Here is a 144,179-nt window from a genome sequence, read left to right on the forward strand (position 1 = left end):
ACCATTTATTGTATACTAGCTAGAGGATGGCCGCGACTTCGTCCGCATGGATTTAGGTTTTTAAAGATCCCGTGGGAACTCTTTGATTTTCCGGAATAAAATGCCTATGCCAATTACAGGGACGTAAGCTACCTCGGTATCCATACAAATCGGTTAAGCGGGTGGGTTTTTAAGAGTCCCGTGGGAACTCTTTGATTATCCGGGATAAAAAGTAGCCTATATCCGTCCTCGGGATGTAAGCTAACCCTGTATCAAATTTCGTCAAAATCGGTTAGACTGTTGGGGAACAGTCTATGTTGGGCCGTGAAAAGGTAGCAGGCATAAAGTCGGGGGTGTTATAAATTTTTAATTTACACTTGTTAGAAATAGAATGGCAGCTGCACTAGACGCTCAGCTAATAATTTTCCCATGCATTTCTACATTTACCTACTGCTTGCTATAGTGAGTGAGGAATGAATGAAACTAAACATTTTTCACATCATTGATAAAATATTATATTATATACCTTTAAATACGATTTTAATAGCGGATTTATATTCAAAGCTCGAATAAATACGACCATTAGTAGGATGAAACTTCGCTCAATAGTAAATGGGGTAAAACGGATGAAGTGGATTGCACTAATACGGTTACAAGGGCGGCTTATCAGTTCCGGATTTGAGTTCCCTTTGGGATTAGTTAGGAACTACAGTTTGACCTTCATTATTGCTATTGATGTTTAATAAACTCTATGTAATGAGGGTATAGTATAAAGTAAATTGACCCCCAAAATAAATAAAATCCCATTTCTTTCAAGCGTTTGTTTTAAGCTCATAGTCTCCTTACTTACTTAAACTTTGCTTCCTTTTTACATGATTTGTTTTATATTCTCTTTAAGAGTAATTGGCAAACTTAGATTTAAAAATATAATATTTATAAAAAATAGGTAGGTACACGAAGCTGATATTTTAGTGGATTTTCGAAGATATGTAGTGTGTAAACAGTGCATGTAGGAGCTAGTTGGCCGTAGCAAGTATGCTGTAGCAGTTTACATGTATCGTTACTGTATGTGTACTTACTGTATGTTTGTGTATATTACACAGAATAGAAGATGTCCGTAACTTCGTTTTCATAGACCATTCCGTGGCAACTCTACCTTTCCGAGACAAAAAGTAGCCTATATCTTTAACTCCATGTAAAATGACAATGAATTTTAGAAGGAAAACAAACTTTTGCATTTATAATTTGGGTAGTGATACAAGACAATGATACAATAAAAAGAAAAAAAAAGAAATTCTATATTCAAAGCTCGAATCAACAAGACCATTAGCAGGCTGGAGCTCCACTCGAATCTAAATGGGGCATAACAAGGCAAGTGGGCTGGACTGGAACGGATACAAGGGCGGCTTATCTGTTCCGGATGCGAGAGCCTCCTCGGGGAGCGAGAGCTGAGCCTTGATTGCCGTACTATGTAACTAATAGACTCTACTACATTATATTTAGAAATAAATCTTTCTATTGAATGAGCATGTTAAACTTAACTGGATTTTAGTCCCAAACTTTGAATTAACTTTAGTCACACTACAAGAAAAGCTTAACCACAATACATTTTGATTTGGGTCAATATCTGGACAAAAAAGGCTAAAGTCAAATTTCTAATTTGCTTTGGTTATGAAGCCAATCATATTTTTGTGTAATTGACTGTACTTGCTCACTTATGTGATAATCATAAAAACTTGTGGTAGAATAATATACAATGAACAACAAAAAGCTTTATTTACAAAGCTCGAACGCGAATCAACAAGACCATTAGCAGGCTGGAGCTCTACTCGAATCTAAATGGGGCATAACAAGGCAAGTGGGCTGGACTGGAACGGATACAAGGGCGGCTTATCTGTTCCGGATGCGAGCTTCCTCGGGGAGCGAGAGCCGAGCCTTGATTGCCGTACTATGTAACTAATAGACTCTACTACATTTATTTGTAAGTTAACTATTCTATCAGTTAGCTTAGGTTAACTGAAGTAAATTCCACTTCTGTTACTTTTAACTCAATGAGAGTAGGCAGACCATGTTTTACTCTTTCTTGTTCTTCTTGTTCTAGTGCTTTTTCCTATCGGAGGTTGGCAATAATTAAGGCTAATTGAATCTTGTTCACCACTGCCTTAAATAGTGACCTTGTACTCATTTTGAAACACTGGAGAAGGTTCTTAAGCCAGAATGTTCGTCTACGGCCAGGTCTACGTCCGCCTTTTATCTTGCTCTGTATTATAAGCCGTAGCAAGTCATATTTCGAGTTGCGCATTATAATATGGTCCAAATATTCGAGCTTTCTCTTTTGCACACATTTGAGTAACTCAGTGTTTTACCTAGGAACAAATAAGTAGAGCACCATAACTACCCAAATTATTATAATGCGAAACTGGGTTTGTTTATCGGTTTGTCCTTCAATCACTTCGCATCGTAGCAATGGAGTGACCACCACCGAACCACTAACTGCTAGAGGCTGTGGAGTATTTATGATATCGTAAAAGCCATACCTTTGAGAACATTACGGAGAATTCTCATGTATGCAGCATGTATGCATTTCTACACGAACTTTTCCTTCAACGCTAAAGCAAGTGATATTTAATTGTTTGTTGTAACTCTGGAAAGTTAGGAGTGTGCCCGGAATCGAACCACTGACCTCCCAAATAGAAGGCGTACGCAACTACAACGCTATCACGGTTTCTCTAAGATATAATATCTTAATTAGCCAACACTGCTCTGTTATCCTCATCATTCGAGTAAATAATATTAATATCGGAAACAACAATGCTGCGTAGATCCTCCCTACGTAATTCAATATCAGTAGCCTGCTGATGTCGAACTCTAATGAGACAATTGATTTTCGACATTCCCTTTCGTTAGATCTATCGACATTTCCGCTACCAGTGGAATAATGCGGTGGATTTTCCATGACGTTAGGTATAACAATTCTTTGAACGTACCTAGGTACGCGATATAAATATAATGCAGATAGCTACTATGAATCTATGAATTTAATACTCTATTATAATTAAAATATAAAGAAGGAAAACCATTATTTTTAAATTATTATTTTACTAGCTGATGCCCGCGACTTCGTTCGCGTGGATGTAGGTTTTTTAAAATTCCCTTGGGAACTCTTTGATTTTCTAGGATAAAAAGTAGCCTATGTGCTAATCCAGGGTATAATCTATCTCCATTCTAAATTTCAGCCCAATCCGTCCAGTAGTTTTTGCGTGAAGGAGTAACAAACACACACACACACACATACAAACTTTCTCCTTTATAATATTAGTGTGAATGAAAAGGCACTCTAAATAGGTTATAAGTTGTAACTATGAAATAAAAACAATAGATCAGGATCTAAGTAACAAGTAACAACCACTAATAGGTGTACAGAACATTACCTAAATAAGTATATACATTAAACCAGATGACATAGAATTTGTAAAATGTATTATATATTGCTTTATTTCCAGTAGCCCTTAGATTGCGTATTTTGAGAACTTAGTGTAGGTATATCTAGATTAACTGAGTCTCCTGTCTCAACAAATTCTCACTCAAAGTGCATTTAAAACTTTAAAACACTGGCATTGCTTTGTTTGCAATAATCTTTCAACGCAAGTAAAATAGTAATAAGATCAAGTCAAATAACAGTATGTCATATTCTTTGAAAATAATTTCATAGCACAGTTGCATATTCCGAGTTGAAATTACCTGTGAAATGTTATAGTTGCAGACAAACTTGTTGGAACTTTAAAATATGCAAGTTGCGGGCGAGTTTTAGTGAACTGCTGTTGCGAAGAATGAAGCCAAGTTTTGCTTAACTTTTCGCTGACACAACTTGGCAGTTTTCCTGTTCAAGGTCTGTGAATAATTTTACGATGAGAAGATACTCCACGGTACAACGTACTCTATAGAGTGAAGTGGAGTCGATCGTCTTTTCTGATAACAACATAAGCTCAGCCTTTGAAAGCGTCGTATTTAGACATTGTAAGGTCTACATCTCCTGAGGATGCTCCGGTGTCGGGGCGAAACGCGCGTCGAGTGGTGTGGGAATTTGTGTGGTGCTGCGGACCATACAGATTTCATTGGTTTGGCGGATTATAGCAAATTAAGCTTTTGGTTCATTGTATAGCGTCGCATTTGTTCGATAGTTGTAATTTTTTATACTGTTCCGTGATTTATTTTTTATTAAAAACAAATTACCTACCTTTTTTTCTACATTGATCGTTGCAACTCTTTATAAAAGAACTTTTAAATGTACTCAGGCTCTTTTACAAGCTTTTAGGTAAAAGCCGTTTTTAAAAGCACCTGTAAGTTATCTCTAAAAGTTTAAAGCTTAAGAAGTTTAAGCTGGTAAGTAGTAGAATGATATTTTATACTTTGACCCACAACTTTTCGAAATTTGGCTAGGAATGAAATCCTAAAGCTGCGGACCATACTCGTAAAGTTGTTGAAAGTTTTGATAAACTCTTGTACTTAGTATAATTTAGAGTTAGAAAGCTGAAATTTCGCACAGAGGTTCCCTTTAGATATAATTAAGATATAAGGAACATGGCTGGATTTTTTGAAATTCCCACTGGATAGGGCATAACGAGGATTTATATTTTAGTCGAGCAAAGTCGCGGGCGGTCGCTACTTAGTCTCATTATAATTGCGTTCAGCTTTTTGCGCCAACTACTGTAATTAGGAATGCAAAAAGTTTCCCATCACTTCGCCGGCTGAGTTAACTAAGTGTTTATTTAAAACTTAAGTTCCCCAACTTCCGTATCGTTCCTCACGAGAGAACAGCTGAGACTCCGCCAAGTGATACACTCGTAAATCTCTGGGAGTTAAAAAGTGGGGTAAAGCTATTTACAGCATGTTGACTGTTAAAAATACAGTAAGTTTCTCGCAACTTCTGAGGAGTTTAAAAACTTGGAAAAATTGATAAGTACTTTAAAAAGGACAAACTTGAAAGTGGTCAGTTTACTTGACTTTTTAATTATGTATATTATTTAATTTAATTTTTTGCTCTACAATAATGTTTTTATACTAGCTACCTCTAATAAAATACTATTTTTAACCCCCGACCCAAAAAGAGGGCTGTTTTAAGTTTGACGTGTGTATCTGAGTATCTGTGTATCTGTCTGTGGCATTGTAGCTCCTAAACTAATGAACCGATTTTAATTTAGTTTTTTTGTTTGAAAGGTGGCTTGATCGAGAGTGTTTTTAGCTATAGTCCAAGAAAATCGGTTCAGCCGTTTGAAAGTTATCAGCTCTTTTCTAGTTACTGTAACCTTTATTTGTCGGGGGTGTTATAAATTTTTAATTTACACTTGCACATTTATTTTAAGTATAGGGTACAGTTATGAAACAAAACGTCGTAAGGAAATCTCCATTCTTGGGAGTTCGCCAGATGTATGAAGTCTGCCAATCAGTATTTTGCCAGCGTGGTGGATTATGGCATAAATACTTCTCACTCTGAGAAGAGAGCCGTGCTCAGTAGGAAGCCAACGTTGGATTGTGAAGATTCACATTCTGATGATGTACAAGTTCGTATTTTGAGAGTATCACTTACATTATGTACTAGGTAGTGGCGAGTGGTCCGTTTAGGCCAAGCCTAAGTCAACAATGTTAACAGAAGTTCCGACAGCTTACCTAAAAGTTTCCGCTAAATTAGCCCTTATTGTTTCAGACGTTTCAGAAGTTTCAAGGTATCTTTGAGTTTTGCACAAAAACTTGGCAAGAAATATTCAGCAATTGATTTCCTCTACTAAGGGCGTATACAAATGGTCGAATGTTGCCCGGTAACTCTTTGATATCCCACTCGATACAACAGCAAAAAAAATAATTTTTGAGACTTTTTGAATGTAACATGCGTCCGGTCGATTTTTTTTTGATAAAATGTAGTCTATGTCACCTGGATCATAATGATGAATCGATTGACACCACATTCATCAAAATTAGCTCAGTAGTTTAGGCGCTACAGTGGAAACACACATAAATACAAACCTACATACATAGACTGCTAAAATTATACCCTAAACTATAAACTTTTTAGCTTTGTCGGCTAAAAAAAGTATCAGAGTAACTGTATTGAAAAATATATTTTACTAGCTGATACCCGCGACTTCGTTCGCGTAGATGTAGGTTTTTTAAAATTCCCGTGGGAACTCTTTGATTTTCCGGGATAAAAAGTAGCCTATGTGCTAATCCAGGGTGTAACCTATCTCCATTCTAAATTTCAGCCCAATCCATCCAGTAGTTTTTGCGTGAAGGAGTAACAAACATACACACACACACACACACATTCAAACTTTCGCCTTTATAATATTAAGTGTGATTAAGATTAAAATAGGCTTTACAGAATTAAAGCCACGAAGATATTTCCACACCATGTTATGATTAAAGCCTCCCTTTATTCGTATTTTCAATCGTGAGAGTAGCAATTTTAGTAATAACAGCCACCCGCCGATTTAAATGCAGCGCTGGCCATTTTGCAACGCAATTAAATGTTGCTGACTCAATGGGACTTTTAAATAAAACCTGCCTCGGTGTTTCCATTCTTTGTGAGGAAAATAGCCCTTTGTGTGATGGAAATAGATTTTATCGTCTGCCACTTCGCCTAGTAGCGCCGTAGAAATGCTATTGTAATGCTAAAAGCTGTGTCGCTTAAGCATTTGAAATCATTTGCTCTGCTTTAGTGTTTTGCAATTTTTTTCTTTATATTATTTTGCTACCTGGATTAATTTTTTTTTTGTTTTATAAGTCGCGCAATCCATACTAATATCATTATAAATGCGAAAATGTGTTTGTCTGTCTGATTGTTTTTCGCGGCCCAATAGTAAAACCGATTTTGATGTTTGGTACAGAGTTAGCTTACACCCCGGGGAAGGATATAGGCTACATTTTATCCCGGAAAATCAAAGAGTTCCCGCGGGATTCTTAAAGTCCTGTCCTTTCAACCAATTACATGAAATTTGGCACAGAGGTAGCTTGCGTCCCGGAAATTAATATAGGCAACTTTATCAATCTAATCAGAGTTCCTATGGGATTAAAAAACTTTAATCCACGCGGACGAAGTCACGGGCATCGTCTAGTAATATATATTTACTTACTTGTGAGCGTGAGTTAGGTACGTACGGGTTATGACGTGCCAGCAAGCGATTTAGCGTTCCAGTACGTTATGTAGAGTAGAGAGTATGGGTTTAATAAAACTGCCATACTTCTTCCAAGTCTACCCGCTTCCATCTTAAACTGCATCATCCCTTATCACAACCCAGGCAAGGGCTAACTTTGCAACGAATAAAAACGATTTTGTATTACCCAAGTTCTGAGATTGCATTTGATCTTTATTGAAGTAGATTTAAAGACAAGATATTACGTTAAAAATGATGTTGAAATTTTAAAAGCTTGCAAAATAGCATAGAAGCTAATGTTAGCAACATTTCTAACATAAACTTTAACGTGCGCGGCTTGCTATTTAAAATGCACTTTAAAAGCGAAAAAGTGCTAACGCTAGCACCCCAGTTCGGAACACTGCAAGTCTTATTGTCTGCAAAAAGTGAATACTTTACATTTTACACTTTTTTATACAATAGTCTGTTAGCAATGTTAGGCCTTGACTGCAATCTTATTTTAGTGGTGATCGTCACCACTGATCCTAGTTATAAGACAGGCTAACTTGAAAGGATTTGTCAGTTTAATGAAATCCATACCGCAGTGCACGATAGTTAGGGTACTTCTAACAAAACTTCGAGGCTTCGACGTCACTGGCAGGCGTCAAATGTTAGTACATTTGACGTAGGTAGCCATAAAGTAGCCCTATTTTTCTTTGATTTTACGTCATCATGGCCTAATATTTGACATATCGTCGATTCAGGATCGAACCTAGAGTTCCCTCACTCTAGTTCACTCTGTCCATACCCCCTAATCGGGTTCTCCGCGGTATCGTACCGGAACGCTAAAATGCTTGGCAGCCATTGACTCATTATTAACCCCCGACCAAAAAAGAGGGGTGTTATAAGTTTGACGTGTGTATGATGTATCTGTGTATCTGTCTGTGGTATCGTAGCTCCTAAACTAATTAACCGATTTTAATTTAGTTTTTTTTTTGTTTGAAAGGTGGCTTGATCGGGAGTGTTCTTAGCTATAATCCAAGAAAATCGATTCAGCCGTTTGAAAGTTATCGAGTGTCTAGTTAATGTAACCTTCACTTGTCGGGGGTGTTATAAATTTTTAATTTACACTTGTTATTAATCTAAGTTGGCAGCACGTCTTTGCCGGTAGGACGGTAAATGGATACCATTGTACATTTCTTGATTATGTATTATTTATTGATGAATTAGTAAGAAGTTACATCATGGTCATCATCATCTTAAAACTAAAGCTATGAGTGTTCCAAACGCGCCCTGATCCGAGGAGAAGCCCACAACAAAACAGACGAAACCAGGAACTATTTAGAAACTATACATTTCCAAAACCCTGCCGGGAAACTCTCAAGTTATAGGAGTCCCACTTAAAAGACAACAGCGCTAACCACATGCGCTAGTCAAAATGTATCTAATTGAACCACCCCCAACAGCACAGCTATTATCTGGAGTGAGGGTGGCTGTCCTGTCCTTCCACGCGTCTACATAGTACATTTCCACAACCCGCAGTTCATCCGCGATCTTCATGGGGGTTGCACGTATTTGAAAGCTCCCTGATTTAGAGGGAAAAGTTTTGCGATCGGCGGGAATCGCGTAGATAAATAGAAGTCAGAATGGAGTACTTTTTGGTGTGCGTTTGTTAAAATATATGGCTGATTGACTGTGACGTGGGTTTTTGATAATGACTTGGAATAGTGTGCAGTGATTGCGGGATGAAAGGTTTGTTTATTATATCAACGATTTCCATAAATGTTTTAACTTTTTAGAGTTTCTTTCTTATATCTTAAGGTAAAAGGAATGAAGGAAATATATGATTAACTGGCCGTTTTTTTGGACTAACAATGCAATCAAAAAAAAAACCCATGGTTCTAGCAAACATTTACGATATTATATATGAATGAATGAATGAATGAATGAATGAATGAATGAATGAATATACTTTTATTGTACACCACAAAATTAGTATAGAAAAACACATAAAAAGCTCAACAAAATATAGGTACAATTTGTATAATATATAATTAGTATCGAGATAAAATTTTATTAAAAATTTAACTTTTTATAAATTTTTAAAAGACTATATAAATTTAACTTAAGTTTAAAAAAAGTGCGCCGTTTCGCGGCAGCAAACGATTTAGTTACAAACAAAATGTCTACAAATAAATAAGTATTATTATTTCGTCTTTACATATTATATATACTTACTTAAATCAAACCCTAACAAAGCCGAGGTTCTGGGTACAATCTCAATCAAATTGAATTATGTCTCAAGAGCGCAGACCCATTATTGTCAAAGGGCGCCAAAAATACCGGCATTCTTGGGTTTGATTCACTTTTGTTCAGGTAAAATTTCAGATCTTCCATTATAGTCTCTTGACCTTATCTTGAGAATGTCCTGAAAAATCAGATTCAGATAAAATTAAGGTAAATAAAAATTTCCTTCCAAGTAATGATGGATGTGATATCTATACTGATAAGTATTTACGCTAGTTTTGTCAGAAAACGTGCTGATTGTTTACTTACCTCAGTAATATTAGTTGTTTGTGTGAAATATTACCGATAGTAAGGTAGGTACCTACTCACTACAATATAATCTATTCTAATATTATAAATGCGAAAGTGTCTGTCTCTCTGTCTATCGGCTAGATTTTTTACGGTGCATCGGATTTTAATGAAGGATACAAAGATAACTTGCATGCCGGAGAAGGACATAGGTTTTCAATACCAGAAAAATCAAAGAATTCGCACAGGATTAAAAAATCAAAACTTACGTTTCGTATTTAACATCATCTAGTACCTATCTGTAAAATTTTTACACATATTTTATTTATTTAAGACTTTTTTTTCATTGAAAATGTAAATAAGTGATTAAATAATTTTCGTACAACAAATCAAGCAATAGTAGTAGCAATTTATTAGCTATAAAGGTAGGTTACTTAAGCGTACTTTTCATGAAGATTCAAGTGTGGTATAATTTTACGTAATTTTCATACTAGCTATGTGAGCATAATTTATTTTTGTTCGTCGATCTTTTCATCCACTACAACTTTATACACACTGTCACGCAAATAGACCAAACCTCACTAACATTTTCCTCTAATCTAATATTTTATGCATTAAAAACCAAACACCATTTATATTATTCATGCATAAAATATGTTATTCAAATCGTAATTTAGTTTACGACAAAATGGTTAACATACATTTTACTATGCGGTAAGGGTAGATTTTCCTGTGACAAATGAGAATTTTCATAATAATAATGGTTTACATTAAGGAGCATACATTGATCGATGTTATGTATAAAATAATTTAATATTAGAATCAATTAATTATAATTCATAAATTCAATTTGATATAAATTTATATACGAAAAATGTATTTTAATGTAAGATATTTTTATGCATGAGACACATATACATAAAACAATATTCATATCACGAGATGGCATAAGCTAAAATATTTAGCACAAATTTTACTATGCGGGACAGCGGCGAATATTTCTGAACGTAAATTCGCAAAATTTAAATTTTACGATGACACATGAAATTTCGAAATCTCTCCCAGTTTTTGGGTTTGTATTCGCTGCGCACTAAAACGCTTGTTGGAGGATGCAATGTCATTTCATTGCATTTCATCCTAAATTTATGCTCTATTATTGCAAGTACCTAATGCTATTTATAGCGGTGATAGCCAAGTGACGAAAACCTCGTATCCGGGAGGTCGCGGGTTCGTACTGGGCATGCACCTGTAACTTTTCGGAGTTACGAGTAAATGTGTTTGAAAATATCACTCGCTTTAGCGGTGAAGAAAAACTCGTGAGGAAACGCGTTCGTTTTTGCGTAAAAGCGTAACAAACAGACACACACACACACATACTTTCGCCTTAATATTAATCTGATTAGTATGGATTAGCTGCTACTATCAGATTTACCCTTATAGTTTCGATTATCCCATATAACACAGATTGATAAGAATCCAACAATAAACCGTATAATACGATTATCCGTACCCGCCCACTTTTAGAGTGAAGCTCAGAAACACATTTTCCGATGACTGGTTTTTATTATTTTACGCTATAAAATTTATATATGTATATTTAACATAAAGATTTTATGGCCTTGTATATTTTATGTTTTGCTACATAATAACGCATATAAAATATTTAATTAAAAATCCCGTGTTCTTTAGCTTATTAATCCTTTGCCGACAGTGATAATTTTTCTTCAGAATGCAAAGACAGTTTCATTAGTACACATATCTAAGATGAAGATTTCGCCTGCAAATTGAATGAAAATACGGACAGACAGTTTCAATGAAGCTCTTGTTATCTTCAGAAAGGTGACCGTAGACCCATTCCTTTGTTAAGTAATTTAGAATATAGGTATGTACATAAAAAAAGTTGAGCTAGGTACTTACTTACCTGGGGTATCAGCCAAGTAACCTCATCACCCATCCAGTCACTGGCTACCCCACCGGTCTCTCGCCTGTCCAGTTTGGTGACGGGCGAGGGAGATGTTGAGGATAGGGAACGTGGAAAAGGAATTGCCCTTCCCGCAAACCCTAGCCCTCAGGAGGACCTGTGGGTGATGGACACGGGGTGGTCTGTCGCTCACTGTGTGGTCCTCGGGTTGGTTGGCGTGCTGTGGTTCCGGCATGCCTCTAACGGTGTCTGGGTGCACGTAGTGTCCCAGTGGTGGGTCTGCTGAGGCGGACATCCGCTGGCGGAGTAACGAGGTGTTTACGGTCCCTTGTGCTCCGTCATCAGCGGTGGGATGGAACTTCGTGAGGTTTTTAGTCGGTAGGAGTCCGACATAACCACTACGCTCCCCCGTAGTCAGTGGTATCCATGACGGATTTTCCTCACGAGAACAAAAAAAAAAAGGTATCTACTTACCTAAAATAGAGCTGCAAGGGTCTCCTTTCAGAATGAGAAGGGTTTAAGCCATAGTCCACCACGCTGTCCACTACACTAAGGTACTATCTACACTTACTTAGTGTATGTGTACTATGAGTAGGTATGTGTGTGTATGTAGTGTAATTTGGGGGATACTTGGTTATAAAACCCAAGTATCCACCACTTAATATTTATCTTAAATGGTATCACTGATGATGTTACAAATAAATTAAAGATAGAGATTAACCTTGATAGAGAAGCTTGAAACCCAATAATAATAAATTACTGAAAATACTAGGTAAAAATATGAAACATTTGAATTTTATAACCTCCATTTTCTTACTAAATTATTTTGTTATCAGGCCACGAAATACAATGGATCATCGGCATCACATTGGCAGTTGGTCTGGCGGCCAGTTCTGGTGACAAGAGACCACACTTCGTGGTGGAGCCACCGTCGCGGGTGCTATGGCCGGCCACGCGCGGCGCGTACGCAGCCTGCAGAGCCTCTGGACACCCCACGCCTGATGTCCACTGGGTCACCGCTGAGGGACAAGTCATTACTACTATACCAGGATTAAGGTAGAGGCTCTAATTAAAAACAAGTAATTTTAACCGCTCTTAGAATTAACTACCTAATAATTATCTATTCAATACTGTAACCAAAAACAAAATGAATAAAATAGAAAATGCTTACAAATATTGGTGTGGCATTTATTTCATAAATATTTGAATTTTCTATCGCATTCTGAAAATGTCTCGAATACGAATGTAGTTTATAGAAAGTTAGTCACTTTGCCAACAGTTCTGCTATGCTAAAAGTATTTTGCTGCATAACTATTCCATTTTACTTCATCCTACAAAATATATTGTATGGTAATCTGTAAATTCGCAAATATGTGTTCGAATAAATAAATTCACCGATCATATCTTAAAATTAGTTCAGCTTGAGAAACCATATTACCCGACCGATCAAGATTAGATCGTTTTGAATAAACTTTAGCATTTATAAACAGTATTTCGGTTAGGTTCAATAATTTCGTAGTAAATGGGCAAACCTTGAATGTAGGAATATATTTCAGAGGGCGATTCTATTTAAGTTGATTGCACTAATACTATAATCCTTAGTAATCGTTTGCGTAGATATCTACAATTATTATCGTTTCTGTCGGCAGCCAGAAGGATTTATGAAGGAAACTATAATTTCATATGAAGTCCTTTCATTTTATCCTAACCTAACGTCTGCATCATTGTTAGATGCAGACTTTTACATTGAAATTAGCTAATATTAAAATATAGATTAGTCTCAAGTTGGCTACGTATGATGAAGAGGTGATATCTTGCTGACGGTCCGTTGTACTCATGACCTAGTGCCTTAGCTTTCTAGGTTTTTTTTTTATAATGTATGTTTTGCTGGCAACCCTCCGACATGGTTAACTTTCGAGGTTGGTATGCTGCGTAAGTGATTTCAACTATGTCGTCATTGGAATAAATTGTAACAAGTAGGTACACGGAAACTACTAGATCTGTTAGTTTATAGAAATAGAAATAGCAAGATTTTTTATTTAAACAAACCTTTACAAGTAGGTAATTAATATTTCTAGACAAACTGCAATTACGGTCTATTAGAACGCGAAATACACCTATACAAGATTTTAGAAATTGAAAAGCTTTTCAATCAAATCAACTTTTAAAAACCCTTTTAAATCAACAAGAGAATGAGAATGAAGTATGCTCGATCGAGAAGAATCAGTAAGAAACTCGGCGGTTGCCTTTTTTCAAAAAATAATTTATAATGTTAGATTAATATTAGATAGACACTGTTAAAAATGTTTAAATTGGTGAAAATTCTCTGAGAATGACCTTTATCAATATCTAAATATAATCCTTACCCCAATCTAAATTCGGGATAGATTATTTCGGTATTATGAAACCGGTGCCTTTCCACTGAAGAATTTTTTTTTCAATTATTGTATTATCTTGTAAAACAATTAAATTATACTAATTTTTTGTAAATTAACCAAAGAATAGGATTGTCGGTAATATTTTATGGAGGTGCAATTTGTTATCTTTTATAACTTCACAATACACAATTCTAGTCTTCAATTTAATGTAGGTACCTGCCTAAACTTAATTTAAAAGGAGTGGAAATTATACAAAGTTAAGAAATTCGTCGAGTAGAACTTTAAATTAGTTTTGCGAAGGACCTATTACGTACAAATAGAAAGATTTTTAGATGAATTGTTAACTTTGAAACAAAAACTATTAAGTATACCTAGCAATCAAAACGATTTCTAGCCTTATTGTTTTAGTAATATTTATACTGCTGAAAGTTAAATTTCAAAATTTTTAAATTTTCCTTTAAAAGCTCTTTTGAATTGTAAAATACTATTTCGTTTGCAAACACGCTACCCAGGGTTAGACTTTTGGGTCTGCTTTTAAAAACAAAATAAATTCTAAGATGTTTGAATAAAAGGACTTGGTTCAATATTTGAAAAAGGCTAAATACATAATAAATACAAATGAATTGACTCAACAGCTGGCCGTTTATTTAACCCAACTGCTAACCCTGGCCATGCAGCGAGGCAATAGCTCTAAAATGGATGGTGTATTTTTTTTAAATATTAATTTTTTAAATTAGCTAACCTTTTTTTTTTCTCGTGAGGAAAATCCGTCATGGATACCACCGACCACGGGGGAGCACGGTGGTTATGTCGGACTCCTACCGACTAAAAACCTCACGAAGTTCCATCCCACCGCTAATGACGGAGCACAAGGGACCGGAAACACCTCGTTACTCCGCCAGCGGATGTCCGCCGTAGCAGACCCACCACTGGGACACTACGTGCCCCCAAACACTTAGTTAGAAGCATGCCGGAACCACAGCACGCCAACCAACCCGAGGACCACACTGTGAGCGACGGACCACCCCGTGTCCATCACCCACAGGTCCTCTCGAGGGCTAGGGTTCGCGGGAAGGGCGATCCCCTTTCCACGTTCCCTATCCTCAACATCTCCCTCGCCCGTCACCAAACCGGACAGGCGAGAGACCGGTGGGGCAGCTAGTGACTGGATGGGTGATGAAGCCCCATCACCAACCACCCAGGACAGCCACACCCTCCGCTCCTGGGGCTATGCCCCATGGGTGCGTCTACTGCGCCTTTTGCTAGGGATACTCAGAGCGACGCGCGGACAACACCCCCTCCCCGCCAGGTCAATTAGCCATGGCTAACAATATCCCATGAAGAGAAATCGTTAACCATGTTACCAGGGTACACCGGCCCAAGCGCTGATGCTACCTGCAACACTCGGGCACACGAGGAGGTTACCTGGCTGGTACCCTGGTAAATTAGCTAACCTGCTCCAGCTTGGCTCAAGTGGAATTTTTAAAAATCAGTGAGAAGGTGGAATTTCCAAAATTCTGAAACACATATTTATGGACATAACGTGAAAAATGACGGACTTTCATACACATTTTTACAACCTCTTTAGGGGTGGAATTTTCAGAAATCCTTTATAAAAGGAACCTGTACGTTTTAGGCTAGCGTTGATACATCAGACAGTCAGTCAGAACAAGTATTTTTAACCTTTTAATTTCCAAAGAGAAGGTGGTTCTCAATGCAGCCCGTTTTTATATATATACATACATATAGGTACCTATAGGTATTTTATTTTGTTTGTGAATATTCGTAAATTGTATTTCCAAAGGAATTTATTTACGACAAAATAAATATATATTATATCCCATAAAATAGGGGTTGCGAGAAAAAAAATCACCGCTTTTACGACTCCAATTAATCTGTATTTTTACGAGTCACGGTAATGCCTGCACTAGCAGAGCATAAATCGAGGTTGACGCGTATCCTCCCAACAAGCGTTATTTAGTGCGCAGCGAATACGAGCTCAAAAACTAGGAGAGATTTCGAAGTTTCATGTGTCATCGTAAAATTTAAATTTGCGAATTTACGCTCGGGAAATATTTCTCGTTGTCCTGCATAGTAAAATTCGTGTTAAATATTTTAGCATAACCAACTTGTTTTATGAATAATATTATACTTGTATATTTCTTCCACAAAGGCTTAGTGGTTTGTTGTCTGTCTGTCTGTTTGTCCGTCCGTCCCTCCGTCCGTCGTGTCTGTCAAGAAAACCTATAGGGTACTTCCCGTTGACCTAGAATCCTGAATCAGCACAAGTAAAGGAATAAATCTGAAAACCGTGAATTTGTGGTTACATCACAGAAAAAAAAAAATTAAAATGTGTTTTAATTTTCAAAGTAAGATAACTATACCAAGTCAGTCACAATATTATGTAAATATTATCATATTGGTTACATTTCGCAAAATGTTCATAAATTAAAGCATATTTATAGCCAGTTTTAAATATAATATGAATATAACATTATTTAAGTATACGGAAGAGACATTGTGAGAAGTCCCATCATTCGCCACTTCTGTATAAACCACGGTATAAACCATGTTTAATAAATACTGTGCATAAAAAACGATCGATGTTAAAAACAAAAACATATAATGGTGCACCTTGTCCCTCTTACTACAATACAACAATGTAGCTTGTGTAACTTTGTTGTATTTTCTGATAAAACATTATTTTATACTTTGTGAACACCTTGCAAAGTTTATTCGTCAAAATAATGTAAGTTTGCAAATATGCTTTTCATATTCCGTTATCTTTTCTTCAGGAAAAATTGGACTCTTTCTTACAATGACTTTGTAGAGTTCCATATCCGAGGTTGCCAAAGAGGATCTATTATTAAGCCTTCGCTGTCCGTCTGTTCGTTTGTCTGTCTGTCAGCGGATTATATCTCATGTATGACTCTACTTTTTATCCCGAAAAATCAAAGACTTCCCATGGGATTTTTAAAAACCTAAATCCAAATGCATATAAAGCAATGTTGAATCTACGTTAGAGCCGCTTGCTTTAGATACATATTTACTCTTGCCTTGAAGGTAAATACATGATAGATACTAGATACCTTATTTACCTACCCTACCTACGATTATATTTACATACTTACTACCTAGAACTGTTTGGTTTCTTTGGATTAATCATATTATTAACATTACCATGGATAAAGCTAATAACAGAAAAGATAATAATTGTCTAATATCATTATGTCTGAATTCAGAGCCTTCAAACTAATTATAATGAAAGGCTCAAACTCTGGGTTAAACTTTCTAATTGTGATTGAGGCCACGTGGGAAGTTTGACCTAGTTCAAGTTCTAAGCGACTATAGCTATAAAAGACATGGCCTATTTGGCCTTACAAGCTGCGTTTATGAAAAGGTTTCCTGTCTTTTAAGGGCAATAGACAAGAAAATTCCATCGCGGGAAGGCGTACGCCTATTTAACATCCATAGGCTTATGTTGGTACTATAACCGTGAGATAGCTGCTATCGTTTGACCCTATATTTAAATCTTCTCTTGCATCCTCTCACTTTTTTTTTCGTCCTATTTCTCACTGCTGACCACTTTTCATTAATTACATAATGATAGGGGTTTTCTTGAAATAATAATAATGCGATGGGCTTGCGTATCCTTCCGCACACGATTCGACTAAGAGTATAAATAAGAAAGGGTCAAATTCGGACTTCTAAAGTCACTAACCCATCAAGTTACCGACTTAGTTCAACGTAGCTTAACCTGCGATCTTGCGATCCTTGACTTCTAAAATTACTGTACCTTCCGCGCTCTATCTTCGGACATGAATTCCAAGTTACTAAGTATCATCAAGTAATGAACGATCTTTCTAAATCCGGTGGATCATAGTGACCAAAGACAAAAAATCTGACGTGATCAAGGAAAATGTAATAATGAAAATGAAAGTGAAATGAAAATAATGTGGAAATGAAATGAAAATGCTTTGTAGTACACCAATTTTACACAACAATCAAACACTGAGAAAACTGTACAATTAGAGGCGTCCTTATCGCTAAGAAGCGATTCTCTTCCAGCCTAGAAAAAGGAAACAGGTTAGGGTTCGGTTTCACTTCAAGTAAGAATTGCTGTCGCTGCCTTAATAGTGCATACAAAAATATGGCTTGGTAGTATAACGGCTCTCAGAATTCCACCTTAACAGTCGGCAATATAATTTTATTGGCTGTGCATCTACTGAAGGAAATAATGATAGAGAATGGAATGCCGTAGAGTCCCATTGGATATAGAGGTAGGTACGCAACAAGAATGCATCACACATTCTTTGCGGCTAATCCCTATTAGAAGGGAAGGGTTATTGGATTGGTAGTTGGGAATAGGGAAGGAATGCTATTCAAACTTAAGATCCAAATATTTTAGTAAGTATTTTGACCCAAAATTATCTCCAATTTGTCAGTGGCGTCTCAAGGAACTAAAAGCTGAATTAATTACTAACCATATAATATCATTTGGAAGTTGAAATAGCTTGATCAAAGTTATTGATGAGATGTTTGTTGTCTTCAGAGACTTGCAGAAAAGTTCTTACTCACTACTACCTGACTTTAGAAGTTCCTTATAAGTAAGTTCATTAGACGCTTACGATTGAAATCATCTCTTCTCTAAATATTTTCTTATATAAAATAAAGCTGAAATTGGCATTTGTGTGTTTATTTTCATAAAACTTAAAACTTCCCGATAGAATTAAGTGTAGTTACAAAAATTATACAAGAAAGATTTACTTATTATGTATATGATGTAATCTTTAAAATGGGTAAGCCTATCCTCGCTTATTTTTTTTAAAGATTTATCTAATAAGATAAGTAAGAAAACCAATGCTCGACAATGCTCGGGTGGTTATTCTAAGCAATGCTCCTTTTTAAACGTACCTAAGGCTGGTAATAAATTTGTATTTTCAGGATATTAATTGCCTTTAAAAATTCACGGTAGATTAACTTTGTGAACGGGGTAGCGGATTCGTTCTATTATTTTTATCATCGACCTTAGCCAAGCTTGGAGCCATTTGATTAAAATAGATTTTTTGTGGACTAAATTAATGTATGTTAGATTAAAAATAAATTGTGTTTGTGTAGGAAAAGGTTGAATTAAGGCTGCAAGCGCTGATTTTCATCCGAATAAAAATACATGGCATGCTCTAACGAACACTTTTATCCTACAACTTTACAACGTGACCGTCCATGTGTTGGAAAATTCCCGATTTGTGAAATAGGTGAAATGTCCGTACCTATATAGAAAATTTTATTAAAGAATTTATTTCGATGGAGAATTTTAGCTTTAGTGAAATGTTTTGTAAGAAATGTTTTGAAATACATGCAATTATTTTCTTTTCAAGAGGTGTTCAATTTCAGTTGATTATATTCTATCAGTTGATTATTTGAAGCTGACGTCTTTTTGTTGAAGATTAGTCTACTTTAACCAAAACTTAATTTTACTTAACTATTTTGTTAAAAAATGGTACTCTAAATAACCGTGTCAATATTGGACCATTCGTTTTACAGAAAATGGTAACATACATACACACAATGACACAAGCAATCTCTTTACGAAACGCATGTTATATTTCGTTTCGTTTCAACTTCGTGGATAAAAATTGTACCCCTATGTCTTAAGGTGGATGTGAGGGGTCAGCCCGCGAAATTCAAATTTATTTATTATTTTATATTTTGTTAATTAATTTTTAAAATTAAGTTATTAATTATTTAATTTGCTTTTTTGCAATTTGTAAACTAATACGACAAAGTAGGCTTATGGCACTTTAATTGCGCCAATGGCAGTATCACCCTCACAGGTTTATATAAAAATCTTTACTTGAAAGGGTCCAGTTTAAGAAATTAGCTCAAGTATCGACTATAACTCACAAATTAGTCACAAAAACGCTATTGTAAAATTATAAATACCTAGATAATATTACCGTGCCTATGTCTACTTAGATGCATTTTGTAAAATTAAGTTATTAATTATTTAATTTGCTTTTTTGCAATTTGTAAACTAATACGACAAAGTAGGCTTATGGCACTTTAATTGCGCCAATGGCAGTATCACCCTCACAGGTTTATATAAAAATCTTTACTTGAAAGGGTCTAGTTTAAGAAATTAGCTCAAGTATCGACTATAACTCACAAATTAGTCACAAAAACGCTATTGTAAAATTATAAATACCTAGATAATATTACCGTGCCTATGTCTACTTAGATGCATTTTGTAAAATACCTAACATGTTACAAAGTAGGTACTTGAAACAATTTGTAAATGGAATCAAATGTATGGCAGAATAAAGTTTGGACTTAAATTCCATTCCTTTGTGAGTTTTATCGCTTTTTGGAAACGCAATAAAGTTTCACTTTGATGCGGTTTTAGTTAGTGGCGATACGAACTTTAAATATTACTTTGTGTCTCAAATCCGGCTTTTACCGAGCTCCCTAAAGAGAAAAGTTTACTGACAGATACGACTTTTTTATTCTTCAAGGACTTTGTTAATGTATGTTTTATTACATTACTAGATGATGCCCGCGACTTCGTCCGCGTAAGCTTCGGTTTTTTTTTTCAATCCGTGGAAACTTTGATTTTTTGGGATGAAAAGTATCCTATATCCGTCTCCGAGATGTACTCAACATTATGCTGCCTACAACTTCTTTCTCGTGGATTTAGGTTTTTAAAAACTTCCGTGGGATCTCTTTGACTTTCCGGGATAAAAAGCACTAACCCTGGGATGTAATGTTACCCTGGGATGTAATCTATCACTGTATCAAATGTCATCAAAATCGATTTTAAGCAGATAGGTTGTGAAAAGCAAGCAGACAGACAAACACAGTTTCGCATTTTATAATATTGGTATGGTATTTTATAGTTTTATTACCATTTTTTGTTAAATGTTCTTAAAAGCTCTTTATTAGGCTCACTTAGGTACTTGTACGTATGTTATCGTAAAGTGGAAATTAGAAACTGGTTTTACAGACTGACCTCCAAAGTAATTGTGTGTTTTGAACATCGATATAAAAAATTCGTATTTTTTTAGATAATTAAATTGCAGTTGACCTGATGAAGCAAACCAAATCCATTTTGATTAAAAAAAACATCTGCTGAGTTTCTTGCTGACTTTACTAATTACAAAGCGTTTTCCTAAACGAGTACCTACTGACCATAATTAAATTAAATTTTCCCGTAACACTGAAAATATACGGACCTAATAATATGGAAATCAATTAAATAGTTCGCCTATTTGTTTGAGATATGGGTCTTAAAAGGGCTCTCTCCGTTACTCGCTTCATACAATCATAGTTCCAATTTCATTTGAATATTAAGCAACCAAGTCCATGAAATTTTGCAGACATATTCTAGAAACTAATATCTGTGTCTGTGGTGTTTTAGATTTTTCTAAAAATATAGAGTTCTAAAATAACAGGGGCTCAAAGATTTGTATGTAAATTTATAAGACCGCGTAACTTTGAAACCGAATATTTGAACAGAAATCTGGAAAATCACAGACATAGATATTAGTTTCTAGAATATGTCTGCAAAATTTCATGGACTTTGGTTGCTTAATATTCAAATGAAATTGGAACTACGTTTGTATGAAGCGAGTGACGGAGAGACCCCTCTTAAGTTCCAGCAAACTATTTCAAGTCACGAATGATATGTGGCATAACTAATTTGACTTTGCCATTCGCCGCTTATAAATTGGCTGGGCTGGGTCCCGATTGGAGTCTCGGAAACTTGTTCGCATTGTGTTACGACGTATCGCAATAGTTTAAATTTCTTGCCTTGGTCCGATTTGCGTTAGATAATTTTCTTTATCATTCCTATACAAGTCATGATGATCAACTGATCGCCGGTTCACTACAGAGCACGGATCTCCTCTCGAATTAGGTAAAGCTGAATGAAGGGGTGACGAAGCGAGTCTTCTGGCGTAGCTCTTTTAAAAAAGGACTTTAGGACGATAAGACAGAGTTTGAGCTGGAGGGCTCAGATTTGAACCCTCTTTTTAACAACTTTGTAGTCAAAAGTATGTTTGATAGTTTTTTTGCAGTTAGAATATTTATTTAAAGTTAATATTTAATTAAAGTTGCAGTTAATATTGACTGAGTAATTTTTCTGACTGTATACAACATACAAGTAAATGTATTTCGTCCTTATTTCCTCACGACGTTGTAATAACATGTCTACTTTATAAATGGGTGATTCTACCACATACAAGTAAAATACTACTACTAGAATAACTTCAGCACGTGACCGTGTTCGGGTATACGAATTTTAGAGACGTTTAGAGAATTCGCTAGTTCAAGCAGCGCGTTTCGTGAAGTAACCAAATTGCGTGAGCTTATAATGAAATGATTCAGGTCTTTGAACAGTATTTGAAATGTTAAGGGTTGATAGAGGGTTAATAACAAGTTAGCTCAAAATCATTATCATAAGCATTTTATACAAAATATTATGATGTTCTATTTTTTATTTTTAACCCCCGACCCAAAAAAGGGATGTTATAACTTATAACATCCCTTTTATGACGAGTGAATCTGTGTATCTGTGTGTCTGTGTATCTGTCTGTGGCATCGTAACTCCTAAACGAATGAACCGATTTTAATTTAGTTTTTTTTTTGTTTGAAAATTGGCTTGATCGAGAGTGTTCTTAGCTATCGAAGAAAATCGGTTCAGCCCTTTGAAAGTTATCAGCTCTTTTCTAGTTTTCTTATAGAGGTTTATGTGTCGGAGGTTTTTTTAATTTTGAGTTATATTTAAAGCAGTCACTGATGTGACCAAACAAGTACCTACTTACAGTTTTTTGAAAATAAACTTGTAAAAGAATCTCAATTTTCTTTTCTGCGCCGTAACAATAGGTAGGTACCTACATTAGTCCAGACTGGAAATAAAGCAACTGCCGGCAAGCAATATTAGAAGGACGGGCGAATCCCAGGACTTCTTGGTTAATGTAAAAGATTTAAACTAAACGAGGTCGTTAATTGCTATTTCGGCCGCTGCTATAATAATATTTTACCCCACTTGCGAGGAAACAATAGACAAAATATGAATTGAAGAAAAAACTTACATTGCAATTTATAGAATTAGACAACGATCCTTTTTAAACACACACAACTTTTGAAACACTTTATCTATGCCACGTAAATGTAATAATTCTTTCTACTTTCCGTGAATTAAGTACTCGTTTTTATTATACAACTTATAAAATTGTAATAAAACTCATCTCATCTCAATTATAGAAAACAAAAGTAGGTAAATCGTTTATAGTAATTTTCTTTTATGAATAATAATTAATACCGAGTTACATAAATTAAATTATCTACATAAGGTATAATCAACAGATCTGTGCGACAAAGAAATTAACTTTGTGTTGAAATAAAATATAGTTTCAACTTCGGTAATTTGACGACAGGGCCACATTTTCAATTCCACAAACCGGCTTTCACGTTGAGAAAAAAAACGTTCAACACGTGCCTAAGTCATTTGTCTCGGGAGCACGCTGGTTCACGTGCCAGTAAGTCAACCGTCTCCATAATCGTTTCTTTCACACTTCCCCTTGTTTTATTGCCGATATGACATGGGTAACTTTTGAAATGATTGGGGAATTCCCGGCTGGCACGTTACGTTCCGTTCTATTGCTATTTGAAAAAAAATCTTGTCTTTTTATAAATTCAATAGTATGACTATTTACTTGACAATGATAAAAAGTCTAATTTGGGACGCACTTACCTAAATTCACTCTTTTTGCTTGGAGGGAAGGATTTTGAGAAAATCTCTCATCTCAGGTATTTTTTTTTGTTCGTAAAACTTTTTTTTAGAAGAATTAGGATTTCTGTGGTTTTATGCTTGGTGAAAAATCTAGTTTGAGTCGTGCTTCTGAGAAAATCTGTCATCTAAATTATTATCTGAGGTAAATTTTGACGATTCAAAAGCACTTGTAAAAGTTTATTTGAATAAAAATTTGTTCTATTCTATTCGATTCATCCCAGGTAATTTTTTGCTTGTAAGAATTTTTCGAAAATGTCTTACAAACTTCTGCGGTTTTGGCTTTTTTTGGAGTGAAATTAAAAAAAAAATACATCGAAGATTTTCTATTCTATCTAGCTTTTCTGGTCTTTATACGATTTAACCAGCTTGAAAGATTTACTGTAAAATGATTGAAAAATCTATCTCGAAATTATTGTAAAAAATTGTCCGGGCCTATTCATTGATAAAATTACCATTAACTTTTGCCGTAGTTCTTCTCAGTCATTAACAGCCGCCTATGTAGTTAGGAGTTCTAAGGTCATTAATGGCGGAGAGACCATAACTATTAACCATCGTCCATTTCCACGCTCAAATCAAAGTTTTGATGGCTGTTTTTGCTATAAAACACTCCGACACAACTTCGATTTATGGATGTCTGCTGTGAATTGGCTTTCTTTATGATGGTTGTTCATTTTTGTTGTCTTTTATTTAATACCTAGTAGGTACCTAGGTATTTTGATGGTGAATGTGGTAAAATTATACCTATTTCATTTCTGCTAAAATTGAATAATTTTTAAATATAATCCATAGTTATAAACGTTTAAATGAATCGATCTGTTACCTTTTCACGGCCCTTTCGCTATTAACCGATTCGAACAAAACTTAAAGAGACAGCTTGCATTCCGTGAACGAACATAATTATAGGCTACTTTTAATCCCGGAAAATTAAAAGTTCCCACGGGATTTTTCACGCGGACGTAGTCACAGGCATCATAGGGTAGTATTATTTACTTATAAATCGGTAAAAGCCACTTCGTTTAATATGCTATAGGTACCATTTAGCGAATATAAGGCATCACTTTCTTATATCATGCAAATCAAGATAAAGCCTGAAATAAATTATCGGACGCGGTTGATGGACATGGCTGACAGCCGCGACTTATAGACTTATAGATACGCGACTTATGACTTATAGATAGACTTATAAACTATCGGCGTAAGTCGCGGACGTAACCTTTAGCAGTCGGACATCCGCGGATATCCAAGAACATTTCGCAAGCCGTGTCAAAAACGACTGAGCTCAACAGTATCAGTCGTGGCTGTCAGCTGTGGTTTACGGACGCATCCCATAGATTGTTATAACCGTGTTTCTTTGTTAACAGGCATGTCCTAACCGATGGTCGTCTGGTGGTCGGCGCACGACGGTCGTTAGTGGACGCCGGGGGAGGTGGCAGTAGCGCTGTTCTGCGATGCAAGGCGTCCAACCGCGCAGGAGTAACACTATCCCGACCTATGTTGTTGCAATCAGGTAGGGATACTATACAAAACTAATCCCTAGTTTTTTACTTTATTTTATCTTGTACTATAATGTTTTGGACTATACAAGTGTGACAGTAGTGTAGATACTAGATATATTGTTTATTTAAGAGGCAACTTTGTTTTCGATAGGTACATGGTACAGTACCATTTAGGCATGGTTGTTTATTTAATTCTGACGTACCTATTTGCTCATTTGAAATGCAACGATAATAGCTGAAATGTAAGCAACAGATTATAAATAAATGTATGAGAGGAGGGCAAAACAAATTACAACTTCGAGTTGAGTTGAACCAATTAACTTTCCGTTACAACAGGGAAAATATGAAATAAAACGAAAAACAGCCCCCGGCCGGCCGAGTTTTTACACGGGGAAACTTTTAATTAAGGGATTAAAAAATGACATTAGAGGGAGTTCGGAACAGGGTAAGTTTCTTTTTGTTCATTGTAAGCCGACGAAAAATTCTTCGGCAGTAACAATATTAACTAAACACTGAACTCGCGTTAACTTTAGCGGTCCTGTTTGAAATTTACATTCAAGAAGTTTAATAGAAAAATTTTGGTTCTCAGAAGCATCTTTATGGTGATTTATTTATAAGTTTCGTTCGAAATACCACAGTGTTGCAGAGAATGGGAAAGTCCACTGAGTTACTCAAAAGGAGAAAGCTCGAATATCTGGGCCATATAATACGCATCTCAAAATATGACTTGCTACAGCTTATAAAACAGGGCAAGATAAAAAGCAAACGTAGACCTGGCCGTAGACGAACATCCTGACTTCAGATCCTACGCCAGTGGTTCAATATGAGAACAAGGTCACTGTTTAGGGCAGCGGTCAATATCCAGTCAGCCTTACCTACTGATTGTCAACCTCCGATAGGAGATGGCACTAGAAGAAGTAGATCTTTTCTATGATACATTAATAGCAGGTAGCTTTTGAAAAATAAGAAAATCACAATAATATTATAAAGGCGAAAGTTTGTATGTGTGTGTGTGTGTGCGTGTGTGTGTGTGTGTGTGTGTGTGTGTGTGTGTGTGTGTGTGTGTGTGTGTGTGTGTTTTTGTTACTCCTTCACTCAAAAACTACTGAACGGATTTGGCTGAAATTTAGAATGGAGATAGATAATATCCTGGATTAGCACATAGGCTACTTTTTATCCCGGAAATCAAAGAGTTCCCACGGGATTTCAGAAAACCTAAATCCACGCGGGCGAAGTCGCGGGCATCGGCTAGTACCTACATAAGACAAAACGGAAAAACGTAGCGACTTAAAAGGAACCAAGGAAAAACGCTATCTGAATTTTTTAGAGGCTTTTAGCTAAATTTAGTTCATCTTATATTTTTATGTATTTAAATTTTTGTTTTGTCTGGAAAGTAAATTTTATATAATTTCCACGAGGAGAAGTACCAATCCGAAAAAGTTTCTATAATATAATTAGGTAAGTGCCTACTTACGAATAATTTTTGTTTCAATTCTCTCTTTTATGTTGAACAATTTGGAAAGTTAAATTAGGTACTTGTAGATATTATGTCGTAAAAAATGCTTCGTCTTTTGGTTTTATGAATTAATATAAATTTAAATATTGAAGATGTTTAAGAACAAAGAAAATTTATAATATGCTTTTTCAAGTTTACATAATTTCATATCCATTACTTATAATATTATGTGTTATAAATGAGAAATTCAAACTTCCATACTAATATTATAAAAACAAAAGTATGTCTGTCTCTCTGTCAGTGTGTCTGTCTGTTAGCTTTTCACGGCCCAACAGTTTAATCGATTGTGACGAAATGAGTTATAGGGTACAAATTGTGTCCTGAAAATTGACATAGGCAACTTTTTATCTCGGAAAAACAAAGAGTTCCCACGGGATTTTTGAAAACCTAAAACCATGCGGATGAAGTCGCGGGAATCATCGATATACATATATAATAGCTTTTAGTACAGATTAGAAAAGAATAAGAGTATTTTAAAAAAAAGCATAATCGATGTAAATAGTGGTGAAAATGTTGCAATAAAAGCCACTCATCGAGAGAAAACGTCGTATATTCAATTTTTTTAGGAAACTAATTAGGTACTTAAGAATATGATTCTGATTGATATGTACTTAAAACTTATACTATGCCATTACGGAGCTTTTATTTTTTTCTAATAATTTCAGATTTGGCAATTTATTTCAAAGTTAGATCTCTTTTTCGGCTTTTTTTCAGAGACTTTCCAAAACATTGGAAACAAAAAAGTAACTCCTAATAAGTATGATAACGAAAACAAAGAGAATGTCTGTCGCAATTACTTCTGTACCAATTGTATCTGCTCCTTTGCGATTGCTTATTATGTTTCTCGTTTATTTCTTTACCCTGTACCAGCGATATGAATGTTCCACTAGATGGGCAGGGCACATAGTTCGAAAAACCGTTAGACATTGGGGTCCCAAGGTGCTAGAATGGCGAATTTGCATCGGAAAGCGCAACGTTGGAAGTCCCCCCATTTGGTGGACAGACGACATTAAAAAACGATTCACACCAATTGCGTACACGTGACACGTGCGTAAGGACACGTGACACTTGCGTAGGGACGCGCGTCAACCCCTAACACACCGGGTTACGCATACGTCCACGCTTTACGCAAGCGGTGTGCCATGTTTCATACAGTTCCATACATTACAACGCAATGGTACTCGCTACGTCTACGCTTACGCAACGCTTACGCAGCCTATGTGAACGAGCTATAAACGAGTAACAGGGAGCCAATGGATTCAGGCGACGCAAGACCATGATGTGTGAACGCAGCAGACGTCTATTGCTTGATAATGATAATGACGACATGACTGCAGACGCCGATGTTCGTTGGAACATGATGTTACTATGAAGCGTCGCATCTAGTGGAACATTTATATCGCTGCCCAGTACCAATTTATAAAGGAAATAACTGGAATGATAGGTAGTAAACTTGCCCTTTGCTATATTTTATGGTGAATTTTATGATGTTCTGTACTTGAAAAGAAAAACAGAACAATTTTGGTTCGATATCCCTCTGTCTCTTCGTCTGGAAGAGTGATTTAATTCAGAAACTTAGAGCTGGAAATCTGAAATTTAGTACAGTTGACCGTCAAATGTTAAACCAAATTGCTAAAATATGTACAAAAATACATTCAAACACAAATACATATAATTATACATATCATATTATAAATAGATAGATAGAACAACACATGGAACACAACACAGAATGAAGAAAACAGGAAAAAAAATTGTGTGCAAAGGCGGCCTTATTGCTTGGAGCAATCTCTACCAGGCAACCTTTGCTGAAAGGAGAAGCTAGTGTTGGATAGTACCAGCACTAACTTAGTAGCAACACAGTATAGATCCAAGTCGAATTGAGAACTCTATTTTTATCGGTTATATAAGCTCTAATATTTATTGTACTTTTTATTTAATTAGTACATATAGTGTCTAGGTGTAAGAAATTCACTGATTCCATAAAAAATAAAGAAGAATAATATAAAATAATATTATGTTGGTAGATACTGTACTTGTATGAAGAATTATCATAAGAATTTTGACGTAGAAAATATACATGTACATGTATTTGTACATGTATTTCAACTGAAAAATTCTCAACAATATCTCAAGGTGTTTACAAACGAGAAGAATATTTTTATTCCAATAACTTTTTCGTGGAGGATTCCCGAAAGTTTTAATTAAGTAAAGATTGAAAATATTTTTGTCGCAAAAAATACCTCGTTACAAGTTTAATAGAAAAAAGATAATACTTTATCTTTACGTCAAAATATTTTGCGTTGAAATGGAAAATAATAACAATTTTTGATACGAAGCGTTTAGATTATGGATTAAGAGCAACGCGTGCCAGACGTCCGTTATTTTATAAAAGCTGAAAGTTTCTCTGCGTATTGTCCCCAACACAGGGAAGAACGATCAGTGCCTATGAAGTTTGAATCATGGTGCCTTTGGGAGATAACAGGTAACACAAAGTATAAAGTCAATTCATTTTTCTACTTAGGAATAGTATTAAAATCACGCCATGCATTGCCAGACACTCAGTATCGTGGCAATCCCCTACCAGACGCCCTTAAAGCTTAAAAGTTTAAGGGTGTCTGGCACTAGGAACCTACCTAACACTGCCGGGTTGGGTAGGAACAACTACGAACCGTCTATATACGGAAGGTTTCCTTCAGCTTTTCAGTTCAGGATACACCCATTCTTACGCCCGCAGTATCATGGAGTTTTCCAATATTAAATTAGCATGCACTTAAATGTGAAACAGTAGAACTGTAAGGTACCTAACTCTAAATAGTTTTAACTCTGAATTAACTTTTCCATTAAAAGTTTTGCAGATGTCCTCATTTAAATGTGGATCACACTAATATTATAAAGACGAAAGTTTGTATGTGTGTGTGTGTGTGTGTGTGTGTGTGTGTGTGTGTGTGTGTGTGTATGTTTGTTACTCCTTCACGCAAAAACCACTGGACGGATTTGGCTGAAATTCGGAATGGAGATAGATAATATCCTGGATTAGCACATAGGCTACTTTTTGTCCCGGAAAACCAAAGAGTTCCCACGGGATTTCGAAAAACCTAAATCCACGCGGATGAAGTCGCGGGCGTCAGCTAGTAAGTAATAAACTTAAATGCTAAAGTGAGTTTGTCTAGTTCACTGAGTAATTTCTCGCTACGAAAGTAAGCTCATCGGACATGGGCGCCGTAAAACTGCTGAAAATATGAGTAAGTAATGTTTCCAGTTTCACGAGTCGCTATGCGTACACTGCTGATGTCCTTTCGACGACCTCTCTGGCGCAGTGATGAGCGCTGTGGTCCTATAATTGAAGGTTCCAGGTTCGATTCTTAGCAGGGGCTATTTGGAAATTCATAATTTCTAAATTGTCTCTGGTCTGGTCATAAAATTCGTCAATTAAATAATATCAATAATTAATATAAGATTAATTTAAACATTATAAATCCATATCTATTGTATTGTGTAACATACGCTCAAATGTTGGAGGATAAAATCGAAGTCTATTGTCATAATCAGTACTCTAAGAACATTTTTTTTTCTTTACTCAGTGGAAGACAGCGTGCTACTGCATGTGGTGCGCCAGCTCATTCCGGCGAAGGTGGGCGGCTCTGTGGTGTTGCGGTGTGAGATATCCCCGCAGTATGGCCTGGTTGACGTCACGTGGCTGCAGGATGGACTGCCTTTGTCGTCTGGGTACATGGGCGCTGGTAAGCATGACATTATCACCATCTCCAGTTTACTACTTACTGTACATAGGATTCCTCTCAGAATCAGGTTTTATTATTAACCCCCGACCCAAAAAGAGAGGTGCTATCAGTTTGACGTGTATGTGTATCTGTCTGTGGCATCGTAGCTCCTAAACGAATAAACCGATTTTAATTTAGTTTTCTTTGATTGAAAGGCGGCTTGATCGAGAGTGTTTTTAGCTATAATCGAAGAAAATCGGTTCTGCCGTTTGAAAGTTATCAGCTCTTTTCTAGTTTTCTTATAGAGGTTTTTGTGTCGGGGTTTTTTTAAATTTTGAGTTACAGCCATAGTCCATTAGGCTGGCCAAGTGCGGATTGGCAGACTTCACACACTTTTGAGAACATTATGGAGAATTCTCAAGCATACAGGTTTCCTCTCGATGTTTTCCTATCACACTAATATTATAAAGGCGAAAGTTTGTATGTGTGTGTGTGTGTGTATGTTTGTTACTCCTTCACGCAAAAACTACTGGACGGATTTGGCTGAAATTTGGAATGAAGATAGATAATATCCTGGATTAGCACATAGGCTACTTTTTATCCCGGAAAATCAAAGAGTTCCCACGGGATTTCGAAAAACCTAAATCCACGCGGGCGAAGTCGCGGGCATCGGCTAGTATGGATATAAAGCAAGTGATATTAATTGCTTAAAATGCCTCCACTCCCTGTAACTCCAAGTCAGAGAAGCGTACCCAGGATTGAACCCCGGACCCCCCGAAAAGGAGGCCTGTATGTTTCACCATTTTTGCATGATAATTAATGTCAAATGGAGATATAATATAGCAAGTGGCAATATCAGGGGTTGCCTAAAGTTAAAAACTATTCGAACTCATTCTCCCAGTATAATTATACATTTACCATGCATTGGATGACGAAAAACCGCAGAAATTCCAGTGGTGTCAAGAACCCATCGTTACAACAGTTATATTTGAAAGTCAGCTTTGCATTATTGTTGAACCTTTCGTTTAACATTCGAAGGTAAAGGTCACATAAATCAGAGACAACACGTAATATCACACTTTCCATCAAGCTACTTACTGAGGGCGCTCGCAAACATTAATAAAATGATTTATCTCAGAAAGTAAAGCTACTTAAAGTCCTAAACGTCCCCAAAGTACCACTTTCTTTCATAACGATCTCCTAAGTGAAAATGTATTTTATGCAAATCCCATGCGGGCACCAACAAAGTTTATTGTTGACTATAAGTTTTTGACAGACATTCCAACTCGGTTTGCACTGACTTGTTGACATGATCGATTGATCTCAAGGAATCGACAGTAAAATAGTTTTTGTTTTTGATGAAGTTCGTTTGTTTTGTCATATAAAACAATGTCACATTTGATGCACATTTATGTAAGTTACAATAGTGTAACGCTGATATTCTTCATGGGTACAATTTATTAAGTAAAAGCTCCTTAAAGCCTAACTTTACAGATTGTAACTTTAATCCTCTATTTAACTAACAGCTACAGAATATTATAATCTTAGTTGGAAGGTTAGAAGCAATAATTGAATTGGGTCGTCTGTTAACTATGAGCTTTGTTCAGAAACTCGTTGGATATCGGGCGCCGGCGGGCTATTACTTGGGTTGGACCTCACACAGGCGGACATACAAGCGGAATATTCATGCTTGGCTCTCGACACGCTCAGTACGTCTTTGAAACTAACAACAGATGGTGAGTACAAGCCTTTGGAATTATTCAGTTTAGTTTAGACTATGTAGTGTGTAAATTAGTTGGCACTTTGGCTCTTTAGTACTCCGTGCTACGAGAATGCTACAGGGAAATGTACAAAGTTTTACATTTGACCCGTTTCTAATTTAAGTATGGTAAATTGTTATATTGATAATAAATGCGAAAATGTAAAAGTGTGTCTGTCTGTCTGTTACCGTTTCACAGCCTATCCGCTTAATCGAATTTTTTACGAAGACGGACGTAGATGCCTACGCTACTTTTTGCCCTAAACTCAAAGAGTTGCCTCAGAATTTTGAAAACTTAAATCCATGAGGATTAAGTTGCGAGTATCAGCTAGTACCTATAATTAAAGGAGAGTATTTGCTAAATTTTTTGCTGCTTTTTCTCAGTAGAATTTGCCGTCCGTCCGTCCGTCCGTCCATCCGTCCGTCTGTCTGTCTGTCTCATTAGTTCAGTCTCAAAGGCTCATCAGTTTATCCGATTTATATGAAATTTGATACAGAGGTAGGTTGCGTCCCGGAAATTGACATAAGAAACTTTTTATCCCGGAAAAGCAAAGAGATCCTACGGGATTTTTAAGAAACCTTAGTCTACGCGAACAAAGTCGCGGGCATCATCTAATTCTACATAAAATATAGAATATATTATCAAATAAAAAGGTTTTACAGCTACGTTTAACATGAAACCCCATATTTTTTATACAAACTAGAAAACTAGTATTTTATAATGGAGTGCAATTTGTTTACTTTATTCTTGGAACAGAGAGCAGTTGGCTGGAAAATATTGAAGTTAATTCAATAGAAGCTCGTACAGGGGACACAGTTTTACTTCCGTGTATACTGAGACATATCAATAAGCATACTATAACGTAAGTCATCATAAAAGAGGGCTCTCTCCGTCACTCGATTCCACTCGCTTCATACAATCGTAGTTCCAATTTCATTTGAATATTAAGCAACCAAAGTTCATGAAATTTTGCAGACATATTCTAGAAACTAATATCTATGTCTGTGGTTTTCCAGATTTCTGTTAAAATATTCGGTTTCAAAGTTACGCGGTCTTTAAAATTTTCATACAAATCTTTGAGCCCCTGTAATTTTAAAACTACATATTTAAAAAAAAAATCTAAAACACCACAGACACAGATATTAGTTTCTAGAATATGTCTGCAAAATTTCATGGACTTTGGTTGCTTAATATTCAAATGAAATTGGAACTACGATTGTATGAAACGAGTGACGGAAAGAGCCCTGTTAAATGTATCCTATAAATAATTGTGATCATAAAATCATTGATCTTTCTATCCGTGTCTATCTATCTATCTTACTCATACGTGCGATAGAAATAGTAACATATACTATAGTTTACTCTGCCTATGTAGATATACGTAAGCAGTGATATGAATGATCCATAGATGCGGCGTTTCATAGTAACAATATGTTCCAATGCATATTAGTGTTCGATCCTGTCGATCGTAATCTGCTTTATATCCGCTTTGTGTCTGCAGTCCGTTGCTTGATAACTCTTAATTATTATTCAAGTTATCATATTTGAGTAAGGTATACATGTGCTTGTAGCCTGTTCTGACTTAGAAATGGACTATGGAATCTAAAGAAAATTACAATTAACAGAAGTCCAGACACTGATGTGTGTTGGAACTCGTTGTTACCGACTGTTGTTGTGGTACATTTATATCGCTGTATCAAAGTTTGATGGCACATTACAGCACAATCCACACGTGGCAGTTTTTAATCCCCGACCCAAGAAGAGGGGTGTTATAAGTTTGACGTGTGTATCTGTGTATCTGTCTGTGGCATCGTAGCGCCTAAACGAATGAACCGATTTTATTTTAGTTTTTTTTTTTGTTTGAAAGGTGGCTTGATCGAGAGTGTTCTTAGCTATAATCCAAGAAAATCGGTTCAGCCGTTTGAAAGTTATCAGCTCTTTTCTAGTTACTGTAACCTTCACTTGTCGGGGGTGTTATAAATTTTTAATTTACACTTGTAAAACATTTAATACCTAATTTTTAATTCAAATTCACCACAGAAATGCGTACCTATGTACGTCCTACGGCAGTGCGGTGCGATGGTAATGGCACGTCACACTATTACGCTCGTATACGCGTTTGCAGTTTTAAAAACTGTATGAAGTAGGTACGACAAACTGCACTACGCCTATGGCGTAGTTTTGTTGTACATAATTTCAACTACTAGAAGCCGTCACCCGTACCGTCGCGTTGCGATGCTGTCGCAAACTTTTGATTTCTGTATTTTTAACCCCCGACCCAAAAAGGGGGTTGTTATAAGTTTGATGTATCTATCTGTCTGTGGCATCGTAGCTCCTAAACTTATAAATCGATTGTAATTTAGTTTTCTTTGTTTGAAAGATGGCTTGATCGAAAGTGTTCTTAGCTATAATCCAAGAAAATCGGTTCAGCCGTTTGAAAGTTATCAGCTCTTTTCTAGTTACTGTAACCTTCACTTGTCGGGGGTGTTATAAATTTTTAATTTACACTTGTTATATTGTTATTTACATACATATTTCAATCAAATGGTAAATTAAATCATCAGTTGGCAGCGACAGGAAGCGAATGGCGTGTGGGTGTCAACAGGAGAGGGCATAGTGCGAGGAGGCACTCTTGTGTTGCCCAGTGTACGGACGCACCACGCAGTGCGATATGCATGTTCTCAAGGGACGGAAACTTCGCCAAGAGTGATCGTCAGGCTGGTCGTTTTTGAGCCCTTGACAGTCACTGTTACGCCAAATCCATTAGTAAGAGACAGCTCTTTATAACTAACTTATTTGTATGGTTGTGTAGATTTCTATGGATTCGCCTTCCACTAATATCAAACTAGCTAACATTTTTCATTTTTTATTTCTCTTTTGTTCAAAAACATCCTAATTATAAGAAACCGATTAATATCATTTATAAGCACCATATATAAAACTTAATTCTCCTAACTTGTTGATTTAAGTATAATATCAGCGCATTAATGCCTATCATTTTGATCACCTTTGGTAATTAATAACATTCATCGTATAGTATTACTTACGCTCTTTTTTTTTTTATTCACTATAGGCAAGCGCTTGCCCACAATCACACCTGATGGAAAGTGATGATGTGGTCTAAGATGGGACGCGTTTACCTAGAAGGTGCCTATTCACTCTTGTTTTAAAGATACCCGGATTGTAATTGGTAGGCTCTTATTTTTCTGGTATTTATGTGTAGCTATAACTACTCTTTTTAGATGTTAGGCACTGGAGGGAGTGGTCATTTCAATTGTACAGTACACGGCGGAAGAGGTGGTGGGGTCACATTAAGCTGGCAACACGAAGGACGCCCTCTACATTCTCCTCAGCCGAGATTAGCGTTAGGACCAGTTAGACCACATCACGTTGGCCTATATCAATGTACAGCTTACGACCATTCTGATTCTGCAGTAGCTGGCGCTGAACTGGTTATAGCTGGTAATACTTTACAATACTTGACTTTTGGCCCAAGATCCCAGCACCGCCAGACATTACTTGTTTTCTGAGAAACAAAATATGTGGCATAGAGTAATGTTAGTAGGTACTTTTAGCTATGTATATCTGTTAGTTTGTGCCAATGGTCAATTTAAAAATATTAGCTACTAAAAGTAGGTTGACATTAGTCACTTTTCTTCAATCTGTTATGTTTGTTGCCTGAATATATAAAAATTACGACTCAAACTAAAAGCAAGATTAAACGTGTTATTTTTGGCTGCGTCTGACGGAAAATATCATGTCTGGCAGTATTACATATTAATTATTAACAATATTTGGTAAAATATTCACAATCAGCACTCAATTTTGAAAAAGTGACAAATGTTTTTTTAAGTAGATACCTTTAGCAGCTGATAGCTATAAATTAGCAGATATGCGTACGTTAAAAGTACCCACTACCACTACTGTATCCCAATTATTTTGTTTCTCAGAAAATAAGTAACTGGCGGTACTGGGATCTATCACCTATAATTTTCTTTACTTTGTTCATTTATCTTGTTCAGTTATGAGTTCACGTTTCAGACAGACCGCCTAGATTGGTGTCAACTTTCAGTGAAGCTATAACGAGGATTGGTCAAACTATTGCGTTTAGATGTGCAGCTAACGGTATCCCTTCACCTCGGATTATGTGGACTTTAGATGATAGACCGCTTCCATCAGCACCTGAAAAGTAAGATTTCAAACTAAAACCTTATACCTACCTCACTTTATAATTTACATTATTTTTATAGCAAACCCAAATACCTATAAGAACACACAAACATAAAATTGAACTAGCAATTTAAATATTCTTGACAATTTTGTACTAATTATTACTATTGCACAAATAGTAAGTAGTAAGGCACACTTGATTCTATAGTTAATTTAGAAATTTGAGATACAAGAAATAACTAACAGCGTTTCACGTCGATTGAAAGTTGTTTGTGAGCATTTGAATCTATTTGTTAATTTCAGGTACAGTGTGAATACAAGAGCTGAAAAGTTAACAGGTGGTGAAGAAGGGACTATAGTATCAACGTTAAGTATAACTATTAGAAGTGCAGATGAAGGTGGAAGATATGGTTGTAATGCAACTAATTCTGGTGGATCACATGCACATCATGCACGACTGAATGTTTTTGGTAATAATTCTGAGATGCAGAAGGAATTAATTAATCTTGAAGTTAAAAGTGTGGATTAAATTAAAAAATCGGTTTTGCAGGTCCACCAAATATAAGGTATTTGCAACCAATACACGTAAAGACTGATACTGATGTTACTTTACATTGTCCTTACTCAGGATATCCTATAAAGTAAGAATCATAAACAATTAATGAACTATATTTTACTGATATAATATACAATTTAACAGAAAATATTGATATTTTAAGAGAAGTAGTTTGGCGACGTGAGGATGGTGCTCTAGTAGAATCTCCAATTCAAACTAGTGATGAAAGAGGAATCCTACGATTGTCTTCAATAACAAGTTCAATAGCTGGAACTTACACTTGTGAAGTGAGAGCGGAAAGTGGTGAGCTAGCTAGAAGAACAGTCAGAGTGGAAATACATAGTAAGTTAGAGAGAACGTTCATCAAATTGATAGCTAAAGACAAATTACCTATACTTCATTTTAAATGATGGTACTTTAATTGTAGAACCTCCGAAAATAATGCCCTTTCAATTCCCTGAAGAGTTAGAAGTGGGAGGCAGCACACAAGCAACTTGTAGCTTAGTTTCTGGAGACAAACCAATTCAATTTTCTTGGTTAAAGGACAATTTACCAATTCCATCTACTTTAAAGGTAAGTATACAAAAACTTTTCTCTACAAAATACATCTGTATTGAAAATTTTCAGAATAGTTGTAACTTATAATTTTAATTTGCCAGGTGGAACAGAAAAATATGGACTTTTTCACCTTATTGGTCATTCAAGATCTGAATTCGATGCATAGCGGAGAGTATACTTGTAAAGCTACAAATGATTTTGGAACTGTTAGTCACAGTGCATCTTTGATTGTTAAAGGTACCTATTTATTTTCATTCAGATTTAATTCTTGTACATTGATTTTGGAGTTTAATAAAATGAATAGGATAATAAATAAAGTAGTCTCTCCGTACAGAACCTCCTACCTGGGTATGGCGGCCACAGAATACCTCAGTCTCAGCTGGAGCAGCAGTTCTTCTACCATGTTCAGCTAAAGGACAACCGATGCCGAGAATATCTTGGGAATTTTCATCAGGTTAGGATCTCATTCACGCTAAGTTTTATATTAATCTTGATTTTTGTCCTACATCCGTTAGCGTTGCATTTTTTTTATTTTCTTAACAGAAGGAGAAAATTGGCGTCACATTCTATGGGGTCAGTCAGATTCCACAGATGCTAGTGAAGGATCAATCTTATCAGATGGAACTGTTTGGCTCAGAACAGCTACACCAGAACACGAGGGCTGGTACCGATGTACTGCGCGTGTTCAACATTCATTTCTTCATCACTCTTTTTATCTAGACGTAAGAGGTATGAGCTTTACTGAATATCTTCGTATAATCTTTCAGATGCTTAAAACTGCTAAGTTTTACTAGTTTCTTGTGATTTCATCCTGTTGTATTGGTTATGTTTAGAACCTCCAAAACTAACAAGAGGAGGTGGTGCTGGTGAAACTAGATGGGTAGTTCGAGGATCAACAGCACGTCTCACTTGCACAGTTCGAGGAGAACCAGAAATTCACATACACTGGACTCACGATTCAAGACCATTAGCTTTGCAGTGAGTGTCCTATTTTAATTTTTTTCTTATTATTTTTGATACACATTGTATAAGCTCATTAGAAAATATTAGTTTTGTGGCTGTCCTCACTCACATACTGTGAATTGAATTACATTATATTCTACCATAATTGATTTAAACCTTTATTTTTATAACATATAAAACTAGGCCTAATAATTCTTGTAACCTTTTATTAGATGCTCCTTTTTATCAAGGTATTAAAATTCGCCTTTATAATGTGACCAAGGCATTTAGAAACCTTGTCACTTTAATTTTTAGCTCGAGGAAAATAATTCACCAACACTAAAATAATTTAAATACCTACCTATACTCTATCCCATTTAAACATTGATCTCGAGCAACCAAAGTTTATTTTAAACTCAAAATAAGGGTGGCGCTTCCAAAATCAATGATTTTCAATAGTGAATGTAGTAAATTTATTATTATGGGTTACGCAATGTTGTTTATTAGGGGCTATGCGATATATATTAAAGACCGTGCCAGACCAGCCGGCTTAATATGTCGAGGCTGTCAGGCGAATAGAAATGGACTAATTCGCTGGTAATCTGGTGAATCCTGGTTTATATGTGCCGTGTAAATTGTCGCTGGTATGCCATTTTACTGTGCGGTTTAACCTATCAAAGGCTTACCCCGAGCTTTGCGTATTTTGATGATTAGTGGTTGATCCACTTATGGTATATCTATGTACAATAATATGCAATTGGCAGTTCACTCTTACAAATCGAAAAAAGTTTGTAAACTATGCAATTTATATAATGAAAGCATTCTTAATAAAGAAGAATTAAAAATTCTTGAATTTAAAAATTCCTTTAAAACATAATACCGTTTTTGATGAAAAAGACGTTCATACTTTTTTCTCTTTCCACAAGGAATTATCTCAGAAAAGAAAAATAAATCAATAGTAAATATTATTTTTCGCCATGGTTATATGAGGTGATGTTAAAAAAAGGAATTATTATTTTGCGGCCATTGCGGAAAGTATGTGATGACGTCGAAGCATTCTAATTAAGATTATGATATGGCTTGGGACTGCGCCAAAATAATTCAAATGTGGACCCAGCCTAGATATTTTAGCAATAAACTACATCGTATGAAATTGGAAAATTTTATTGTGTTATTTAACCCTCACTTTATAATTTGTTTTTATTAAAGCTTAAACATTTTCTATCAGTGGTTCAGGTGGCGTTGAAATGAGAGATCTGGGAAACGGGGCCATGACGTCAGAGATAACTATAACTCACGCCGGCCCGGAGCATGCAGGCGACTATAGGTGTATGGCCAGAAACCTTTATGGCACTGACGAGTTATTGTTCCGGTTGTTTGTTAAGGGTGAGTTACTGATTATTACAGGAAGTTCAACATGAACGGTCTACATTTCCCTGTTTATCTAAATCGGTTTTTCATCAATTTCATTCGCAACTATTCACGAAACTTTTGAATATTGAAATGGTAGTTCTTTGCATAGTATTAATCATTTTCAATAGGTATTACATTAAACGTAGAGATTCGATGTATTAAGTAAAGGAATATAATATTTCCTTATTTCTTACATACGAGTACCTACCTCTAAGTGACTTTTAAAGCTAACCCGATATGAGGCCGCCGGCTTTTTTATTACTAAGCGGCTAAAATTACTATTTAGAACAAGTAGAGTTTTAAACATGTTTTTTATATCTCAAACAGAACGTCCAAGCACACCAGAAGAAGTACGAATATCAGAAGTATGGTCACGAAAAGCGCGAGTCACTTGGAGATTGGCACGAGGAGCGTTCGTCTCACACTATTCACTGCAATATCGTCCTCTCACACGAGACCTCACAAACGCTCCGCTCAACGCCCCGCTACCCGCTCTGCTTGACTCTTGGGACTCACCCGAAGTACTCAACATTACCCTCGCCAATTCTGATTTGCTACATGTCGCGTAAGTATTTTTGACTAATTTGTGTTAGGAAATGGTCTTACAATTGAGCAAGGAACATAGGGTGCATGCATAAAAATCCAGATTTCCGGCACCGGCATGCAGGTCGGTGTGGGTTGGTACCGATTGGTGCGGGTAAAATAATCGCATATTATGAGCTATCACGTGCTATCACATAAAGAGACACTCGGTAATAGGTTTATAAGTGTAAATTAAAAATTTATAACACCCCCGACAAGTGAAGGTTACAGTAACTAGAAAAGAGCTGATAACTTTCAAACGGCTGAACTGATTTTCATGAATTATAGCTAAGAACACTCTCGATCAAGCCACGTTTCATACAAAAAAAAAAAAACTAAATTAAAATCGGTTTATTAGTTTAGGAGCTACGATGTCACAGACAGATACACAGATACACAGATACGCAGATACACAGATACACACGTCAAACTTATAATACCCCTCTTTTTGGGTCGGGGGTTAAAAATAGCGTAAATCTATTTTGCCCGCACCGAGTGGATCCATACTGACCTGTCGGTACCGGAGAACTGCTCCAAAGTGCCAACACGTACCTACCTTAAAGTGGACTACTGCATAAATTAAACTTTTGTCTCGGGGATTGCACATATTGTTGTGGAAAATACTTCGACCCTTGTTTTTATCGAAACTTGATTTTGTTCTGCCTTGTTTAACTTTTCTTTCTGGAATTGGTTACGTTTAATAATTACTAAGTTGTTTGAAATCTGAATAACTATTGAGATTTTTTATAATATTAATTAAATTTTTATATTAATTTGAAAAAATCCTTACATTTTTATTATTTATTTAGATGTCGTCCACGTACACCTGCGCCACATCTAAGTACTTTACTTTAGCTTTAACTACAGCACTTAGCGGTCCACTCCACTTATAAAAGACTCCGGTATAAACTATGAAGTAGGTACTTAAGAGCGCTCTCTCCGTCACTCGTTTCATACAATCGTAGTTCCAATTTCAGTTGAATATTAAGCAACCAAAGTCCAAGAAATTTTGCAGACATATTCTAGAAACTAATATCTATGTTTCTGGTTTTCCAGATTTCTGTAAAAATATTCGGTTTCAAAGTTACGCGGTCTTAAAAATTTTCATACAAATCTTTGAGCCCCTGTAATTTTAAAACTACATATTTTTAGAAAAATCTAAAACACCACAGACACAGATATTAGTTTCTAGAATGTCTGCAAAATTTCATGGACTTTGGTTGCTTAATATTCAAATGAAATTGGAACTACGATTCTATGAAACGAGTGACGGAAAGAGCCCTGTTAACTTAAGCCAAGTCTAAATAGCTCCACAACACCTTAATTATTAAGAGGCTTATGAATAAGGAATAAGCTTTTAACCATTTAAGGTGGATTTTCTAAACGTTTTGTGGGTTGTAATTTTAATCCAATCGAAATCGTATTACTTATCTATCATGCTAATTTGTAACTGCTACTGTTAATAAAAAGATTTCTTCAGAGGTGTCAGAATTGACATCATCATCATCGTCATAATCTCATCATCTCAATCCATATCCAGCTTGCTATTGAGTATAGGTCTCCTCTCAAAATAAAAAACGGATTAGGCGATAGTCCACCATGCTGTCCAAGTGCGGATTGGCACATAAAAATTTATTGGTGTAAAATTATCGTCACGAAATTAATTTGACGTAGGAATTTTCGCGAGTATTGATCAGAAGCTGTGATAGCCTAGTGGTTAGAACATCCGCCTCCTATTCGGAAGTCGGGGGTTCGATCCCGGGCACGCACCACTATCTTTTCAGTTATGTGCGTTTTAAGCAATTAAATATCACTTGCTTTAACGGTGAAGGAAAACATCGAGAGGAAACCTGCATGCCTGAGAGTTGTCCATGTTCTCAAAGGTGTGTGAAGTCTGCCAATCCTCATTGGGCCAACGTGGCAGACTATGGCCTAAACCCTTCTCATTCTGAGAGGAGACCCGTACTCAGTAGTAAGATCAGTTTAAAATCATTTAATAGGCCCATTTAATCTACATTTAGGTGTATAATTGTGTAAAGCGACTTAAGCTATAGCATAAATTGTGTGTGTCAACGAACGCAAACGCAGAACTTTTTAGAATTCTTGAATGTTGAAATTACGATTGACCTCTTTGGAGCCTTTGGTACTACGGTAAACCTTCACAAAACACTAATTAGTCCCAATTTTACTGCACAAGTTGGGTGCAATTATAAGAAATACGTGCGACTAACCGGACATGCTGTGAATACATTACCCCTCTAAGCCTTCCAAAGTGCTACGCTAGAGCTTATTCTGAAAGCTCTACGTCGCCTACGACGTTTGTTAAGGTTTATGAATAGGAAAAGCGCTTTTAAATTCCATTCCGGTAGCATTTGTGAATGTGGCACGGTTCACGTTCCTCGTTACGAAATAAGCCTAATAGTCGTTTTCGTACGTGAATTTTTGAATTACGCCAGTAAAAGATATCGCACCTCTATTTCAAAACTGTTTTAACTCAAAACACACTTTTTTCAGAAATTAAGAAAATTGAATTTATAGATTGGAATATGCTAATCCATACCTACTTATTATAATGTTATAAATGCGAAAGTGTGTCTGTCTGTCTGTCTGCTACCTTTTCGCGGCCCAACAGTTTAACCGATTCTAACGGAATTGGTACAGAGTTAGCTTATATCGCGGGGACGGACATAGGCTACTTTTTATCCCGGAAAATCAAGGAGTTCCCACGGGATTCCTAAAGACCCATCCGCTCAACCGATTTGTATGAAATTTGGTACCGAGGTAGCTTGCGTCCATGTTATTGACATAGATAACTTTTTATCCCGGAAAACCAAACTGTTTCCACGGGATTTTCAAAAAACTACATCGAAGCGGACGAAGTCGCGGGCTTCCTCTAGTATTTTCTATAATATAAGATAGTCTCTATAATTATTACATTAAAGTACATCAATTCAACAACCCTTGTACCTTATTTTGCGCCTTAACAGAGCGTTGTCTTATTAAATGAATTGTCTAAACTCTAAAGTCTAAACCCCAGTACTGCAGTACTTAACTCCACTTCAGTTAATTCTGAATACCTCTCTCGCACAAGTACGTGGAGTCGTGGAAGCTTATGAATATGAAACGCTGTATTAATTTCATTGCTGTCATTTGTGACTGTGATACGGGTCGTCGGTGCTGCTGAGCTTTTATTTAATCTGTATTTATCATATTGTCTAATATATGTATAAAGTGCATATTTATATACCTATATATTTTTGCCTTTTACATGCTTAGCCAAAAAGTTTTGACTACTAAGGCGTCGTCCTAATAAAACGCGACTACGCGACCACCGCAAGAGTACTCGTAAACTACTGTGGCCTAATAGGCTTAGGACACCTATTTGAGATCAGTATGTTTGATCGCGTGTTCTTACGAATAAAATACGCGCGAACTTGCGATGATCGCGCATTCGCGTTGTACCCTATTAGGACGCCGCCTTAGAGTCCTTCACACTAGCGTTTTTCTAGCGTATAGGCTTTCGTTGACTGTATGAACGTTGAACCTCTGAAAGGAGTCTCATGTAGTTACCCTTTGAAAACAGTCCTTATTGATAATACAGTTAGGGTTTGATTTTTTAATTGTTAAGACGCATATTAAAATTAAGTTGGTAACGGTTACAGCATAGTTACAGTACAGGTGAGTACCTACATCAAGTCGAGGATTACATTGTACCTACACTTTTGTAATGAATAATATACCTCTATGCGTTGGCTTTGGACGAGGCTTGGGCTCTGGTATCCAGACACTTTTGTCTACATTTTTATTCCATTTATTTAAACCTAGGCTTTTACCAAGTAAATCTCTCACAGGACTGAAGGGCCGAGCCGGGCGGGCGCATCAGTGGCGGGATTATCGCCGGACACCCGCTATGTGCTCAGACTGGCCGCCTATAACGACGTCGGCGCCTCCCCTTACACGCCACCTCTGCATTTCACCACGAGGGAGGAAGGTAATATTTTACTGACTGATCTTATTATATGAGTGATTTTTCTACCTTTTCTCCGACTACGGAAAATTGTTTTACAGTCTTTGTATTGCTGTTCGTATGTAGAAGATCATTTCGAATTTTAGTGGCTATGTGATTTGGCAAAAAGTATCCAACAAATAACAACCAGAAGAGATGACCTCATCATATTTCAGTTCGGATATAAGGATTTATTTGTTCTATTCTGAATTATTGTTCGACTAAATGACTTAGCCACTGAGCTAAAAACAGTCAGCTGATAGAATAACGCGAAACCACTACATAAGCTTGGTACTAAATTATAGGTATAATTCTAAAATAAATAATTTGTATGAAAATATATAATACTTCAACGGTATTTTCAATAGAGTATTTAGTAAAGTGGTCGGTTAAATAGTTTTTTCATTGCGTAGCAACTCCGTTGCATTAAAAATATTAAATAGCATACCTGATTAATGCAAACATGGCATGCATAAAATATTCAAACACAATATTATGTTATTAAAACAAACACAGTCTGCATACATTATTTCAATAACGAGCAATGCGTACTTTAATTAAAAATTCTTGATTTAAATAATCACACTATAATTATAAAGGCGAAAGTTTGTATGTGTGTGTGTGTGTGTGTGTATGTTTGTTACTCCTTCACGCAATAACCAGTGGACGGATTTGTATGAAATTTGGAATGGAGATAGATAATATCCTGGATTAGCACATAGGCTACTTTTTATCCCGGAAAACCAAAGAGTTCTCCCGGGATTTCGAAAAACCTAAATCCACGCGGACGAAGTCGCGGGCGTCAGCTAGTAATTATGATAATTATAGTACAGATCCTTAGTAATACCTATCCTAAAACCATAGTAACTAAAAATGTTTTAAATAAGTATCTAATTATACCCTTTATTTAGTGACTAATATTAATTATTTGTCTTTTTGTATAAATTATTTTGTACTAAAAATCCCGGGATGAAGTCCCGGGTCTGCGGTACCCGGGACTTCATCCACGTGGATTTAGGTTTTTAAAAATCTCGTCGATCCTTTAAGTTTCTGCGATAAAAAGTATGATTTATACCCGTTACACTCGAATCAGAAGTATTGTGCGTCTTTAGAGTGCAATCTATGTCTCTTCCGAATTTCGTCAAAACCGGTTCAGTGTTGATCCCTGAAAAGTAAAGGACAGACCGATTTTTACATTATTTTATTACATTGGGTAGTACCTAAGTATGGATGTTGAAAAATATTGCGTCTTGAAAAATTTTTATGTGAACGACGTATTTTTAATCGACTTTCAAAAAGGAGGAGTTTTTCAGTTCGAAGCTTTTAAAAAAAATTAAAAGAAATGCATAAAAGCCGATTTATTTATTTTTATGTATATTCATTTATATTATAGAATATACAGGGCATTTTTATTACATTCAGTGCCACAAAAACTAGTGGGTTTTACAGAGCACTGAATATATATGCATTTAATGATATCATTTCATGTGTAGCATAAACTTCGTCTCGGTGTAATAAGTCCTTTGTTTGTACAAGCACCCGGAGGAGTGCCCCGCGACATCACAGTTCGCGCACTCCGAGCTCGAGAACTTCAAGTTACGTGGCAGGTGAGGGTTGAGAACTTGTATAGAAGCTAACTTTGCATTGTATAGAACTTGTTTTGTTTGCATAGCACTATATTAGTTCTCTAAGCGGCAACTTGACGCTTAAATATCGGTGCAGGTGCATTAACATTTTACATAATATGCGCTGTGGTGCGATTATTAGGGGAGATGATTGGAGTTGATAAAAGCTTCCTAAAAATGTAAAAATTATAGGAAAAATTAAAGCTTCTAACCAGCACAGTTAGAAAAACAAGTTTAGTTTTGCGGCTCTAATGAAAGCATTTGTTTTTGAATCATTCGATTAATATAACCAAGTACCTACCTATTTATTGGGCGAGTTCAACTCGGGCTTACTTGACCAACTTTTTTTTCATGTAGCTAAAACCGTAGAACATTTTTAGACATAATATGTACTTTCAACTTTTATCAACACACATTGCCTAAAAGTCGAAGTTTTGTAGTGTGGTTTTCCCATTCCAAAATCGATGGGTTTTCCTATATTCCCTGAAGTTGTCTAGATACTTTAGAATGTCAGGTCTAAGCATTAACCTATTGACTCAAGTAATTTAGCTCTTTCTATTTAATTAATATGTAAGTGTTATTGATTTTTCGGAAAAAGAACAACCTATTCCCTACTTTGGTTAAATCACGACAGTCTAAATTCATCCGAAGGATTGTTGTTTTCAATTTACAGGAAGCATATAATATGTTATATCATGAAGCTTAGTACCCATGATAATATTAAAACAATAAGACACTCAACGATAATGTTTGTTATTTTCATAACATCTAAAAATATCTACCATCTAACATCTAAAAGAAAAGGTCCGAAAAACCGTCTTATCCAATTTTATACTTTCTGCTTTCAACAATGGTTTAAAGAAACGCCAACGTACCTACTTAAAAGAAAACCGAGAAAGGATACAGCTTTCAAACAAATAGTTTTAAAAACTATTTTTTACAGTTAGCAAAGTAAACCTGGATGTTGAGGTGATTTTTAAAAAACTCCATTCTGTTACTTTTACAGAAGATTTTTCCAGTTTTAATTAAAATATAGTTTTACAAGTCTGAAAGAGAACAGAGGGAGAGTTTAGCTTTCATTTAAAAATATGACAATGTGGAATTTAGTTTAGTTAGGATTTTTATAAAAGCGTCATAACATTTTATGACTTTACTATAAAAAGCTTTCATTGAATCTTAATTAGTGTTTCTCTTAGCTTGATAAGTAGGTATGTTAGAATTGTTATTTAATACTGCCAGTAAGCTAATATTGCAGTTCCACGTATTGCTGGACAAAAATATGCGCTACCCAGCCTATGAGATGCTTTCGTTTCACTTTTTGTGAGTTAACTTGCTTAGTGAAGCTTCACTTCAAAAATAACCAACTCCTCAATCTATAAAAGGTTGCCTGGTAGAGATTGCTCTAAGCAATAAGGCCGCCTTTGCACACAATTGTTTTCTCTGTTTTCTTCTTTCTGTGTTGTGTTCCTTTACATGTGTTTTTGTGTGCAATAAAGATTTCTATCTATCTATCTATAAATAATTTTGTTTATCCCAGCCCCCGCCAAGAGAAACGTGGCACGGTACTCTACTAGGCTACACCATCCGATGGTGGGAAGCCTCCGAGGAAGGGAAGGGCGCGTCAGAGGCTGGCTCAGAAAGTGGAGCCAGCGCAGACGCTACTAGTACAACACTACGAGGCTTGAAAGCGGCCACGAGATATGGAGTCACTGTCAGGACTTACAACGCTGCTGGTACAGGGCCTTTGTCACCGCCTCATTATCGTCATACCTTGGAATCACGTAAGTACCTAAAGCGACTAAAGGGCCTTTCATCATCATCATCATCAACATTTTAAACCTATTGCCGGCTCACTAATGAGCATAGATCTCCTCTCAGAACGACAAAGGCTTAGGTCTTGCAAGTGCAGCAAATTGGTAGACTTCACACACCTTTTAGAAGCAAAATAATGCAGATAATAGTAGGTATGTTGATAATGTACCACCTCCATTGTGTACCTACAAATGTATTTAACAAACAATTTAGTGCGATCTAATCAGCCTGTGAGAGTAAATAATGATGCATTTTGTGGATACATGCTAATCTGACAATAATATGGCATTGTAATTACAGTTTATTCTCTAATTCACTTAATAATGTTTGTATCACTAGCAACCATAGCAAAACGCTGAAATGCTATGCGATACAACGACTAATGACCTCTATCAGAAAATAACCTACCTTATATATTACAAAGTGACCTTGAAAGGGATCAAACTTTTAATCTCTTCTAAAGTGTAAAGGCATCGCTCAGTTAAAAAGACAAAGTTAATCCACTGTCAATAGTTATGCTAAACATTTTCCATCCCAAATATATTGTAATTTATGTAAAACTTTCGCTGAAGGTAAAGAGCGCATCTGCAAAGTTCGCAACCTCAGCGCAAGGTTGCCTATCAGTTTTCTATAGGAAAATGCTTAGAAATTATACGACCTACTTCCCACTTCTCCGTAGAATCGCAAAGTTTGAAAACTTACCGACAACCGATTGCAGCGTACGGAGACACGAGTTGGGTAAAATTGATATTTCAACAGGCCAACCGTCGAAGTTAAGCAGCTTTAGTGTGACGACCACACTCCCGTCCAGATTGGCTAGGACTATCTCGCTATTGGCCAAAATGCACAGTTGCAGCAAGAATACCATAAATCTAGCCAATCACAACAATTGCGATTGTAGCAATATGATAATCAAAACTTTCAGGCTAGATTCTATAAAAAACCAGCCAAGTGCAACAGTGCTAACTAAGAAAGTATTGTAATTCCTCTTTTCTAACACGATATATCATAAATTAATAAGTTGGAAGATTAATTTTTTGATCTGAAAAACATTGCTTTATTCATAGTTATTAAAGTTTAAAAAATAAACAAAATATGTACTTATAAATTCTGTCGTAAATCATGAGCCTTGTTATAAATAAGAAGAATATTTTCGTATTCTGTCCCTAAAAAGTTAAACAAAACTTTTAATGGGAGCGGAAAAAAACGACTTTAAGAAACAAGACTCATTTGAATATGTAAATAAGAAGAACGAGTATGTACTTTAGAAGTCCAATAAAGGAACTTCTCCTTACTGACACTCGTGAGTTCGTCCCCGCTACGTGAATATATTATTCGGTATGGGCCAAGTGAAATGGCATTATGAATAACGCCCGGGAATAAAAATTACAAGTTGTAATAATTGTAACTTAACAGGGCTCTCTCCGTCACTTAAAATTCTGCCGAAATTTTGCAGACATATTCTAGAAACTAATATCTGTGCCTGTGGTGTTTTAGATTTTTCTAAAAATATGTTGTTTTAAAATTACAGGGGCTCAAAGATTTGTATGTGAATTTTTAAGACCGCGTAACTTTAAAACCGAATATTTTAACAGAAATCTGGAAAACCAAAGGCATAGATATTAGTTTCTAGAATATGTCTGCATTTCATGGACTTTGGTTGCTTTATATTCAAATGAAATTGGAACTACGTTTGTATGAAGCGAGTGACGGAGAGACCCCTCTTAATATTCAATTGCCAAGTAAATAATTAACAGAATAATTTCAGATATTTCAAATTATAGAAACAAAAATTATTCTTATGTTAAAGATAATTGGATATTATATAGTCAGCAATAATATAAACTATTAAGTGTTTATAAAAATAATCCCAATCTTTATTCATATTGCTTAGCAATATTTATAATCGCTTTGCCCGTAACATATTCAACGTTTCTGTCCCAAAAACTGCTATCATAAATTCCCCCATCAAAATGCAAAATGGCTTAATTGAAGCGTGGCCTCCACCGATCCAGGTCAAACGGATCGGAACAAATTGATAGCACTTTTATGCGATTTTAACTGACTTTTTATTGTAATTTTACTTTTGGGAATACAAGGTCTAAAAAAAATGTTAGTGAATCAACTATGTAGTTATGCATAATGGTTTGTTTTTCATAGCCAGAGGCTAGGCAATTACAATTTATTGGTTCGAATATCTAGTTTTTAAATAAAACATTTTTTAAATGCGCTGACGTTATAACAGAGTTGTTATTTGTATTCGTGTGTTTTTTTCGAGAAACTAAACATTTTATTTCACGACCTTACTTACCTACATTGGTTCATATAATTTTGATTTATTTATTCAAAGTCCTTATTTGGTATTTTAAAGTGTCTTGTCAATAATGATTTCGAATAGTAAAATAATGTTAGTAAATTTTAATATTTGCAAGGAACATGAATACCAAGGCAAAATATTCAACTTTTGCTGTTAAAAATTTAACTACTTCGTGCAAAACCTCTTTCCCCAAACACTAAGCTTTAGGAGTCTGCATTTTAAAAGAAGTTAGCGAACTGTTCCATTTAATTACTTTGTAACGTACAATTCTCTACTTTACTGAAGTCTGAAAGTTCGCTAAAGCAATAAAGCCTGAAATCAGAAAACGCGAGACGAAAACTGCACGACTGAAAGACCGACTTTATGTCCGTACCTAATTGTGTACAATTTGTCATCGCTTGCCATTTCAATTCAATTCAATTCAATTCAATAATCTTTATTGCGAATTTGGGTTAGTTTACAGATCTTAAGACTATTATTGTTAGGTGCTCCAAATTCTACCTTTCGGTATGCAATAATACAATAACATAACTAGTCATGAATACAATCTTGTCATACCATTATAAATATATAATATTCTAATTATTATTATTACAATTCATTAAACATTAATAGATTCAAAATTATTTTTAATATGTACCTATTCTAATCAACTTTAATTCTACATACAGTATATATTATTATTTGATGTCAATATTTTTAGTGTAATAGGAATTATTATTTTACAAATCAATTATAGTTATAATTAAATAGTCTAATCTAATGTGCCAACATTTCATTTATCGAGTAAAAACATTTATCTATGAGCCATGTAAAAAGATTCTTTTTAAATTGTTGGAGGGGTAATACCCGTAAGCCATTGACGGCCACATGCAAAGCGCGCTACGCAGTTTTAACGCATTTAAATACAATTTTATTTAATTTTATTAAAAAGGCGCACAAAACAGGTTGCGATAATTATGAGAACAGCGAACAGGATTGCAGTATATAATATAATAAACTACGATACTTAAAATGTGTTAAAATGTGTGATATGTGTGCGTAACATCGATAAATGCAACAAACAATTACTAGCTTTGTGCGCGATTTTGTCCGCGTGATATAATTTATAGCACTCGAGGATAATATTATAGAATCCTAAGACTGCTAAAACCCACGCTAGACAAGCTCCCGCCACGCGTTCTGTTTGATCCAGCTTTAACTACCTACAGCAGTTAGTGCTGCCGTTCTTAACTCTTTTATTCGCGTTTTGTATGAAAGAGTCGCTGTAAATTTTTTATGTCAATGACCTCGTCCGAAATAACTAGAACCTTGCAAATTGTGCCCGGCATAATGTCCAAGGTTTCCGCAGTGCTACAAATGATAGAATTTAAAAATGTAGCATGAAATCTTGTTATGAGAGGAAATTGTATCAATTTTCTTCTGTTATAATGAATACTTGGGCGTTACTAATCATAGTTTGACTTCCCTGGCGTGGCTCTAATGCGTTTGTGCAAAATGTCGGAAAAAAACCCGAGTACGGAACCCTCAGTCCGCGAGTCTGACTCGCACTTGGCCGGTTTTTTTTTTGCGGAATAAAGCGTCAGGTGCGTAATAGGTGCATAGAGATCCTTGGGCATTCCAAATTACTTTTGCAGGGTTCTCTCCAGTGTATTTAGTATATTGTCTTTATTATGTTTTTCTATAGCACCAACAGGAGGGCCGGAAAATCTTTCGTGTACCTCAAGCAGCTCTACATCGCTGCGCGTGTCATGGCGACCACCCAACCCTGATGCAAGGGGAGGACAAATTACTCACTACACATTGCAGTATACAAGGCGAGACTCGGACCCTTTGCAACCGACCCAAGATGCCCATTTGAGAGTACAGGTAAAGTCTTTTTCCGCATCGTATTCCTAATTGTAGCCGCATCATTACTAGTAAGTACTTTTTAGTCCTCAAATGCATCTACCGTAGCTACTTGCTGAGGATTTTTAATATACGTGTAAATAGCGAGCAAATGAGTAAGCGGCTTAATTCTTTTAGGTAAGTAATTACCGCCGCCCATGAAAATTTGCAGAACCAGAGACACCGCCATATATCGTCATACTTACAGTTCGATGAATCTTTCCAATAGCTAGTAGTATCGAACAATGATTTCCAATGACTGTCAACCCAATCAAAGGTGTAAACACGTATATTCAAACATCTCAATTTGGTTAATGTAATTACATACCTACTGTGAGCTAAAGCTTATATTATACTATAGGTATAGCTTCCTAAGGGTTGTGTTCAATTATACTTACTTTACCCAAACCGTACCTATTCATTTCGTATCTACAATTTAACTTGAATCAAATGATAAGGATACTATGCTTGGATACAACTAGTTACGTAGGTACCTACTCGTAAGTTGTAGGTACACAATATGAGGAAGTACTACCTACCTATTATTTTAGGCGTTGATTCCATTGTAACAGTCTACAGTTCTCAGATCAGTTCAATATTACACGTTCATTAAACCTAAAATTCGAAATGAAAAAAAAAACTTTTAGAAAGCCCGACTTCCAAATTCACTACAAAATTGAAAGAATAATTTTTGTTTCCACTCGGAGGTGTGTTGAAGTCGGGCGAGCGTAGCGCGTTGATTTCTAGTTTCTCTTTATGCTAGTTAGTTGCTTGGTATCTACAATATTAATAATAATTGCAGCATCAGAATTTAGGAGTTGGATCGCGAACTTCCTCTAGTCTAGTCTAGTCTATGTAGCATTTTCGTCCGTACAAACTCAATTTTTCAGACTGCCTGCACCATATCTATGGCCTGCACAGACCTTTACAAATGATGTCCCTAACCCCTTTTGCGGGTCATAGTAGAGCCCGAATAATACAATAACTTGTATTAGAACTTCTTTATCCAAATACTGAAGTAGTGTAGTATCATTAGATAGAGATAGTAACTATGCATTTAATAAGAACGTGGATATTACTTTGTACCAGGGTGAAGAAGCAACAGTATCCCGTCTGACGTCATTCGCTGAATATGAAATTAGAGTGCGGGCTCATAACGCTGCCGGTGACGGTCCTTTGTCCGCGCCTCAAGTTTGCAAAACTGATGAAGATGGTATGTATCCGGTAACCTCAACAAATCCATATCCATACTGATATTATACCTGCAGAAGTAACTGTCTATCTGTCTGCCTGACTGTTTGTCTGTATCCTTTTCACTACTTAACTGCTGAGCCTATTTTGACGGAAAATCAGAGAGTTGGATACCACGGGAATTTTCAAAAACCAAAATCCACGCGAACGAAGTCGCGATCATCTATCTATGTATATATTGCTAATCTATACTTCTATACTAATATTATAAAGAGGAAACCTTTGTATTTTTGTATGTTTGTATTGAATAGGCTCAAAAACTACTGGACCAATTTCAAAATTTCTTTTACCATTACTTAGAGGGATTCTTCCGAATCCGTATAGGCTATATTTTATCCCGGAAAATAGAAAAAATAAATGTCCACCCGTGCGAAGCCGGGGCGGGTCGCTAGTAAATTATATTAGAGTTACCAATTTTGAATGTAAAACCTGACCAGAAATATAAAAAACTTGCTTTGGGGTGCCACTAGTACATATATATGGTCTATGATCACTAACACTCTTTCGCATTTATAATATGTATTAGAGTATGGATGGATTATTAACATTGTCGCAGTACCCAGCGCGCCAGGTGGCATGAAATTGATTGCCCTCAGCGAACGGTCATTGAGAGCGTCCTGGCTACCACCCCTGGAGCCTAATGGAAGGCTTACCCATTACTCCCTCTACGTGAAGGACCTGTCTGGGTATGTACTCAATATTTTCAGAATTTGTTAGCAGTACAGTCAGCAACAAAGTTAGGGTTGCACTCGTCCATAGTCGCTTGTACTGGGTGCAAATCGGGCGGGTACATCGTCATCATCACCCCATAGCCAGGCTCGAATCGAAAATCGATAATAAACTTGCTATTTTTGTGAGTTTCCTGTTGCATATTTATTTTTATAGCTGTCCCAAAAACGACAGTCAGTGAATAAATTACCCTATGATTTTTATTACGGTACTTTTATATCCTATTTTCGAAGCTTAGACAAAATCGATAACTAATACACATTATATGATTCGTTTGATATGTATTAAAATTAAATTTTGAATACCTACGCAAGCACTACATATTAATTAATTTGGCCTGTGTTTTTGAACTGCCTTTTAATTAAACAAATTTCAAATTTCATCATAAACATAATAAGCTTTTGTGCGATGTTCTATTTAATTTGGCATTTTCCCAATTAAAGTTGTATTAAAAGCCACTTTTGATTTAAAATTTAATAGCTGGAACTAATTTCATTGAAATTCCATGTTTTTCATTAAAAAATGAACCTATTTCGTTAGAGGAAATAAGGATAGAGAAATATTTTGAAACCAATAGATATTGTAACTAATTATTATAAGTTCTATATTATTATACTTGTTGGCTCTTAAGACTCTGGCCTAAGTAAATATTAAATAATGACGGAAACAAGAAAATGGAAAACATTATTGCATTACCATAGATCGCAAGAGCCAAACATAACTCGAGTCAATGCATGCACGGATGGCGAAGGGACTGTGGAGTGCATGAGACCATTACGAGGACTTCGCGCTGGAAGAACTTATGAAGCTTGGGTTCGGGCTTCTACTAATGTTGGGGAAGGACCGCCATCTGCTGTTGTTGCTTGTCAGACTAGTGCATTGGGTAAGCACTTCACTCCAACTTAAGGCCGTTCTACAATACTTGCGATGCGACATCGCGTCGCGTCGCATGACCTAAATGTACTGGGCACGACGTCGTCCTTGCAATGCAACGTCGTACTACAAGTATTGTGGAAAGACCCTTTCTTTGCCAACAATCGTTATTCGAGGAATTCTAAAAAGTTTATATTCGATATGCTTAGATTTCACTGTGTAGTATTGATGAAATTACTAATATCAATGATTTACCGTGTGAATTGCTGTAAAAATAATGATTGATTTATTGCTTGACTGTTAGTTGTAAATCAATTTTTTTTGCAGTTTACAGTAAATCAGAATCAAATATTACTAAGATCAAGTTTTTACAGACATATAGCTGCAGTTATTTTCCTTAATAATATAGTGCTTTTTTAAACACATGTTAGATTATTTTATAGAAAATTATGCTTAACTTTCCATTTTGTAGCACCAGCTCGTATCTCTTCGTTCGGTGGCATAGCTGTTGGAGCGGCCGGAAGCTCATTGTCTCTACGATGTGTAGTCGGAGGAGTCCCACCTCCTGCTAAAAGATGGCTACGAGCAGGAACCCAGCTGCATCCTAGATCACTATTCCATTTGGATGGAGACGCTCTACTTATAAGAAGTAAGATCAACTTTTTTATCTAATTACACGACTGCCCAAAAAAAGGAGTGTAATGTTGTGTGGGTTCATGTTATAATATTATGTAGTAAGTTTGATTATTCCACCATAACTTTTCGATTTAGATATAGGGTATCGTTAGATTCTTACACCATTCTCAAGTGAAAAATCGAGTTTAAAGAGAATTATTTGGCGAGTGTATGGCGCCATTTTCAAAATTTGAAAAAAAATACTTTTTAAGCAGGGCAGTCGTGTTTTTTTAACTATGATTTGTTTTCATTTTACGTCCATCTCTAATTTTTCAATGTATTTTCAATAAATAATGACATCGTCTCATGGTCATAACTAAAGTTGCATAATTACTTTAATAAAACCTTATATAATATTTTTTTAATAGAAAGCACACTATTAATAACCTCTAGAAGCTATTCTGTAAACTTGTTGTTGAGACTTGCGGCTGATGAAATTAGGTGTCGTTATTGGTATAGCCGATCAATAACTCATTTACTCAGCTAATAACATCGGCGTGAGTAACTTAAAATAGAGTTTACATCTAGCTTATAATTTGCTTTAATCCGCCAAAATAGGCAAATCTCAGGATCAGGAGATGTAGACTTCACATTGCACAATGTTGCAAAGTCTTGCGAAGTGCACTTTGCAATAAGCGTTGTGGGTATACAATCTGAAGAGGCTCTGGCGTCGAAGTGAAAAGTACCTCGCGGTGTTCTGTGTTGGTCGTGTGTATTGCTTGCTTTTCCTGCTTCTTTAGTAGCGGAAGGGTGGGCGGCGTATATAGCATTCTGCATAATATACCATACAGATTTGTCTGTTTTGGCGGCTTATAGCAAATTAAGCTCGTAGTTCCATGTATAACATGGAATTCCGCAAAGTAACGCCTGCTCTATCCAACAGAGTTTACATCGTTTTACTCCTTTTAGGTTTAGAATTATCACATGCAGACAATTACACATGTGTGGCAGAAAATCCACATGGTTCAGACTCCGTTACATGGCGAGTTTATGTGTTGAGACCACCTACGCCTCCAGGACTAGCGTTAGTTGAAGCGAGATCCAGGGAATTAGAGTTGGAGCTTCGACAAGCCCCAAGAGCTCAAGGCCATGCCTTGCCGAAGGCGTACACCTTGCATTGGAGGCTTGCTGCTCCAGAGGTATGTTAGAATACAGTCATTTATATACTGAGAAATCATCATCATCATGATCAACCTATCACCGGCTCACGAATGTGCACAGGTCTCCTCTCAGAATGAGGAAGTAAATTTACAATTTTTTAAGTAAATATAGTGCTAGGCGCCCTCCAGCAAGATGGATCGAGGATGTAAAGAGGATCGGGAAATCACTGGATAAAAAAGTCGAGGTGCGATTTCACTCTTTAGGAAAAGCCTATTTTCAGCAGTGAACGACCCGCTGAAAATAGACTGAAATGATAATGATGATTTCAGTTTTACTTAGCTAATACCTTTGCCAAAAGCAAGAGGTAGAGAATAAAATTCATTTTAGGTCATATAATAGCGAAATCTCTAGTCATAATAATACCGTAGAAGTTGTTGAAGTCATGTTGAAGTGTAGTTTTTCGATTGTCTGTGAGGAATATAGATATGCCTTTACATATTTTACAATCTTTATTGGACTTCTTCAATTGAAATTCTTCAATATAAGATTGATGACGTAAATATATTTTTAGGGTGAATGGCGAATACAATCAGCAAGTCCCGGACCAGTTATACTAACAGGTCTCCGATGTGGATCAGCGTATAGGGCATATGGATCCGCAGGAGGAGCTCCAGGTGCTGAAATATCCATTCGTACATCTGGAGGACCTCCCACTGCCCCTCCAGATACAAGATGGATCAGGGCAAATGCAACTCATGCAAGATTCGATACCAGTATGTGGTCTGATGGGGGATGTGGACCAGTTGCATTGAAGCTTGAGTGGGGTGGCACTGGAGTGAGTGGTGCAAGGGATGTTCCCGTTGGTGGTGAAGTTATTTTAGGAGGTAAGTTACTTTAAATTAGATATTTACAGTCTTCTTCGTTTGGTGTGTCTTCTATCAAAGATTGGCGGTCATATTTTCAAATTGAACTTTTGACAATGGAGTTCTAAATAGAAGTTCTAAAGAGTTAGAGCCTCAATAGCTCAACAGGTTGAGGAGCCGACTGAATTCCGAAAGGTCGGCGGTTCAAACCCCACCCGTTGCACTATTGTCGTACCTACTCCTAATACAGCTTTGCGCTTAGTTGGAGGGGAAAGGGGAATATTAGCCATGATTAACATGACTAATATTCTTTTTTTAATAAAAAAAAAATAAAAAATAAAAAAAATACTGACCAGATACTTTTAGGTATCTAGGTAGGTATTTAGGATTGGCGCAGGTTCTTCAGCCAGGATGTTTTTATGATATTTAATTACAATAAGTTGTGGTTATTCGGTCACGATGATTTGAAAATTTAGGTTCCGTAAAGCGGAATTATTATTGACTAGCTTATACCCGCGACTTCGTTCGCGTGGATGTAGGTTTTTTAAAATTCCCGTGGGAACTCTTTGATTTTCCGGGATAAAAAGTAGCCTATCTGCTAATCCAGGGTATAATCTATCTCCATTCTAAATTTCAGCCCAATCCGTCCTGTAGTTTTTGCGTGAAGGAGTAACAAACATACACACACACACACACACACACACACATACAAACTTTCGCCTTTATAATATTAGTGTGATGTGATGATTTACCTCTTAATCCGCGGGAAAATTGTTTTCATACAAAAGGCTAAACTGAATCACACTAGTCTAGTATACACTGGTTATGTAATGGTCTTAAACTAACTGAAGATAATGTTCAAGTGATGGTGACAAGGTGACCTTGTTCTTATTTTACGTAAAAAGCTTTGCTTCAAAAAAGTTATATTTTCTCCGTAATGTGTGTGATAACTTGATACTTTTCACTTATAGCTCGTTCACACAGGCTTCGTAAGCGTAGACGTAGCATGTACCATTGCGTTATAATGTATGGAACTGTATGAAACAGTGCACGCCGCTTGCGTAAAGCGTGGAAATATGCGTAACCCGGTGTGTTAGGGGTTTACGCGCGTCACTACGCACGTGTTTACATGTACGTGCTGCATACGCAATTGGTGTGAATCGACCTTTAAGGTTGACCTATCATTACAGGCCTGAAGATTGTAAGGTTTGTTTTCAACCCTATAATTATTTTCTTAGGGTTATCACCAGGAACGAGGTATCGCGTAGCAGCTCGAGCGTCAAACGAGGCTGGTTGGACGAGAGAAGTGTATGAGTTTATGACAACCCCTGCTGAGGGCAGTTACGCCGAGGAAGTAGACGCTCCTTTCCCGGCAACTGCGGGGGAACTGGCCTTATTGCTGGCGTTATGTGCTGCATTGTCACTTGCAGCACTTACCATACTAGCTATTCTATTGAGAAGAAAAAGGTGAGTTGTATGCTTATTTTAGTACTGTTAATAATTATAAATAGAACCCCCTTAACAATAAGGCCTGGGGGTATGGGCGACTATTTTTTCCAGGTTAGTGTAGTCGCTTCCATCTTCACGGTATTCACCATCATAGTGAGATAGCAGCTAAGCAATCACAACAAAAAAATTAACTTGATAAATGTAGAGAAAGCTAAGAAAAGGAGATGTCTATCGATAAACTGCAATTATGATGGTGAGCTTTACATGGGCAATTGTTTAAACAATTGTTGCTCGGCAACACGTATGGATCGATCTGGAGCAAAAAGTGGAGCAATCTGGAGCAATTATTTCGCATAATATTGCCGAAATATTTAGGTATTGCTGGGTATTGCAGTAAATTGCTTCATGTGGTCGCGACGTCATAATTGATTAAATTAAACTTTTTGTATTTTTCATTTAGGTACGAGTAAGATAAATCTATGGCATTATTGAGGTTTACATCGTTTTAAGTTTTATGCTTATTAATTTTTAAAATCTACAAAGATTTTTCTTGATACATACCTACTTGTAATTATGGTGATCATCTCTTATACCGTATATCCAACCCTTTTAACCTAGTTGTGACTTTTATGAATGTTATTATATCCAGAGTGGAATGATACTGCTCTCTATAAATAGGTATTATAATACTCTTCTCGTAGCCTTGCGAGAGTTTTAATTATGTCATAAAATGGAGCATTTTAATTGTAACGTAATTATTATTATGAAAGGCAATTCACATAACTTATGGCTATAAAATCATATTATATTAACGATCAGTATTATTTCATTACTAAATGTATTTTATTTTATTTACAAAACCACTTTGTTTTCCATTCTTAATTTTGGTTTGATCGCACTATAATAATAGGATTAGGTATTATTACACTCATGTAAAACTCTGCATCAAACTGAGTAACCTTATATTGAGTTAATTTCAGTTCGAGGCAAACTAAAGCTGCTCAAACGTAGGTATATATTTTTGGCTCAAACTCTTATACCTAGTCTGCTCGACCGTCTCTACAAAACGCATGGTTCTTTGAGCCCGATAAAAACTAAAAACATTATAATTCTATGAAACTTGCCTCAGATTGAGGCAGACACTTAACTTGAACTGCCGCAGTTAGGATATTATCTAAAAGAAAATTAAACAAAAAATAGCGCATAGAACAGTAAAGTGGAAGTATGTTTTGAATTCCCTTAGAAGACATATTGAACCCAAACAAAAACGCTGACAAAGTGTTATTAAAATGAGGCCTCAGGATCATGGTAAAGTGTCGATTTTTTTTTGCAAGAAAATAAGATATTTTCTGTCAGCGGAGTGACAAGGAGCTGACGGAGGATTTCTATCGAAAATTCGATAGAATTTCATCTCGTTCAAACGCAGATTTCATTATTGGAAATTCAATTTTAGGATTATAGTAATATGCTTGGGTACTTTCGTGTTCAAAAATTGTAATAAAACTAGATAAAGGAACTTTGCCTGATATTCGCTGTTTGATTTTATTTGAAGAGGAATATAAGCCTTTTTTCTCTCCAACTAATTGTATAAAGCTAGTACTAGAAAAAAAAGTGAGGGCAGGGTTTGAATCATCGACCGCTCAGATTTTAGTCCACTTCATAGCCATTTAGCTATCTATTGCTTTCCAACTTATACTATCGCGCATTTATTTATTTTATTTATATTTATTTATTTGTTTATAAATACTTGATATTTACGCTTATGGTGGAAACATAAACTCTCTTGAGTTTTTTTGTAATGCATAATTTAGATTTTGCTAAACTACTAAATACTTACAAGACTAGGCCACGTAAATAACCAGTTTTTTTTTTCAAACTTTGTAATTAGGAGTTGTGAAAAAAAAATCGAAATGCTAAAAATATATTTTAGATTTTCAGTTTTGATTGGAAACGGCAAATACATTTTCTGAAGTTTTTTTATTATGTATGTGGATAATTTATTATTAACATTGTTTGTTTTGAAACGCTAATATTTGATTTTTAGATCCCTTGGTGGCAGACTTGAATAAATCTATCCTCCTCACATTTTAGCTTGGTATTATACCTCTGTAGCGTTGTGGTGTTTATAATTAATGAAGTCTTAAGTGCACGACTTCACGTTTTAGCTATTTTTCCTTTATTTTAAAGCGCAGTGGCTTATTTATTCTCTTCATTAAGAGATTCCACTCCCACTAAGGTATTAAGGGGCTTTGTCTCTGTACATTTACTTCATAATTTTGCGAGATGATCCCGCCTTTAATTTGGGTCGGTAATATTTTAACTCGGAGAACTAAAATGTTTTATTAAGGACTATCCTAGGGGCTTACGACTTGACACTATCTTACATGGATATCACCCAAAATTTATCTTTTCCTTCTCTATTGCGACAAACTTATTAGTTCTTGGGTACGTTCTAAAATTTCTTGCTGTTCTAAAAAACCTGAGACACACAACTAGGTACATGATATTATGACGATATATTAAACGCGCGCGTACAAGTGCCGACTATTATTAATGCGAAAGTGTGTTGGTTTGTTCTTCAATCACGCCACAACAGAGCAATGAATTAACGAGAATTTTCATGGATATAATTTAAAGATAGCTTACACCGCGGGACCGACATAGGCTACTTTTCAGCCGGAAAATCAAAAATTTTAAGAAGCTAAATCCACGTGGATTAAGTCGCGGGCATCATCTAGTATTTTATATAGTGCCACCCGCCCTCGCTGTCATCCAAGGCAGCAGTCGGCACAGTGTATTATCGCCTCGCTTCCGCCGAAGCTTCCACCTCACTTCCCGCTGTCGTTGGGACCGTGGCCTTACACTTAAAGCTTTTGTTTTTATCACCATTCCAGAGACACGTGCACGAAAAAATCTCGAGAAACATAATAGTGTATTTTCCTAAAGTTTTTTCCTCAATATTCGGTCTGTTTTCTTAGAAGTGACGGAGCGGTGGCTCGCGTGATCACCAACAATGACAAGCCCAGCTGCGGGACGTATCGACCGCCGCCCCACCCCACACCGAAGCTGCCTCCGGACCCACCAGGTAAAGTACGATAAAGATGCAAGCAAACTGTTCTGTTGTACGCCATGACGTGACGCCACAACTTACACAAGTTTAAAAAATCATTAAACTCTATGGTCCTGAGAAAAGCATATTATACAATCGAATATTATGTAAATGATAAAAGAGCGTAGATTTGACCTGCAGCTTGCTCCAGCAATGCGCGGGACCTCAATTACTTTTATACATGGCATAATAATTGTATATCAAAATCTTTCTAAAAAAGAGAGCAAACCGCCAAATTTTTTTTGCTGGTTCTTCTCGGTAGAAAAGGCATTCTGAACCAGTGGTAGATGCTCTTGACGATTCAAAAGAACTTGTAAAAGTCTAATTGAATAAAAATAATTTGAATTTTGAATTTTTTGAACTACTGCGTCACGTTGCGGATTCGAAGTCTGAATACATTTTTTAACAGTTCTATTTAGTGAAAATTCAAACACATTGTATGTATCCATGCATCAGCCGTTTTATGCTGGACCTGGACCCTTCCGCGCAATCTTGGCCGCAAGGATTACTTATTTTCCGAGGACCGAGCATGTGCATGGCATCTGCCTATTGTGTTGTGCTGCAGAACTGATATTATCTAACTGGTATCACCTGGTATAAAGTATAATATAATAGAATTGGATATTGGTGAACTTGGTTGTTCAATTTCTGAATCTGTTCACATAATCGGGAAGATGGAGGATCTGTCAAACCAATTATTGTTATAATATATTATTATTATATCTATAACTTGTTTTTTTTTTTAGTTGCTATATGAAATATTTAAAACAAACTTCGTCCCGGAACAGATGTATACGAAATAAGTCCATACGCAACATTCGCGGGCGGCGACCAGCTGGGCGTGGGCAGCGGGTCGCGCGCGTACACGTTGCAGCTTCGCGCGCTCGCGAGGCACGAGGACGACGCCGCACCGCCCTCACATCCGCCGTGTTGCGATGGTAAGCCCAGAATCACACAAAAAAATCGGTCAAGTGCGAATCAGACTCACGCACCGAGGGTTCCGTACTCGGGTAATTTTTCCGACATTTTGCACGATAATTCAAAAACTATTAAATACATAAAAAAAAACTGTTTTAGAATATGCAGGTGATATTGATAACCCACTTGGTAGTTACACACAGTTCCATATTATGATACTCCACTTGATATAGTTGGTTGGACAGACAGACGGACAGACAGACAGATATAAGAGTTCCGTTTTTCCTTTTGAGGTACGGAACCCAAAAATCGATCAAGTGCGATTTATAGAGCGCACTTTGACTTTGCTCAGACTTAAGATTGAGTTAAAACGAGACAGATTTATGTGAGAGTCATACGTCTGTCTCATTTTAACTCTGTCTTAAGTCTAAGTAAAGTCAGAGTGCGCTCACCCTAAGAGTTCCGTATCAACGTAAAAAAATAACACTTTTTATTTATTTTTAATTGACATAGCAGCTATTTTGTAATTTTTATTATTTGTGATTAAACCCATTCTCTGAAAATTTCAACTCTCTATCTAATACGGTTGCCGAAATACCAGAAAGATCTATAGATATGCACTTACTGCTGCTATCAGCGCCATATTGGCGAAAATAAAATTGCTTCAAAAACAGCTCCAGCGTGTAATAGAGGTCTGTGTAAAACTATGTGCGTAGGCACCTCATATTAACTCGTCACTAGGCATTCTAGTATAATTAGTATAATAGCATTGAACTTAACTGTCCAGTAAAGCTCCGGTTACATCTCAGATTAACAAAGACGCATCGCAAGCATTGCAAGTGTCCAGTCAACGACCTGAAGCATTGTGTGTCGATGGATTTACATTTCACCATTCGATTCGACAGAATTGCATTGTTGTTGTTGTAATGCCGATTACATTACTAGTAGGTAACATACTAAATATGAAGATTAAATTAAACTTTTTATAACTCCCTATTTAAAAAAATTAAAGACGACCTCAAACTAAGTATTTATAGGTATTATCCAAAACTATCGATCCATCGCGGTTTTACACGGGTAACTTGAGAAGAACTATTCTATTATACATTGTTTTCTTGTAACATCAACTATTTACGCAGCGAACGTCATGGAAGCTCTGAAATGGGACGATTTTTTCAAACGTACAAGAAGTAGTAATTATTTAGGAAGCTGTAAGCCTAGTAAGGACGGACTAAATCAAATATTAAAAATTGATTTTGTTCACAGAAGAAACGTGTGTGGATGCGTGCGAAGCTCAGCGCCGCAGAAGACGACGAAGGCACTACTGCCCAGATCATGGTAAAAAAATTATAAATACGAAAGTGTGTCTGTCTATCTGTTACCTTTCAAGGCCCATCCGTTTAACCAGCTTTGTTGAAAGCTACAGAGCTTAACATTCCAGAGCCGACACCTATGCTACTTTTTGTGCTGAAATGTATGTTTATAAATTTTCTAAAACATGTTTGCAGTGCCCGGCAGGAAAAATATTATACATCGAAGTTCAAAAAGAGACTACGGTCTCGAAGAACGTTGTCTCTGTCGTTGAGACAGACGAAAGACATAGGTATGAGTAACAGAGACACTCTACGAAGCCGAAATCTCTTTCTAAAGTTCGATGTATACATACAATATTTCCAGTCGGGCACTGTAAAAATATATGACTAACAAGTTACATATTTTCATACGATTTTTTAATGTGCTAAAAAGGATTATAATAGTAATGAAAACAAATTATACTTAAACAAATTATACAGCTATCCTGCCTTATGCCATCAAAGAGTTCCAATGTTCACTTTCTATTTCCATTAGGTATTAGAGACACTCAATGGTACCATAATAATCAACTATTGTTATCCAAATTAAACGTGTCTGCAAACCACCCGATCGGACGATTGGAAGTTACCAATTTCGACTAAATGAAAACAGACGAAAGTCAAATTAATAAAAATCTTTTAATAACATGTTTTTCTCCGCAGGTTGCTCACAAGACTCAGGGAGTTGAGAAAACACTGCCGAATTGTTTAGTGAAAATATCTAGTCAACATAATTAGAAAATTCAGTTATACATATTAATATGTATACACAAATTTTTACAATAATATTGTCTATTTATATTATGAGGTTTTTCTTTTATTCCATATCCCAATACACCCGACCCAAAAATAAACTTATTAATTTTTAAATATGTAGGTACTTACTTCATTTCCATATTTTTATTCCAAAACTGAATATTACTTAACACGATGCGTAACGGCCCAAAAAAAGGAGTGCATTCGTTTTCAAGGTTCATGTATGTATGTTAGTTTCTTTATTCCACCATAACTTCTAAATAACTGAACATATTTTGATGTATGGAGGATCGTTAATATCCATACATTATCTCGAGTGACATTGGTCATAATTTTTTTTGAAAAAATACAATATGGCGACCTTAAGGCGCCATTTTATAAAATGTGAAGTTGGCTAAATTTTCCTTTTTTTATTTTTTGGGCAGTCGTGTTTTTTTTAATTTTTTTTTAATTACGACTTATTTACGGGCTTGTAGTTTTAGCGTAAACAAAGTCTCACTTTTGCGTAGGTTGATGGTGTAGATTTGTGGAAGAAATTAAAGCGCCATTTATCATTACTCAGCTCCGCTTAACAAATTAACGTTGATGGAAAAACACTGTTGAGTGCTTTGAAAACGAGCTTGACGTTGTAATAATTATGATTGACAATGGAATTCCCGTGGCTGCGTCTGCTTAGTTGGCTTGCAATTTTGAAAATTTCCCTCCGTTTTATTTACGCCTATCTTTTTCAAAAGGCTGGTTTAGATTAAAAGCGGTTTGTTAAAGCTGGTTGCCACAAGTAATTTTCAGGTATAGTTCAAAGCTGAAACATCAACACACCGATTGGCCTAGGCAGAATGGCGAGAGTTCTTACTCTAAGGCCAAACCTTTGGGTTTTACCTAAAGAATTATAGTCCATCCTAGGAGATCCGAAACTCAATTTTATCAAATCGTCTAATGATAAACATTACATCTGAATCATGTGCTTTTTGTTCAATTCAGTCCAATTTAATTAAGATCATAATAAAGCAATTAACTAAAGATTTGTAACATTTCTTAAAGTCTGTAAGTAGTAGTTTCAAGCGTTTAGTTCTGAGCAATGATAATAAAGGGTTATTCCGTTTATCCACCCTACTACAGCCACCCTAAAGTGCATACTCAAAAACGCATATCCATCTTTCCACCCGGACTGAAAAATGATGGACACACATTCTATATGTCGTACCTACTTATACTTATAATATTTAGTCGGGGCCAATTAAGGACCCTTCATTTGAGTCTATTTTCACCGCCACGTTGATTTTTTCTGGTGGAATTAATGTAATTTTCTTGATTTTGTGTAGGCGACTAAGAGTAAAAATGCTTTTATAAACGACGACGCTACAATATTTAATCTAGTCTGAGAAGAGGACACAGAGCAATTAGACCGTTATAAGATTACAGCATTAATGGAACTTGAGCGGAAAATCAATAGAATCTAGTTTCTTCAACCTATAATTTTATGGAGAAATAAAGAGAATATTCAGGCTAAGCGCACTCAATCACAATAGATTTTTAGAGATAAAACAACATTATGAAGCCGTGAATAGGTATATCAAGCTAGATATAGTAGTTAAAGAGTTACTCTATGACAAAGCTTTAAACTTGGTAAAGGAGTGCAAAGGTTAATTGGACAAGGTATGGACCCGATAACGAAGACGAAATCAGAACATATCGACGGTATATATGTTTTACCTATCGCTTTTATAATAGGGAGTGCTCTGACAAGCTGTTTGAGCTCATTCCACCCACACAAAAAGAGGGTTGTTATGAGTTTGACGTGTGTATCTGTCTGTGGCATCGTAGCTCCTAAACTAATGAACCGATTAATTTAGTTTTTTTGTTTGAAAGGTGGCTTTGATCGAGAGTGTTCTTAGCTATAATTCAAGAAACGGTTCAGCCATTTGAAAGTTATCAGCACTTTTCTTGTTACTGTAACTTTCACTTGCCGTGGGTGTTATAAATTTTTAATTTATACTTGGTCTACAACCGCACCACACGCTACCGCAAGCAATTTCATCCCACCACCTGGGTGCCTGGTACACTTCGACCGCCCGTTATGCCAGATCCTTTTTTCCATGCACATGTAAACTGTGGAATCAATTCTCATCGGGAGTGGTTCAAGTGGCGGACCAACAATACCTGAAATTTCGGCAACGCATCGGCGTGGTGCTGCTAATGTTCATGGGCGGCGGTAATCACTTAACATTAGGTGACCCGCCTGCTCGTTAAAAAAAATTATGATAGTGTTTTTACCTACACTTCAAGGAAATCTATACTTATGATAAATTTCTAAATAATTAAAAAAATACATACATACATTGCGGTACTGGCAGGATTTGAATTTGCGTCTTCTGGGATCGCGCCCGACGCTCTGGCCGCTAAGCCACATAAAATAAGCGCAAAATTAAATTGACTGATGAATACAATATAACCACTCCTTTGCGTAAATTGCGTTGCGCAGTTGGGTAAAAATACTATTTAATATTATGAGTACCTACTTACTAAAGCATAAGTATGCTTTAGTATTTAATCTAGGCTGAGAGCCGACACAGTGCAATTAGAGCGTAATAGGATTACTGCATTAATGGAACCTGAGCGAAAAATCAATAGGATCCTGTTGCTTTGCTCTATTGTATTATCGAGACATACCTATTAATAGATACAAAAGGTATTGAATTGCTAGCTAGTTTTTAGGGTTCCGTACCCGAGGAGTGCCAATGGGGCCCTATTACTAAGCCTCCGCTGTCCGTTCGTATGTCTGTATCTCGTGAACCGACAAGAGTTGAATTTTTTTACAGAGTATACCTATATTTCTATTGCCGCTATAACAACAAATAATTAAAATTTCAAAATGGTAAAAAGGCATCGCTAGAATATTTTGGAAAATACTTACTTACATTCGATAACTTTATGCAATACTGAGTCATCATTGAGGGTTTCAAAATCTTATACAAACAAAATGAGATTTTTATCAGACAGGATAATTATTCTGTCTTCTTAAAATACTCTCATAACAAGCGTATATTTTCTAAAGTTAGATTGAGGGTAAGAACCTATTTCTTTTTAAGTACTTCTAGAGTCAAATCCTCTGTAATACAAATTACAACAATCGGGCTAAAAGTTTACCGACTCCAGATGGTACATCGAAAACGAGTTTGTGTAAGTATATTACGTCACATAGCAGGTTTGTATGCAAATTTTATTCGCAAAATCCACAGCCTGATGGAAAACGGTCGCTGAGTGCTATCAGGCCAACCCGAAGGAAGTTTTGGGTCGAGTTGATAACACATACGTACCCAGAGACCGGGGTACATACATCGATTAGCTTATAAACCTTATTTGAATATCGATATTCCGTCCATTTAAATCCGGTGCTGAAAATATTAACATACGTCTATATTGTTACGGGGATTGAAAGTTGGAATAGGATGAAATTCTGAAACATAATGGAATTTTGAGATTGATGGACAATAGCCACCTACACTGGTCAATAATAATAATAGAATAATACAAGTGTAAATTAAAAATTTATAACACCCCCGACAAGTGAAGGTTACAGTAATAACTAGAAAAGAGCTGATAACTTTCAAACGGCTGAACCGATTTTCTTGGATTATAGCTAAGAACAATCTCGATCAAGCCATCTTTCAAACAAAAAAAACTAAATTAAAATCGGTTCATTAGTTTAGGAGCTACGATGCCACAGACCGATACACAGATACACACGTCAAATTTATAACACCCCTCTTTTTGGGTCGGGGGTTAAAAATATGCAAGTATCAAAAACAACTACAAGTGTAAAGTTTCAACTCAATCAAATGAATCAATGTGAATTCTAATGTAACAATTTTCTAATATCTATATTTTTGCCATAGTCCACGCGGACGAAGTCGCGGGCAATATTCTTATACTGAAGTTTGATGCGTAATCTTTCCTGCTGGGTAGGTACTATAGGATAGCTGAATTTCCAATGTATCTGGCCTGCATACGAGTAGGCCGATATATCACGTGGTAGCAACCGCCCGAGGTGTGAGCTTCTAAACCGTTGATTAATAGCACGCAGGAGACAGACTAATCTGCACTGCTAGCGCGTTTATCACTGAGGCTGTATTGTGCAAGCACTGAAGTTAAATAACTACTGTTCTAGTTTTTATAAACAACTAAATCTATGCACATAAAAGGAAAAGCTGACTGACTGACTAACTGACTGATCCATTTTTATTTTTAACCCCCGACCCAAAAAGAGGGGTGTTATAAGTTTGACGTGTGTATCTGTGTATCTGTGTGTCTGTGTATCTGTGTATCTGTCTGTGGCATCGTAGCGCCTAAACGAATGAACCGATTTTAATTTACTTTTTTTTGTTTGAAAGGTGGCTTGATCGAGAGTGTTCTTAGCTATAATCCAAAAAAATTGGTTCAGCCGTTTAAGAGTTATCAGCTCTTTTCTAGTTTTCTTGTAGAAAAGAAGGTTAGATAACCGTTAGGTTCTTAATATTATGTCAATTGACAAATGTCAAGCTGTCAAGATGGACGTTGCCTAAATACATAATTATTTATTTGAAAATGATGTTTTGGAAAACTCAAATACTTTGGATCGTCGGAGGTGTTATAAATTTTTAATTTACACTTGTATCTTTATTTACATCTCAAGTGATCCATCAACGTACAGCTCGAAATATTAGACGGACCGGATTAAAAGGCATGCAGATAAGTAAGGTTATTTACAACTTCACAGTGATAGGTATATATTTTAAGCCCAATCCACGCGGCCAAAGTCAGCTTGATAAATATTTAACATGCCTTTGATATTCGATTGTGATACATACATAAGCTGCTTACGGTTAAAAAAATACTGTCGTATTCATAATGCTCTTCATTATTACCTGGCCACTAATATACGTTAATTTGAATTAATTAATACCTACTTACCTATACGTGGGTGATTTAATTATAGATCAATACTCAAATACCTAAATAATTAGCTCGAAGAGACTCATAATAGCGGATCCACTTCGCGGAAAGATACCTATATACAGAGATAGCTTGCGTCCCTCAAATTAAAGGCAACTTTTTACCCCGAAATTACAAAGAGCTCCATGGAATTTTAATAAAACATTATCATCTAGTTTGTAAATAAAAATTGTGCATCTTATATTAAATAAATAAATTAAAAAATATCACTGCGATAAAAAGTCGACGTCGTCTTACGTCGATCGACTTCTCCAATATTTACTGGAACTGATAAATATATGATTTCTCGTAACAATTGACACGTATAACGTGGAACATCGTGATAATAAGCCCAACTAGTGACAAACACGTTCCTGCGAACGTGACATCATGGATCAAGATATCACAATATCCAGCGTGTGACATGCTTTCTGAAAATGTGAAGCTGAAAACCTTTACAAATATATCGTTCAATTGACTGATTTTTATTTATTTCTATCGGCGTCTGTAACACAACGTTTTCTGATTAGATATGAAAATAACCTTCGTAGGTACTGGGTATTATAGGTACTACGGTCGTCCAGTAGCGAGGTCCAACCGCAGTGGATTAACGAAGACTGCAAAGACCCGCGACTGAAGAACCAACTTCCTAGACTAGACGAAATGCACATGACAGGTATAGTGGTAGCTACAAGATACTATCCTTGCTATCAAAATATCGTTTATAGGTAGAGTTTTGGTGCTAAAGAAGTGGTGAAGTAAACGGTCCCTATAAGCATTGAAACAGTGGTAGTAAGTTTTTGGTTTAATTAAGTTTACTAGGTAGTTGAATTCAGCCGAACACAATTATAGCACAAGTAAAGGAATAAATCTGAAAACCGCGAATTTGTGGTCACATCATTAAAAAAAATTAAAATATGTTTCAATTTTCAAAGTAAGATAACTATACCAAGTGGGGTATCATATGAAAGGGCTTTATTTACCTGTACATTCAAAAACAGATTTCCATTTATTTTTATGCAAAATAACTTTTGATTTATCGTGCAAAATGTCGAAAAAAATACCCGAGTACGGAACCCTCGGTGCCCGAGTCCGTCTCGCACTGGGCCGGTTTTTTTGAACTATGCGCCCTGCCCACTGTCACTTCAGCTTCGCAACCAACTGAGCTATGTCGGTTAGGTTCTCAGTTCGGGAGAATCGTCCGTCTGTTACTTTCTTCGAACGTCAATCCTTTTTATATTGCTTCGTATATTTATTTAGGCCTACGGTAAATATGTGTAGCTCTGAATAACGTAGGTATGTAAAAAAGAGTACCTATATATTATACATCAGTGACTTCTTCGTTCTTTGAAAATGTCTTATTATCTCTGAATAAAATTGTAGGTACCTACGTTTTACAGGTCTTATTACTTTTCTAAAGCAAATAACATTTTGCTAACTTATTACGGGGTAGGTAATACCTATGTAAAAAAGGATATTCCACAGCCGAAAATAATTTGAACCATGGTTGCGATGACTGAGAAGGAAATGCCGTAAATACCTATCACACTGAAAATCAAAGAAGAACGTAAAGTAATTCATGAATAACTTAAAAGGAATTTTCTCATGTTTGCCTTGACGTTGTACCTACCAACGTCGTAATAAGTAATAACATCTCTCTTCTAGAGCGAGTGTAAGAGCAAAACTATGAATTTTTAATGAACTCGCTGACTGCGATATGCTAAGTACTCGTATTTATTCAAATTGCTACGCAGATTATCATAATGACACTGTTTCCGAACTGGCGTATGGCCTTGATTCATTTTTGAACGATTTAACATAACATTATGAAGTAGTTGAAGATATTGATAACGTGCCTTCCTCATACCACGTATTTAATGAACAATATCAGAACTCTTCCTAAAATTAGCTGAAAAATGCTGGGAGAAAGAACACGCAAGTCAATAAAATTATACCAAACTTATAGAACTTTGAGTTAAATAATTCTGTAAGCTCAAGTCAAGATAAATTTACAAGAACAAGATAAAATATTATGGCACCGTGATGTAATTACGCATTTCATTTGCACCCAAAGAGATGTACTTAAAGGGTAGAGTAGCTATCGGGAATATATATTTTTCTTACTTATTTACTTGTGGATCTAGTGACGCAAAGAATTCTACTGGATCTAGAAGTCCCCATGCATGCGCTGTAGTAATCATCTCTTTTGAGTGCTTTGGTCTTTCACGATGTATAAGGCTTTCCGTTGGGATTTTTCTGTTCGATTACACGACTGTATTCTTTTCAGAGCACGCTCTCATTTTCTAAAACCATGACATTTTCAGTAGGTAAGTATAAATACTTCTTCAAGAGCTCCATGCGCCGAATCATACCTACTGCTGGTGTGCGTGACGTCATCCACATTACTTTGGCATGTTGGATGCAGACAATAGCGACCAAACGAGCAGGCGGATCACCTACCGCCGCTCATGAACATTTGCTGCACCAGAGGAACCGCCGATGCGTTGCCGGCCAAAAATTTGTCAAATTAGAACTGAAATGCGCTGCGTTCGGCGCTACCGTCTATTGTAGTGCAGTTATAAACTAAAGCATTTTCAAGAATGTAAGATTTTTCCTCGAGTTTTTTCCGTTTTGTAGTAGGCATGGTCCCGTCTATCACTTAACATTGAATCTTTGATGCCAACGCAATTTCGTCTCCTTTGTTTATGCAGACGTTGCGGCGTTTGCGAGCTGTATTTTTCTTTGAGTGTGGGATTTAATCTCGGTGTAAACGGTACGCGACGGCCCTATCTGCACGCGATCTGCGGTGAATGGCCAAAGTGTACAAACAGGCTGAGATATCTTTACTCAGGTGTCGCGAGACGCATACACACACTGCGCCGAGGGGAGTGTTGTACAAGGATATCCGAAAGGGTTCTAAACATCGGAGACGTTTTATAAACATATATACCAAAGGTGTAAAGGTTTATATAGTAATAAAAACTGCAGAATACCCTTCCAGGTTAGCCCACTTCATATTAGACTGCATCATCACTTACCACCAGGTGAGATAGCTGTCAAGGGCTAACATGTATCTGAATAAATTGAATGATTAGCCTGTACCTACTTGAATTTACAATTGCTTTGTACTATTTAAAGTGCCTGTATGTTATTTGAGGTAAAAAGGTACATTGAATAAAGAGAAAGTCATTGGAAAATACTATTAGGTACAAAGTTTATATACGTACGAAAATACCACCGTAAAACGCCTAAGCATCACTTTAGCGGTACAGTATAATTTAAAAGAAGGTCCAGCTTACTTGCCTTCAGGGTCTCCCTCGAGGATTACGAAGCAAAGAAAAAGCCTAGATATTAATGCCGTCTCCATATTTCATCCACCTACGTCAAAGTGCTCATATTACACATACAGTCTCGGCCCGATGAAAGAGCTCTCTAGGGGCAAACGTCGGACCTTTTAATGGCAACTGCTCGCTCCCGTGTCTGAATGAAAAATAGGGATGGCAGTTTCACTGACAAACAAAGGTAACAGGCAACAATGCGATGGGAAACTTTAGCGAAAACTATAGACGATAATTCTCTAGTTCTAAATGCTGCCGGCATTCATAGTTGGCAGACCATTTTTTTATGCATTAGGTTTAAAACATGACTATAGTTCACTTTTTCCTTCCAACTAAGCGTAAAGCTATTGTTGCTTGAAGTAGGTACGATATATTAGGTACTTCAAATGGTGAAATATAGAATGCGTCAGGTCGAGATGGCAATCGGGGTATGAGGCGGGGGGACGCCCCGTACGCTCGCACGTCACCCGCACTATCCCGCACCGGGTTAGCGCAGAGGCTGTGCGGGTGTGCCTGGCGTCCCTACCCCGATTACCATCTTGACCTGTCGCGTACTATGCTTAGATGTTAAATCGTGGACCTTCTGGATTTCGGTAAGCTATCAAAAACGTACCGCAATACCGAACTGGAGGTAGAGAAGTCTATTGATATTGGAATGACCTAAGTCATCTTTTTATTAGGTACAATTTTCATGGTATGGTATAAGGCCTGAATTTGTACTTAGTATTTGTAGTCAGTGTCGCCATGTGGTGCATAAAATGAACAAATATACCAATTATTCGTTATTGTTGTGTTGTGTTTGTTATTGTTGTTCGACCGACGTACGCGACCGACGTCAGGCGAGGAGAATTCGGACCAAGTGCCGTTAAAGATGTTCTTCGATAGAGTCAGTTAAAATTAGGTACTCGTAGCTTGGTGCTGAATTTGTTGTCTGATCTGTGATCCATAGACCACAAAGAAAGGAGCCGTTGTAGAGGCGTGCAGCCTCTTCTAAGGCTGCAGCTGCGAAGAAAACATTGCACTTTGCAGCTGCCACTTAGTCGAGCAACAAGCTCCGGCCCTCGTTTTCCACCATAGTTCCAAATGTAAATACGGCACATGTTGTAAATACGGCCTATGTACACACATCACACTAATATTATAAAGGCGAAAGTTTGTGTGTGTGTGTGTGTGTGTGTGTGTGTGTGTGTGTGTGTGTGTGTGTGTATGTTTGTTACTCCTTCACGCAAAAACTACTGGACGGATTTGGCTGAAATTCGGAATGGAGATAGATAATATCCTGGATTAGCACATAGGCTACTTTTTATGCCGGAAAACCAAAGAGTTCCCACGAGATTTCGAAAAACCTGAATCCACGCGGACGAAGTCGCGGGCGTCAGCTAGTATATAATATATCGGAAATATATACTGTGAATATGTGGGCAGCCTTTTATTATTATTTATTACACGCTGCAACACCGTCACGCTATTCATAAAAGCGTCGCATAATCTAAAAACTGATACTCTCAACGAGTTATGCAAATCGAATCATCCATTCTCTGGCGTCCGGTTAACACAGTTCTTTCTCTAGGACGTGGTTGCAGGAAAATTGCGCTGTTTTGCATTTTGATGAAATATTTTACCAAAGGTAATTTGATTCCCGACTAAGTATATCAATGCTTGCATAGAAATTTTATAACTGCGTATTTTGTGAATGCATTATACGTGATAGTACGTGCGTTTAGCAACTGCGTCATTTTATTTGACCTTAAATTAATTTATTAGTGAAGTTGTAGTTAAACTGTGCTTACTTTCAGTTGGCTTTAAAAGAATGCGGCTTTTAATTGGTACACTAGTAACACTACTCTATCCCATACATTTTGTTTCTCAGAAAATAAGGAAGATCCGGCGGCAGTGGGATCTTGCTCTATAATAAAATGACAAAGCCACCATTACTTAGTTAATGAAATTCATAGAATATTTGCCCTCAATTTATGTATTCAGTAAACCACTAAGAAAGAGATAATTAATAGTACTAAAAAGCATTTCAATGAATTATTTATTCATTTAACATATTTTTTTTATTTTTTACTTATACGGCGTGAATTATTCCTCTCTTGGAAATAATGTAATACGCACTCTTTGTAGTACATTACAAAGTCAACGATCCGAAAAATAAGCTCGCAATGAAATACGAAATACATATATTTTTAGATGGTAACCATTTTTAAGCATAATGTTTTACTGAGAAAGATATACCTACATATAACAACAAGAGCTACGATTTGTACTTTGAAAAGTTTGAGTTGTACAGTTGGTTCAGGTTAAAAGAGCTCTTGACATCGTGCGATAGTGGAAAGCATATGTGTATATGTACAGAATCTACCTAGATTCTGTTCTTTTTCTTTCGTATTGCTCCGCGTAGAACACAAACATGGACAGACGAACCAACTGCGCGATGGAATAGACACCCTCACCAGCACAACTCACTGCGTACTACCAAATCACCCACTGCGCAGGTTAAAGGTCAAATTGTCGTACCTACATGGTCTCATGGGCAATGTTATGTTTCAGAGTAAACTGAACTTCACCACTTTCTATCGAACCCAAATCTCTGAAGTTAAATAGCGTAGCTTAAATGTATTAATCGCTTAATATATTTAATGACAGCGAACTAAATCGCAAAGTTGCTTATGGACGGCGGAGTTTCAGTCGCCACACAATTGGCTTCAGCAGAGCAACTGCACTCCATGCCTTGCTGAAACGCTTATAGTACTTGAAACTCTAATCCTCGACCAAAAATTATTATCAAGGAAATTGTATGTATGATTATGTACATAGATTACTAAGTACTTAATCTATACATATAATAAAATTGTAGAAAAGTGGTGTCTGTACAATGGAAATATATAAAAAAAAGTAGCAGGGGTTGTTATTATATCCATGCCGAACCCGAAATTGTAATTAATATTTTTTTTTGTCTGTTTGTCTGTTTGTCTGTGTGTTTGTGCACGCTAATATCAGAAACGGCTTATTCGATTTAGATACAGTTTTCACTAATATATTGTAGTAAGCTTCACTTAACATTTAGTGTTTATTTCATGTCAATCGGTTCATAAATAAAAAAGTTATGTCAATTTAAAGAATCACGGCGAACATTATGCTGCCCGAAAAGTCACTATTCCACGCGAACGAAGTCGCGGGCACAGCTAGTACACCATAAATATTGAGCAAGCAATCATTCACCATTTTTCATCTTTATCCACAGACTTCCACAACTGTATACCTATAGGTTGCTATAAGTCGTCTCTTGTGATTTTACAGCTGTACTATTTTACGGCTCCCTGGGATTTTATCATTCAATACCTAGTCTAATGTTTAGTTGTGACAAATTGAAAAAAAAAATGAAGCTCATCCTGAGTTCAAAGCATTCAGAATAATCCGCTGTTTTACTAAGTAACAGTAGAACAACAGACTCGTAGCGTTAGATAATAATCCCGGGGCAAGTACTGGATCGTTTCAAATACGTCTTCATGCAGCAAGTTGGCGCACCCCTCGGTCAAAGTTTGGAACTTTGGATCTGATGGGAAAAGACCACTAAGTCGATGGCCAGCTTACTTTAACTACTGATGGGCGGTCTTACAATCTGCTCGGGGTTAATAACTTGGAATATCTGATACTAACTATCTACAGTTACAGAACCAACGATCAAGATAATTTTAGAGCACGTACCTACAGGGCCTTGGTGTTGTGGCATCTACCATACAAGGTGTTGCCCATAATGCCCACGCTGGGAAGGTGTGTTGGTCATCGCAGGACTAGACCGGTGTCGCTGTTGCCCGACAAAGGCCTGTACCATATGCAGTCTAGCCAGTTTCAATGGTTATACTGCCATTTGTCGGTCACCAGAGCCTCGTTAGTAGTCCAGGAGGGAGCACCGCGGCAGGTGAAGTTGACCATAGGATCAATGGCTTCCTTACCCTCTACAGGACACTTTGTCAGGACGTATAGTATAGACGAATTCTCATTGAGCAACTGTGCATTGTATCGTTTTTATGGTAGGTTAGATTTAGATTAGACTCCTGGTAGGAGCATTCGGGTAATTTCTAAATTGGCTCTGGTCTAGAAGGAAAAAAAATCCCAAAGACATGAAACTCGAATAATGTAGATAGAATCCCAAGCGTGCTCTTACATTTTACCTTTGCACACATAATTCTGTGTTACATTTCCCATAGACCTAAACAAATACAAGACGCAATAGAAAAAGGATCCGTACTTTGGACAAAGTTCTTCATACAACCTTTTTCTTATGTAGGGATAAAGAATTGTTTATATTGTGTAATAAAGGAAATTACTTTGATCATGTTCGAAAAAGAAGTTCTTTGTAAGAACTGCCTTTGACTGTGTCAATTATATAGTTAATAATAATTACCTACACTGCGAAGAGTATCCAATTCGCATTTTAATAAAGCAGTTATCCAGTTGATCGATTCAGGAAACAAATTTTCTGGAATCAACCAATTGGTAACCTGTAGCAGCCATCACGTCGGGGTCACCAGAATATGTAGCAGCCATGCAGCGTATGATAGATAACTGATAAATAAAAATGCCGCTACATATTATCACTTGTATTACTTGGGCTGTATTTACAAAACATGTGCCTTGGTTACAATTAAAACTGTGGTAGAAAAATGAGGGCCGGAGCTTGATGCTAGACCGAGGTGTTTCGGTCTTGATGATCTGAAGTGAATTGGTTGAATGCGCTGCCCGGGGTTCGTCCAGGCCAGCAAGATATTTTGAATCGTTCCGAATTCAAATTGTATTCTCTAAGTGACAGCTGCAAAGTGTGTTGCTTTCTTCGCAGCTACCGGTCTTAAAAGAGGCTGCATGCCTCTACAAACCAACCAAATCAAAAATCTTAACTGTGTGTGTAATTGGCTGAATTTATGATACCCTTGCCAAAACAACGCATTTCAGCCAATAGTGAAAGAGTGTCAACCAGAGGTAATTGTGATCAAAAGTCTAAAACGCCTAGCAAAGTGCGTCGATTACCTACACTGTTTCTTCAATAAATTTTCTGCGATTTGTTTACCTTTTAAGTTAGCTAAATAAAAATAGATTTACGTTTAATAAGTACATCTTCATCACTGTAGCATTAAATCTATCAAAAACATACAATAGAAGATAAAATACAAGACAATAATATACAAAATATTTACGAAATGGACTAGAATAAAAAAAATTAGAATAAAATAATTTTTTACTGTTTTTTCGTCAGAATTGAATGCAAGTATTGAACCAATCTATAGTATTAAAAGATCCACAGTATATTTTAGTCGTTAACCACGTGCCTCCATTGAAAGCTCTTCTATCGAAACTGGTAAGCGGCTTACGTTAAAATCCAGGTTAAACCGGAACAAGTTGCATTCACGTATTGATTGAACTACAATGACGTTCCGATTGAGTTGATTCCTTAATAAAATAGAAATATGTAGAAAGATTCAACTACTTACCTACATTTAGATATAGATGGAAATATAGATAAGATAGATAGAAAGGCCATAAGTGCTTTCGAATTATCTATCGGGCAAATCTTCGGAATAGCTGAACATATTTTGACAAGACTTTCACAGACAAGTAGAGAATTAACCAAGGAGAAACAAAGGCTACTTTTTTACCGCCTTTCAAAAATGGAGGAGTTGTGTTTTTCTACCTATATATACACCGATATAACTTTGCGACATTTTCCCATAAAAAATTGGATTCCAACTCCTCAATCCTGATGCTGCAGGGGACCTGACCCATCCACGCGGGCGAAGCTGCGGCCATCATCTAGTTTTAAATAGGTATTGAAAATTTGTGATATTAAAAATCAACCGAATCGTGCGTGTCGACTATCAACCTGTCCATTTAACCTCTTCATTTAATGAAAACAAGAAAATTCATTAGCTATTTTAATAATTATAACATCTTAGTTGCAAACAATAAAATTATAATAAAATACTAGTTAATCTATAGGTATGATTTAATGATAAATAGTGATACTCAATTTTATCTTCATATTTGTGTGAACAGAATTTCCGATCTTTCCGAAATGAGTTTCCCTGCTTCTGGAAAGTATGGCAAGATGTTGATCCAAGAATCTAAGCTCAGTGTGAGGATGCCCACCTGAAAAAACAATGTCGGAAAAATCAGACTGAGAATTGGGAAAAGATTTTCTTTGCTACTATTATTGATGTGTTTTTTCTTTGCTACTAAAGTCTGCCCGCGAAATTAAAAATTTCGCAATTTGTAAACTAATACGACAAAGTATGCTTACGGCATTCTAGTTGCGACAATGGCAGTATCATTTCCACGTGTTTATATAAAAATCTTTACTTGATAAGGTCCAGTTTAAGAAATTAGCTCTAGTATAGACTAATTTGTGAGTTACAGTCGATACTAGAGCTAATTTCTTAAACTGGACGCTTTCAAGTAAAGATTTTTATATAAATAGGTGGGGATGATACTGTTAAGGTTCCCACGCACTTGAACTGATACTGCAACTGAACTGCGCGTCGCGGCAGCGCCCCGCATGATATTCTCTCCTCATTAGTCGCAAATAGAATGTCAGCCTACTTTGTCGTATTAGTTTACAAATTACGAAAAACCAAATAAAATTTGAATTTCACGGATAGACCCGTCACATCCGTCTTAAGCGCGTTTGCACAGTATCAAAAGTATCTAGGTACCTAGTAGCTGTGCTACTATGAGTGTTCACGCAAAATCGCACGCTTCTATAAATCGCGCTTTCGAAGTAAACATTCCCAAAAGTAAAAAAAAATTTCAAACCACCAAAAACCCAGGTAGAACCTGTAGTATGTCTGTATATAGTGTTTTTTGTTTGTTTGAAAAATGTCTTTATTATCAAATATTAAATATATACACAGTTTATGTCCCGGTAACACACACAGGATAAACACAAAATAATAAATCTAACACAGTTTTGCAGGCTATACACGCCCCTTTCAAACTTACCAATATCATAGTTAACACTCCATTCACATCATAAATACATCACAATAGGTTAAAAAACTAAATATGCAAACCTTAGTACACGGTTAACACTGTATATAGTGTGGTTAGTAATAATACTAATGATCAATGCGATTACGGATTAAAAATACCTATTAAAGATTAATAATAACCAATAAAATATTCGCTCTCTTGAGTTTTCGTTTACCGGTCAATAAATAACACGGGTCATCTTTGGTTGGCCAAAGGCTAATTGGAAGTACAAACTATACTACAAGCCTCAAGGCATGACCTCCTTACCCGGGAAATACATGATTTCCTATTTACCTAACAATTAAAGGTGAACTTTTGGTGAAGTATTTTCGAATCAGTTCGCTTGGGGCAGTTACCGGTTTCTCTTTTCAAGCTTTGTCATTCATAAAATTATTATCATTTATCGTTGTCATTGACAAGTTTATCCATACTAATACTAATACAAATTTAGTATTTAGTATTATAAATGTGAAAGTGTGTCTGTCTGCTACCTTTTCACGGCCCAACCGCTGAACTGATTTTAACAAAAGGTACAGACTTGGGATACATCACGGGGAAGGACATAGGTTACTTTTATCCCGGAAAATCAAAGAGTTCCTACGGGATTAAAAAAAATTGAGAACCAGGTGGGCGAAGCCGCGGGCATCCCTTGTATTTAAATACAAATCTAAATAAAATTAATATTCGTAGCTTGTAGCTCTTGTGTAATAACATACATTACTACCAACGAACAACTATTATTAATAACTGAATTATAACTTGAGAAAAAATTACCTTATTTTCGGCTCGGTAAGAGAAGCAATGAGGGACTCCACGGTTTAACCCCTGCATGATACCGAACACATCACCAGGTCCCAGCAGCTCATGTGTAGTCTCTGTAAGATCGGGTCGCACTGATACCACCGCGACACTACCCGATGCCACCCAATGCATGCGAGTTTCACTATCACCAGCTACTATTATGTAATTTCCTAAAATCAATGAGAAACACAGCTGTTAAACCCTTGCATGATACCGAACACATCACCAGGACCCAGCAGCTCATATGCAGTTTTAGTGCGATCGGGTCGCACTGATACCACCGCTACACTACCCGATGCCACCCAATGCATGCGAGTTTCACTATCACCAGCTACTATTATGTAATTTCCTAAAATCAATGAGAAACACAGCTGTTAAACCCTTGCATGATACCGAACACATCACCAGGACCCAGCAGCTCATATGCAGTTTTAGTGCGATCGGGTCGCACTGATACCACCGCTACACTACCCGATGCCACCCAATGCATGCGAGTTTCACTATCACCAGCTACTATTATGTAATTTCCTAAAATCAATGAGAAACACAGCTGTTAAACCCTTGCATGATACCGAACACATCACCAGGACCCAGCAGCTCATATGCAGTTTTAGTGCGATCGGGTCGCACTGATACCACCGCTACACTACCCGATGCCACCCAATGCATGCGAGTTTCACTATCACCAGAAACACCGCAGTTTTTTAACTCTAGCATGATACCGACGATATAAAGCGGCTGGCGGGAAGTGGCTGGATGAGGAAGGCTGAGGCTCGGGTGTGGTGGTGCTCTATAGGGAAGGTCTATGTCCAACAGTGGATGTCCACAGGCTGATGATGATGAGGATACCGAAAATATAAACAGGATTCTCATGTGCAGTCACTGTTGATACAGACATCACCAGTGTGACTCGGGTCACACTGATGATGCCACCGCGTCATTACCTAATACCTGATGCAGTGCATGCTAGTTTCACTGTCAACAGCTAATAGGTATATCTGGAAGTTCTTTAGACACGTAAGGTATATACGTACTTCAGAACAGTGTCCATCGTTAACAAATCATAAGATAGAAGGTATTATGGTTAGTCTGGACACAAAATAAATCAACATAAATCTAATAATAATCCAGCAATAGAACCTCATGAAGAAACTTACTAGAATGAAGCCAAGCCAATAAACGGCTGTAACGCTTACCTTTGTCAATAAACAAAATAAATAGAATATTATTAAATTAGATGAAGAAAATGACGTATAATAAGATTACTTATTAACACCTCATACTAGTTTAATGGTGCACTAGCAATTCCGCAATCTGCATGGCAAATGTTAGGTCAGAGTTCAGAGCTTCAGAAATAGCATTTGGGCTGTGCGGCAAATTTTAGACAACTAGGTATAAAATTCATGAGGCAATGCACAAAGCTTATAGTAAGTATAAAATTAGGGACTTGTAATTGGATAGGAAAGTATACTCTATGCATATTATAGTGGAAAACTTCACCTGTTGCCCGTATCTCCATTGCGTTGACAAAGATGTATGACTCAATTAACTAGCACATTTTTCTCTATTTATCAACTTCATGACGGGGTATCAAGATTGAACGTACTTTAGCGTTAATAAATGGAAAAAAATGTTCCTCAAACACTTTCTCAGCTCACTTTGCGTTCAAAACAGTTATAGGTAAGTACATATTTAAATATGTCTATGGAAAAAGGTTTTATATAGTCTTGGAAAAGGAGATCATTCTAGCTCCATACATTTTTGGGCCTTTTCTGAAAGTGCCGGCCAACGAAAAAAAATGGTACGGATCGTTAGAACTAGCCATTTGGAGTAATAGTTAATATGGCAGAAAAGTTGTAGGATTGCTCTGAGCCAAGTTATACAAGGTCGAAGATTCGTCATTTTCATACATTTTATTGATTTCTAAAAGTGCTGGGAAACATAAAATAATGTTAGATATTGCTAGAACTAATGATTTGAAGCAATTGTCATTATGACCCGAAGGCTGTGGGGCCATTATATGTCGTGTTATACAAGTTATACAAAAAATTAATATACTTTGTATAATTAATTGTAACCGATTTTATGATTTTGTTACTGTTCTGATTGTTTTATACGAATTTGAATACACGTACAATTATTTTGACTTCCACGAAGTGCTGGATCAGCTGCAATGTGGACAAAATTCGTTTATACATACCTGGATTGTATGCGGCCTTTTAATACTAGGTGATCTCATCCAGCCATCTCCCAAACTTCTGCCACTGGGAATTGGGATATCTCCGGCGAGCTCTGTGATGAATGCACCATTTGGTTATACGTACTGTTCACCATAGTAGCTACGGGCTTGCTTCAGTCGATAGCTGCCCAAAGCAACCTGCGTCAATTCTTCTGTGAATCTAGGAAAGTCATTGAACGGAGGATGTTGGCTTCCATAGCCTGGAAATGAGCTCTCCTTCTATTATAATTACATATTGTTTGTGATAACAAGTGCTGCTGAACTGTTTTGCTCACTGGCCGTTCATGGATTACGTCAAGAAAATCACGTGCATGCACGTTGTTGTCTATCAGAACATGATAGCCGTTCAGCAATGGTGACAAAATCCTGAAATAATCGATCATGTTACTTAATGTCCGGTTACAAATCCTGAATAACCCTAAGTAAACAAAAATCTCTTCCAAAGCGGTCGATAATCATTTACATTATCCAGCAGCAAATGGTAAAAAGTCTAGATTTATTGGCTTCGTCAGTAGTTAGCTGGGTTTTTACTGATGTTTTGTTACTGGCATTTGTGCCACATAAACGCACACCTCAAGAAAGAAAGATTACCTCAAGATTGTTTATGGTATCTCTAAAACCATGGACTAAGATAAAAATCCAGTAAAAATCTTCTATATCATTTAAAATCTAGGCATTGTAAGTTGCTGCAGCGTGTATTGTTCCATCGCAACAAATATAAAGGTTTTTAGTGGTTTCGGAACTTGTGGTTAGGGTATGATTTTCACTTAAAAAAGTAATTAGTGCTTTTCTGAAGATATATGTACATGCCTGTATCTGTCTGTACATGCCCTTTATAGATAGCCTTTCTTTCTTGAGGCATGCGGTTATGTGACACAAATGCTAGAAACAAAACATTTAAATGAAACCCAGCTAATTACTGACCAAACCAATAAATCTAAGCTTGTTACCATTTGCCGCTTGATGGTGGAAGTGATGAACAATTGCTTTATAAAAAGATTTTCGTTTGCTCAGGATTGATCAGAGTGACCGGGCATTAAGTAACGTGATCGATTATTTCAGGATCGCGGTTACATCTCGGTCGCGGTCGCTAAACAGCTATCATGTTTTGATAGACAATAACGTATACTACAGACGTGATTTCCTTGACAAAATCCATGAACTGGTCAATGCGCAAAACAGTTTAGCAGAACTTGTTATCACACACAATAATTATAATGTAAGAAGAGCTCATTTCCAGGCTATGGAAGCCGACATCCTCCGTTCAATGACTTTCCTAGATTCACAGAAGAATCGACGCAGGTTGCTTTGGGCAGCTATCGACTGAAGCAAGCCCGTAGTTACTATGGTGAACAGTACGTATAACCAAATGGTGCATTCATCACAGAGCTCGCCGGAGATATCCCAGTGGCAGAAGTTTGGGAGATGGCTGCATGAGATCACCTAGTATTACAAGGCCGCATACAATCCAGGTATGTATAAACGAATTTTGTCCACATTGCAGCTGATCCAGCACTTCGTGGGAGTCAAAATAATTGTACGTGTATTCAAATTCGTATAAAACAATCAGAACAGTAACAAAATCATAAAATCGGTTACAATTAATTATACAAAGTATATTAATTTTTTGTATAACTTGTATAACACGACATATAATGGCCCCACAGCCTTCGGGTCATAATGACAATTGCTTCAAATCATTAGTTCTAGCAATATCTAACATTATTTTATGTTTCCCAGCACTTTTAGAAATCAATAAAATGTATGAAAATGACGAATCTTCGACCTTCGATAACTTGGCTCAGAGCAATCCTACAACTTTTCTGCCATATTAACTATTACTCCAAATGGCTAGTTCTAACGATCCGTACCATTTTTTTTCGTTGGCCGGCACTTTCAGAAAAGGCCCAAAAATAATGATCTCCTTTCACCATTCTAATATTTTTTTTAGTTTCATATTTGAGTGCCTTTTTATGTTGCTTACAGATTGTTATCATAGAGTCAAGGGTCGAGTCTCAGACAGATGGAGGAGATTAGAGTTTTATATAAAGACATAAGTATATTATTATTCACAATATATATTTTATAATTATTATATGAGTACGTACCTATTTTTTGTTTGTTTGTGAAGCAAAGAAATTTGCGAATTTTTAGCATATAATGTATTTAGAAATATTACGTGTGTCTATATTGTTATTGTTATTATTATATACTAGCTGTGCCCGCGACTTCGTTTGCGTGGAATAGCTCTCAGCGCGCTTTATATTATAGCCACGGACGCTCAGGCGCGAGGCGTGTAGTACGTACTCTGTACGTTAAAAATGTTCGCCGTGATTCTTTAAATTGACATAACTTTTTTATTTATAAACCGATTGACATGAAATAAACATTAAATGTTAAGTGAAGCTTACTACAATATATTAGTGAAAACCGTATCTAAATCGAATAAGCTGTTTCTGATATTAGCGTGCACAAACACACAGACAAACAGACAAACAGACAAAAAAAAATTAATTACAATTTCGGGTTCGGCATCGATATAATAACAACCCCTGCTTCTTTTTTTTATATATTTCCATTGTACAGACACCACTTTTCTACAATTTTATTATATGTATAGATTGGATATAATACCCAATTCTCAAATCAAATTATATTTTGTTCATAAAATAATATTATTTGTAAGTAGTTATTAGGTATGTATTTTTCCTTTTTTATGTAGGTTACGTTTCGCTATTCGCTTAATAGTTATACTTCCTATTTAATAATAATATCAGCAATTCTAGTCTCATAATATACCTATTCGAAATGTTTTCTGTTACTGTGGCAATGATATTATTTGTTTTGTTTATTTTTAATACCACCAAAAATACGCCTGGTAAAAATATATTCATACGATATACTACAGTATTAGCCAGAAAAGAAGGTCAAAAGAGGATTTGAGAGTAATGTGACCTATTTATCTACATTACGCTACTAATATAAACACAAACCATATAAACATTTTACCTGGAAAATAGATGGAGTAATCCAGCAACGCGCTAAGCTGACGTAGGAAAGGCTCGCCGGTTTCCGCGAAAATAAAACAATTGCGCAAATGTTGGCCAAACATGGCCGACATCAGGTCACAGCGGAGCACGTACGGCGTTTGAGGGAGCAAAGCTGGTAACTAGACGAAATATTAAAATCTTATATTATAATAGAGTACTCATTTTATTTATTACGTAAGTCAAGTGTAACTTTAGTACTAAATTTAGTTTGTAGATAAATACACATAAATACACAACCCTGTTTAACTCAAGACATATTTTGTATCTCTGAACATTCTCTGAAAATAATTTTGTACTAGGCGCGCCAAACTTCAGTTACTTAAAATAAAAAGTTTTTAGCAGAGTCAGGTTATGTCATCGAATTAAATTCTATAGAAGTGCTATTTCAAACAAAACTGCTATATGAAGCCGTCAAAATTAGCATGCAACTAGACATCATATTATTTGTAAGCGAAAACATGAGATATTTTTTCTGAATGATTCGTCTAGTGCGTAGTACCAAGAAGTCGTTTGGGTATACCATGTAACTTCATTAGTATATTCTCCATTACCTTATATAATATATAATTTGCAAGAAAAACACTTGCAATAATTTCTGTTGTTAACTAAACTATGTACTTAGTCAAACTTACCTGACGGCCTCTTTCAGTAACCCACAGCATTTGAACGTAATTCCAAAATTTCATTAGTTGGTAACCTTGAACAATGCGTCTTTTTTATTACTTAGAAAACGTTACTTTTAATGATCCGTGAAAAGACAAATGTTCTAGGTGCCCTCTGAAGAGCCGTTTTGCAAAGCCGTTTCGTAACATGTCTACTGTTTATTTGCCTGAGACATCTACTTTTAAGCCATAAAGCTGTTTGAATTGGTCCAAGAGGAATTAGTTTAAAGGTCCCTTTTGGTATATATGTACTAGAATAGTGCCAATTTGAAGAATCAATTCTTACGTCTATCTGGTCTGATTCTTGTTGAAATTTTAAACTTAACAAGTGTAAATTAAAAATTTATAACACCCCCGACAAGTGAAGGTTACAGTAACTAGAAAAGAGCTGATAATTTTCAAACGGCTGAACCGATTTTCTTAGATTATATCTAAGAACACTATCGATCAAGCCACCTTTCAAACAAAAAAACTAAATCAAAATCGGTTCATTAGTTTAGGAGCTACGATGCCACAGACAGATACACACGTCAAACTTATAACACCCCTCTTTTTGGGCCGGAGGTTAAAAACAATAAGCCAAACGGGAAATGAACTTTGTTTCGAATAATTGAAAACCAGTTGAAAATGGTTCCTTATTCCTTTAATCACTTTACTCTTAGGAGACCCCTTTACTCGCTATGTTTATATTATAAAATCATATTTCAAACTATACTGGGTTCCATTATACATTCCATTTTCATTTACCATTTACCAAGTACAAGAACTAAAAGCTCACTTGACAGACCCTGATTTTTCAAAACATCAATGAGCTCCCATGTAGCTTTTTCATACGTGTTCAAAGCGTATCTAGCTGAATATGCGACTTGCATGGATGTAGCTATTACAGTGGCTGCCAACATTTTCCCACAAATGAGGCATATAGCCAAGATGATCTTAGAAGGTATATCGTCCACTAGGAATTCGTCACCACCCGTAGAAGTCAGGACTGCAACTACTACATAAAAAGAGCTGGTGTAATCCCATAGTCGTAGAGGCAAGTCACTGAAAGAGTAAATTGTCTTGGTCATTGACTGGCTATTTCCCCAATGATTAACTTGGCCACTTGTTGTTTCAATTCAAATTGTTCAGCCATGTAACTGGGTAATAATCATGTGCCTTGAATCTATGCCAGATGAATTGTGGGCATTTTTTTCTGTCTAAACGCTCATTATCAACGATTTGGTGCGATACATTTTTACTCGTAGGAAAATTGAGGAGGTATCGAATCCTTATTCAGTGTCTCTTTTGAGTTGATTTCAGAGAAATCGAAGGCAGGCCTTTGCCTATCAGAGACCAGCTTTAAAATTAACTAAAATTACGTTCCTTAAAGTTTAATTTAATCAAAAACTTACTCGTCTATCAAGTGCATTTTCAGCGTCCTAATAATATTGTAAGGCGATAAAGCTAGTAGTGTCAAAAGCCAAATGCAAGTAAAAGTATGTAACAGCAGGACGACAATTAAGATGGTCATTGCAGACTGAAATCCGGTAATATGAATTAAAATCATTAATTAAAAAAAAATAGACTTTATACTATGACGTTAGATTTTTTTATACCTTTGTTACCTGTTACCTCCCAAGGCTACCATGATCCAAACTTCATACAATACACAGAGAATCTTTCAGCTTTTATAAAATAACAAAGGTCTGGCTCTCTCTCTTAAGGCTGTCTAACCTTTTCACTCATTTGATTTAGATATAAATAAACTTTTACGCCTAAATCTAATTACGAGGTTCGGAATAGCACAGGCTTTTAATTAGCTAATTTACTTAGTACGGTAGCATCGCTTCCATGATACAAGGCTTATATAGGTACATGTAGGTATAAACGTATGTAATTTGGTGTGAGATTGTGCTGGATTACAGCCCCTAAACCGCAACGGGAATTTGGTTAACCACGGCGGTAAGAATTTGCGACACCTACGCTATAATACAATGTACATTTATCTGATGTATGATAAATAGGTATAACGAAATTTTAAACTAAATAACATGTAATTATTTAGTTTAAAATAATGTTTGGTATGAAATAATTATTATTATCACATACCTAAGTAGTTACTGCCGTATCTATAGGCAAGGTGATAGCAAAGTTTTACGTTAAAATTTTAAAACAATCAATTGTTAGGCGAAACGCACACGTGCAGAAAGGAGTGGAACCGAGGCGCAGAGTTTTTCTTGATAAGGACTCAAAGTAAGCTTTATTTGCTTTAGCATAAAGGCGTCAGCATTTCCGCTTCTTTTGATATTCCTCCGTGTCTTACTTTCAGTATACCAATTTCAATGTGTGTGTTATCAAAGAAACTCGATTCCGCTCCGTCTAAATATTCTTAGTTGTATGTAATATATCATTTCAAATTCCACTAAAATAAAAAAATAAAAACCGGCCAAATGCGAGTCAGACTTGGTACCCCACTTGGTATAGTTATCTTACTTTGAAAATTGAAACACATTTTAATTTTTTTATTGATGTAACCACAAATTCGGGGTTTTCAGAATTATTCCTGTACTTGCCTACCTACCTGCCAAATTTCATGATTCTAGGTCAACGGGAAGTACCCTATGGGTTTCTTGACAGACACGACGGATGGACGGACGGACGGACCGACAGACAGACAGACAACAAAGTGATCCTATAAGGGTTCCGTTTTTCCTTTTGAGGTACGGAACCCTAAAAATTCACTTCCATCAGGTGAAAGGTTTAAAATAATTTTGGAATGAGGTTTAAAAAATTTCAAAATGTAGAGCACAATGTACTTAGTAGATATTTATGTAGGTATTTTGACCATAACGCGCAAATAGCATCGTATGCACAAATGAGTGAACATAATGTGGTGTAGCTAGAAACTTGCTTATTCGTAATGTGTGTATAGCACCTACCTGCAGCGTTGTTAAATTATTTGTAAGCTCAGCTGAGGTCTTGCGATAGAACTGTACCAAGTACTTTAGTCTGAGCAATTTGTTTGCTCGGAAATAATGCACCGCTGTTAATGGTTTCCTGAAAACGATACAACAACACACAAGGTATACGTATAAAATCTTTCCTACACTGCACTGGCCATACACGCTCAAGCTTACCATCAAGTTTGCAACGGACTTGAAGCGGTGAGCTTTCGGTAAATTGGACAGTGTATGGCTATCAGCCATTCGCACGAGCGTTATAAAAGCGTTACGTTAAAACCCGGCGTTGGCGGGTATTAACGCTGTACGCGTTTAAAAAGCGTTGTCGTGTGAACAAATACTTGAGAATGCATGTGTTCTATTTGAACGCTTTTTTAACGTCCGTTAAAAAAGTGTTCAAATCGCTTTTTTAACGGACGTTAAAAAAGCTCTCGTGCGAATTAGTCCTCAGTGTACATGACAAGTCTACGTGTCATGCAGACTGATAGCCATAGGTACGTCGGCTGCGAACATGACGGTAAATGTTGTATAGAAGCAGGCGCTACTTTGCGGAAGTCCATGGTATACAAGGAACCAAAAGCTTAATTTGCTATAATCCGCTAAACCGGACAAAACTACATGGTACCACACAGCACCCCACAGATCCCAAAACCACTCATCGCACATTTCGCCCCGACAGAGCATCCTCAGGAAATGTAGACCTTACAATCTCTTCAAATCTTTCTGAAATCTTTGCAATTAGGCATTGTAAGGTCCACATCTCCTGAGGATGCTCAGGTGCCAGGGCGAAACGTGCGTCGAGTGGTTTTTGGATTAGCTGTGTGGTACTGCGTGCTACCATATTATAGATTAGTCTGGTTTATATTATAGCAAAATAAGCTTTTGTACATAATTGTACATAATACATTTTGATTGTACATAATTAGCTAGCGTAAGGAAGTACCTAATATTGTAGAGTTCGACTGGTCTAGCTATTAAATCTGTAATTTTGACCAAACCAATATATTGCTGGTAATTATTAGATAATTTAGGCTGTTTTATATAGGCTAGTTAATATTCCAATATAAGGGAATATCCGACCAAGGCAGTATCACAGGTTCCATACTCTTATTAATTGGTAAATCTGTATACCAAACCAATATATTGCTCAGCAATTATCACATAATTTATTCTAGTTTAGTTAAATATGCCGATATTATATAAGGGAATACCTGACCAAGGCAGTATCACATTACATGTTCCATACTCTTATTAATGCCTTACCCAAATAATAACTTACCAAATGAGATATTAAGTACTTATATTTGTTTTTAATTATACGATTCAGTAGATATTCTTGCATATAAGTGTACCTAATTACTAAGATTACTAATGTATAATTTCTTATTTTTTACTTAAAGTTTTTAATAAACGTAGAAACGTACGGAAAGCAGAACCCAAACAGTTCAAATGGGAAATTACAAAGCAGATCGGTCCATACCCACAGTTTATGTCTGTAATACCTGGCGCGGCATTTAGGAGCATCCAATATGAGGTTGCCGTGTCTATTAAGGTATCCCTGCAATGTTACAATTAATTTCAGAGCTCACCCTATTACAAGTTACGTATTAGTACGTATTATACGTATTATTTTATTAATTCTTGCCCTATTTTTTATTGTATTCAATTAGTCAGATTTGATAAAATATTCTACATTAGCCATTAGATAATTATTTTATATAAGAATACAATGCGTTGACATACAGTGAAAAGGAGCTTATAGACCAGTGTAAGAATATTGATAAGTTAGTAATAAAATTAGTAAGCGAATCGGGAGTTAATAAAATTATGTCATTTTTTCGGTGTTATTGTAATTAAATAAATAATTAATTATTCATTAGCAAACTATTACTTAATACCTACTAATTTTTTTTCAAAATCTTGCATGATATATTTGTCTGTCTGTATGTCTGTCTGACTGTTGGTTGCCTATGCTGTACTATATTTCATCCGATTGGGTTGAAAAGTACAGTTGTTATCATGACTTTCGTAAAGGGAATTTTCTGAAATAGTGACGCATCAGTCGCATTGCAACGCATTCCGGGCATTAGCTATTATGTAATTGATGTTTACCTGATGCATCGATATGTAAATGTTGATATAAAAATATATATCAAAAAATGATTGGACCCAGAATATTATATAGCAATCGTTCAAAGTAACCAATTCATATAAAGCCAGGACGTAATTCGCAGTTGCCATGATGCAAGTCAAATATCCAAACGCCTGAAAAAGGTATTAAATCATTGAATTTATTTTGTATTTATTTATTCTAGTAATTATACTAATTATTAATAATGAATTCTGTAAAATAAACTTAAATTAAATCTAAAACCTCATCGAGACCACCGCAGCGAGGTATTGTGCCCAAGATGCGGGCAGCATTGCCCCTTTGGATATTGTATAGGTACAACCTAATATTTAAATTAGCTAATTTACCTCGTAGATTTTCAAATATAACTATACCTACATTAATATTATAACTATTCATAATATTGGATACCTAAAATGAATAAAAGGGGATGCAAATTATTGTGATACCTACTTGTAGGTAATAAAAATCAAAAACATAATTGACAGTATCTTGTAAAATACTTGTAAACAATAAGTAATTAGATAACATAACAAATTAAATAGCATAATATTATGTTATCTAACTTATATTACTATTGTGATACCTACTTGTAGGTAATAAAAATCAAAAAACATAATTGACAGTATCTTGTAAAATACTTGTAAACAATAAGTAATTAGATAACATAACAAATTAAATAGCATAATATTATGTTATCTAACTTATATTACTATTAATATTCGTATAATATGTGTTATTTTTAACCCCCGACCCAAAAAGAGGGGTGTTATAAGTTTGACGTGTGTATCTGTGTATCTGTGTGTCTGTGTATCTGTGTATCTGTGTATCTGTCTGTGGCATCGTAGCGCCTAAACGAATGAACCGATTTTAATTTACTTTTTTTTGTTTGAAAGGTAGCTTGATCGAGAGTGTTCTTAGCTATAATCCAAAAAAATTGGTTCAGCCGTTTAAAAGTTATCAGCTATTTTCTAGTTTTCTTGTAGAAAAGAAGGTTAGATAACCCTTAGGTTCATAATATTCAAGTGTCAATTGACAAATGTCAAGCTGTCAAGATGGACGTTGCCTAGATATATGTCGGCGGTACCGACTTTTAGCTGTCAATACTTTGCTCACTGAGCATTACGTCATCTCCCCACTGTCGTCGTTGGACTATAAAATCAGACACGCTGTGCGTAGCGAGGCATTATTCGTCCGGTTGTTGCCGAGGACACTTCTCAGTAGGAATAGTCTGTCGTACTGTAGGTTTTAGAGTAGTGGTTACCTAAAGTGGTACTGTTGGTTAAACGAGTTGTTATTGTGGTGGTTAGGTTAGATGGTTGGTTTGGGACCGGTGTAAGGGGTGGAGGAGCCGGTCTAGGTAGGTTAGGTTAGGTTTACCTAGTTACGCTGGTAGTTGTGACATGCAGTAAACGGAAGTATTGTTCTTAACACGTCTGAAGATCGCCTAGTAATCGAAGCAGACCCTAAGGATCTTCGCCTGCCTTCATCAATTCTTAAACAATCCTCGGCTCGATCCGACATCAGAAGCGGGATGAACCGTGGAGCCTCTTCAGCTCCACCTAACCACATCGAAGAAAATAGCTGGCTTGTTGCAAGGTCGAGCCAAAACTCTTGGAGATACGTGAATCAATTACCAAAGCTTGGAATATCTGGAAACGAGTGGTTAATGGTGACAAAGACAAGGACATCTGATTCAAGTCCAGGAGGTGAAAGCTACGCAGTACTAAAGGTAATCTGCACTTTTTCAAAATCTTAATATTGCCGCTTTGTGTGTGTGACGTAAGTTGAGGACAGGGGCCTCCTTACTTCTGTGTTTTGTAAGTTGAGGACAGGGGCCTCCTTACTTCTGTGTTTTGTAAGTTGAGGACAGGGGCCTCCTTACTTCTGTGTTTTGTGACGTTTGTGTGTGTGACGTAAGTTGAGGACAGGGGCCTCCTTACTTCTGTGTTTTGTGACGTTTGTGTGTGTGACGTAAGTTGAGGACAGGGGCCTCCTTACTTCTGTGTTTTGTAAGTTGAGGACAGGGGCCTCCTTACTTCTGTGTTTTGTAAGTTGAGGACAGGGGCCTCCTTACTTCTGTGTTTTGTGACGTTTGTGTGTGTGACGTAAGTTGAGGACAGGGGCCTCCTTACTTCTGTGTTTTGTAAGTTGAGGACAGGGGCCTCCTTACTTTTGTGTTTTGTGTCGTAAGTTGAGGACAGGGGCCTCCTTACTTTTGTGTTTTGTGACGTAAGTTGAGGACAGGGGCCTCCTTACTTTTGTGTTTTGTGACGTAAGTTGAGGACAGGGGCCTCCTTACTTTCACTATTAGTCGTGTCCAACGAGGATGAGGGCTTCCGTGCGTAATCTGTTTCGTACAACGGTACTGTGTTCTTTTTTTTCTCTTTGGCAGGTCGAGGGCGACCTGTGGTCAGAATGGCCATGTCGGCGCTGATCAACGAAGGCGAGCACGAACAATATCGGACAATCCATGAATCATGGTAGGGACGGTCCGGTCGCCAGCATTATAAAACAGTGCGTTGCGAAGCCACGCGCACTATTGTCGAGGCGCTCGTTCCGACAACACCTCTTGATTGCGACACGGTTCACGCCTGATTGATGGAAAAGGTCAAAATCTGAGTAAGTTTTATTGTAAGTTCGCGCCAGGCGTAGAAGTACGGAGTTTTGGGCGTAGTTTGTATTGGATTTCGGTACGCAAAGTAGCTGAGGTTTACGAGGCCTAAAGGAGCGAGCGTTGAGTGAGAAAGCTGACAGCAGGCTAGGACAGTCAATTTGTCCAGTCAAAATAGCTTGTAGCAACATCATGTCACTTTGGTTTCTTCTAAGTTCCAGTGAGTCAATTTTGTAATGCGAACAGGCTTCTTTATAACTGCTAAATTTTTGAATTCTTTAAACGCCAGGTACTTAAGAAATTGTTTTTGTATTGATTCTAATCTTTGAGTAGGTATAATGTAATACGGTGACCAAATGTTGCACCCATATTCGAGAATACTACGAGCATATGCAAAATACAGGGTTTTTATACATTCAATATTACTGAAAGTACGTGTAACGCGTTTAATGAAACCTAGTTGTTTGTAAGCTCTATCCGCTACGACTTCGACATGCTCATTCATCGATAGTTTAGCGTCAATTTTAATACCCAGGTCTCGGACGGTTTTGACTTTAGCTATGTTTACATCGTTTATATGATAGTCGAAGGATATAGAGCTAGTTTTACGAGAAAGAGTTATGTGGTGACATTTTTTAACGTTAACGATAATTCTATTCCTGACATAATAATCACTCAGGGCGTTTAAGTCTTCTTGTAGCCGATAACAATCCTCAAGGGAACGTTTTTCTTATCGTCAGCAAACATTAAATATTGTCCATGGCTAAAACAGCTACCAATATCATATAGATAGGCATTATATAGAAGGGGACCTAGGATAGACCCCTGATGGAATGGTTATAAAGTTGCTTCTAGCGCTGCCTGTTACTACAGCCTGCATACGGGTTTTTATATATGAAGTTAGCCATCGGAGTAAGTTGCCATTTATTCCTAGAATGCTTAGCTTGTGAAGCAGAATCACGTGATCCACACGGTCGAAAGCTTTTTCGAAATCCGTATAGATCACATCCACCTGGTGTCTCTCATCCATACTCCGCAAGACATAGTCCGTGAAGACCGCTAAGTTGGTGACAGTGGAACGGTTTTTCATAAATCCATGCTGCTCGTAGGGGATAGATCTCGAAATGATTGGAGATATGTAAGAGTAAATAACTGACTCGAACAACTTGCTCATTACGTTGAGGATAGAGATAGGTCGGTAATTCTCTATTTGAGTTTTAGATCCGCTTCTGTGGATGGGGACTATCAGCGCTTCTTTCCAGATGTCTGGGAAACTACCGTAGACGTTTATGGAGTGGTTAAAGATGATCGTGAGAGGTTTCGCCAGATTTGAAGCACACTTGCTCAGGAAAATAGGTGGAATACCATCACTACCGGCTCCCTTGTTAGTTTTCAGAGTTTTGAGAAGCTTGAGTACATTATTCTCGTCAATGGTGATTTTGCAGATTGACTCACAGTGCAGTTAGAGTCACTCATCGCGTCGTAAGAGTTTGCTGATTTGGCAAAGACACTCTCAAAGTATTTACTGAAACCGTTACAATCACACTATATCACTTGATAGTCCAAGAATATCGTTAGTACGCCCACGAAGGCTCAGTTAATCTAAAGGTTGCTATCCTGACGTATCCGCTTAGTTATTATCCAGGTTTACTAGTGGTTAGATCATGCTTCAATCTTAATAATCATTAGAAGCGGCGAAATCAGAAGTGGATTACCCACATTAGATTATTTTTACGATTATTTGGTTACGTGTGTCGTGACGCTGCACATTAAGTCAGGGCAACTCTCTGATAATGTGTTATGGTTTAGATTATGTGTAATAGTGCGAATTGTACGTACGTGGCTAGGGCTACTCTCTGGCAGTGCTGTGGCACGCATTGTTACACATACTGGCGGGACATATCGTGTGCTTGGATGGGGTTATCCTTCGATAGCACTGGATGTGTTTGAGCTAAATGGAACCAATAATCGGATTTTCTGGTACCTACCCACATTAAACCCATGTGCGAATACCTTGTTTCTTTTTGTCTTCAACTGCGGTGTACAGCATTGGTTAGGGATTGTTTGCGCTTAATCCGTACTAGCTCCCGAGGACGGTCGCGCGTCAGAATGGCCGTGACGCGACGATGTTAAACGAGTTTTACTGTCATAGACACCGCACAGTTACAGTTAACCACATATCCTTAACAACAACAAAAAAAAAAAAAAATTGTTTTTAAGTTCAGTTAGATGCCAAGTCTTGTGATTAGTTCTTTTGTTTTCTGGTTCTCTTTTTGTGATAATCGTTATGACGTTATAAACCAGTTTTGGAATCAAGTAATCCGTTTGGTAAAGAATCATTGATGACTCTTGTGCAGAGTTAAAATAAATTGGGACAATGAGTTTCCCCATGAAATCGAATAGCTTGCATTCGGAAACCGGGCACTTACTGGCGATTCCTTGATTGGGATACGCGGTGGTGTGGCGATTGCATACTTTTATGGATAGTGTTCGAGGCGCCGTAGCGCACGATACTATGGCTTTTAGTATTGTAATTCGCAAAGAGTGGAGAAGGTGAGCTATTGCGACATTTGAAGTAAAGAGAAGTCAATAATGTGATCTATTTAGATGTAAGTATCAATGCAATGATTCTTTAAGGAGATCTTTTCTCGTGAAGATGAAATTAACGACTCAGTTAGACGCCACCGAGTTTCTTGCTGGTTCTTCTCGCTAGGTTGTGGCATTCCGAACCAGTGGTAAATTAGTTTTGAATAATGTTTAGATCATGATTGATTAAGATTTGCAATAGCAATTGCGCTCTAATCATATGAACTGTAGTTTAGAATCGTTTCAACTAAATTTCGCGTCGCGACATGTCAGTAGATAGGTTCTTGTAATTAGGTTTTGATTCTTCTCGCAGTGTTAGCCTATTTTTTAGACAGATGATCAGTTGAAAGTGATTTCTTAACCTAGGTTGGTTGTGTCAACTTCCTAAGTGTTGAGATGTGATGAATTAGTCAAGCCAAAGAGCCCTAGAAAAAGCCGTGATGGTCAGAATCATAACCAATAGCATTGTACGTTAATTATTGTAATGTTTCTGGTTTACGGAGGTTTACTGACTGAGGGGACGCTGATGTCCGGTCCACTAGTGTTGAGTGGTTGAGGGGACATTGATGTCCAGGTTTAGAATGAGAAAGATGTTCATTGACAGTTAACTGCTAGTCAGGATAGACGAGCGGTATAGTGATTTTGTGGTTATGGTTTTGTCCTCACATGCTTTGTGACATTTAGCGTACGAGGACGTACGCAGGTCAGAATGGCCGTGTCGGCGGTACCGACTTTTAGCTGTCAATACTTTGCTCACTGAGCATTACGTCATCTCCCCACTGTCGTCGTTGGACTATAAAATCAGACACGCTGTGCGTAGCGAGGCATTATTCGTCCGGTTGTTGCCGAGGACACTTCTCAGTAGGAATAGTCTGTCGTACTGTAGGTTTTAGAGTAGTGGTTACCTAAAGTGGTACTGTTGGTTAAACGAGTTGTTATTGTGGTGGTTAGGTTAGATGGTTGGTTTGGGACCGGTGTAAGGGGTGGAGGAGCCGGTCTTGGTAGGTTAGGTTAGGTTTACCTAGTTACGCTGGTAGTTGTGACATGCAGTAAACGGAAGTATTGTTCTTAACACGTCTGAAGATCGCCTAGTAATCGAAGCAGACCCTAAGGATCTTCGCCTGCCTTCATCAATTCTTAAACAATCCTCGGCTCGATCCGACATATACATAATTATTTATTTGAAAATGATTTGTCGGAGGTGTTGAAAATTTTTATTTACACTTGTGTATACAATAGGTACAGCACTAAACTGAGGATTTTTTATGTCATACCTGATACAAACTAGATCCCGGTTTTAATATGTTATTAACATGTAAATAGCTCCGATAAGACACAACACTCGTCACAGATTTTGATTGGCTCATATTGCTTGCTGATTGAGCAGTAGCTAATGTACTACTCGTATAATGACCTCCTGAAAAGAAAGGTATAATTCGGCGCAATTATGGGTAAAATTATAGTTATACAGCGTTGGGTTCAAATTATACAGACCTTAACATATCATTATCGTCAACCGATAGACGTCCATTGCTTAACATAGGTCTTTTGTAGGGTTCACACTCCACACGCCTCTTGTACGGGTCTTGCACTGCCTGAATCCAGCGGTCCTCTACGACTCGTGTGATGTCATATGGCCATCTAGTGGGAAACAGGGGAACGCTGCGCTTTCCAGTGTTAGATCGCCATTCAAACACTTAGGGACCCCTCGTCTATCGATTTTGGAACTATGTGGCACTTCAGCTTCGCAACCCTTTGATCTATGTCGGTTACTCCTGATTCTGCATATATCTAAAAATATATTTTACTAGCTGACGCCCGCGACTTCGTCCGCGTGGATTTAGGTTTTTCGAAATCCCGTGGGAACTCTTTGGTTTTTCGGGATAAAAAGTAGCCTATGTGCTAATCCAGGATATTATCTATCTCCATTCCGAATTTCAGCCAAATTCATCCAGTAGTTTTTGCGTGAAGGAGTAACAAACATACACACACACACACACACACACACACACATACAAACTTTCGCCTTTATAATATTAGTGTGATTTTATAATCGTTTTAAATAAATGCACGAACCTAATGATCCAAATCGACTGGAACCGCTTCTTGAATCAAACGCTGAATCTTGTGACATCAAATCTAAATCTGAGTCACCTGAAAAAAGAGTCTAATGGTAATTGCATACTACGAGAGCACCCGTATGAGGCGCAATAACTTCCAAACTGCAAGAGAGGTATTGTGAGAATGCATTTTTCATTACTTAAAAAGCGTGTGACTTTAGAAGCAAGATCACGATCTAAGAATACGAGTAATCTTCGAAAGATCTTTCTGAAAAAGATGCATAGATCGATGCTGAAGGCACCTCGCTTAGACGTTTTTGCGGCGTGCCCGATGCCCAAGTAAAGATCACTCGCAAATACGTTTTTTTAAATAGTGACTCTTGTTACCAAACCATAGAGTGCAATTCAGCTCGCACAATGCTGCGTCCAAAATTTAATAAACGTCTCTCTCTATCAAACAAACTCTTAACTCATCTTTCATATTTCTCTCTCTCTCATAAGAGGTAAGAGTTACGCAAGTGCTGTTGAGGAGGCGAGGTATAAGTCTCGGATTACGTGACCAAGTAATCCGAAAAAATATATATCAACTGAAAAATACGTCTCCCACGACTCTTGCGGCTCAGGGTCCTGGAGCCATGTGTCATCATTTAAAATGTATTTGGCCATAAACATGGCACAGATTTTAGGTATACAAGATAAAATTACAGTATGTAACTATAGGCACTACAGAATATAATTCGTCCTATTCAATTCACGTAGCGAAAATAGCGCGTCGAACTCACGACAACTTTTAACAAGGTTTGCAAAGAAAAGTTTGATTCCAATTTTTCACCTGAGGAATCCTCGTCCATGTTGTCCATTGATATGGGCAAAATGTAATCTTTAGATATTTCGAATGCCTTCTTCAACGGTTCTTGAATCTTTGGATAGTATTTGACGAGGTTGAAAAACGTTTGGGAAGGCAGTGCTAGCAAATCTAAGTTTCTGCTTGCGTATATCGCTACTCCAGATATTGAGACTGGTTGCTGAATAAGAATAATAATATTATTTAAGATCATTGAAGGTCTTATTAATGTTTTAAAGTTTAATAAAGTACACTACTCACTCCAGAGAAATTACCAAACATGCCACCAGGTCCCATACATGTTATCATTTCATTGTATGAACTCAAAACGTCTACCTGAAAACTTACTCCTTTGCTTGGAAAGTCCAAAAAACACTGATAAAAGGTGATATTATAAAGAAGAAAAATTACTTTTAAACTCTTTGAAAGTTAACAGGGCTCTCTCCGTCACTCGTTTCCACTCGTTTCATACAATCGTAGTTCCAATTTAATTTGAATATTAAGCAACCAAAGTCCATGAAATTTTGCAGACATATTCTAGAAACTAATATCTGTGTCTGTGGTGTTTTAGATTTTTCTAAAAATATTTAGTTTTAAAATTACAGGGGCTCAAAGATTTGTATGAAAATTTTTAAGACCGCGTAACTTTGAAACCGAATATTTTAACAGAAATCTGGAAAACCACAGACATAGATATTAGTTTCTAGAATATGTCTGCAAAATTTCATGGACTTTGGTTGCTTAATATTCAAATGAAATTGGAACTACGATTGTATGAAACGAGTGACGGAGAGAGCCCTCTTAATTCTGACACTCCGCGTATGGCGTGTGTGTATCACATACGCACGCAGGCACGCACCATGCACCCACACAAACACACACACACACACACACACACACACACACACACACACACACAACACACATACATCATCGTCAGTCATTAATGATCTGAAACGTGCCACAAGTTATGCATAAATTTTTCATAATATTTAAACCCTACCTTGCCTCTATAAATGATATAAATATTAGTCTGCAAGTCCTTGCACAGCACAACGGTGTCGCCTTTAAGGAAGTACATCTCGTGGAGATGCTGCGTAATGACCCTGATGAAAGAGCGCTCCACTTTGCCAAACAACGGCACCTCGCGGAGTGCCCTCTCGTACATGAAAACGAGCGTATCTTCCATTAGCGCCGAGTTTAGACCTCGGCATATTTTCTGCAATTATTATAAGTTGTATACGAAACTAGTACAATAACATATTATTATTTTTTTATATATAGTTTTTTTTAGTTTACTCTTAAATCTAAATAAAAGTAAAAAAATAATTAAAAACTAAAATAAATTGAATCAAACATAAAACCTCATCGGACCACCACAGCGAGTCATTGTACCCAAGATACTGACAGCATTGCCCCTTTTTAATGGCTAATGTAATTCTTTGCCCAAGGTAGATCTGCCAGTTTTCGGGTCCCCGATACTGGATAACCCTTTTCGAAATTTTCTCAAAAAGAGATCGAGCCCTCGGGCCTCACGGCCCCAAGGTCTCTACGCCAAAAGGCACAAAATTATGAAGCTCCGATCGAATTTTGCCATTTGCGCCTCTTGACCCGTTCGACGCTGGTGGCCGCTGCACTCGCCGGTTGTGTTACCACAACTTTATTTTTATTGACTATCCTGAGTTGTCTCAATGACTTAGACTTAGTAGTAGTATAAGGATTTTTTGGCTCATCTTTTTATACTGCCGCAACTCAAAAACACACCTTTTAAACATAAAACATCTAAATAATACCTGCGGGTCGCTGCCATGAGTTCTTTTCCATACATACTCAAAGTATTTCAAAGTTTTCACCGTAAGCGTCAGGTCGACGTTCTCTCCATACAAAAAGTCCGCTAAATCCCTGGTTTTTTCCTGAAAGTCCGAAATGAGCTCATTAAACGTGCTACTTTTGTAAACCTGCCTTAGTTAGGCTACGTTTAGACGCGCCGCAACCATAAACACACTAGCTAAAAATATCGCTGATGCCGGGTACAAAATTGTATGAAAACGCGTACTTCGTTTACACGTGCATTTTGCAGTCACGGTTAGCGGCCGCCGTAAACGTGTGGTCAATACCGACGACACAAACGCTACAAACGCTAAACTACTCGCTGCATTCGTACGCAAGCGACCAACACCCCAACAACCAACATCATTCATTCTTATTCATTTGCGGCTGCAACGCAATTTCAGCCAACTGTAGCGAGACGATTCACACACAACCACCACCCTGGCGTAATTTTTACCACCAGATTGTGGTCTGTCTGAATAGCCTCTTAATTACAAAAGTTACGTTGTCGCTCGTTTTCCGTGCCCCTTACTTTGAATATTAAAACGTTCATAAATATAATATTTTAAGCCCCTGAAAACATTTCTCATACGAAAAATTTTAAGAGGGACCGTAGTACAAAGTTATAAGCGCCTAAATTACACGGAGAAGTCTTGGGATTTAATGACATTTTATTTTTGAAGGATACTATATCCACTGAAATTGAGATATTATTATACAAGTATGATGATTACAATGATTTAAGAGTGGTTACGCACTCATCCGATTACGAGTCCGTGAAAATACGAATACAAAAAAACTCAAACCGAATTCGGATATTGCTTACGCACTAATCCAATCTCTCATCCAATTCAAGCTATTCAATCGACAACTTTGACATATCTACGTCACATGTCCGATTTGTATCCGAGGTACATCCGAGATATTCTCAGGATGACGGCGAGAACTCGGATGACGCAAGTCAGAGCTAGTGCGTAAGCTACTTTACAAATAGTTCTATGATCATTTCGGAAAGTATTTTCATGGATTCGGATCGGATGCAGTGCGTAATCACTCTTAGAAGTAGTGACTTCTGATTCGGACCAATTTATTTCAGCTACGAAATAAATAACCGAATTACGAGAGCTTGGAAATATTTCAGTACCTAAAGTATTTCACTAGTATAAAAAGTGCTTTTAAAAAGCTTTTAGGCTAACCTAACAAAAGAAGTTAGATCCCGTGTTTCATTTTAATATTTGGATATGAAAAAGCATTTTTAATGAAAATTTAGTCTGGTTCAACATGGTTTATTATTTTTAATGTTATTCGCAATTGTTATTTCTTACATTACGACCTTTAAATAAATCCTCTTACAACAGAGCAAAATGAGTATTTTGGAGGCTCCGAGTTAAAGTCAAATCTAATTATGTTCTGTGAAAAATAAACGTAAGTAGGTAATAAGTAGGTAGGTACTAGGACTTCGTCTGTGTTGGTGTTAGCTGGCGGGCGTGCCCTGCCTTTTTGGAGTGTTTTTTTTTGTTAAAACTGACTGGAAAGCGCTATAAGGGGGTGCCGTGCGTATGTCGGCGAGCGCCGGCACAGACGGGGTCCATATTTGTATAGTTTAACTTGTTACAAATAACTACAATCTTGACATTGGCTAATCTTTGTAAAGCCAGACGAGAGAGAAAAAGGTAGGTACTAAATTATTGTAACATAAATTTGAAATAAATATAAATAATATGTTAATATACTTCTAAGCTACCTACTTTCGGTTTGATTTGCATACATGGAGCAAAAACAATGGACCGAACGAAACAAAAAATTTCGTTTCAATAAAGTTTAGAACAAAATCGAAAATGTGAAACATGTGCGGGTAAAAATAGTCAGGTTCATGGAATATATCTAATTACATCCTGTGTATTTTAACAGATCTCTATATACAACATAAACATAACTACATACCTACATATAACAATATAAATTGTGCAGATACTCAGCATACCTGTACAATTTATATACATATAAAACAATTAAAATTCGTGCTTCAAATTCTTACATTGTGACTTAATAATGCGTGTGAAGACGCAGAACGCGTAGAGGAAATATATCCGAACATAAAGGCAAAATAAAGTATCCCAGTTATTTGTAATGCAGTCGCCAACCATACGTCTGTTGAGTTTGATACAATTACTGGAGTGCATCCACAACCTTCAAGAACAAGCAATAATGTAAAAAGAGTTAACTTTTAACTTCTAGTCTCATAAAGAACAATGAAAAAATTGAAAAAGAAAAGCTCAAAGTCAATAAAAAAAAGTTGATAAAATTCCTTACCCATAAATATTTGAAACACCCAATAAAAAATATGAAAGTATTGTGACACAGCAGCTGAAAAATGGACATGATGTATTTTTAACATTATAACCATTAATTTACCCCTGATCTCTAGTAATATAATAGGTACTTGTACTATCAATGTATATAACGATAAAATCGAGCTATTGAATTGCTAATATTTTCTGTTATATGCAGAAGTAATGATAAAAAATAGAATCGTAAGCCGAAGCAGACACTATTATACTAAGATGAAAATACAAAGTATAAATTGATAGCAATGAAAAAACAAAGTGATCTTATAAGGGTTCCGTTTTTCTTTTGAGGTACGGATCCCTAGAAACAGAGTCTCCGCTGCCGACAGCTAAGCTTAACAAATTCTGCTTGAAAAAAATATTTAAATTAGATATCTAGCCACTAAATCGACTCAAAGTACATCATAATCTTCATTTTATTTTCTCTTGTTGTTAATAGAAACTTTATTTATTTATTTACTATTGTAAGAAGCGGGGGAAAAGTTCCACGTTGTCGACGGGTCGGGATTCAGCCGAAGCAATTCAAACAGCAACGTTGCGTGAAGACAATGAATTTATTCTAGGTTTAACGGAGTAGAGTTCCTAACCTAGGTCCCACGCAGTGGAAGCAAAGGTCGGAAGCACCACTAGACGACGAGAGTCGTGTCCCTTTGTGATGGTACGGTGTGATCGTCTATACTAGTGGTTAAGATTAGGCATTATGAAGAGATAAAATAAGAAATAAACTCAGCTGAATTATAGAAACACCTAGGTATTTAAGTCATGAGTTATTTACAAGTAATTAATTGGTACAGTACGTTGGGTGAACACGTAGACTTCTCGACCAGCTAACAGGTTTACACGGATTGAATTATAAAAAATTAATGTAAAATTTCAACTCCTCAAAATAGATATAATGAGTGGAGAGATTTGCTAATTTAGAACGTCCTGTTAGTGTGGAAAATCAGTTGATACGTGTATTTGCCTTATTTAGGCCATCGGTTTGAGACCAACCGGCATTCCTCAAGCACGGGGGGAGCCCTACACTGAAATCTCAGTCTTTTAGCATTGTTATCGGGGCACAGCACTTGGACTCTCCTATTTCGCTGCGAAGCGTTTTCAATTTGCCTAGGTACGGAAACCTAGGTTCTTTTCAATGAGCTCTGGGCTCGCCCCAAAACCATGGTATTTTTGTATATTTATATATTTGTTTGATTGATTGTCAATAAATTGGCCAATTTATTAGTTCGGAGAGTCCAGCTGTATAAAGACATGACGTGTTTGCTTTGTGCCGGAATCTCGCTGCTGGTACGTCACCAATCAACCATGTACCATAATATAATATCAAGCAAAGAAATTACAAAGTACAGCAAAACTAGTATTTTTATCTTATCAAAACTCGGTGATTCACAAATTCAACTGGCGTCGGTTTTAACAGATAATGTTACCTAAAATGCTGTTTGGGAAAGATCGGTACACAATAAAAAAAAGGTACCTACCTGCCTCGCCATCTGTCCTCCGGAGGCAGCGTGTATTCCATTGTCTCGTTCAGGGTATTTTTAGTAGGTAGATGAAATTTAGCTGTTACTCGAAAGTAAAAGGTCCCTTTGTCTTTAGCCTGAGATTCGAACTCAGCCGACTCTATTATCTTTAGTAGTGGAGAGCATTCTTGGTAAATTAGGTACTGATCGTTTTGTGATAGTAAAAGTATACGGAAAAACCATCGTGAGAATTTCACATAATGGTATAAAATACCATATGATGAAGGAAAACTTGATCGAGAGTTCTCTATGAAGTCCGCGCTCAGTAGTGAGCCGGTGAAAGCTGTTCATGTTGATGAAGACGATGTTTATACCGTGGTAGCTAGTAGTTTATAGCACACCACCTTATTTTAGCTATTGAGTGATTTTTCTACCAAATCAATAATCGTAACGACAAAAGTCATTCCATCGGACTACATTAGACTGCTAATTCAATTATAATCCCTATTTAATGCTGAATAAGAGCTAGTATTATAATTAGATGAATTGCTGAAAAAAAAACTAGGCTAAATTTTACTTAATAGTAAAGGAATTGTGATTGGTATGTAGGTCATATGAGAAAATCTTAATATTGGAGTTCAAGTTAGTTCGATACATGGTTTCTTTGTATCAATGGCTTTGTTAATATTATAATATGGTAGTCTAGCCTCCAAACAAATTGAATCTCCATTATTAAATGTCTAGGAAATGTATCTAAATATAGCAAATAAAAGATGACAGTTATACCCAAGTGCATTTATTTCTGGTAAATAAGTGTTTATTTACTCATACAGTTGAGTATTTAGAAAAAGAAAGAAGAGAAACTGAATTTATTATTTAGACTGGAAATTAAGTAACTTTATTATATTAATTAATTCCCGGCCGAATACTTGCTTCCTAAGCCATACTAGTTATTGAAAGGGAAAAGCAAATATTCAGAACGAAAAACCCTTTCGGCTTTGGATATTATGTATAACCTTATGTCCTAAATAGGTACACACATGCCATAAATTTTAATTATTCTATGAATCTAACCCTACACATGACAAAGAAAAGTCTAAGGACACACATTATGTATAAATTATAATATATTCATTATTTGTTCTAGATATATTTGAATCTTAGTTCCACAAAGAGAAATGTCCCATTTCTCTAATTTCGGATTCAAAATCTAATAGCTATACACAATATTGTAACACCTCCTAATATCTCAAATACCATCTCTAGTTTAGTTTGTGAGGTAATTCTATACTCAAGATTTTTTTGGAACTGATTTTCAAATAATCTAGTTTAAAATATAATGTAAATTAGTACATCACCCTATATCAGCTTCTGCTGGCCCGGATACACACTATTTTATTCTATTTATAATTTTTCTATTATTAACTATACAATTGCAATATACACTTAATATTCACTGTTAGGCTCTACTGCACGTTGAGCCAGACCTCAATCGAATGTTCCTCTCGGTCCCCCAGTGTAGACTTAAAACGTCCACACGGATGTCTTTGTCCACGCCCATGATCTGAAATGCAAAAAAAAAACCAGCGAAATTTCGGTTTCTGATTGGTTCACTCTTGCGCACAGAATTTCTCTGGCTGATGGCTAATTGGCTGAAAATAAAATGTATTTCAAACTTCCCTTAATGGGCCGTACCTTTTACTTTCTCACGCCCTTGCCTTGCCTAGACCACTCGCATAACACGTGATTACAATTTTGTACACTTGTAGAGATTTCTAAGTTAAAATTTACGACTTTTATCTAATTTATGACCGACCCTAACGCAATTTAGCTTTAGAGCAATTTATTTTGCCCTTTTGTTTTTTATACTTCCTTTCCTACAATTACTCAGAATCTTAACTAATTTATTTCTTTTCGTGCGAGATTTTTGTTTTTAAGAGCAAGGCTTCAAATTTCCGACAGTCATAAAACCGTATGACGGATGGCAAGGCCATCTCACCTTACGAACGTCCCACGAAGTGGAAGCGGACGTCGGAAGCGCGACTTTTACACGGGGTTAAGAGAGTCGTGTCCCATACAATTCGTCCCACGCAGTGGAAGCGAAAGTCGGAAGCGCGGCTACAAGGTGACCTCGTGTGTCGAGTGATCCGTACTAGTGAATCTATTGATTGAATCGATTTTTGATTTTCGATTGATAAACATTGGCTATGGCTGGGTCTTATGGTAGGGTTGGAAAATCTCCCTAGCGTCATTTACTTTTTTGCCAACCTATAGTCAGCGCCATCTAGTTTCAACTTGGCAAGTTACAGGGAGTGGTGCGATCTATATTTCCCCAACCTATTATTAGCGCCAGCTGGTGACGTTGTTGTGTTACACTATGAAATAATATAACTGTAGAAGAAATAATATACTATAGAACCGCCCACAAAGTTACACATTTAAATTATACATGTTGTTCCGTATATTCTATGGCTCTTATGCAACTCCACTTACGGGCAGTCACAGCGTGCATTAACATAAACATAAGTTGTACAGTAAAATATAAAATATAATATAATAGCTAACCTAAGGACATGAAAAAATACCTAAGTTATAAATTTTAAAAGAATATAATAAGATAACTTAAAACTTAACTTCAAGAAAAGACTTAATTCCTTAAAGTTTAATAACACTTACTCTTCAGTTCTGTTTCAGCAGTATTAAACACCATAACGCTCCTACAATTAACCATAACATAGCTGGAATCGCGCAGTATCTGTGGCTTGCAGGAGTTCATAAAGATGAAAGCGGTCGCAAAGTTTACCAACGTCATAGCAATCGGGAGAAACTTTAGCAGGACAACTGCTTGATTTACTTGCATTATATCGTTCTCCCAATACGAGAACGCACCTGTTATTCTGAATACCTAAAACAACGTACAGATAATATAAGTATGAATTTAATTAATAAATATAACTTTATGACTGGACTTCGTCTGTGTTGGTGTTAGCTGGTGGGCGTGCTCTGCCTTTTTGAGAGTGTTTTTTTTTTGTTTAACCCGACTGGAAAGCGCTCTAAGGGAGTGCCGTGCGTGTGTCGGCGAGCGCCGGCACAGACGGGGTCCATACTTGTATAGTTTAACTAACTTGTTACAAATAACTACAAACTTGACATTGCCTAATCTTTGTAAAGCCAGACGAGAAAGAGAAAAAAAAAACTTTATGACTATTTTTCACCACAAATTATGACAGTAGGAGAATAGAAACACATATTATATTTTTTTTACTTGAAACGTACACCTTTTAAACTCGATATTTGTATGATAATTTGACAAATTACAGATGCAGATATTAAATTCTAGAATTACTTTATTAAGTTTGATTAGTTAATTTATTATTTCAAATTACAAACAAAATATGAACTTCGCTTTACTTCGGAATATTTATTGCACTTAGACACTAGTGCTATTTGAGTTTCCCTTTATTTTTCCTTTAAATTCTACGAAATTCGACCATCTAAAGTTAAATTTTACTTACTAGTAAAATACGATTTATCCTGTATAGATCCGTTGAGACGGCGTGGTCATTTACGACTCTGAACTGAAAGAAATAATTCATTACTAGTATTTTTACAGTCATGATAAACAATAAAAGTAATTCACTTTACTCTTTTTTTTTTGAAAATATTAAAAACTAAAGCTAGCCTTATCTTATTACTTTACAAATCATGCTCGCGTGGAATGGTGCCAAGAATACAGGCTGCATTTCTGCGTTGGACAGCCAGGCTGACCCTTTGCACATAAAATGAGCCAGTCTTTCTGTCTTTACTTGTATGAAAATAAAACACATTTGAAGTTACCAGTTCTTCAAAAGGAAAAACGCTTAGAATGTCCAAAAAGAAAGCGTGCTTCAAATAGCGCGTCATTGTAAGTAAGGGATGTGTCACCAAAAGCGATCTCTCGTCATAGTATGCCACATAGGCCATTAATATAATATCAACATACAATACTATGTCCGTCCAGGAGTAGCTACTGTCCAGTTTGCTTTGTTTAGTCTAAAAAATCGAAGTTACGCCTTTATTAACTAGGTACTTAAATGCTTAATTCTACGCTACATACCACGAAAATAATTTTAATTGACCGCGATAGTCTAAAGAACTTTGGGGTGAAAAATTGAATGCGAAATAGCAGATTTTTACTACAGGTACTTATCTAGATTGTTCGCTATGTGGTGACAACAATCATTGATAGTTTTACGAAAGAAATTTTTGGAAATATGTTTTTACTTACAGCGATGTTATAGGGTATGATGATAACGTAATAAATTGCCAATATGAATCTTATTGAACACCATAGTTTCAAAAAGAACCCATGTGGAGTAACGCATCCAGGCAGGAAAATGTATCGCAAATACCTATAGTAAACAATGGATTAGCTAAGTAGCAATCAGTAAGTACCTACCCATATTATAAATACGAAAGAGTGTTTATTTGTTGGTTTTTTGGTTTTTCTTTCAATCACATCACAACCACAGCAACGGATCGACATGATTTTTTACATATAGGTACAGTTAAATACCTGGGGAGTGACGAAGGCTATTTTTTATCCCGAATAATCTAAGAGTTCCGAGATTTTTTAAAACCTGAATCCACGTGGACGAAGTCGCGGGCATCAGTTAGTAATAAAATAAATAATAATACTAATTCGATTTTATAAGACGTAAAATATATCACCTCATAATTCCTAATTTATCAAACACTTCTTTGTATTGCATCCTTTCTTTACTTCCGCTTATTACTACAAAGCTCTCTTTAATTTCTTTCTAAAATAAAAATGTAATCAAGTAGGTATGTATATCCGTTTTAAGGTATTTAACTATTTGAGTACCTATGTTTTTAGATTATTTACCGCTATTTTATTCGTCTTTGCATCAATCTTTCCCATAAGAGGCTTGCCCTCTTCGTAGCGTGATGCTTGTTGAAGAATTTCAGGATCTTTTATTACCTAATCAACAGAATGCGAAATTATATACCTACTCAAGAAACATTAAACCACTTTTGGCGTTTATAACCCCCGACTCAAAAATAGGGGTGTTATAAGTTTAACGTGTGTATCTGTGTATCTGTCGGTGGCACCGTAGCTCCTAAACTAATGAACCGATTTTAATTTTTTTTTGTTTGAAAGGTGGCTTGATCGAGATTGTTCTTAGCTGTAACCCAAGAAAATCGGTTCAGCCGTTTGAAAGTTATCAGCTCTTTTCTAGTTACTGTAACCTTCACTTGTCGGGGGTGTTATAAATTTTTAATTAACACTTGTTTAGGTATAGCGCAATAATCTGTTGTCTCTAAGCGGGAGTTCACGAATTCAATTTCAAGCTGAGTTTGTTTGGCAATTTATGAATCTTTGGCTGAGTTCTTGTCTAGTTGAAGACTTTTCTTCGGCTTATTAGTTACTACCTTGATATATTCCTGAGCTTACTGCCCTAAAGCTTTACTTACCCTAGACCAACATGCGATATATGCCATGCGCATTGCACATGGTACAAAAATTGGTAATACAGCACGAATAGTTGGTAGAATCTCGATACCATAATATTCCAATTTTACAGCAAGATGTCTCGTCTCGGCATAAATTGAACTGCGCATACTGCTTAGGACTACAAAAAGTAATGTTTCCATATATAGCAAGGCTGTATGTTGTTGCTTTGACGTAAAACAGCCTTAATAATGGGAAAGGTATACTGCTAAGCAATTTAGTGATCAGGTAAGATGGCGCATTGAAACAAATTTGGGATAGGGCCTATAGGGCCTGTGGGTATACTAAACGACTAGTCGTTTAAATATGAGTATGAGTATATTTCTTCCACATTATTATGCTTCCAACTGCCTTGTCACTTACTTTATTAAACTTATTACAACTACTACTAGACTATCGTATCTACCTGTTGTAAAGAATCAGAAATGTCGGGGAATGAGCTCCAGCACTGCACCAGAACGGTGTATTCTATATGAAGTAAAATGCAGTTCGTTGTAGTCACCACTGTAAATACCTACAAGGATAAACTGATTAGTCAGTAGTAGATGTACATTTATATCCCAAAGTTTACTAGTTAGGTAATTATGCTGTTTTTTTGCGTTAAATTTCATTAGTCTTTTAATGGTTTTCGTAGAAACGTTCGTTTTGTCTAAATTCGTTTAGCATAAAAGTAAGTGCTTATACGCTATTAATTTTTCAAGCAAAAACCAGTTAACGGATTCGACTGTTTGGAATGGAGGAAGATACCTTGGATTAACACATAGGCTACTTTTAATCCCGTAAAAATTCATCGTTTCCGCGGGTTTTTACAAAATATATCCACGCAGACGAAGTCGCGAAATCTTCAAGTTCGGTATGCCTCTTATCAAAATCCTCTAACATCTGTTAGTGTCCTCTGCCCCTGGCAACTCTTCTCCAAGTTAGCGCAATAATATTATTAAAATATTAATAGTAGGTATGTATCACTTAACTTTGATACAAAGCAGAAAGTTTTAACCTCCTTACCTTGGGGAGTCCGTACAACATTTCAACAAGACCTACGTTGCTGCCAGGTCCAAGAGACGATTCAACCTTCCCAAGATTATTCAACTTATTACAATATCCCTGAAATAATAGAAACTTGATTCCAGCCAATTCCAATCTTGGCCGAACACGTGGGGCCAATGTGTTCCGCGTATAATAATGCAAGTAAGCTGGACTTGTGATGACCGAGTTGTTTTTGAAGCAACTTGATTTTCGCCATTTTGGCGCTAACACAGTAGTGAGCGTCATGTGAACGTACTTGGTACTAAATGTTAGTGATGAGACGTCAGTCAACCATTTGATACAAAGTGTCAATTTTAATTCCCGGTAAGTACTTTCAGTGAGGCGCTTCGAATCACCACAAAAAAATAACTGTCATTTTGTCTTTCACACCTTTTCCAGTGTACTTAAATGTCCATTTCAGTGACTAATTTTTGTTACTAGTTAAAAAGCAATACCTTTTTCAAAATATACATGTCACGGCCGATGTCAGCTGCGTGTTGTACGACCTCATTGTCCGGTAACACTATAGTTCTAGAGTTTGAGGCTAGAGTTTGCAAGAAGTCTCGACTGCAATCCTGAATATTAAAAGCCGTATTAAAACTACCACCATCATCATCAACAACGAATAAACATCCACAGTTGAAAATAGGTATCTTTTAGGGACTTTCACACGCCCATGGACCTGTATGATATTTGCGCCGCCTAAATCCAGTGGGACCCTTATTCGTGTAATGTGGTGTGACTTCTAAGTTCTAACGTTGCATTTTTCGGTGCCAGTCTAACATCTTGGGACCTCAACATATACTGGTTTTTCAAATTAAGTGCCCTGCAGATTGTCACTTCAGCTTCGCAACCCGTTGAGATATGTCGGTTATTCTGGTTCTCCTTTCCTTCATTTCTGATTATATGATCACTAAAATGTTATAAACTTGTTTGGAGCGTTCATATCAGAAGTATTTGTAATTGCGAGACATTTTCCCACTTTTCAATGGATTTCTGCAGAGTGAAAACAGCATTTTTACTATGGTAACTACTAACTGTACATAAAAGCTTAGGAGTATATTACACCTGGAAGAGTGGGCAGTATAGTAAAGTTTCTATCATCTCCAATGACAAGATTTCTTGTTGGATATTACTCGACATGTCTTTGAATATTTCTTCACTTGAAACTGCATTGTTGTAATACCTAGAAGTTGGAACTTAGAATAATCATAGACAAATAATTTACTCTATCTTTGTATGTAGTCACGTCTGATCACAAAGATACCTAATTTATTACTTTATTATTGTAGAATAATTGATCTATAGAAGACTTGGATTAAAGTAGGTAGGGGAGAGTGTGGATGAAAGAGCCAGTTTTGAATAGTGTAAAAAAAAACACACTTTTACTATATTATTTTCAAATGAAACTAGGTTTTCTTATAATCACTTTAATTGGCAATGTTATAAAATAAAAATAAAGAGGATAACAACGCTGATAATCTCTTATATAAATAGTTTAAAAAAAAAAGGAAATCGGCTCTTTCATAGCAGCAGGTCAATGAAAGAGCCACCATGTGTTATGAAAGAGCCGATACCTACTTTTGAGGTACTAAACGGTTTTTTATCAATTAAAATTATGTTAAGTATTTAAAATCAGATTATTATTAAGCTTACTTTAGTATTTCTGTGAAAATCACAATTTTTTAACAGTCTCAGTAATAATTAAACATTGTCTTAATCAACAATTAAAACTTTTGAACTTTGTCTTAGTCAAAAATTAAATAATTAATAAAAATTTGTCTAAAAACATAAAATAGAGCCCTTTTTCGTATTCTTACTCTATAACTTATAAAATAAAAACAATATAAAAACAATTTAAAATTAAAAACATTTTTGGCAGAAGATAATAAGCCTCAATAGCTCAACGGTTATAGGAGCGGACTGAATTCCGAAAGGTCGCCGGTTCAAACCCCACCCGTTGCACTATTGTCGTACCCACTCCTAGCACAAGCTTAACGCTTAGTTGGAGGGGAAAGGGGAATGTTAGTCATGACTAAAAATGGCTAATATTCTTTTTTTTTTTTAAAAAAAAAAAGAAAAAAAAAAAGAAATTAATCACCCCTTTGAGGCCACACGATCACGCTGTTCTATTTATGGACTGATTTCCAGCAAGCACTTCTTTTACAGCCTCTTCTATTGCAGCAGTTGTGGGCCTTACCCGTTTTTTAGCTGTTGACGCTTGCGAAGACATATCTTTTTATTCTGAAACATATATCATATAATAATGAAATAACTAAAATTAAAAATTTTGGACACCCCCGACCTCTATAAATATGACTGGTAGAGAATGCCATTAGGCATTAAGTCCGCCTTTTGTTTTTTTTTGTATTTTGTGCAATAAAGATTAAATAAATAAATAAATAAATTATAGCTAAGAACAATCTCTATCACATCAGTTATCAAACAAAAAAAGAACCATCAGAATTAGTCCATTGGTTTAGGATCTACGTGGCCATAGACACACACACACACACACAGAGACAGACACACAGACACACACGTCAAACTTATAACACCCCTCTTTTTTCGTCGGGGGTTAATTAAAACTAAACGATGTATTGAATGAGCCAGTTTTCGTGTCATGAAAGAGGCGGCTCTTTCAAAGCATAAATAACTGGCTCTTTCAAAACACGACGCTTTTAAAAATATAATTTCAAAAAAAAGGCACTATACCAGAACGCTGATCTGATATTATTTATGCAAAACAAGGGCAAATATATAGACGCCAATACTGTATATCAGTTTTGTCAACTTATGCAATACCCTTTTTGAAAAAAAAGATGAAAGAAACACAAAGAAACTTACTTTTTGGCTTCCGAATTTTCGTAACAGTCCTGTGAGGCCATTTGCTGTCGTAGAACTGTCAAATGTTTGTGGGTAACAGCTATCCAGTGTTGCCATTTAAGGAGTAAAATTAAACTTTGGTAGAATATCGATAAGTAATGGAAAATCACATCGGCTCTTTCAAAACCTGGCTCTTTCATGCACACTCTCCCCTAAATAATATTTTATTCAGTCGGTATTCAATGTTCCAATTTATGCAGTATTTCTTAAGACTGCAAGCACTTTTATAAAACCTAATCTGATTTATATCAGACTGACCTATTTAAAATATTCCAGTGAAGTCAGGCAGTAAAGTGTGCTTACCATTGAACGCAAAAGAACTTTTTCACCCGTGCCTTGATTTTTACACTGACATGATTCACTGAGAGGAAGTAAAAGAGTTCCCTCATAGATTCCTGCAGCAAAGTAGGTTATGGAATAAATTATGTGTTAAATAAACTCTATTCAAATAAAACTCGTATTTAAAATTCACTAAATTAGGAAATCGACTTTCCACTTATTAAACTGCGCAACTGCGTTTATGTCACTCTCCAGGTATTTAACTGTTCTCATGCAAAAAAATCATGTCAATCCATTGCTCCGTTGCAGCTTGATTGAAGGACAAACCAACAAACAACAAATCAATAAACCAGCAAACAAACACTTCCATATTTACAATAAGGATATCTGCCCCAAACTATCTACGTAGATATTTTTTTATCCCCCAACCTTAAACTTAAACTTTCGTTGCGTTGATAAAACGTATATTGAACAAATTTTAGCGATATAGAAGAATGACAAATAAGCTCCCAATTTTAAAAGTAATACGATCTGGAACAATGAAAGTGTATCTACGTTAGATAGGGCTAGCTTTAAGTTTTAATGAAACATTTTCAATTTTCAATAATAATATAATAATAATAATTAATTATTAATAATAATATTATAAATGCGAAAGTGCGTCTGTCTGTCTGCTACGATTTCACGGCCCAACCGCTGAACCAATTATAATGGAATTTGGTACAGACTTGGGATACATCCCGGGAAAGGACGTAGGCTACTTTTTATCCCGGAAAATCAAAGAGTTCAAAAATCGAAATCCACGCGGGCGAAGCCGTGGGCATCCCCTAGTTTTCAATAAAACATATTATACCAGCATCAAATCCTCAGATCCTGGTGAAATCTCAGACGCTCCACTACCTGTGAACACTGATGCTCCGAAGAAAATTGAGGAGGTCATTGGCCTCTCATGTTTGGCATCATTTGTTACAAATATTTTCGTCTCCCAGAAAATGAGTAAGGACATCCAAGAGTTCTAAAATTATAAAACTGTTTTAAATTAAAATATATCTCACAGTTACTTAGTTAGTAAAAACAGAAGTTTTTTTTAATTTCTAGCAGCTTAGTTGTTTGACATAACTACTGAAATAAATCTATTAAAAATTATAATACATTTTAAAAATGTATGTGCCTAACATAGGTAATATACATTATCCTGGGTTGCGTAAAAAAATAATAACGTTAATTTAACGTTTATAACACTAATTTAACGTGTAATGGTTAATCAATTAATAATTGTTACCTCTCGACATAAATTTTTAGGACAGGTGGTAAGGTATAAAATGCATCCTGACCAATAGCAGAATATCAAAAAGAGGATGCAATATTTTGCACAGCATAGGAACTGAAAAGAAAAAATGTGTAATTATCTAAAAATATTTAAAAAAAAAAACACGACTACCCTGCCAAAAAGGTGTAAATGTAATATTTTTCCAAAAAAAATTTAATTTTTGATAAAACAAAATTACATATTATGTGAAGATTTTACCGGTACCCTATTCATCCAAATCTGTTCACGCATTTAGAAGTTATGGTAGAGTAAAGAAATTCACAAGTATCACACCTACCTATTACATGAATCCTGAAAACATTACACTCTTATTTTTGGGCAGTAGTGTAGTGCATACAGCTTTTTTGAATTGGTAATATATGTCTGAAGAAATACTCACATTTGCATTGCTGTGAAAATTTCTACGCCATTTGGCAAAATAACTCCAAATGTGCCATACTTGTAGCGTCGGGAACAAAATGGCTATTTGCTTAGCGATCGATTCACCTTGTGGGTCCAGTGTGTCGGTAAATATGTACATGGGAAAAACTGATAGAACGTCAAGATAAAAGCCAAGTGAAGCCATTTTTTCCTCGGCTATCTCTCTCACTGTTTCTTTTCTGACATTCTGCAATTCAAATTAGGCTGCTATATCGTGACTAGGAATAATTTTCATATTAAAAAAGTGAGAGATGAAATGCTAGCGATGTTCAGATCTACGAGAATTTTAAATTATAAAATACTAGCGACCCGCCCCGGCTTCGCACGGGTGGCCATTTAGGCAGCGTTCGCGAGAATCGTTAACGTACGGCAGTTTTTTCGACGCCTTACTCCACAATTTTCACTACCACGGAAAATCCTATCTATTTTCCGGGATAAAATATAGCCTATACGGATTCGGAAGAATCCCTCTAAGTAATGGTAAAAGAAATTTTGAAATCGGTCCAGTAGTTTTTGAGCCTATTCAATACAAACATACAAAAATACAAAGGTTTCCTCTTTATAATATTAGTATAGACATAGTTACTTTGCTAAGAATGAAGAGTGTAATTTTTGCCCAACCTTGTGAAATTAAGGGGTAAAATAGATCGAAAGATTTAAAACTAGATAAGTTATGATGGTGTAGTAAGTAGATAAGCAGAATTGAAAGTCTAAAATTCAAAACGAGAAGATCGCACATGGCCGCAAGTACTTTGGGAGGCACGAGAACCGCCAAGTAGCGGAAATGGAAGCATTTTTTAGTACTGAAGCCGTCATATGCATGTTTACCTAAAAAATGCCTATTTACTCTTGTTTTAAAAATACTCGGATTGCTATTGGTAGGAAACACACATCTTTTTTTTTAAATTATAATCAAAACACCCCCTGATTTTGTATTTTAGGGTCCTTGAGTGTCGAGAAATGAAAAAAATATGACTGACTTTTTCAACAATAGCAGTAGTGAGCTGTATATAGATGTTGAGCAACAATCCAGCAATCACGATTGCGCCCACAACTTTCTCCCAATCAGACTGTACTGAGACGACTGCCAAATGCGGGTACATTATACAAACATACAACACCATTATGAAGTGGGCTAAGTCGAACATGTTTGTCTGAAAACGATACAATTCACCTTGAAAAAAAGACTATATTAATCATAATCAATAAACTAGATATTTTTCCAGATAATATTTTACTTGATATTGTTTTAGGTGGGAAAATTATGATGATTATTATATGTAGTATAGGACTTTGTAAAGTGCTTCCAGAAAAAGTAAGTGTATAACAAAATATAATCGAACTCAATTTGTTTGCACATTTTTTATAGAACCAGATAACTATAAAGAACAAAATTAGGTAGGTTTATTTAGCAAAATTAGGTAGGTATATTTTAGAAACCAGATAACTATAAAGAACAAAATTAGGTAGGTTTATTACTGGTGATCATAGTTATATTAAAAAAAAATTACTTTGAAAAAAATTTAAAAAACTCATTTTATAAACTTTTACGCACGAAATCTGTATTTGGCTCCAAAATCCATGGGAAGGTTGCACGGAGACAAATTCGAGGTTCTTCTACCGTGGTAACATTGCTGGCAATCTTATACAAATTTAGATATTCAGTAGTAAATTTCCGATGACTGACATTGTTCTCATCTTTGAAGAAATTGAAAGAAAATTTAAAACATTTTATTCGCTTACTTATTTGCTCCTAAATAAAGAAAGGTTTACTTCAAAGACATCTAAGTATCTATTGGTATTATTTTTACCTTTGTAATACATATGGGAATCATCTACAAACGTTGGATCCTCCTCTTCAATTCCCGATAAATGATTTTTAAATAACTTCATCGGTCTGTATCGTGTTCTAATAAGCCGAGAATCATTTTGGTCGTATTTTATAATTGCATTCTGAAATATTTCAAACACTGTACCTTTACGTCTCTGATTAAATTAAATTCGATAAATTAAATAAAACTAAAACCTGTTTTATCTTAGAGCTTTTTATTCTCGAGTCTACTTTGCTGCGGATGATTTGTAGCATATGAGGATTTTCAGCCATTGTTCTCATGAAATCCGTTCTTCGTAACACCTAAGTAGATGCCAATTCAGATACTTTAAACCAAATATATTATAGTACTAGAATATACCCGCGACTTCGTCTGCGCAGATGTAGGGTTTTGAAGATCCCGTGGGAACTGTTTGGTTTTCAGGAATAAAAAGTCTATGCCAATAACATGGACGCAAGCTACCTCAGTACCAAATTTCATACAAATCGATTGTGTGGATGGGTCTTTAGGAATCCCGTGGGAACTCTTTGATTTTCCAGGATAAAAAGTAGCCTATGTCCATCCCCAGGATATAAGTTAACTCTGTACCCGTCAGAATCGGTTAAACTGTTGGGCCGTGAAAAGGTAGCAGACAGACAGACAGACACACTTTCGCATTTGTAATATTAGTATGGATATGGATTAATAAATAAATTATAAAGCATTGTATTTCAAATACTTGCCACACAAAAAGCTCATTTTTGTGAAAGAAAATTAACAATACAAACCTGCAATTCTACGTATGTAGCCGCTTTTACGGTAACTTTTGATGGTATTGAATAAAACAGACTTATTTCACCCAGTACCTGAAACAGGTAGATTTTTATAAAATGTTTTAATGCTTGGATTGATTTTATTAAAATCAGAAAAGATGCTTTTCTACATCACGTATTTGATATGGATGGAGTTGGTTTACATCACGATGTCACATTTTAATCCCATCAAAACTGTTAAAATGTAATTTAAAAATACATTTTGAGGTGTCCAGGCTTAACAATATTATTATCATCAATTGTCATGGTGAAGTCAGTCGCACATCCAGTTACCGACTTAGATCAATGTTGCTTAACAATTGCAATCGATTGATAAGCGTTATCACAGCTAGGTTACACGTCCCTCACCTACTGTTAGCACAAAAAGCGAATACTGTTTAACTATTATGTAACACTTCTTATTTCTCATCGGCAGCTTTTACTAACAGTTCCTTCCTTAAACGCTATCATCGGACTTTCATCGTCCTCATCTGAGAGCATTTCCAAGACTCCTCGTTTGATAAACAGCATTCCGTTCTTCACCACGCCCTGGTTCCAAACATACTGTCCAGCCAAATACAGCTCATGTCTCATCAACAGGGATATGTGCCGCATAAAAGATTCCTCTGAAGTTATCAAATATTAGCGTCAATGGCCTGAGTTTGACCGCTTTAGTGTGGGAAGATGTGTTATTATTTCAAGAGGCTTAGTAGCATTTACATCACTACATATCTTTATTAACAACTAGGTCACTATCTTTTACTAGCTTTTAGTACCTACTAAAGGCGGCTTAACCAGGCATCTACGCTACAAAATATAAAGACCAGCGAGCTTACAGCGTCTATCTGTTTGAAGGCACTAATCTTTAAAAGTAGTGAAAAGCTCCATGCTTGCTTAGTGAAAAGTTAAATTGAAATTGTTTCAGAATTCTTCGAGAGTAGTGCTTTAAAACAGACATGGCAATTGGCTGCCTTACTTTATTCGCTGTAATGATAATCCATACTAGTCCATATTATACTAACCCGTATATACTGTATAATATTATAGATGTGAAAGTGTCTGTCTGGCTTTTTGAGGGTCCATCTGTGTAACTGTTTGACGAATTTGGTACAGAGATAGCTTGTCTTTACATACTTGTCTGTACTTTTTGTCCGGGAATTTCATGTTCCGGTTTCCATGGAATTCTTACAAAATCACGTAGACGTAGTCGCGGGTGTCATCTAGTGTAAAATAAAACAGTATCAAATACCAGCATCCCCCAAGAGGTAGGAGTCGTGAAAATGGGCGACGTTTATGTCAAAGATGAGTTCCATCTGAATCGGCACAGGCAATTCTTTCAAATGATGGGTTGTCAGAATCCCGTCCTTCATCCTCCACAGCTGTTTCTTGTACAGCATTGCTTGCTGGACCAGCCCTGATGGAACTCCGTGGAACTTCAGGTATTGGATCATGTGGTGATACTGCAAAAAAAAAGACCATACGGCGCGGCGGTACAGAATACAAAAACAGCGAGCCGGACTCGCACGCGAAGGATTCCGTACTAATTACCATCGTACAAGAAATAACGCTTTTTTTTTTAATTTTCATGGCGGCCATTTTGAATTTTTTATTATTTGTTGCTATAGCGGCATTAGAAATACACATTCTGTGGAAATTTAACTCTCTGCCTATATCTACGGTTCACGAGATACAGCCCGCTGACAGACAGACGAACGGACGGACGGTCAGCGGAAGCTTTTTAATAGGGTCCCGTTGTTGGCACCCTCTGGGTATCCCTAAAAATGTATCACTGAGTTTATCATTTTGCAGTGAAAAAGAGCGGCGATAGCTTAGAGATTAGACTTCGGATTGTTATTCTAGAAGTAGGTATGGGATTCAATCCTGGGCTTTTAATTTCAATTTGCTCGAAAGCATCGGCTCAAATCATCGTCCTCTGAGCGATACGCAGACAGAAACCTTGTATCCAATAAAGTGAGCTATTTTGTATACTTTGCCGAATCTTTCTTACGAAATGTCTAAGAAAATTACGTAATATGACATCTTGCCCGAAAAAGGACTGCGAACCTGGGCAAATCACGTTTCCTTTTTCCTCTACGTTGTTAAATCAATTTGAGGCGATTGCGTTTCATGTTACTTTACTACTGTAGGGTGAGTAGAAGATAGTAAATACAGCTATGATTTTGCAGTATGGAATAATATTCGCATAATAACCTGCTCTACAAAAACAGACCATCGCCGATTTTCCAATACCAACTCCCAAGTGAAACTTCCAATAAATCGATAACGCATACAAACAAATCCAAATATCATCAACAAGGAAGTCAACCATTTCTCTTGAAAGTTCTGTAATAGATTAAAGATTTTAATATCAACAAACTGATAATGAGAAATCTCAAAAACTGACTTGATAATGAATGAATATAAAAAATGAACCTACGCTGGGTAGACAAACTCAAGGGCTACATGGCCCAAGACCATAGAATGTGAAAACCATAGAAATCCTAATAAGAAGGCACTTATTGCTAATTCTGTGGTGGAAACCCATATATTATACCTATGACCAGCGATGAACGAGTATTGGAGTCTACTTTCAAAGACGTCAGCGTCCTAGTCGGGGAGTTCAGGCCTTCAGGGTTCGATCCCGGGCACGCATCATTTCGGAGATACGTGCGTTTTGATCAATTAAAGAAAAACATCGTGAGGAAACTTGCATACCTGAGAGTTCTCCATATTTTTCTCAAAAGTGTGTGAAATCTGGCGACTCGCAATTGGCCAGCGTGGTAGATAAGGCCAAACCCTTCTCATTTTGAGAAGAAACCGTGATAAATAGTGAGCCGACGAAGGGTTAACAATGATGATGATGATGATTGACTAAAGATGCCGATGCAGTCTAAGTATAATACTAGGTATTGATTCACATTTACCAGAGGAAAACTGTCACCAAATATTGTGTTGAAAAAGCGACAGGCGCAGTAGTACCAGCATGCCATGTAGCTGCAAATAAATAATGTACTAGGTATTCAAAGTGGCTTTAGGTATTTTCTTATTAAATAATGCAAATTCAAAAACTACTGGTTTATAATATCGATTTTAGTAAGACAAATGCTTCAACGAAAATGTATGGTTTGACTTACGAAATTGTTTTAATTTGTCGAAATTATTTCGCTACTATTATTATTACGTTCGGTGTTACTGAGATCGACTCGCATGAAAGGTAGTTAAAAATTCTGTACGGTTAGTGTTAAACTTTGAGCAACAATAAAAAGCAAGTTAGTATTCAAACCTCCATGATTATGGTTATTGGTGAAATATCGAAAGTTAACAAATCCAGACCTCTGCAACCGATTTTGCAATTAAAAGCTTGTTATGTTACTGAACCGTAGTATTCAACCAGGATGTCGCTAATAACTCACTTGTCAAATTTGATACTCCTGCTAGGAATCTTGAAGCCCAAAAAGTGCCAATCTCGATTACTAAGCGCTGGTCTGTGGAACCAGTACCATAGACATGTTGCACCATGTAACATCAAGAGTACCAGTAGTAAATGTTCCAGTACATACATTTTCTTGCGAGTACTTCTCATCTGTAAGAAGTTCATCAAAGTCAGGGATGACTAGCGGAAATTTCGCGCGTCTAACTTCTCTCTGGCGTTTGTCTGCACAGATAATATTCTACCGCAATTCCACGCGCCTTTTTCTTGCGGTTTTCTGCTAGCAATTATCCGCTAGGTGATCTAAAGGTGATCTTAAACCTCACATAACCTAAAGATGATTAACCGCGCGACAACCCACATAAAGCGCAAGAGTTATTAAATCCGCACGAGCTGTCAAAGATACAAAAGACGCACGCGAACGCAAATACTAAAAATGCATGTAACATCAACAGCGAGAATCGGAAGCATCGGGTGCGTCGGAGAATTGCTGGTTACATCAGCAGGCGCCACCCTCTGCTCATGCATTTCCCAATTCACCGAATGTTGTTGAGTTTGCGACTGTATAGGTACAATCTTTTCAAAAATTGTCCAGTGCGAGTCGGACTCACACACCAAGGGTTCCGTACAAGAAACATTACTTGATAATTTTTTTCATTAATTGATTGTTGTCATAGCGGCAATAGAAATACACATTCTGTGCTAATTTCAACTTTCTCTACCTATTATGGCTTCATGAGATTACAGCCCGTTGACAGACAGATGAACGAACGGACAGATGGACGGACGGACAGAAGACGCTCAATAAAAAGGGTCCCCTTGGCAACCTTCGGGTACGGAACTCTAACAGCAAGCCCTAAAATCGTGTTCTCACCGTTTCATTTAGGCTCCGAAAAAATCCGATTAATCTGTAAATGCGTCCAATGGCAAAACATCGCCCCATAAGTAACCAAGTCTTGTAACGTTGTTTGTGTCTGACTGTAAGATTAACCTTTTTATTCTCTAAGTAATATTTCGTCTTCATTCAATTTATAACATACCTAACCACCCACATAAATAAATAGAACTACCGAATGTAGAATTCTTGAGGTCTGATTATTTCAATATTGGATCAATATTGTTCCATTTGAATTGCTTACCTAATTCGTTTATTAGACATTGGAGTTTATTTGATAATGGAATGACTGGATATTTGGTATTTTCCCCTTTTTTTTCTAGTAATACAAGACGTTGCCCGCGACTTTGACCCCATGGATTTAGATTTTTTTTAACTTAAATTCATGGGGACTCGTGGGAATTTTTTAATTTTCCAGGATAAAAGGAGCATAATTATGGCCATCTCCAAGATGCAAGCTATCTCTGTACCGAGAGAAAAGAGTACTTACAAATTATTCCCAAAGGAAATAGACTGATGACGTCTAAGAACAACATTATGTAGTTTCGTCTATACACTCTCATATGCAGTCGCACGATAGGCCAGAATGCATGCAACAGGTGCAATAAGACGTCCAATGAGAAAAACACCTCGCCAAGGATCACAGTTGCGTCTAAGAAAGCGTTAGAGTCTTCCAAGTAATAAGCTATTAATAAGTGTACAACGTATTTGTAGATTATCATCAATACTGTGAAACTCTGGAATTAACAAGTGTAAATTAAAAATTTATAACACCCCCGACAAGTGAAGGTTAATGTAACTAGAAAAGAGCTAATATCTTTTAAACAGCTGAACCAATTTTCTTGGGTTATAGCTAAGAACACTCTCAATCAAGCCACCTTTCAAATAAAAAAACTAAATTAAAATCGGTTCATTAGTTTAGAAGCTACGTTGCCACAGACAGATACACAGATACACACGTCAAACTTATACCCTCTTTTTGGGTCGGGGGTTAAAAAATCATCTAATATGTTTTTTTCAATGATCATGCTACCGTCCTATTAACCAATTAATACTTCTATGCAAATTTTTGAATTAGGTACTAATATTGATAACATAACAAACAATGACTTCTGCAATAGCTGTACGTATTAGATGGGGCATGTTTGCTTACAACTTGATAGCCATTGTCGTATTAGTTTTGATGACTTCTGGAGTAAGCTCGGGTGCCTTTTTACGCTGAAGAGTCGCACTAGCAATTCCAAGCACAGTGGATGGAGAAACATGCCCCAAAAAGCAAAAGGAAAAGAAGAATTCTTCAGACCTGCCACCAAATATTCCACGGTCCCTTCATAATACTACGCGTGATATTTCCCAGTCGCCCCTCCCATAGCCTTTGTCCTCTATAATGCACATTTATATTTTTAGCACTAGCAATGCTATTTATATGACTGGCATGCTCCGGCGCAGATGTGGCCTCCGTCCTGAAATTTATTAACGCCTTTATATCACTCAGATTTATAAGGATAACCTGGTTATAACTAAAAAAGCTTTAAAAAAAGCAGTATAGTAGAAGATATAAAAGTTGTGATGATTGAACCGATTTGCTTGAAATTTAAAAAAACCGGCCAAGTGCGAGTAAGACTCGCGGACTGAGGGTTCCGTACTCGGGTATTTTTTCCAACATTTTGCACGACATATCAAAAACTATTATACATAAAAATAAATAAAAATCTGTTTTAGGATATACAGGTAAAGTTCTTTCATATGATACCCCACTTGGCATAGTTATCTTATTTTGAAAATTGAAACACATTTTTTTTTTTAATGATCTAACCACAAATTCGCGGTTTTTAGATTTATTCCTGTTCTTGTGCTATAAGACCTACCTACCTACCAAATTTCATGATTCTTGGTCAACGGGAAGTACCCTATAGGTTTTCTTGACAGACAGACAGACAGGCAGACAACAAAGTAATCCTATAAGGGCTCCGTTTTTCCTTTTGAGGTACGGAACCCTAAAAAAAGATAGCTTATACCCTGATTTAGTACATGGCCTACTTTTTATCCTGAAGAGTTCTCGCGGGATTTTTAAAAACCTATATCTACGCGGACAAAGTTGCGGGAATCATCTAGTCTGTTAATAAATAAACATTACTTACCCATTAATTGTCCTTAAATGATGTACGCTAACACTTCTAATCATATTGATGGTTTTACATTATGTACAATATATTTTTATTATAACATTTGTTTGACTTCAAAGGAATATAGAAGTTTCCTCCGTTAACATCCCGAGTCGTAACCACGTAGAAATTCATTTTATATTTAAATACGAAAAATAGGTGCTATTCGTTTTTTAAGTACTATTTTGGGATGGGTAAGAACTTGAAGGCCGCGTCACCGACATGATAATAGTGCTCGCAGTGCCGATAGATTCAAAATCCAAAAATCATGGAATTTTTGATAGTTTTTTTTTTTCTTTATTTATTTAAGGGCTTTATACATTTAAAAATTTAAAAAATTTTGATAGTTCTTACCATTAATTCGAAAATCCAAAAAAACACGCCACGGTTTTGCACCACCTGAATCCAGCGGCTACCAACGACTCCCTCTGACTGCAAATGTCTACATACTTACTTAAAATATTTTTCGTAAGTGCTACAAAGGATCCTTTTAAAAAATAAACCACAAAATCGTTCTACATCTAGAAATTTTATTTTGATCGGTGCCATTATACCTACTTTCATAGTAAGCGCAGCACTCGCGAGCGCCGCTAAGCGCTTTATGTAAACGATCGGATTTCCGTCCTTTAACGTCCACTCCATCTGATTGTTTTCCATTCCACCCAAATCCCTGTGAAGACAGATAAAATCCAGAGAATCGTAAAACGTTTTCAGCAACCGATTTGAATCGACGCATAATCTATATTTTCTATACTGAAACCGTGATGGCTTAGCGGTAGACGGCCTGTTCAGAGGACCGGGGGTTTGAGACCAGGCACGCACTTCTAACTTTTCGAACCTATGTGCGTTTTAAGCAATTAAATATAACTTGCATAGCGGTGAAGAAATGCGTTGTCAGGAAACCTGCATGCCTGAGAGTTCTCCATAATGTTCTTAAATGTGTGGGAAGCATGTATGGCGAACTATGGCCAAACCCTTCTCATTCTGAGAAGAGACCTGTGCTCAGTAGTGCCCGGCGATGGGTTGATCATGATGATGATGATGATAATCTGTACTCAAATGCGGCTTATACAAGCGTGATAAGCTAATCGAAAGATATACTCGAATCTCCGAGTGCGTATGTGTTATCAACTCAACCCAAAACTTTCTTGGGGTTGGCCTGATAACACTTGCAACGACCGTTCTCCATCAGGCTGTAGTTTTTGGGTATCATATTTGCATACAAACCTGTTATGTGCCGTAATATACTTACACAAACTCGTTTTCGATTTACCATCTTTCTGGAATCGGTAAACTTTTGGGTCCGTTTATCGGAATTTGTTTATAAGGTACTCAGAAATTGGTAAAAGAGTTGTTTATATATGTCACCGTAAAATTGTAAATGCGGTTAGATTATAATCTATCTCGTGAGATTGTGAACTGTCGAAAGGTTGTGAGATCTTATTATATGTCGCAGCGAAAGTGAAACTAACTAGTGAAACACCTGATAATATTAAGGAGTAATCCGAGAGCATTTATATTTATAAAGCTAAGATTAGTTTTATTTCACCCTGCGTCGCACCAATAAAACCCTAAAACTTACCTCCACAGTCCGAAAACGCTGCAGTGCGCAATTTATATAACGCTTTTATAGTCCGGCCACATGTTGCAGCCTGCCGTTTAATCTGTGCGCGGTCTAATAGCCACTCGGATCCCTTGGATTAAGGACGGAGCTAACTATACAACTTTTCAGACATCAGAATTTCATTAAAGGACAGATTTATGTATTTATTTTATAGGATTTGTTGTAACGCTTTGTAACAAAGTGTTATTACGCGATGCTTGTCACAATGCGAAGGTGTGTTTGTTTCTTTATTGGTTTGTTCTTCAATCACACTGCAAGGGAGCAACAAATCGGCGTGATTTTTTTTCCATGGTTAAAAACTAAAAGAGAGTGGCTTAGGCTACTTTTAGTAGTAGTAAGTAAGTAAGTAGAAGTTGCTAGTACTCCTGACAATTTTTAGCGTTTACTAAATCCTAAAAGATATATAATTTTGCTCTGTACAAGTTAAAAATTAGAATTACTAATAATAATTAGGAAATATAGCTGTTGTAAGGTGCTTAAACCAAAAATTACTTTGTAGAAATTAATGGTTGTTATAGCGTACCTACAAAGACACCATTCTATGATACCCGTGTTCTACGAATAGGCTACGAATTTGCTACGTTGCTATGCCGTGTAAAAAGCTACGCAGCCACCAGATGTAAAATATAGTGAACTCTGAGAAAGGAAGATCGCTGCATTTTCCTACGATTTTTCATACCTTGTGCTTTATTAAATATCTGTGAAATAGGTAAGGATCGAGAACTTTCATGTAGTAAAAAAAAATTAGCTACCCAGCGTGGGCACACTTGTTTTACTGTAAAACAAATAACATTATTGTATAACATAATTCATTAAAGCTTGTTTTTCATCATCGCTAATTAAGATGAGTGAAGCTAAGTAAGTCAATTACAATCAGCTGGTTCATCTAATTGGTAAGTAAGAGTTGTTTACGTCGACGTAGTTAAAAAACCGGCCAAGCGCGAGTCGGGCCTGTGTCTTTTAGGGTTTCGTACATAATTTATGATTAATATTTCCGAGCTAGACAACGCAACAAATCGTGTAAGTAAAATACAAAAAAAATGTACGTTTTAGTCACAGCTTATAAATTACTTTATGAAGTGTTGTGTTCCGAATTTGTTTATTTATTAAGTATTTTATTTTATTAACCCCCGACCCAAAAAGAGGGGTGTTATAAGTTTGACGTGTGTATCTGTGTATCTGTGTATCTGTGTATCTGTGTATCTGTGTATCTGTGTATCTGTGTATCTGTGTATCTGTCTGTGGCCTCGTAGCGCCTAAACGAATGAACCGATTTTAATTTAGTTTTTTTTGTTTGAAAGGTGGCTTGATCGAGAGTGTTCTTAGCTATAATCCAAAAAAATTGGTTCAGCCGTTTGGAAGTTATCAGCTCTTTTCTGGTTTTCTTATTACTTTTATCCCAGGACCACCAGAGGTTACGTATTTTCTGACACAGGAAATATGTACGATTGAGTAGTGTTAGTAAGTACTAAGAAAGCATGCCTAGTCTACGTGCTAGCTTGCTTAGACGGCCAATTTTCAGGTATCTGATAATCAAGGTACATAAAAACATTACTTACCTCACGTAAATTCTCCAAACTGATTTTTACGTATATTTTAGGCAATATCCTTAAAAATATGTCGCCAATACTCCCAGACACTTCCCGCGTCGGCCGTATTGCTTTGCAGACGCTTTAAAGCTCCCAAAATAAGTAATTACTTAACTGCACGTAAATTCTGATGCTCCATTTTTATATATGTCCACCAGACAACTATTTTAAAACCTTTTACAAGAAGACAGACTGATCCAGAGGGCCAATCATCCCCTAAATTCAATTTTAATGCCTCTGTGGGTTTGAGCGCGAGGGCATCATTATCTACGCGCATGAGACTGAGTAAGACATGTATTAGGATATATTGACTTCTCTCTCACTCTCTTATAGTTTACTTATGTCAATTAATTATTAATATTAAAAAAATCTGCTAAAAATTAAAAAAATTGGAGAATTTACGTGAGGTAAGTAATGTTTTTATGTACCTTGATTACCTGATACCTGAAAAATGGCCGTATAAGCAAGCTAGCAGGTCTGTAGGCATGCGTTCTTAGAACATAGTAACACAACTCAATCGTCCACATTTCGTTCGTCAGAAAATACGTGACGGCTGGTGGCCCTGGGATCTTTCACTATTGTAACAGAGGTTCATAATATTATGTCAATTGGCAAATGTCAAGTTGTCAAGATGGACGTTGCCTAGATACATAATTATTTATTTGAAAATAATGTTTTGGAAAACTCCGATACTTTGGATCGTAGGCGCGGAGTTTCTAATTTATAAAATATTATAATCACAGTTAAATGAGAAAACATCAATTCAATTATAATATCCAACAGTCAACCAAAGGCCACGAACAATCAACCCAAACCCAAACCATAGTCAAACTATTTTTAGGGTTCAGTAGGTATCTGTAGAAAAAAAAGATGTAGCCTCGACTGTTGTAGTTGGGTAGGTGTGCATGGCACCATTAAATATCGTAGGAGGCGATGACCCTCCGCGCGGCTGAGGTTCCCGCATCGTAGTCGCTTTGTCGCGCAGGTTTGGATGATGCATTAGGCGCACCTTCTTTTTATTTTATCTGCTTGAACTCAGCTTATTTACTTTGACAAAATACGTTTAAAATTCATCATCATCAGGATCAACCCATCGCCGGCTCACTACTGAGCACAAGTCTCCTCTTAGAATGAGAAGCTACCACACTGGCCAAGCACGTATTGGCACACCTCACGCACCTTTGAGGGAGCATTATGGCCAACTCTCAAGCATGCAGGTTTCCTGACGGTGTTTTCCTTCACCACTTCGTTGTCTGTCTGTGTGTCATCTTTCAAGAGAATCAAAACTTATAAATTGGGTACTTCCCGTTTACGTAGAATCATGAAAGGCAGGTAGCAATATCTTATAGCCCAAGCACTCTACTCCTGTGGCCCAAGTAAAGAGAAAAATCCGACAACTGAATTGTCATTACATAAAAAAAAACTTGTACGGAACTCTTCATGTGTGAGGCAGACTCGCACTTGACCGGTTTTTGAAAGTTATGTCAAATAAAAATTTGACATGCAATAAGCATGCAATAACAAACAAAATGAAATACAAGCCACTTTATTCCTTATTTCATCGGGTGAAAGTCGATTTCAATTTAATCGTAGGTATATCTTGAAAAGCGAACTATTATACGACTACGTAAAATGGGTACATTTTTAAAGCAACGACATGTTAGAAACAGATATTTCGTTTTGGTCGTGTTAAACTATGTGAGTCATTCAGATAATTCTTGATTTAGTGATGTTCGGTCAAAAATATTTCATGGAACGTATAATTAACATAACATTGATGTTACTTTTGAAGAGACATTAGCTGCCTTATTGGATTTATATTATTATAGAAATTGGGTTTTAGAATGGCACAAATAAACGGTAATTTATGAATAAAGTTTAAAAAGCGTGAAATAAAAATTAAATTAAAAATTTAAAAAACCCCCGACACATAAACCTCTAAAAAGTAAAAAAATAATAGGTAAATATGTATGGGCCCTTTAAGAATAGTATAAATAGTAAAGTTTTATCCAAGCGCTCGTTGCGTCGGGGGACCGCTAAAGACTATTCTTTCTACAACAGATGACTTTCATAGTTTATCATAGGTAGCGGTCCCCTGGCACAACGAGCGCTTGGATAAAACTTTACTATTTATACTATTCTTAAAGGGCCCATACATATTTACCTATTATTTTTTTACTTTTTAGAGGTTTATGTGTCAGGGGTTTTTTAAATTTTTAATTTAATTTTTATTTAATTTATTTTCGACAGAAAAGATAACAATATTGGTTTCTTCGTACTTGTCTGACGGCTTGTCTGAGAAGATAGGATAAGATAAAACGCAATCTCTTCCACATACCAAATTGTTCAAATGACTTGAACTCTTTCACATAGAATATTGTGTGTCAAACAAGAATTTAATACCAACAGCTTTGAGGACTCACAAAAGTGAACCGTTAGTATGTGGTATGAGGCTTTCAGCCTACACTTAGGGAAATTAACACTTTGTGGTCTGACCACTTGATTTAGGTAATGGAATGTTTGTATACCGAGCCTGTAGCATAAGTTCATATTATGCTTCATACTCATGCCGTATACTGTAAATGTACCTCCCTACGTTACATTTTTGAACAACAAAAAAATTAAAATAACGCATGTGCACTTATTAACTTAGCTTAGCTTATTAGCTTAGGTTCCGTACTCGAAGAGTGCCAACGCCCCTATTATTATGTTTCCACTGTCGGTTTATCCATCTATCCGTTTGTCTACTAATAAAATAATAATTCATTTAAAATGACCGCTATGCAAATGAAAAAAAAATTATAAAGCACTGAGTGCATCTTATTTAACTCTTTGGGCGCGAGTCCGACTCGCACTTAACTTGACCGGTTATTTATGTTTCTATTATTCAAAGTTTTTCTTTTTCCTTTGAAGCCACAAGTTTTTTTTGGATTTGCCAAGCCCGTAACAGATCCAAGAGGTTCAGAGGCATGGCATAATCAGAAGCATATCAAAAAAAGTCGAAGGAAAACCGAAAAATTGCAATGCTTGGGTGATAATGTAGAAATTGTTTAGCCCATAGCCCATAGAGATGCACAACAATAACATGAATAATTCTCATATCTTTTATACAACATCGCAAATAAGGGCCAAGATTAGAACATAGTTATCGAAAACGTAACTTTTACGACACGTTAACGCGGCACACAATTTGTAGCCTATTAAAGTGTGATATAAATCATGTCCTCGATATTTTATAGGTTTTAATTTTGGTGTTTTATGTTGTGATAACATCTGTGGAGACTGGAGTAATGCGCGCCAGCCGGTCTGGCTTTATGAGACCCATTTTATTGCCCGGTGTAACAGGCAGGATCCCGGCGAAAAATACGGCGTTTTAAATTTTTCTTCCTTCAGTGGGTATATATCACAGATTTTTTTTTTTTGATTTTTTGGTAGATAGTTTATTAAGCCTCAAAAAAGCAAAAAAAAACAAGGCACTATTTTCATATTTTTCGAGGATTCCAAAAAAATAACTTTTTACCAATTATAGATAATTTAATTTACCAGCACAAAATGCAAAATAATAAGTGCACAGAATACACTACTTACTTATAAAACTATAGAGTAATTTCGTTTTTGTGTTGAATTGTTTGTATTTTGAAGTCAGGCGGATATTAAAACACAGTCGAGAGCAATAGAATAAATAGAATTTATTTTTATTCAAGTAAACTCTTACAAGTGCTTTTGAATCGTCAAAATAATTTACACAGACAAATAAATACCTACATAGATAATTTGAAAATCCTAAAGCATTTAGTTCTGATACTGTGCACAAAAAGGTAGATAATAATTCTAATCTTCTGGGAGATAACAAAAATAGCCACTCTAAATAAAAATGCCGGTCAAGTGCGAGTCGGACTAAAATGCGAAGCGTTCCGTACCATCTTACAAGATTTTCCTAACACCTTTATGTACAACTCTGCAAGTTAATAACGGTCTGCGCCATCTATATATGATTTAGTGAATTGAATTTAAATTGAACACATTTTTTTTACCCCAAACCCCAAAATCACAGTTTCCGGATTTTTCCCTTTACTTGTGCTATAAGACTTACCTACCTGCCTAATTTCCTGATTCTAGGTCAACGGTAAATAGTGGTAAATTATTTTGACGATTCAAAAGCACTTGTAAAAGTCTACTTGAATAAAAATCTATTCTATTCCCTAAAGGTGCCCACGCACTCGAACTGAATTGCAGCTGAACTGTTCGTCGCGACAGCGCCCCGCACAATATTCTCTCCAGCCGCGACGCGCGTACCGCGTAGCGCGTCACTGCCGCTGTCAAGAGACAGACACGACAGACGGACAGACAGACAACAAAGTCCTATAAGAGTTCTGTTTTACTTTTGAGGTACGGAACCCTAAAAACAGCCACAAAATATGCAATCCAACTTTAGATATGCAACAGTATTCGAGAAAGAACTTGCGAAATATTTCATCAAAATGCAAAACAGCGCAATTTTCCGCAGCCACGTACTACAGAAAGAACTGTATTAACTGGACGTTGGGAAACGGATGATTCGATTTGCATAACTCGTTCACGGTAACGGCCTTTAATATAGGACGACATCGACAGTTTGCTTTTCGATTACGATCCGTTTGAGATCCTAGTCCTAGTGTATTTAACTGTTGAAGTCAACGTTAACTGTGCGCTTTTCCATTTATTATGGACGGGAAAGGAATAAAAAAAATTGCCGTTCCTTTTCCGTTCATACTAAATGACATATTTACATATTATACGTACGAATATTCCGTCCCCATTTCGGGGATCCATTCCCATTGTTGTATCCGATTTTTTCAAATTTGGTTAAACGGATAGGTTGTGAAAAGGCAGACGACAAACAGATAGATAGCCAGACAGACAATACGCATTTGTGATATTATATATTAAGTATAGATTCATTTATAATTCATAACATTATTATACAAATCTTTTTTATAACTTTATAAACGCACTCATTCTTAAAATAATTCGTTGCATTTTTGACTTAATCTTCTGATATAGCGTCGTATCGATGTCGTGTTGTATAAAAGGCCTTAACGTCGTATAACCTAATTTGTTCTGACGGGTTAACACGCTTGAAACAATGGGCTGAATGTTGATTTTTTCTCAAAAAATAATTGACAGATAGTACCATATTTCAAATTCGGAAGGAAGCGTCCCTCAGGCGTGGCTTATACTGTATCAGGGGGCACGGCAGTGCCCCCGCCAAGACGAGCCAAACGCGGCGGCCGGGGCGCTACGTACCTTTTTCTCGAAGTGTTTCGCCGTATTTTCGACCCGTCATAACTTCGGTCTGGATGACGTTAGAAAGCTGAAATTTTCAGTATAAGGTGTCCTCAGCAAATTTACCAAATATACCAAATATCAAATATCTAGCTTTTATGGTTACAGATTTATTGATACCTAAAATACGCCGATTTCGTCCCTCACTGATGATCATCAAAACCTCTAAGGTACTTCCCGAAGTCCTAGAAGACTGAAATTTGGTATGTAGACTAGAAATTGCATACAAACTACAGGAAAATTAAGACTTTGGAAATTCCCCCCCTCTACGCCTCTTATGAGAAAAGCAAATCTGTAAATTCTGTCGCTAGAATGCTGATATTTTCAGGATAAGATGTCCTTGGTAGATTTATTAAACGCACTGAGTATCAATTGTCTAGCTTTTATAGTTTCAGATTTATTGACAGTCAAACTTCTAGTCTGTAATTCTAGGGCACTTCCCGAAGTCCTAGAAAACTGAAATTTGGTATGTAGACTAGAAATTGCATACAAACTACAGGAAAATTAAGACTTTGGAAATTCCCCCCCTCTACGCCTCTTATGAGAAAAGCAAATCTGTAAATTCTGTCGCTAGAATGCTGATATTTTCAGGATAAGATGTCCTTGGCAGACTTATTAAACGCACTGAGTATCAATTGTCTAGCTTTTATAGTTTCAGATTTATTGACAGTCAAACTTCTAGTCTGTAATTTTAGGGCACTTCCCGAAGTCCTAGAAGACTGAAATTTGGTATATAGACTAGAAATTGCATACAAACTACACGAAAATTAAGACTTTGGAAATTCCCCCCCTCTATGCCTCTTATGAGAAAAGCAAATCTTTAAATTCTGTCGCTAGAATGCTGATATTTTCAGGATAAGATGTCCTTGGCAGACTTATTAAACGCACTGAGTATCAATTGTCTAGCTTTTATAGTTTCAGATTTATCGACATTCAAAACCTCTAGTCACAAATTCTAGGGTACTTTCTGAAGTTCTAGAAGACTGAAATTTGGCATTAAGTAGGAATTTCAACAATTATGAACAACAGATAAATTAAGAAATCGGGTCCCCCTTCATCCCCTCGTATATGAGATGCATATTTGTAAAATCTGTTGCTCGAATTCTAAAGTTTTCAGGATAAGATGTCCGTGGCAGATTTATCAAACGTACCAAGTATCTGTGTTTCCTGAAGTCCTAAAAGACTGAAATTTGGTATATCTGCTTCAAAATTGAGTTGCAAGATTCCACCCGAACAAACATATTTACGTACGAGTACATTGCAAGTTGAATAAAACTTAAAAAAAAAGAGGTAACGATAGAGAATGGGCCATGAAAATGATGTACCTACAAAAAATAGATCCAAAAAAATCTAGGGCACCTGCCAAAAAGAAATGAAATCCCACCAAAAACATTTCATGTAAAAAGGTAGCCAAGACTCACAAGTTCATAATGTTTTCACTGTTAAAAAGTTATGAGATCTCTAGTAGAGCCAAGCCCCTAGCTGAGCTTAGATTTGTGCTGGCCATGGGACCTATCCCAAGTCCAAAGTAATATAGCTCTTAAATGTTCTTGACTGTATCAAATTTATAACAATAAATAACAAATCACTCTACTTACAAGCTCTGATTCTACAAACCCTATATCTTGGTAAAAAAAGTACGGCTTGTTATTTATTGTTATTTTGATACAGTCAAGAACATTTAAGAGCTATATTACTTTGGACTTGGGATAGGTCCCATGGCCAGCACAAATCTAAGCTCAGCTAGGGGCTTGGCTCTACTAGAGATCTCATAACTTTTTAACAGTGAAAACATTATGAACTTGTGAGTCTTGGCCACTTTTTTACATGAAATGTTTTTGGTGGGATCTGATTTCTGGACAATACTAATACACTGAATTGTAGACACTGTCGGACATGATGGATGTAACGATGAGCACTATAAAGATTCATAATAGATAAACCGTACTGAAATCAATTTAAGAAAGCTACAAAAAAGGTACCTATGCAATAAATTGGAATAAAAACTAAAAGCCAGAACAAAGTCTTCGTGCCAATTAAAATTCAAAAAGTTTCTCTTCGATCCTCAAAGCAGGAACGAATCATCTAATTAGACATTATGTCAGTTACAGTTCTGAAAATCCTTTGTATTGCAGAATTTTATGCGTTCTTTGTTCTGTGAGCATTTTCAACGTGTGTCACTATTTAAATTGGACTTTAATAATTTAAAAGTAGAGTCCTCTTTGCTCTGGACGTGAATGTAAATATTGAGACTGTGACAATCGACAGAGGGCGCAGCGAGAAGCGCGCGTACTAACGAGCCCCTCGCCCCCTCATTTTCATTTTATCGAGCTCAGCTCCACCTCCACTATTTACGCTTTTTTTCTTTGAGCTTGCGTTTTTGGAGCGAAAAAAGATCGATATAATTCCGAGCTGATCCTCACGAAATAAAAGCCCAAAAAGCCGATTCAAGAGCTTAATGAACCGAATGACAATACATTTTGCAACACAAAGATTTTTATTTAAGTCTACCACTATAACTAGGCCGAAACCAATAAAATGTTTGACGTGCTACTTAGTACCTACACTGTTGCTTATGGGGAATTCATAATTATTTTGAACATAAAATGACTCAAGTTCAGAAAATTCATCACTCATATAACTATTGTCATACTTAGGTATCCATTTCCGCACAACTACTTAATTGTAAGGGAAAAAGTTTCCTTAGTCAAGTTTTTCTTTTCCAATATTTTTTTGTTTCCAAAAAAACTAGAACAAAAAATTAACAACGCATCTTTTCTTTTTTACATCACTATTTTTATTTATTACAGTCACACAGTAATATATGGTGGATGCGAAGGTGCGTATCCTTTTCCTGTGCATTGTTGTTTTTATTTCAGAACACCATTGTCGACGGGCGTACAGTGACTTTCCTGCGTACCCTCATACATACGTCACGCTACATGCTACGTTCTATTTGTACAGAAAGCCCAAAAGTCAAAGTCAAAATCATTTATTCAAAGTAGGTACAGTTATTGTACTCCTTTTGATGGTCGAAATTGTTGTACTATATAGTAGCCCTGCATGTAACTTAAACGTACTCGTGCTGACGACGTGCCTGGCGCAGTGGTGAGCGCTGTGGTGGTCGGACGTCATGGGTTCGATTCTCGACAAAGGAAATTTGGAATTTTATAATTACTAAATTTTCTCTGGTTTGATTTGGTGGGAGGCTTCGGCCGTGAATAGTTACCACTCTACCGGGGAAGCCGTGCCGTCAAGCGATTTAGCGTCGTTCCGGTGTGATGCCGTGTAGAAACCAAAGGGGTATGGGTTTAATAAAAACTGCCATAAACCTTCTAGGTTAGCCCGCTTCTATCTTAAACTGCATCATCCCTTACCACCAGATGAGATTGTAGTCAAAGGCTAACTTGAATCTGAACCAAAACAAAAGCTTAAATTAGAGCCTTAGATATTCGAGTAAATAATAATGCACCTAATCCAAAAATTCTTTAGTGTTTGAAGACTTAAGTCATCAAATACTGCGTGTTCCTGTGATCACGTATTATGGATCTGATACATGGTTGGTAACTATTGACCTCATAAGAAAGCTCAGAGTCAATCCAGAGAGAGAGCCAGAGTTATCAACACAGCTCAACGTGTTGCGAAGCTGAAGTGGCAATGGTCAGGGCGCATAGACTGATAAACCGATAGACATCGGAGTTCCAAGGTACTAGAATGACGACCTCCTCGTACTGAAAAGCGCAGACTTGACGAGTCGCAGGAAGTCCCTACAACATACCTACGTTCAGCAGTGGTCGTATACGTAGATATGAACGAGAAATTTGTTAGACAGGTAATAGGGTAAAAATGTAATAATTAGTTAGACCAAACCTTGAAACTTTATTATAACACAATAACATCAAAATTGCAATTTAGTATTTTTTCTTATGACAAAGAGTTCGGTCGACTAGTCGGCCGGCGACTTAATCGACGGCGACCGTGAGATGAATATTTATATACGGAACGCGACTATTTACCTTACCTTACGTTGACCTTTAGCGTCAGTCAGATGTTTTTTTTAAAAAATACAGATTTTTTTATTTTTTCTCGTAGTTTTGTTATGGTATCTTAACAGTTATCATCAGTACTATCATCTGTCTTCGCTTTTGCTAGCATTCTAGTTACACCCTGTACATTCTCACGGTTGCTATCGACCACAGTTTTACGATTAACTATGCCGTCGACTGAGTCGCCGGACGAATAGTCGACTTTGTGTAGTGAGTCTTAGAGCCAATTTCATACAACTCTGTACTTTTATTGGGACTTGCGTGAATCTACTTTTTATCCCGGAAAATCCAAGAGTTGCTACGGGATTCTTAGGGTCTATCCGTTTAACCGATTCATATTTTTGGTACAGAAGTACCTTACGTCCTGAAAATTGACTTCGGTTACCGCTTTTTATCCCGATAAAAGCAAAGAGTTCCTACGGGATTTTTAAAAACCTAAATCCGCGTGGACGGAGTCGCGGGCATCATCTAGTAATATTAACAATACAAGAACAATTTCATAATGGACTTCAAATTAATCAACTTTTACTTATGAGTCCATACAATTTGTAAGTACCTACATACTATCTAGATTGTTTTCTTGACCTTCTACCATTTTCAATGTCAAGTCTTGATATTCATTCATTTATACACACTATAGTTATGCCTAAGTAATAAAAAAAGCCGTCATAACCTAGCGGTTAAGAAGTCGGCTTCAAATTTAGGCGGTCCCGAGTTCGAGCCCGGAAAAATAGTTTTCTAATTTTTAGGAGGATTTTATAAATTGTGCAAAAAATAGAAGCGCTATCTCTTTTATTCTAGTGCGTTTTGTATCTTCCGTCTTACTCATCACCTGCTGCAGAAAGTGGCGGGGAGCCGGTGGATGAAGAAGGCGGAGGACCGTGTTTGGTGGCGCGCTCTTGGAAAGGCCTATGTCCAGCAATGGACGTATATACGTTGATGGGTTGGATTGTATTTGGATGCAATAGTTTCGTTGTTTTCAATAAAATAAAACTTGATCCATCGTTAGTAATATTACATTTCAGAACTGCAGTTGTTGTACAAACGAGTATGATAACTTAGTTTGAAATTGTTAGCATTTCTAACTGTTGACATGCTTGTTATACCTATCTCGTACAATCGATACCTACTTTAACGAATCACGAAAAGGTATGTGATTGAAGGATAGAAAGAAGATTTAAACGGAAGGAAGATTAAAAATATTAAATATTAATCTCAAATTTTTCGATCCACGCGTTCCGACCTTATTTCGATTTTAGTATCAACGAAAATGGAGACTGCTGCGTTAAGAAAGCTCAGAGTCGCTCAGCAGGCGACGGAGACAGTTATACTACAATTTCTCTACGTGACCAAATCAAAAATGAGGATATTTGTAAGAGAACCAGAGTGACCGACGTAGCTCAGTGTGTAACGAAGCTAAAGTGGCAATGGGTAGGGCACATAAAAACCGACTGGCGTTGGGGTGCTACCTAAGGTGCTGGAATAGAATAAAATAAAATAAAAATTTATTGTAATAAGCATGTTATTGTAATACCGTATATAATATTAATTGGGAACTAAATCTTTACAGTAAGAAAGAAATAACAGTCGATGGTAAACTAGGAAAAGGTTTTATTAATTTACATACATTAATTTACCACAAACTAGAAATAAAATCAGCATGCATTAATGACAAAGAAAAATCAATGTAAGATAATAACAAAAAAACACGTTGAAAAAAATATATCTATTTTTGTGTTTACTAAACCACATTATTGAACTGAAGGGCTATAACTGTATAGGAAGTGAAGAACATAACAAATTTGGGTAAAAGTGACATGTCAATGTAAATGGATCCCAATGCTTGAGTCCTGATTGGGCGGCTTGTTATCAATCGCAAAAGGTCTTTGGTTTCCTTGTAACACTCGAGATCTGAAATCAAACAGTACCTAAATCCAAAAACACACTCATCGGGTGTTGCAAATGCTCAACACGATGGATAATGGCGTATAAAAGCTTCGGAAATCGGCAATGTGTGTCTGCCGTTATTTTAACAAAATCTGAGATAAATTCAAAATAAAAAAAAACCGGCCAAGTGCGAATCAAACTCGCGCACCGTGAGTTCCGTACTCGAGTATTTTTTCAGACATTTTGCACGATAAATCAAAAACTATTATGCTTAAAAATAAATAAAAATATGTTTTAGAATGTACAAGTAAAGCCCTTTCATATGGTACCCCACTTAGTATAGTTATCTAACTTTGAAAATTGAAACACATTATATTTTTTTTAATGATGTAACCACAAATTCACGGTTTTCGGATTTACTTGTGCTATAAGACCTACCTGCCAAATTTCATGATTGTAGGTCAACGGGAAGTACTCTATAGGTTTTCTTAACAGACACGACAGACGGACAGACGGACACAAAGACAGACAGACAGACAACAAAGTGATCCTATAAGGGTTCCGTTTTTCCTTTTGAGGTACGGAACCCTAAAAATATGCTATGAATTCTCATGTGTATTGTAAAATAAACAAAATTCATAATCTTATAGGTATAGTAGGTATCTACCAAATTGATGTGATAATAATAAAATACAGGCATTACTCTTACTTTCAGTTGAATTAATCAAAAGTCTTCCGAGACACCGTTTCAAATGATCCACGCTGTTTTGGACACTTTGTGCACTCCGAGAGAGCATGTATAGAGCTATCAGAAAAACTAAGGTTCTGATTATGAGTGAGAACAAAGAGAACGACGTCATGGAACCCTGCAGAATAAACAAATCGCCTCAACTAAAACTTCATACGTAATTATATGACAAAGAAATTGATATTGTGTGATATTAATAAATATTCTGCTTAGAAAATTGTACAAATTAAAAGATAAAGGATGATTACGATATTGCATTGTGTAGAATAGCATACATACTAATACTAAAGAAAATATAAAGGAAAGTAATGGTATTAAAAATTGTCTAAGAAATATTAAGTACAATAAAAAGTCTTACATTGATAGAGATATATGCTATTGAATATAAAAATATGATAAGGTAGAATATTAATGTCGCCAGGACGATGGTAATCTGTAATGAAATTCAATATTTAATTAAATAAACAAACATAAGATTATTTTATCGAAATTATCAAAACGACACCAACCTCTACCCCAAATACGGTATTAAATAAACTTGAACACTCTTTGATGTTCGTATAAAATGATGTCCAATCTTCAAAGGTGATCATTTCTTGTATAGCATGACGCCTTGTTCTCTCACCAGTATTTTTATAATTTAGTATGCTAATTTGCTCAGTTTCAATCATAATTGCGAGTCTCTCCTTGCAAATACTTCGTGTTATACTATCAAGTTGCTCAGATAGAATAAACAAAATACTATAAAACGTTATGTATTCAAACATATAACGAATGTTGCAAATAAATGAATATACTCTGTTTACTATGGTGTATTTTGATTCTTTTATGGAATAGAGGTATATTGTATAGTTTATCATAAGACTGAATGATAAAAGTGTATAAGCAATCATAGCAATGATGACAAGTTTATATTTTTTTTCTAAATTTTCACAGTATTTCTTATCTTTGATAAAGTATGCGTGATTCTCCTCGATTAACTTAGTAAGGTTCTTAAAATCCTTACTGTGGCAACAAACCAATAAAACAATACAAAAAGAGCTGATAAGCGTCAAAAAAAGATAAAATAAGTGCCCTGTATCTTCTTGTGAGTACACTAATTGTGTCGATATAGAGACCAGTATTAAGGTAAGTTCTATCAATATTCTCATCCATGCAATACACCGCCGAACAAAAGAAATTGAGCAATTATTATTTCTGTAAACACACATTACATTTCCTGTAAACACTACCAGTTTCATAATTCTGTTGTTCATTTTAAAGCGAATCTGTTTGTTTCAAGTGTAGGCGTCTTGACGTTTCGATACTTAAAATTTATCTGAACGTATTGATAAAAGTGTTAACTGCTATACTATTCAGGGACCAATATTTTCACTAAAAATCCATAAATTTGATTACTCGAATTCGATAAATATTTAATCTTAAGTGCACATTTACATTACGTTATTGACAAACAGTAGGTACTTACCTCCTGTTATTTCACTCTGCTATATTTCAATGTGAAGGTGCCAAATAAATATAATGCGTACAAAATGAGATCTCACTCGCCATTTTAACTTTACATGTCAACTGTCACGTCAAAAGTACGACTTTAGTCCTTATTTTAAAGGTGAATCGTACTTTTGACATGAAAATTAACACATAGAGTTGAAATGGCAAGTTAGTTCTCATTTTGTACGGACTATAATTTTATGAAAGGTGTTTGAAAGAAAAATATATTCTAATGTTTTTATTGTTTAGTGTTAGAAGTACCTACAATACATACAATACACCTAGTAATAATACTAATTAAGTAATCACACACAAGGAACCAAAAGCTTATTTTGCTATAATCCAACAAACCATAGAAATCTGTATGGTGCAACATGCAGCATGCGACATGCACCGCCCGCCCTCCCACTGAAAAACATGCAGGAAAAGCCAGCCACCAAGCAAGCCAAACGTACCACCACCACGCAGCACCACACAAATCCCAACACCACTCGACGCACGTTTCGCCCCGACACCGGAGCATCCTCAGGAGATGTAGACCTTACAATGCCTAATTGCAAAGTAATTAGGCATTGTAAGGTCTACATCTCCTGAGGATGCTCCGGTATCTTTTAATCGTAAATCTTTTTTTTAATGTAAATATTTGTATGCATAAAATTGTCTGATGAAAAAAAGTACTTATCAAACTTGTGAGTTCATGACATACAGGGTGTTTGGTAATTAGCATATAATGACGACACGTACTCATGCTACTTCGATCTGATAAACACAATGCTGAAGTATAAAGACGAAATAAAATTATAAAAATTTTCATACAAAATTTAAAAAAAAAA

General features: G+C 36.4%; 3 protein-coding genes across 3 annotated transcripts; 1 reads left to right on the forward strand and 2 right to left on the reverse strand.

The window, feature by feature from the left end:
* The first annotated feature begins 8,629 nt into the window (after window positions 1-8,629).
* On the forward strand, window positions 8,630-65,213 carry LOC123871770 (Down syndrome cell adhesion molecule-like protein Dscam2). Its single transcript, XM_045915707.1, has 34 exons — window positions 8,630-8,858; window positions 12,399-12,618; window positions 25,092-25,237; window positions 30,327-30,485; window positions 32,072-32,200; window positions 32,981-33,086; window positions 34,789-34,990; window positions 35,467-35,686; window positions 36,266-36,413; window positions 36,698-36,864; window positions 36,945-37,035; window positions 37,114-37,292; window positions 37,378-37,523; window positions 37,610-37,745; window positions 37,843-37,962; window positions 38,052-38,237; window positions 38,342-38,486; window positions 39,679-39,836; window positions 40,191-40,428; window positions 44,297-44,436; window positions 45,988-46,058; window positions 47,614-47,857; window positions 51,893-52,074; window positions 53,182-53,305; window positions 53,900-54,029; window positions 54,774-54,955; window positions 55,418-55,594; window positions 56,530-56,759; window positions 57,293-57,605; window positions 58,823-59,051; window positions 62,012-62,118; window positions 62,931-63,080; window positions 64,327-64,398; window positions 65,076-65,213. The coding sequence occupies exons 1-34, from the start codon at window positions 8,852-8,854 to the stop codon at window positions 65,099-65,101; spliced, it is 5,280 nt and encodes a 1,759-aa protein (XP_045771663.1). The 5' UTR covers window positions 8,630-8,851; the 3' UTR covers window positions 65,102-65,213.
* Window positions 65,214-79,432: 14,219 nt separating this feature from the next.
* LOC123871756 lies at window positions 79,433-126,741 on the reverse strand. The gene is made up of 46 exons (XM_045915704.1): window positions 126,613-126,741; window positions 125,775-125,934; window positions 124,962-125,208; window positions 124,451-124,554; window positions 123,560-123,729; window positions 123,071-123,140; window positions 122,358-122,489; window positions 121,396-121,606; window positions 120,594-120,772; window positions 120,123-120,200; window positions 119,550-119,657; window positions 119,335-119,476; window positions 119,079-119,221; window positions 118,504-118,677; window positions 117,483-117,710; window positions 117,056-117,157; window positions 116,627-116,788; window positions 116,203-116,304; window positions 115,798-115,889; window positions 113,677-113,794; window positions 113,064-113,183; window positions 112,588-112,686; window positions 111,989-112,096; window positions 110,956-111,051; window positions 110,781-110,869; window positions 110,338-110,461; window positions 109,908-110,102; window positions 109,586-109,648; window positions 108,747-108,975; window positions 104,576-104,629; window positions 104,301-104,452; window positions 102,226-102,345; window positions 101,436-101,651; window positions 100,694-100,768; window positions 100,421-100,613; window positions 99,605-99,682; window positions 98,803-98,945; window positions 92,310-92,462; window positions 91,622-91,755; window positions 90,177-90,294; window positions 88,650-88,774; window positions 88,034-88,299; window positions 87,226-87,290; window positions 86,553-86,712; window positions 81,278-81,474; window positions 79,433-79,624 (listed from the first exon to the last, which is right to left on the reverse strand). The coding sequence occupies exons 1-46, from the start codon at window positions 126,654-126,656 to the stop codon at window positions 79,514-79,516; spliced, it is 6,249 nt and encodes a 2,082-aa protein (XP_045771660.1). The 5' UTR covers window positions 126,657-126,741; the 3' UTR covers window positions 79,433-79,513.
* A 14,220-nt stretch (window positions 126,742-140,961) lies between these two features.
* Window positions 140,962-141,904, reverse strand: LOC123872069. The gene is made up of 2 exons (XM_045916200.1): window positions 141,817-141,904; window positions 140,962-141,131 (listed from the first exon to the last, which is right to left on the reverse strand). The coding sequence occupies exons 1-2, from the start codon at window positions 141,902-141,904 to the stop codon at window positions 140,962-140,964; spliced, it is 258 nt and encodes an 85-aa protein (XP_045772156.1).
* Window positions 141,905-144,179: the final 2,275 nt, after the last annotated feature.

This window comes from Maniola jurtina, chromosome 14 (genome assembly GCF_905333055.1).
Source record: "Maniola jurtina chromosome 14, ilManJurt1.1, whole genome shotgun sequence".
Classification (NCBI taxonomy): domain Eukaryota; kingdom Metazoa; phylum Arthropoda; class Insecta; order Lepidoptera; family Nymphalidae; genus Maniola; species Maniola jurtina.

Coding starts and splice junctions, on each gene's coding strand:
- LOC123871770 (XM_045915707.1), top strand. Junction 37,036..37,113: donor TACTCAGGATATCCTATAAA/GTAAGAATCATA, acceptor TGATATTTTAAG/AGAAGTAGTTTGGCGACGTG. Junction 37,963..38,051: donor ATCTTGGGAATTTTCATCAG/GTTAGGATCTCA, acceptor TTTTCTTAACAG/AAGGAGAAAATTGGCGTCAC.
- LOC123871756 (XM_045915704.1), bottom strand. CDS start 126,656: ATGATTAGAAGTGTTAGCGTACATCATTTAAGGACAATTAATGG. Junction 119,658..120,122: donor CTACATACGTAGAATTGCAG/GTTTGTATTGTT, acceptor GCATCTACTTAG/GTGTTACGAAGAACGGATTT. Junction 110,103..110,337: donor TCATACCCTATAACATCGCT/GTAAGTAAAAAC, acceptor TCGATTTTTTAG/ACTAAACAAAGCAAACTGGA.
- LOC123872069 (XM_045916200.1), bottom strand. CDS start 141,904: ATGCTCTCTCGGAGTGCACAAAGTGTCCAAAACAGCGTGGATCATTTG. Junction 141,132..141,816: donor TTTGATTAATTCAACTGAAA/GTAAGAGTAATG, acceptor GTTTGATTTCAG/ATCTCGAGTGTTACAAGGAA.